At 38.7% G+C, this 106,989-nt stretch overlaps 1 protein-coding gene and 1 long non-coding RNA gene across 3 annotated transcripts; both read right to left on the reverse strand.

Moving 5' to 3' along the window:
• Nucleotides 1,991-47,052, reverse strand: LOC108636018. The gene is made up of 4 exons (XR_001918079.1): nt 43,012-47,052; nt 21,884-21,924; nt 12,078-12,189; nt 1,991-2,423 (listed from the first exon to the last, which is right to left on the reverse strand). It is a non-coding gene; the product is annotated as an uncharacterized LOC108636018 (long non-coding RNA).
• CCDC53 (coiled-coil domain containing 53) lies at nt 49,970-106,779 on the reverse strand. 2 transcript variants are annotated; one of them, XM_005680526.3, is made up of 7 exons: nt 106,566-106,779; nt 105,918-106,016; nt 100,754-100,819; nt 98,526-98,633; nt 94,320-94,427; nt 72,107-72,171; nt 49,970-50,215 (listed from the first exon to the last, which is right to left on the reverse strand). In XM_005680526.3, the coding sequence occupies exons 1-7, from the start codon at nt 106,614-106,616 to the stop codon at nt 50,131-50,133; spliced, it is 582 nt and encodes a 193-aa protein (XP_005680583.1). In that variant the 5' UTR covers nt 106,617-106,779; the 3' UTR covers nt 49,970-50,130. The 2 variants fall into 2 exon arrangements, with proteins under 2 accessions (XP_005680583.1, XP_005680582.1); XM_005680525.3 differs by having other exon boundaries at nt 94,320-94,430.

Here is a 106,989-nt window from a genome sequence, read left to right on the forward strand (position 1 = left end):
GTTGGCAGCGGCAAGATTCTGAGAGAAAAAGAAAAAAACAGTGCACGCGTGTGCTCACACACACACACACACACACACAGACACACATACCCATCCAGCAGCTTCAATGCATCTTGCATGTTAATGGATTCCTTATGGATTACATGGCTGTGATTGTGAAAGAGGACAAAGAACTAGAAGTAACCTTATTTCTCTAAACAACAAAAAAATTCTTTTTAATATTCCTTTGAAAAGTCATTTTTTTTCTGAAAAGAATAGGAAAAAAAAAACCCCCTAATATAATGGAACTCTTAAAAATGTGTGTCGGCAACACAATAGGAAACCAGAATAAACGGCAAGGCAACCACATGAAGCCGATTACAGAGTGAGTTCATTTGTGCTCTACCAGAGGATTGAGATGGAGAAAACAACCTGGGAGAATGCCGACTCATAGTAAGACGGCCTGGCGTGGGGGCAGGGGTGCAGTAGGGGAGGAACATTCTAGAATTCAAAGCAACAGACTATTCCTATCATATTCCTAAAGTCTGTACAATGAAACCTGTTTATATTATCCTCAAATTAATTGTTCACTGTTCAGGTCTCAGAGTCCTGGCCAGTGACCCACCAACGATTTCCTTATTCATAACATTTTCTTTTCTCGGTCCCTTGAAAAAAAAAAAAACGAATGAGTTTCTCCGTTTGTAAAGCTGCTCTGAAATGTTTCCTTACGTCATGGGGGCTGGGAGGTCATCTTGGGACACTGGATGCAACGGGGGGCCCTTGGGCAGGGAACCAGGAGATTTTGTGACTGTGAGGCAACTTCTGATCCCATTAGCTGATGGTTGACTGACATTTTGGAACAAGATTTTGCGAGAGGCTGGGGAAAGAAGGAAAAGAAGGAGCATGGGAAGGAGGCACTTAAAGGATTGAAAAAGCAGGAATGAGCTGAGTGCTCCCAGATTCAAGGAGAATTTTATTATTGGACACAGATCTGTGGTGAGCCTTCAGCTGGGATCTCAGAGGCCCAGCTTGAGGGGCATCATACAGGTTTTCTTAGCATTTTGCTGACCTTACCAAGCAAACTGTGTCCATGAGAAAAGACAAGTTAACTTCTCATTTAAAAACTGAGCAGCAATGTATACAGACATAATGGGGCAGCCCTTCCTGGAGGGTTAAAAGTGATATTTTAGAAAAAAATAAAAGGAATTACAGCTTCACATGCATGGAACTTGTTTATCAGAGATGTAACATAAGCTAAAAATAACTAGTATCATGAAAGATTAATCTAGATTCCTTGGTACTAGGTTTCTAATAATTAATTACTGGAAGTTAAGGACTTCAGGGGATATTCTTACATTTTCATCAGTGTTCCTACCAGAGGCAGAATATTGGTTGGGTTGAATAGAGTCTGACTGAATGTTTAATTTCTCATTGAAAACAGTAATTACATTTTGAAAGATCTCAGGAAGCTCCTCTATCCAAAATGTGTTGGAGGATTAAAAAGGATAAGAAAAGATTTTGCAGTTAGTGCACTTTGAAGCCCACTTGCACTCCATTCTGGTCATTCTTGGCTGTGGGACCTTGGTTAAATTATTTAACCTCTCTAACTTCCACTCAATGGTATAAAGACTAAAAACATGTGCCTAACAAGGTTTATGTGATGAGCATGTGCGATCATATGTGTAAAAACCTAGTGTAGGGCCTGGCACATAGGAGGTTACCAATAAATACTAGTACCATTTATTTTCTATATCTTCATTTTCACTCCTGCCCCACTATCTCCTGCTCTATGGTTCCTGAAATGTTTTCACCAATGACAGAGCCTTTTCTTGCATATTTAAAAATAGGGATTTCCCTGGTAGTCCAGTGGTTAATACTCTTTGCTTTCACTGCCATGGCCTGGGTTTGATCCCTGGTCGGGGAGCTAAGATCCCACAAGCTGCATGGCATAGCCAAAAATTTTAATAAATAAAATATAAAATAATGTAATCAGTGCAACATAACATAAATATATAGCATAACATCATTAAGTACTGTACCATATATTTCATCTTGTTTAATCCTCAAAACAATCCTATGACATAGGTACCATTATTGACCCCATTTTACAGGGAAAGAAACCAAACCTAAATAGGGTTAAACACTATTTCAAAGATCTATTGCTATATAATAAAGACCCCAAAACTTGGTGGCTTGAAGTAATAACTATTTTATCTCATGATTTTGAGTTGTCTGGGCTCAGCTGGTCAGTTCTTCTCCAAGTGATGTTGTATGCCCATGATGATGTGCATTTATCTGAAGACTCCATTTTCCTAGAACATCCAAGATAGCTTGCTCACACGGCTGGCAACTGGTGCTGAATGTCAGCTAGGAGCACAACCAGGACTGCCCATCAGAACACATCCATGTTCTTCCATTGCCTTTCTTGGGATGGCTGCTGGACTCTGAGAAGGAGCAGTGCAAGAGGAAAAAAAATGGAACCTTCTAGTTTGCTTAAGGCCTGGCCTCAGAAGTCTCATAATATTATTTCTGCTGTGATCCAATGGTCAAAGCAGTTACAGACCCAGTAAGGTTTAAGAGAAGAGGAAACACACTTCACCTCTCAATGGTGGGCTTCCCTTGTGGTTCAGTTGGTAAAGAATCTGCCTGTAATGTGGGAGACTTGGGTTCGATCCCTGGATTGGGAAGATCCCCTGGATAAGGGAAAGGCTACCCACTCCAGTATTCTGGGCTGGAGAATTCCAAGGACTGTAGAGTCCATAGGGTCACAAAGAGTCGGACACGATGGAGCAAATTTCACTTCACTTCGGAGGAGCAGCAGGGAGGGAAGGAGTTGATCACAGCCATGGTTGGAGACTATTTGCCACAAATACTTTGCCCAAAGTCACAGAGGTCGTGGGGGTCAGAGTTAATAGTCCATATGCTCAGCCACTAGGTCACACACATACACATGACAATATACAATTAAATGCCAAAAAAGCACCATATCATTTCAGAGGAGAGATCATTACAAAGTCAAGAACTCTAAAAAACCCTAAACTGAAAAAAGTACCCATTTTGTGCCCCTTCTCCTCATGTGATATAGAATGAACATTATTTCTTGAAATGTCTCAAAGGTTACACATGCTAAAATAAATTCTTTCTAGATTTTTACATTTCAAAATTCAGGATACATTAATTGAATCTGAGATTTTTCTGTGTGTGTGTGTGTATGTGTGTGTCCATGTATGGTGAGGCAGGGGCGGGGGGTTAGAACCCTGACTTACAAGCACTCTGAACACTACTCAGCCTGCTAAATAGACTCCCCATCTTCAGAGGTATCCCAAAGTAGCATTTAGAACCAGATTACAAAGAAGGTAGATCTGCATGAAACCCAGGTGCAGCTGTGTAAACTCTGTTTTGCCTTGGCCTTGCTGAAGGTAGATGCCTAGGGAGCCCTGTTGGGGGCTGGGTAGGAAAGATACTGCTTGAGATCTTCCCAGTGACTGATCTGGGAACATCCAGGTTTGCACCACTCTTACTAGTTTCATTTGGAAAGGGATTGACAAGCATAAAGCACACCCAGTCATCATAACCCACCTTACAAAATTTTCCAGAGAGTTTATCAACCTAAATCTGTCTTACATTACCTATCTACCAGGACTTCCTGGTAAAGACAAGGACTTGGGGACTTTTTTGAGTCATTCTCAGCAAGCGTCATCTTTAGATTATTCTCTTGCTAAGGTGGCTTCTATCATTTTCATTTGCAAAACCTTTTCTCTTTCTTCATATTTGAAAGAAACCCAGTATGACTGTTGTAATTTTTTCATGCAAATTACAAATATTTAGAATCCCTGTCAAAGGAATGAAATAAAAGCAGATGTTTTTCCCTTATGCTAGCCCCAAGTAATACCACATTAGAAAACAGAGAGTATTTTCAAGTCTCTTTAAAAAGTATTTCAAGAAAATAAACATTTGTTGGATGCAAACAAGAACAGAATATGGTATTTTTTTAATATGAATGTAGAATTTAGAGCTAAGCAGCCTAAGGCCCAGAGAGACTTGAGTGACTTGTGTAAGGTCACAGAGTGAGTTTACAGCCAATTCAGGATGTGAACTCAGTTCTCTCCAATTCAGCCTGATGTTCTTTCTATGCTCCATGTGGTAGATGGATTGCAAAGATGGCTCTGATACTTCATGCCTTCTCGCATTGACATCTTTGCAGTATAACTTAGCAGGTCCTCTCATCACCTCTGGAATCCGGGTCAATATCCCATTTAGTAGAAGGGTGGGATGTGATAGAAGTGATGGTGTACCACTTTGGAGCCTTAATCTCAAGACTTCTTAAGTGTTTCCACTTGTTCAATTGGAATCTTACTAACACCATAAGGACAAGCCTACACCATCCTGATAGAGAATGAAAAGTCACAGGGAGAAGATCCAAGTTACTCAAGCTAAAGTCAGACTAGCCAACAACCAGTCAACTAGGACATATGACAGAACCTAACTTGAGCATCAGAGCCCACAGCTGATCATGAATGAGCATAGCTGAGACCAGAAAATCCAGCTGACTCATGAGCAATAAAATATACTTATTTTTTAAGCAGACTCCAGCAAACCTTTTTTTAAAAAGGGCTAGATAGTGAGTATTATAGGTTCATGAGGCCTATGCTCTATAGTAACTGTCTTCTGTTTGTTGTTGTTTTTGTTTTACTGATTTGTGTCTGACTCTTTTGTGATCCCATGGACCATAGCCCACCAGGCTCCTCTGTCCACAGGATTTCCCAGGCAAGAATACTGCAGTGGGTAGCCATTTCCTTCTCCAGGAGACCTTCCCAACCCAGGGATGAAACCCATGTCTCCTGCATTGGCAGGTGGATTCTTTACCACTGAGTCACCAGAAAAGCCCTTGGTTTATTGTAGTGTAAAAAACAGACAAACATATAACGCAGATAACATGTAAATTAACAGGCACAGCTATGTCCAAATAAAGTTATATTTACAAAGACAAGTGTCTGGCTCACAGATTGTAGCGTGCAGACCCTTCATTATAAGTCATTGACTTTGGGACGATTTGTTATATAGCAAGAGTCAGCTGATACACTGATTTTGACTTCATATCCCAAACAAAGAAAAGTAACTGCCAAAGAACTTAGTTACAAAGATAAAATGGAGGAGTAGAAGGGAAACATCTCCATTTTTTTGAAGTTCACAATTTACCTGTAAAGTCTGTCACCAACCTTTCTCAAAATGGAACATATTATGATTGAAAACTCAGTTTTTAAGCCTGATTCTGGATTCCAACTCCAACTGAAACAGAGATGTGGAGAGACCTTTTTTTCTTAAAAGTATTTTACTTATTTATTTATTTAAACTGGCTGCACTGGGTCTTTGTTTCTGCACATGAGCTTTCTCGAGTTGTGGCAAGCAGAGGCCACTCTTCATGGCAGCGTGAGGGGGTCTCCTTTTGGTGACTTCTCTTATTGTGGAGCATGGGCCCCAGGCACACGGGCTCAGTAGTTGTGGCACAGGGGCTTAGTTGCTATGCAGCACGTGGAATCTTCCTAAATGAGGAATCAAACTCATGCAGCCCTGAAGGCAGATTCTTAAGCGCTGGACCACCAAGGAAGTTCCTGGAGAGCTTTAAAAGCCACAGTTGGACTCCTCTGCCTAGTTCTCCTCATTCTCAAGGCTTCTTTAGCATTGGTTCTTCTGATCACATCCTCCTTGAAACCAACTCTTCCCTTGGCTCCCATCATGCTTTGAGCTCATTTCTTTCATCTCTGGCCTATCAGCAGAAACTCCCTACTCAGAGTTGTTTTTCCTTTTTACATTTTGGCCCTGAGCCACTTTTTCTTTTTATTCTATACCAGTGGGTCTGAGGTAGAAATATGTATCAGAATTCCTCATAGAACTTATTTAAAGCTTGGAAGCATAATAGTCATGATTTGAAAAAGCTCCTCATGTGACTTTGGTGGACACTCCAGTAGCATATAGTATCTTCCAAAGATAACCCCCAGTATTTCCCATTTCACATGCCCTTCCACAATGTGACTGTGTCATTTTACCCATCAAGAAGTAGAATCTATTTCTCAGCCTCTTGGATGTGGTTAGGTTCTGCAAAGTTTAATAGAAGTGAGACTGCCAGTCCTGGACATGACCCTTGACTGACCTGGTAGCTTTACTCCTGCCTCTTGCAAGAAGCGTGACCAGAGATCCTGAGACTACTGTGATATGTGAAACCCAAGTCATATGGAGCAGCCGAAAGGATAAGACCTTACATGCAGAACACTGAGACACCATGTATAAATGAAGAACCATCTTGAAAGTGGCTCTTCCAGGCCCAACCATTAAAGTTAATACCATGTGGAACAAAACTATATAGCCTAGTCCTTATTGGCCCACAAGATCATGAGCAAAATAAATGATTGTGTTAAACCATTAAGTTTGGGGTAGCTGTTACACAAAGATAGGTAAACCAGACCAACCTCTCTCTCCATGCGTACATACAACTGTGTGAAGAACTATTGCCCTATGTTGTCTACCTGGCTTATATGGTTCCAGCCACTGATGATGGGTTGATAGTTCAGAAATTATCTTACCTCTTTTCTGAGTTCTAGACCTGGTATTTATTATATAGATTTACATAGGAGTCCTACTGGCAATACACTTCAAATTCAACACATATTGAACTGAACACATCATCTCCTTTTTACAAACTCCTGTTCTTTTTTGCAATTAATTGCTCCCACTGTCTACCAAGTCACCTTAGAGTAATTTTTCACTATTCTCTCTTATCTGGGGCAGCCAGTAAGTCACAAAATCTTCTTTTTTCCCTCCACTGTCATGGTTCTGGTTAGTTCTGTCATCTCTCAGCTGCATTATGATGGTGGCCTCCCAAGTGGTCTTCTTACTTATCCTTTCTTTCCTCCACCTTCCACATGATGGCCAGAATGGCCTTCCTAAAATGAGTCACTTCACACTTCTCACTGTGGTAATCATACCACTCATTGTTGAGGAACAAAGTAACTCCTCCTTTATAACTCCCAGCTACCTGGTCTATGAGTTCCCTTTTGAGGACTCTCATTTCTGAATGGGCTCTTTTCTCAGCATACAATGGCTTTGTCTTCCTTTTTCACATGTAGAAATCCTTTGTATTAATACATGCCAAAACTCAGTTCAATGTTCATGCTTCCCTGGATGCATTTTCTGGTTGCTCTTTTGCCCAGGGCTGCCTCTTACAGCTGTGCAGGATGTGTACTACACAACTGTAAGCAGAGCTGTTCACAGTGTCTACAGAATTGCATCTCCTAAAGTTATATAAATATATATAAAGTTATATAGTCATAAGTAATTTTTCCTTCTCTGCACAACTTCAACATGGTTCTTTATTTTATTTCCTTAAAAATCACTTCTATAATACCCACTATATGCCAGGCACTGAATAAAGACCACAGACACAAAGGTATGTTATCAGGTCTCAGTCTTGAGTGACTTAAAGCTGGGGTAAACAGACATATAATGAAATGTATGTTATTTACAAAAGAATTTCACCTCTATTTTATCTTTGCCTTATTTTTTTTTTCCATTTTGGAGTTGGTTGAAAAAATAAAAGAAAAAAAGGGAATTCCCTGTCAGTCCAGTGGTTAGGTCTCAGTGGTCTCACAGTAGGGGCTCTGGGTTCAATCCCTGGTCAAAGAACTAAGATCCCACAAGCCACAGGGCATGGAACCAAAAAAAAAAAAAAAAAAGAGAGAGAGAGAGTTGGTTAAGTGTTTCTATTTTAGAACACAGTTCTTAGGGAGTGAGGTCCTGTCTTATTTATCACAGCCCACAGTTAACACTTGGCTTTGCTCCATATAGTCTCAGATAATGGTTATTAGCTTGTATCAGATGTACTGATTGTTAACAACAAGGGCAACCATTTATTGGCCTTTACATGGAACCCTGTTAGCAGCATGATGCTGGATGGAAAGTACACATGTAGAGCTATGGCAGACTGCTGTGAGTTCACTCTACCCTAGTTCCTTTTCTTACTGGGCACTCTGCTGGACTGCTTTTCCCAGTCTTCCCTGAAGTTAGGCAGGACCATATGACTGAATTCTGGCCAATAAAACGTGGGTGGGAAATGATATATATCTAAGTCTGATCTACAAAACTTTTTGCTTAATCGTCCAGTCTTCCAGTCTCTCTCTTTCCCTCCTGCAGCTTAGTGGAGAAGACTTTGAAGATCTCGAAGAGGTAACACTTCAAAGACAAAAGAACTTGGGTCTCTGAGATACTATTTAGGGCATCATTGACTAACCAAGAATACTTGCATTACACTATTGCATGTGTCAGCCATAAACTTTTCTTCTTTTCTACCAAATGTGGGTTTTTTTTTTATTTTTTAAATTTTAAAATCTTTAATTCTTACATGCGTTCCCAAACATGAACCCCCCTCCCACCTCCCTCCCCACAACATCTCTCTGGGTCATCCCCATGCACCAGCCCCAAGCATGCTGCACCCTACGTCAGACATGGACTGGCGATTCAATTCTTACATGACAGTATACATGTTAGAATTCCCATTCTCCCAAATCATCCCACCCTCTCCCTCTCCCTCTGAGTCCAAAAGTCCGTTATACACATCTGTGTCTTTTTTTCCTGTCTTGCATACAGGGTCGTCATTGCCATCTTCCTAAATTCCATATATATGTGTTAGTATACTGTATTGGTGTTTTTCTTTCTGGCTTACTTCACTCTGTATAATTGGCTCCAGTTTCATCCATCTCATCAGAACTGATTCAAAAAGAATTCATTTGAATCAGTTCAAATGTGGTTTTTATTCAACTGACAAGAACTTTTCTACAGCTACACTTGTGGAACATCACATGGCAAAAAGAGGAATTTTTTCCTCTAGACTTTTCCCCCTTTTCTTTAAACATTATTAAAAATGAGATTGGTCCTAAAAATATAGAAAGAAGTTGAAGACTGTTTTTTATTATTGTCAGTTTAAACTTGACTAATTCAAGTGCTAAGTTTAAGGCAACCTTCCTAGATTGATCATGATGACCTACTTTTCAAGAGCACCCAGTAGATTCCAAAACTGAATCTACTACTCTGTTTAAGTATGAGCTCTCTTATCTCCATGGTCAGAAATAATGGCTTGTTTAATCTCTCACTTTTATAGTCCTTAAAAGACATATGAGTGGTAACAAAACCAAAGAGCTGGGTTTCTTTAGTAAACCCAGAGAAAACTCTTTGGTGTAGAATGTGCAAATGTCTAGGGATCCCCATGCCTGGTTGCTGCTAAGTCACTTCAGTCATGTCCGATTCTGTGTGACCCCATAGACGGCAGCCCACCAGGCTCCCCCATCCCTGGGATTCTCCAGGCAAGAACACTGGAGTGGGTTGCCATTTCCTTCTCCAATGCAAGAAAGTGAAAAATGAAAGTGAAGTCACTCAGTCATGTCCGACTCTTTGTGACCCCATGGACTGCAGCCTACCAGGCTCTTCTGTCCATGGGATTTTCCAGGCAAGAGTACTGGAGTGGGGTACCATTGCCTTCTCTGCATGCCTGGTTAGGACCAGGCTAACCAGTCTATTACCTACAGAGGCTGCCTAGGATGAGGTGGCTGATGTTTAGGTCTGTGAATGCTTGGAAAGAAATAGGGAGAACTAAGTTTTGACTTCCTTAATGCCTTGAGCCAGATTGGTACTTGTCACCACTCAATGGCTTGTACTCATGTGACAACCTTACCACTTCCTGTTTTGATCCAAAAAAAAAGAACCCTAAGAGAGAAATGAGGCAACAAAACTGAAGAAGGCCCAGTATGTCCTTTTTTTCTCTTCCATTTATTCAACATACATTTCATGTTATGTTGTTATATTGCACCTATTATGTTCACAACTCTGTGTGTATGTTTGGAAGGATGGACTTCAAGTAAATGTAATAAACAGATCTGCTTCCAGGGAAATGTTTAGATTGATGGGATTAGACATGGCAAGTAGTTGTTTAAAAGATATTACAGAGAAGATAGGGCACTGAGTCTTATGAGACAGAGCCAGGTTCAGATGCAGGCTTCACCAATGACTGTGGTTCGAACTTGAGCTCCTACTTAAACACCTAAATTCAGTTTCCTCATCTGTAATTTTTGAAGATTGCTGAAAGAATTAGAGCACTTCCTAGCACAGTGCCTGGCAAACAGTAGGTGTTTAATAAGTGATAGCTCTTCTTACATGGGGAGACAAGGCACACACACACATCTGAGCAGTTGGATGTTTAAGAAATGGCAAATAATTGGCCTAGATAAGAAAAATTGTTTAGTATGGAGGAGGGAAATTATATTAGGCTGGAGCAGACAAAATAAGTCATTAATTTTTCTTTAGTCTTCCTTTTGAAACATTTCTCAGTTCTAATCTAATATGGATGCCAAATCTAAATGTATAATTCACATGCAGGCATCACCCTGAAAGGTATACATGGAGAGAGGAATTCATTGTTCTAGGAGAAAATTTCCTCTATTGGATGAAAAATTCACAGCAGACTTTGCTGACTCATATATACACACTTATATGTGTGTGCGCGAGTGTACACTCACATGTGTGTGACAGATATGCTATATACATGAGAGATAAGTCATAAAAATTGTTTATGTGCTCAGGAACAAAGAATTATGATACAGTTTCTAAAATTATAGAGATCCAGAATTCAAAGAGTTTCTCTCAATCCAAGCCAATCATCTTACTACAGAGGAAACAGACCCAAAGTGGTGATATGACTTGTCCAAGGCCATATAACTAGGTAACTGTAAAGCCAGGACTTGAATCTTAAATCTTCTGTATTTCTGGCCCAATGCCCTTACCACTAACTCCTTTCTAGTCAAGGCTTAAGGAGCTATTCCATAATGCAACTGGACAGAGCTCCCTGGATGTCTTAGTTCCAGGGAGTGAAGACTTCCCCCGAAGACATACCAGTATTATGGACAGAGGTCAGATTTGAACTAAAACTCTATTAATGGAGTTCACAAAATAGTTAAACATACTTAAAACAGCCCTCATCTACTGAACACTTGCTATGTGCCAGGCGCTGTGCCAGTTGCTATATATATATATATTTCATTTATTAATTTACTTAACTTTTTATTTGTGAGACAGGGATCTAAGCTCTGTGCTAGGATCCAATAGTGAAAAGACATGGTTCTTGGCCTCACGGAACCCCTAGCCTTCCATGTGTGCTGTGTTCTTAGCCTCAGTCATGTCTGGCTCTTTGCGACCCCATGGACTGTAGCCTGCCAGGCTCGTCTGTCCATGGGGATTCTCCAGGCAAGAATACTGAAGTGGGTTGCCATACCGTAGTCCATGGGATCGTCCCAACCCAGGGATTGAACCTAGGTCTCCCGCATTGCAGGTGGATTCTTTGCTGTCTGAGCCTTCCATAGGTTTGTTTATTACATCTATTTACAGGTGATTTAATGGGCCCAGAGAATAACAATGATGGCTACCAAACATTGACAACCTACTCCACACCAAACACTTTTCCAAGCAGCCTCTGAGTAAATCTGTACAACAACTCTGAAATAGGAAACAGGGCATAGAAAGCTGAAATGTCTGGTTCAGGGTCACACAGGTAGTAAGCAGTAGAACACAGACTGGAATCATGGTTTTATGGTACCAGTGTCCATGATTTTAGCCACTACCTTACACTGACCAGTTGGATTCCAGTTATGTATGCTAAAAGATGGTACAGATGATGTCAAAACTCTGCCAATGATCCAAGAAGCATAAATTACTTTGTTTACAGACAAATTCTGTGTTTTTGGCAGTTGTATATAGATAATAATATTTGCTTGAGTGCTTATCATATGTCAAAGTACTGTGCCTGAATACCTGATATCTAGGTAAAACACAAGCATAATACTGGCCTGTAGTAGATCCTGAATACAGTGCGCAAATGGTAAGGAGTAGGGATAAATAAGTAAGGTTTGAGTAAACCTAGAAATTATTAAGAAATAGAGGCTGCTGGTAGTTATGTGTTGGATATGCATTTAGACAAAGATATGTTTATATTTTTTCAAGGCTGTAGTTTCTTAATTTAAATATAGAGATAACAAATCTCTATATAAACCTTTACTCACCTGTTAGAAAGAGGGCAATTTCTGCAGAATTATATATTAGTCATAAAATTTATTATGTTCTATATTTTATCCATCTGTTTAAGGCATCCTGTTGCAAGGCATGGACACACTCCTTGAAAATAAAAATACAAACTTGAATGATTTTTGGTTTCACATAAATTCTATTAAAGAAAAACAAAACAATGAAATCACAAAATTTCTCCATTCCCTTCCACCATATGGGTTTCTTTGAGGTTTAATAATATTATAAATAAAGCAGCCTCAAGATTAAATGCAAAACAGTGAACAATTTAGAAACATTTTGAAGAAGCAAGTATTATATCCCAGTGTTGCCAGACTTTCAACAAAAGTAAGATAGAAAACAGAGCAAGGACTCTCATTTGTTCTATCAAGAAAGCATAAATATTGGCTCTGTATTAAGCCAACCTCTTGCAGCTGTACACCAGCTCTCCACTATTAAAAAGATTCTTAAATTCCCAGGGAAACAAAAATCAATTTCAACCCTATAAGTCTGTATATAAATCTATTGTGTTTTATTCCAACTATTTTCTCATCAAGAAGCTTGGAACACACTTTTTTTTTTTTTTCCTGAAAGAGAACGTCTCCAGTTCACCCATTACACCATTATAAATATTTGAATGACTTCCAGTAACTTTGCTCAGAAAAATCTCAATGTCTGCATAACATGTTAATGACAGCTCAGCAGCAATGTCAATACATTTCATTTCCCGGCAAGACAATCATTCATAGCAATAGATTGGAATTCTGATTGCCCTTTTCATGTATTATATTTCACTTTTGTCACAGCACATTGGATGGTTACTCTTGCCCTCTTGGCAATATACTCATTTCTGAGCTTATATTAAAAATCTATTTTATCTGTTAAAGCTTAGAATGAGCTAAGTGATTACTATTCTAATCCTAAATCAATATGCGTAGTCAGGTCTTGAAAGAATTCCAATTCCAATTCACTGTAGTCCTCGTTTATATTATAGATGGATAATAATGCCATCGTGCTGTTTTCCTTGGGGCTCATTTTATATATTCTATTTGCCAGAATTAAGGTTGCTGTTCTAGTGATTATGGTTCAAACAAAGAAACGGATGTGATATTAATTTTTGGCAAAGTGAAATATATATATTTGCTAAAGTTTGGAGAAATAGAGTAGGATAGAGTTGTACTTCTCAGACTTTAGTGTGCATTAGAATTTCCTGCAGAGCTAGTTAAAACAGATTCCTGGGCCCCACAGCCAATGATTCTCATTCAGTAAGTCTGTGTAGAGTTTGGGACTTTGATTTCCAACAAGTTCCCAGGCGATGCTGATGTTGCCAGTTCAAGGACCACCTCTTGAGGAGCAGTGAAACAAAATGGAGTGGTCAATAACAAAGGCTAAACTCTTGCCTTTGCCATTTACAGGCTTGTTGATTTGGGGTAATTTGCTTAACCTATTTTTAAGCCGTAGTTTCCTTATCTGCTCAATGGACTTTTTATAAGGATTAGATAATCCTATGTGTCACTTGACAGTGCTGGACAGATACCTGGTGTGTGCTAAATAAATTACAATCGTGGCTATTAGAAATGATGAATTCTTCTTTTCTGGGGTCTGTCTGGTTGAATGTGTAGTTCTTCTGTTCCCTATTTTAGTGTGTTTGACAAATTCTTTGTTAAGTATGTCTAGATTAGGAGTTATCAGATAGATGCATGAGCAATGATTCAGGATTTGAATTGCTCAGGTGGGACTTAAAACAGTTAAATATTTTGATCCCTGGGCCTTCCAACCAAATACCATGCTGAAACTTTGATTCTCTGTCCTTTGAAATATTTTCATTTAAATTGCTTTCTAGTCCACATCTCTACAGTTATATTTCCTTATGAATGATCTTTTAAAGAACAACATCTTTTTATTTTCAAAATCAAACTCAAATCTTTGGAGACTAATATCCATTCTCTCCATATTTCGCTACTAAGAAGCCTGGTGTTCTGCCAAGGCAACATATTAATAAATTTAAGCTTGAGATTTTCATTGTCATGTGAACATTGAAATTGGCTCTCAATTACACAAAGCAGCCAATTCAAAAGGATACATGTACTGGATTTACAACAAATGTGTTTGTGAAAAAATTAGTTTTAAATCCCTGATTTTGTGGTTTGCGTTCAATTTGTTAAATAGGCATAATCCATCAGTTATAAGCATCTCAGCCAATTCAGGGTAAGTTAATTTTGAGAAACTTAGAATTTTACTTTAATCAAATGTTAACAAGTCAATTTGTCTTGCATTCAATCACTTATTGGTTTCTGCTTAACACTAAGTCCCATTTCTGTGGTAGGTGATGGCTTAGACTCTTGGGGAAAACACTTACCCTATGCTCACAGAGTTTACAGTTTAGGTAAAAGCACAGTTATTAGAACCTCATTTTAACAGGCTGATAAATCTCCAGTCTACCAGTTAACAAGCTGTAGAAAGTTTCAGTCCGTTATTTGTACTTATACTTTGGCCACCTGACGTGAAGAATTGCCTCACTGGAAAAGACCCTGATGCTGGGAAAGACTGAAGGCAGGAGGAGAAGGGAATGACAGAGGATGAGATGGTTGGATGGCACCACCGACTCAATGGGCATGAGTTGGAGCATGCTCCCGGAGTTGGTGATGGACAGGGAGGCCTGTGTCCTGCAGTCCATGGGATCGCAAAGAGTCAGACACGACTGAGTGACTGAACTGAACTGAACTCATGAATCTGTTAGCCATCATCCAAATCTTCAGATACACTGGAAAATGTCTTCTAGAAGGAGAACATTTCCAGAGCTCCTAACCAAAGGAGAACGTTACTTCCTATGATTTTTTTCTTTTTGTAAAATGCATGTAGAGAAAGCAAATCAAGTCAGCTTTGTAGCTTGTAACTAGCTGTTACACAAATTCTCTTGTAAAATGACATGATTGAAGACAAATGCGTGTGTGCACTAAGCTGCTTCAGTAGCGTCTGACTCTTTCGACCCTAAGGATTGTAGCCTGCTAGTTTCCTCTGTTCATGGGATTCTCCAGGCAAGAATACTGAGGTGGGTTGCCATGCCCCCCTTCAGGGGATAGTCCCAAACCAGGGATCAAACCCACATCTCTTAAGTCTCCTGCACTGGCACACAGGTTCTTTACCACCATGGGCACCTGGGAAACCCTGAAGATAAATACTAGTCTGTATATCAAACTTGGTTTTTTGAGCTTTTCAAAAGATGCAGAGATTTACATTCAAATGACCTGTTATGCACCAAATGTTGTGACTCCACCTACAACCCCCAATCTTACCAAATTCATCTGTTTAAGGCCTACCCTCCAGTGTGATGATATCTGGAGATGGAGCTTTGGGGAGGTAATCAGAGTTAGATGAGGTCATGAGGGTGGGACCTTCATGATGTTATCAGTGCCCTTATAAGAAGAGACACTAGAGAGCTTGCTCTCTTTCTCCCCAATGTGAGGACACAGCAAGAAGTTGTCTGTCTATGAATCAGGAAGCAGCTCTCACCAGAAACATGGCTCCTTAGATATTGGACTTCCCAGCCTCTAGAACTGTGAGAATAAATATGTTATTGTTTAAGTCACTCAGTCTATCTTACTTTGTTATGGCAGCCTGAATAGACTAAGACATGATTTAAGAAAGATGATTTGTTTTAATGCAAAGAGATTAGTATTAATACAAGAAGGTGGAACACTTCAAACTTATCTCTTATCATCCTCAAGCAGTGGCCTCAGCCTCGGTCTGTCAGTCTGGCTCTTGGCCAATACCAGCACAGGATTTGCTCTTTCTCCTCCGGTAGGCACTCTTTGTGCTATTTTCTTTACCCCAAAGCTTCCACTTCTGGCTCAGAGGCTCATATCAAAGTAATCTTGATTAGGCCTAGTTATTTCCCAAATGATCCTTCACTGCAAAGTTTGTTTCACAGTATACACTTATTTGCATTTCTCAACAGTGTCTTCATGTGGTTCAAGGATATACATTTTATCTCCTTAACAAGACCTTGAGCATCTCCAGGACAAGCCTAGGGTCTAGACTTTTACAATCTGTTGTGTTCTCTACTGGCCCTTGTAGAGTGTTGTGCAAATAAAATGGGAATAAAACTTACCTAATGAAGATTAAACTAAATGCTGAGAGCCAACGAATGTTCTGAGGCAAATGAATCAAGTAATGCAAGGAAGTACAATAAAACCCTGGCTCCAAAGCCTATGGGTGGGGGTGCAAGAGGGTTGTTCTGGACAAATGAGTTTAATAGATGGCTGAGGATTTATCCTTTTAAATACCAAGAGTTTTGATTATCTTATATGGAAACCTTTCCAGTATATTAATCTTCCCTGCCTTCTAAAATAATGCATTGTAAACATCATCCAAATTGTAGTATTGTGCTATTACGCTGAGAAGCCCTCAGGCTCTTTGGAGGTATGCAGAACTGTTTGTCTCTGTTCTAAATGGCTGCAGATCACTGTTTTATTTTTTTTAATTGTTGTTTTGTTTTTTAGCTTCTTTTGGGTCCTCCTTTGTTGCTAGACTGTCAGTCTCACTGATGCCAATGTGACTGATTATGCCATGTCTATTCCCTGCTCCTAATTTGCTGCTTCTCATCTGAAATGAGCTTGTAAACCAAATACTGGAGCTTGCTGTGGTTGTTGTCTTGATTGTTATTGTTAAGGATGTGTGTAACCCGAGAGCAAAGGGCTCTGTGTGAGGGCTTGCCAGGGTCTCCAGGGCTAAACTGCGCAAGAGACAAATACATATATATGTTATGAACTCCTAGTTCAGCTGCTCTGAAGCCTTTTAAACTTAATTTCCATTTTTGCTTTTCTGGTCTGAAAGTAAAACTTTCTGGAAATTCATTTTCAGATCAATTAGGAATTTAGCCATGAGTTTGGCAAGGAATCACTGAGTGCTTACAAAGTGCAACATACATGCTGGGTGCCGTAAGCTGGGTATTTAAAATGGGTACTCTATTGTCCAGCTTACTCTCTGTTCTGTAGTAGCACATAGTAGGTACTCAAGAAATATCTGTTCATCAATGAAATGAACTTTATTATCTGAGCATATACAAGATATTGACACACCTACATACACAAACAAGCTTGCAATAAAAGCTGTAGTAAGGAGATCCAACCAGTCCAGTCTGAAGATCAGCCCTGGGATTTCTTTGGAAGGAATGATGCTAAAGCTGAAACTCCAGTACTTTGGCCACCTCATGTGAAGAGGTGACTCATTGGAAAAGACTCTGATGCTGGGAGGGATTGGGGGCAGGAGAAGAAGGGGATGACAGAGGATGAGATGGCTGGATGGCATCACTGACTCGATGGACGCAGTCTGAGTGAACTCTGGGAGTTGGTGATGGACAGGGAGGCCTGGCATGCTGCAATTCATGGGATCGCAAAGAGTCGGACACGACTGAGCGACTGGACTGAACTGAACTGAACTGAAGGATTAAAACAAAAATACAAAAAAGTATATACAAGGACTAAAAGATTATTTCCTGCTGGAAAATGCAGAAAGTCTTCATGGAAGAGGCAGTGGTTGTGACTGGGACTTGAAGGATGGGGTCATATTTCAATTAGCAAGAAGTTAAAGAAACAAAAACACCACCCACAAAGGCCAGATGCTAAGATGGGCAGGGCGTATTTGGGGGACAACTAGTACATTTTGACTGTAGTACATGGAAGGGAGTAGGGAGATCACATTATAACATTATATTGGGGTCACAGCATGGGTGGGCTTTGACTGTCAGGCTAAAGAGTCTGGATTTTGTTTATTAGGTGATGGGGAGGAACTGAGGGTTTTTGAGCTGGGAGATGACATGCTTTGAGCTGGGCTTTAGAAATCTTGGTAAATGTTGGAATTTAGGAGTTAAAGGGAAATAGGGCTGAGGTAATTCCAGGGGCACAAGTGGGAGACAATATGGGCCTGAACTAGGATGTAGGCAGTGAGAACAGCAGAGAAGGAGTGATTGTCAGAGACACTGCAGAGGTAGAATAAGAGGACGTGGCAACTTATTTTTGTCAAGAGCGATGGAGAAGGACATGTTGGGTATAACTCCAAGTGATGAACTTTCCAAAACAAACTAGAAGAGTCCAAAAGAACAGGCTTAAAGAGATGGTGATGAGTTTGTCTTGGGACATGGTGAGGTGTGAGAGTCAATTGTTGATAGCTCTGCTGTGAAAAGCATGAATGGGAAACTGCCCTGAAAAACACTAAAAGGATAACAAATATAAAATAAGGATTTACGTGAGCTCAGCTCACAAAAAGGAGTTAAAAGGTCAATGTCCTATTTTTAGTTTTTTCTTGACATGACTGTATTAAAAAATAGAGTTAAAAATGTAATAGTCATTCTTACTTTCAAGTGCACTTTGGAAAAACTTCTACTTGTTTTTCCTTCTCTTATCAAGAGTAATCTTGATACTCTTATCAAGATTACTCTTGGTAAGACTGGCACTATAATATTAGTAACTTCCCTGGTGGCTCAGATGGTAAAGCGTCTGCCTGCAATGCGGGAGACCTGGGTTCCATCCCTGTGTCGAGAAGATCCCTTGGAGAAGGAAATGGCAACCCACTTCAGTACTCTTGCCTGGAAAATTCCATGGACAGAGGAGCCTTGTAGGCTACACTCCATGGGGTCGCAAAGAGTCAGACATAAAGAGTCAGCGCTATAATACTACCTGAGCATTATTGGAATTGTTCATGGATTAGTAGCAGCTCTCATCTGAAATAAGACAGCGAACAAGAAATATACTGAGAAAACTTCCCCCAAACAGCAGGTGGATTTGACTTCTACCATCAGAAACAAAGGTGTTTTCAGATTAGCAGGCAGCTTCCCTCCATGGAACAAGAACAAGTACAGAAGCTAGAATATTAACTTGGATTTTGTAGATTGGAAATATAGGATTCTGACCTGTGAACAAGAGGGAAAGTACATTCTAGGCAAAGAAAGCTGTGTATATAAACCTAGCATGAGAGAATGATATGGCACCATCAGGGGATGGCAAGAAGCCATCTGGCTGGAGCATGTGTGTAGAGAATATGAGGGAGAGGCCACACAATAGGGAACTAGACAGAGCTGCAGCTTGAGAGCTGGGCTGGGGCCAGGGAGAGGGGTGGGCCTCATATACAGCACTAAATAAAGTCTGCACTTTACTAACAGTGGGAGCCATCCTAGGGGCCCACTGGGGAGGCACGACAATCAGATGCGTCCAAGCAAACTCTGGTGGCTCTCGTGGATGACTTAAGAATGGAGGAACAGAAGCAGAGATGAGGATGCTTTGAGGTACTACTGAAAGCAATTGAGGATCTGAGTAAATGAGATTATGAACTTAGTTTAGCCTATAATGGGCTTCCCTGATGGCCCAGATGATAAAGAATCCACCTGCAATGTAGGAGATACTAGAGACACAGTTTTGATCCCTTGGTTGGGAAGATCCACTGGAGAAGGGCATGGTTACACACTCCAGTATTCTTGCCTGGAGAATTCCATGGGCAGAGGAGCCTGGTGGGCCCTAGTCCCTGGGGTCTTAAAGAGTCAGTTAAGACTGAACAACTAACACTTTCACTTCTTTCTCTTTAGCCTATAGTAGATACTCAGTGTGCGCTAGCTCATAGACTGTTCAGGTTGACAGCAGCATTTGACTCACCCATCAGAATTGGATGAGCCTCCTTTTGGATTCAAATCAGCTCTAGCAGTAGGTTGCTGGGCCAGATGCCCTGAAATGTGAAGGGTGTATGTGTGTGTGTGTGTGTGTGTGTGTGTGTGTGTTAGTCGCGTGGTCATGTCTGATTCTTTGCAATCCCATGGACTATAGCTCACCAGGCTCCCCTGTCCATGGAATTCTTCTGGCAAGAATACTGGTAGCCATTCCCTTCTCAAGGGAATCTTCACAACCTAGGAATATAACCCGAGTCTCCCTCATTGCAGGCAGATTCTTTACCATCTGAGCCACCAGGGAAGCAGGAAGTGTGAAAGGTACTAGAAGATTAATAATGTAGCCAGAAGCCAAATTTTATCTTTGGCTTGAGGCACATTTTAATGCAGAAGATACATGAAAGTGAAATACCACCAGCTTTTGGTTGATCTGCTTCTTTACAGCATACAGAGCACCCTGAGGCATAGTCATACTGGACAGGGACATGGCAAGTCCTTTGTAGCGGGGCACAATGGAGTTTCTAAAAAGTTCAAGGGAAAACTGCAAGAGAGCTCTGTTAAAGAGACTCTATTTGTTGTTTAAACATAGTGAATATGTACTGCACTATAGGTTCATTCTGTCCAACACAGTAATCACTAGACATTAAACAGTTGAAATGTGACCAGATTATCTGTGAGTATAAAATATACACCAGATTTCAAAGACTTAGTGTGAGAAAAATAATCTAAAATATCTCATGAATACTTTTTGTATTGGTTATATGTTGATAATACTGTTAGATTTATTAGATCAAGCAAAATGTATTATTAAAGTATACTTTTTGAAATGAAGCTCTTTAGAAAATTTTAAACAATTATATGTAGCCTATATTCTATTCTGCTGGACAGGACTACTATAGAAATTTCAGTGTTATTTTTTATTGCAAAAATAAAATAGTTCTATCTCCTCTGATTTTTCTGGACTTTTTCCTTGTAGTGAAGCTGTCAACATGTGTACTAGGAAGAAATTAAAAGTGTAATAAACAGGTTAGTGTATTCATGTCTATTATCCAGAATTGTTTATCTGCCTTTCAATATTACTATGGATATTAGCTCAACCTGTGCACAGAGTTGAACACGACTGAAGTGACTTAGCAGCAGCAGCAGCAAGCTTGTTTCAATGTTAATGGCCATGGTGTTCTGTACAGTTTGCAGAATATAAAAATTATATATATACATTTGAAACAGTTCATTTCTGGAGGTTATTAAAAAGCAAGAAAAGATAAGGAAGGGAAAAGGTCCCATGTTAATAACTTTCATATCAGGGCAAGCTGTATTTTGACATATTTGAACGGACTCAATATTTCTAAAGAAGTTGTTTGTTGTTCAGTTGTTAAGTCATGTCTTACTGTTTGCCACCCCACGGACTGCAGTATGCTAGGCTTCCCGGTCCTTCACTATTTCCTGGAGTTTGCTCAAATTCATGTCCATTGAATCAGTGAGGCCATCCAACCATCTCATCCTCTGCTGCCCCCTTCTCCTCTTCCCCTCAATCTTTCCCAGCATCAGGGTCTTTTCCAATGAGTTGGGCTCTTCACCTCAGGTGGCCAAAGTATTAGAGCTTCAGCTTCAGCATCAGTCCTTCCAATGAATATTCAGGACCGACTTCCTTTAGAATTGACTGGTTTGATCTTTCTGTGGTCCAAGGGACTCTCAAGAGTCCTCTCTAGCAACACAATTCGAAAGCATCAGTTCTTCAGTGCTCAGCCTTCTTTATGGTCCAGCTCTCACATCTGTCCATGACTACTGGAAAAACCATAGGTTTGACTATACAGACTTCTGTTGGCAAAGTGATGTCTCTGCTTTTTAATACGCTGTCTAGCTTTGTCATAGCTTTCCTTCCAAGGAGTAAACACCTTTTCATTTCATGGCTGAAGTCCCCAACAGCAGTGATTTTGGAGCCAAGAAAATAAAATCTGTCACTGTTTCCACTTTTCCCCCTTCTCTAAAGAAGAGATTATTGCAAAATACCCCTCTCTTGCAAAACTTGGAGCCAATATCTCTTCCATTAGAATATCAAGTAACAATTGGGAATTCTCAAACCAGAGTACTCGAAGGATCAGCTTGCTTTCACATTGGTAAACACCAAGTAACTGTTCAGAAAAAGCATACCTGGATTCAACTGCAAGGCTTCCAATTCTTTTCTTTTTTCCCTGTGGGTTAGTGGAAAATGTAACACTTGAGTATCATACTGATCTTTAGCTTAATTTCCCCTAATTTTGCAGAACCATCCTGTTTCACACCCCTATGATTCTATGTATTTGGTGTGTGTTTAGCATTTAACATAATGTGAAATAATCTCAAGGATTCTCCACCAAATGGAACTGATTATGCAATGAAAATAAACTTGAGGAAGGTTCTGAGACATCACATAAAGTATTTTACTATGTTTCTGTAAGGCTCTTTGCATGTAGAAAGCAAGTAAGTTTGTTTTTTAAATAAAAATGGCCTCAAAAAAAAATAAAGCAAAGTCTTATTCAGTCTTTGAAGCGTGAGAAAAAAATTTTTTTTCATATGTTAAATGATGACTATGAAATTCAAAGGGGAGAATTACAACCTGAGTGGTGCCTGCCACATGGATGGTCTGCTGTGCTTCAAAGCAGTTGGGAGCAGTAATTATGTAGACACTCTGATAGTGCTCAGTAGATACTGAACCTTTCGGACAGAACAGGCAGTTCTTAAATACCTGTCACCAACATTACATGGCAGAGCAAGATGGAACTGAAAGATTCTTATGTCAAGTCTTTAATATTGGTACAACAAAGATGACTTCATCTGTGCAGTTAGTGTACAAGCTGTTCCCACTCATCTCATAGTTCCATGAGGAGAAACTTATTTTGACTTTGACTTGCCCTATTTTTCCTGCATACTGAATGTTGCAACCTTATGTCAACTAAAATTTCTTGGCCTAATAATTATAGCCAGCATTGAAAAACTCTTCCCTCAATTACTCGTGCAAACAAAATGAGGGGAAATAAATTAAACGCAGCCTTCTCATCCTCTTGTTACCGCCCCTTCTTCACCTCACAAGCTGTGGTCAAAATGTTTCAGCACCTTTTTCATCTGTAAAATCAAACTCTTTTCCTGCTTAGTTTTACAGAGCTTTGTTTTACTACTATTATATTTTCATTGCTTTATTGCCCTGTTTGGGCAGTGTATTCCCTAAATTTTTAAATCATTTTTTTTTTCTTGTTTTTGGCTGCCCACGTGGCTTGTGGAATCTCAGCTCCCTGACCAGGGATTAAACCTCGACTCAAGGCAGTGAAAGCACAGAATCCCACCCACAGCAGTGAAAGCACTGAATCCTAAACACTGTACAGCCAGGGAGCTCCCTAAATTCTTTGACTTAAAGGGAAGAAACGCTATGAAATTATTTTTTCCCCCATTCAGATTCTGATGTCTAAAGGGAGAAGTTTGAAGAGGCATGGACTTCTAGAAATATATGGCTATTATGAGGCTTGTGTATATGAGAAATGAATTTTGACTTGATAGCTCATATACAAGAAAAATTTAAAAAACAAACATATTACGCCCCAGAGAAATCAGGAAATAGATTTGTGGCTTAATTTTGACTCAGCGGTGAGCCTAAATAAACAGACTCACTGCTTTTTCCATTAAAATCTGAGAAGAAATATCCAATACCCTTTCAGACTTACCATTCTTCCATATCTTGCTATGATAAGCCCTAGGAGTCTGGGGACTGTCAGCAAAGTTACTTCGAGTGCTGCCAATTTCTCCCAAGACATAAAGGGTCCATATTCATTATTCCAGAGTGAAAAATGGAAGTAGAATAAGGACAATAAGTTGGGAAATGTTCCCTTTGAAAGTATCAGTAAAAAGTCACATATGCTATGGCTTGTAGGTGGCACTCTCACCCAATGCCATGTTCCATTTTAATTTGGGGAGAATATGTTACCAAAAATTTTATTCTCACTTGAAATGTATTTCCATTTAATTCCACATCTGATTTATAAAAAATGAGGGGGGAAAATATTTTTTCCTCTTAGTGTTGGAATGATATATGTAGTTTTATTCTCATGTCATTCTGCTTTTCAAAAGAGCAAATGTGCTAATAGAGACAAAAGAAGACCAGCTGTAGAGATGATGGAAGAAGCCCAAATGCTCACTATGTACTAATACAGTTATTAGCTTTGAACCAAATTTACTTTATCCTTCTAAAAGAGGATCTGATTTAGGGGATGATTTCACTCAAGACTTTTTTTTTTTTTTTCTTCTTCTAGCATTTAGCCTGGTAGCCTGGAAGTAACAGAGTCAATGTGCTAATATTAGCCTTTTTTTTTTTTTTTTTAGCACTTTATAGTCTTCAGGCCATAAATTACAGGGTTAGACCAGGGCCAGGCTAACTTAGTTTGGCAGATGAGGCATATGAAGCATTTCCTTTGAGGAAAACTTAGGCCACTGGATTAGATCACCATGTGATGGGTACACAATTGATTAGAAATGCTGCTCAAGGAGGTATCAGTAGATACCTCTGTAAGTTAACCAGAGGCACCTACAGTTTATGCAGGTTCTCTCTTAGGATCTTTTATTTTGTTCCTAAACATTTTATTTTTTTAAATTAATTAATTATTTATTTTTTGGTTGCACACAGTCTTTCTCTAGTTGTGGTGAGCTGTGGTTACTCTCTGGTTGTGGTGCACAGGCTTCTCATTGCAGTGGCTTCTCTTGTTGTGGAGCACAGGCTCTAGGGGCAGGGGCTTGAGTAGTTGCAGCTCTGGGCTCAAGAGCACAGGCTTAATATTTGTGATGCATGGGCTCTGTTGCTTTGTGGCTCATGGGTACTTCCTGGACTAGGGATTGAATCTGTGTCCACTGCCCCACCAGGGAAGTCTTTTACTAAACATTTTAGAACTGATATGGATGAATGTTAACTACACCAAGATGAATATAGGAAAAAACAGGGTATATTTTAGAGAAGAGAATCAATAATGTTCTTGGCATATTAGGAAAATGGTTAGAATTAAAAGAGGAAAAGTTCATTGAGGACAAACTTGGGAGGAAAGAGGATCCCATTCATTCAAAAGAATTATTGAATGCCTATGATGTGCTAAGCACTGTTCTAGGTGGTAGCTGAATTTCCAGGCGCTCACAGAATAATTAAACATTAAGGGTCTAAAGTTGACAGATGGGGCTTCCCAGGGGCTGCTGGTGTTAAAGAACCTGCCTGCCAATGCAGGAGACATAAGAGACATGGGTTTTATCCCAGGTTTGGGAACTGAGAAGATCCCCTCAGGGAGGAAATGACAACCCACTCCAGTATTCTTGCCTGGAGAATCCCAAGGACAGAAGCCTGGTGGGTTCTTTGTGACCATAGGGTCACAAAGAGTCGGAAATGACTGAAGTGACTTAGCATGCACACAAAGTTGACACACTGAACTGCCACTTGAGTTTGTGGAGGATTAACAGGGACCACATGTATCCTTCCTCCTTAAACAACTGAAAGTCTGGTCAAAATCTATGAAGCTGGTTTTCGGACATTGGAAAATAGGCAATTCAGGGCAGAGAATTTTCTGCCAAAAAGGAGGAAGAAAGCCTAAGATGAGCCTGATGAATGTTTCAGTTTACTGCCTGGGGAGTTCTCAGGTCCTGCATAGAGAAGGGGATACCAGCAGGCTGGGTGATCTTCGTGAGCTGCAGGACAGAGTTCAGGGATGCTCAGGCAGATAGACTTCACAGGGCATAGAACTTGAGAGAAGGAAGTTGCAATGAGAGAGTTCCAGATATCTTCAGAGGTTCTCCCTGAGTCTTCAGTTAAATAATAATTCCCAAATTTCACAATATTCAGGAAACTACCAACACTGGAGAAGAAACCATAGCAAAGGAGATGGTGGCTAAGTTCCCAGAGCACATAGAGATCTGGGAATAGTTTGTTCCTGCTAGCTAGAATAGAAAGACTTCCAAACATACAAGGAACTGAGGGAGACTTCAGAAGCATATTGCCTCAATAGAAGGCCCAAATTAACCCTAAAGGCTGTTCTGCACCCACCAAACAAAGCTGAAGAGCAAGTCTTGAAAATATCAAACTCTTTCCAAGTAATTTAATTGCATCTTATTGGAAAGTACAAAAATATTTAAAGGATTACAAACATATCCAATACCCTCCAAAAATTAAACTTGCAAAGTCTGACATTAAAAATTACCAGATGTGCAATGAAGCAGGAATATAAGATTCAGTATGAGGAGAAAATCAATAGAAGCAGACTTAGAAATGATATAGATGGTGGAAATAGTAAAAGACATAAAACAGCTACTATAAATATATCCCATGTGTTCAAGGAGTTGGGAGGAAAGCATGAGCATGACCAGAAGAGTAAAAGACCCAAGTCGAACATCTACAGTTGAAAAGCAAACTGGATGGGACACAGATTAATAGCAGATTTGACACGGCAAGAAAAGATCAGTGAATTTGAAGACTGCAATAGAAACTACCCAAAATGAAACACAGAGATTTAAAGACTGGAGAACATGAATAGACCATCAGTGAGCTATGGGACAACACTCAGCAGCCCAGCATATGTGTACTTGGAGTTCCAGAAGGTAAGGAGAGGCAAGTGGAGACAGACCAAATATTTAAAAGAAACAATGGCTGAACTTTTCCATGTTTGATAAAGTTTGAAGCATGGCTTGGAAAAAGATCCAGGGGATCTTTTTTTTTTTCTTTTTTAAACCATAGCTAGTTTTTAAAAAAAAATTTTTTTTTGGCTGTGCTAGGTCTTCATTGCTGTGAGGGCCTTTCTCTAGTTGCAGCAAGTGGGGGCTACCCTTTGTTGTGAAGCACGGGCTCTAGGGCACACAGGCTCAAGTAGTTGCAGCATGTGGGCTCAGTACTTGTAGCTCCCCGACTCTAGGGCACAGGCTCAACACTTGTGGTGCTGGGCTTAGTTGCTCCGCAGCATGTGGGATCTTTGAGGACCAGGGATGGAACCCACATTTCCTTCATTGGCAGGCAGATTCTTTTCCACTGAGCCACCAGGGAAGCCATCATCAGCCCTTTTAAAATTATTTTTATTATACAAAGCACTATCTTAGAAGCCTCTTTAGGTAGAAGGCTCTCCCTCTGTTTCTCCATCTTCTCTGCTTAGCATAGACTTTAAAAAAAAACTATAAATTAATTTATTTTAATTGGAGGCTAATTACTTTACAATATTGTAGTGGTTTTGCCATACATTGACATGAATCTGCTACAGGTGTATATGTGTTTTCCATCCTGAACCCCCTCCCACCTCCCACCCCATCCAATCCCTCTGGGTCATTCCAGTGCACCAGCCCCAAGCATCCTGTCTCATGCATCGAACCTTGACTGGCGATCTGTTTCACATATGACAATATACATGTTTCAATGTCATTCTCCCAAATCATCCCACCCTCTCCCTCTCTCACAGAGTCCAAAAGACTGTTATATACATCTGTGTCTCTTTTGTTGTCTCACATATAGGGTTGTCATTACCATCTTTCTAAATTCCATATATATGCGTTAGTATACTGTATTGGTGTTTTTCTTTCTGGCTTACTTCACTCTGTATAACAGGCTCCAGTTTCATCCACCTCATTAGAACTGATTCAAATGTATTCTTTTTGATGGCTGAGTAATATTCCATTGTGTTTATGTACCACAACTTTCTTACCCATTTGTCTGCTGATGGACATCTAGGTTGCTTCCATGTCCTGGCTCTTATGAACAGTGCTGTGATGAATATTGGGGTACATGTGTCTCTTTCAATTCTGGTTTCCTCAGTGTGTATGCCCAGCAGTGGGATTGCTGGGTCATACGGCAGTTCTATTTCCAGTTTTTAAAGGAATCTCCACACTGTTCTCCATAGTGGCCGTTCTAGTTTGCATTCCCACCAGCAGTGTAAGAGGGTTCCCTTTTCTCCACACCTTCTCCAGCATTTATTGCTTATAGACTTTTGGATAGCAGCCATTCTGACTGGGGTGAAATGGTACCTCATTGTGGTTTTGATTTGCATTTCTCTGATAATGAGTGATGTTGAGTATCTTTTCATGTGTTTGTTAGCCATCTGTATGTCTTCTTTGGAGAAATGTCTATTTAGTTCTTTGGCCCATTTTTTTGACTGGGTTGTTTATTTTTCTGGAATTGAGCTGTAGGAGTTGCTTGTATATTTTTGAGATTAATTTTTTGTCAGTTGCTTCATTGGCTATTATTTTCTCCCATTCTGAAGGCTTTCACCTTGCTTATAGTTTCCTTTGTTGTGCAGAAGCTTTTAATTTTAATTAGGTCCTATTTGTTTATTTTTGCTTTTATTTTCAATACTCTGGGAAGTGGGTCATAGAGGATCCTGCTGTGATTTATGTCAGAGAGTGTTTTGCCTATGTTTTCCTCAAGGAGTTTTATAGTTTCTGGTCTTACGTTTAGAACTCTAATCCATTTTGAGTTTATTTTTGTGTATGGTTAGAAAGTGTTCTCGTTTCATTCTTTTACAAGTGGTTGACCAGTTTTCCCAGCACCGCTTGTTCAAGATATCGTCTTTAATCCATTGTATATTCTTGCCTCCTTTGTCAAAGATAAGGTGTCCATAGGTGTGTGGATTTATCTCTGGGCTTTCTATTTTGTTCCATTGATCTATATTTCTGTCTTTGTGCCAGTACCATACTGTCTTGATGACTGTGGCTTTGTAGTAGAGCCTGAAGTCAGGTAGGTTGATTCCTCCAGTTCTATTCTTCTTTCTCAAGATTGCTTTGGCTATTCGAGGTTTTTTTGTATTTCCATACAAAATTGTGAAATTATTTGTTCTAGTTCTGTGAAAAATACCGTTGGTAGCTTGATAGGGATTGCATTGAATCTATAGATTGCTTTGGGTAGTATACTCATTTTCATTATATTGATTCTACCAATCCATGAACATGGTATATTTCTCCATCTATTTGTGTCCTCTTTGATTTCTTTCACCAGTGTTTTATAGTTTTCTATATATAGGTATTTTGTTTCTTTAGGTAGAAATATTCCCAAATATTTTATTCTTTTCATTGCAATGGTGAGTGGAATTGTTTCCTTAATTTCTCTTTCTGTTTTCTCATTATTAGTGTATATGAATGCAAGGAATTTCTGTGTGTTAATTTTATATCCTGAAACTTTACTATATTCAATGATTGGCTCTAGTAATTTTCTGGTGGAGTCTTTAGGGTTTTCTATGTAGAGGATCATGTCATCTGCAAACAGTGAGAATTTTACTTCTTCTTTTCGAATCTGGATTCCTTTTATTTCTTTTTCTTCTCTGATTGATGTGGCCAAAACTTCCAAAACTATGTTGAATAGTAGTGGTGAGAGTGGGCACCCTTGTCTTGTTCCTGACTTTAGGGGAAATGCTTTCAATTTTTCACCATTGAGGATAATGTTTGCTGTGGGTTTGTCATATATAGCTTTTATTATGTTGAGGTATGTTTCTTCTATTACTGCTTTCTGGAGGGTTTTTATCATAAATGGATGTTGAATTTTGTCAAAGGCTTTCTCTGCATCTATTGAGATAATCATATTGTTTTTATCTTTTAATTTGTTAATGTGGTGTTTTACATTGATTGATTTGTGGATATTGAAGAATCCTTGCATCCCTGGGATAAAGCCCACTTGGGCATGATGTATGATCTTTTTAATATGTTGTTGAATTTCTGTTTGCTAGGACTTTGTTAAGGATTTTTGCATCTATGTTCGTCAGTGATATTGGCCTGTAGTTTTCTTTTTTTGTGGCATCTTTGTCAGGTTTTGGTATTAGGGTGATGGTGGCCTCATGGAGTGAGTTTGGAAGTTTACCTTCCTCTGCAATTTCTGAAAGAGTTTGAGGAGGATAGGTGTTAGCTCTTCTCTAAATTTTTGGTAGAATTCAGCTGTGAAGCCGTCTGGTCCTGAGATTTTGTTTGCTGGAAGATTTCTGATTATAGTTTCAATTTCTGTGCTTGTGATGGATCTCTTAAGATTTTCTATTTCTTCCTGGTTTAGTTTTGGAAAGTTATACTTTTCTAAGAATTTGTCCATTGCTTCCAAGTTGTCCAATTTATTGGCATATAGTTGCTGATAGTAGTTTCTTATGATCCTTTGTATTTCTGTGCTGTCTGTTGTGATCTCTCCATTTTCATTTCTAATTTTGATGATTTGATTCTTCTCCGTTAGTTTCTTGATGAGTCTGGCTAATGGTCTTTCAATTTTATTTATCTTCTCAAAGAACCAGCTTTTGGCTTTGTTGATTTTTGCTATGGTCTTTTTTGTTTCTTTCACATTTATTTCTGCCCTAATTTTTAAGATTTCTTTCCTTCTGTTCACCCTGTGGTTCTTAATTTCTTCCTTTACTAGTTGCTTTAGGTTTAGAGTTAGGTTATTTATTTGACTTTTTTCTTGTTTCCTAAGGTGAGCTTGTCTTGCTATGAACCTTCCCCTTAGCACTGCTTTTACTGAGTCCCACAGGTTTTGGGTTGCAGTGTTTTCATTTCCATTCATTTCTATGCAGATTTTGATTTCTTTTTTGATTTCTTGTATGATTTGTTGGTTATTCAGCAGCGTGTTGTTCAGCCTCCATATGTTGGAATTTTTAATAGTTTTTCTCCTGTAATTGACATCTAATCTTACTGTATTGTGGTCAGAAAAGATGCTTGGAATGATTTCAATTTTTTTAAATTTACTAAGGCTAGATTTATGGCCCAGGATGTGATCTATCCTGGAGAAGGTTCCCTGTGCACTTGAGAAAAAGATGAAATTCATTCTTTTGGGGTGAAATGTCCTATAGATATCAATTAGGACTAACTGGTCTATTGTATTGTTTAAAGTTTGTGTTTCCATGTTAATTTTCTGTTAATTGATCTATCCATAGGTGTGAGTGGGGTATTAAAGTCTCCCACTGTTATTGTGTTACTATTAATTTCCCCTTTCATACTTTTTAGCATTTGTCTTATATATTGCAGTGTTCCTATATCGAGTGCGTGTATATTTATAATTGTTATATCTTCTTCTTGGATTGATCCTTTGATCATTATGTAGTGTCCTTCTTTGTCGCTTTTCACAGCTTTTATTTTACAGTCTATTTCATCTGATATGAGTATTGTTACTCCTGCTTTCTTTTGGTCTCTATTTGCATGGAATAACTTTTTCCAGCCCTTCCCTTTCAGTCTGTATGTGTCCCTTGTTCTGAGGTGGATATCTTGTAGACAGCATATGTAGGGGTCTTGTTTTTGTATCCATTCAGCCAGTCTTTGTCTTTTGGTTGGGGCATTCAACCCATTTACATTTAAGGTAATTATTGATGAGCATGATCCCGTTGCCATTTACTTTGTTGTTTTGAGTTTGAGTTTACACACCCTTTCTGTGTTTCCTGTCTAGAGAAGATCCTTTAGCATTTGTTGGAGAGCTGTTTTGGTGGTGCTGAATTCTCTCAGCTTTTGCTTGTCTGTAAAGCTTTTGATTTCTCCTTCATATTTGAATGAGATCCTTGCTGGGTACAGTAATCTGGGCTGTAGGTTTTTCACTTTCATCATTTTAAGTATGTCCTGCCATTCCCTCCTGGCCTGAAGAGTTTCTACTGAAAGATCAGCTGTTATCCTTATGGGAATTCCCTTGTGCGTTATTTGTTGTTTTTCCCTTGCTGCTTTTAATATTTGTTCTTTGTGTTTAATCTTTGTTGATTTGATTAATATGTGTCTTGGGGTGATTCGCCTTGGGCTTAACCTTTTGGGACTCTCTGGGTTTCTTGGACTTGGGTGGCTATTTCCTTCCCCACTGTAGGGAAGTTTTCAACTATTATCTCCTCAAGTATTTTCTCAGGGTCTTTCTTTTTGTCTTCTTCTTCTGGGACTCCTATGATTCGAACGATGGGGTGTTTGACATTGTCCCAGAGGTCTCTGAGGTTGTCCTTATTTCTTTTAATTCCTTTTTTCCTCTCTGCTTCATTTATTTCTACCATTTTACCTTCTACTTCATTTATCCTATCTTCTGCCTCCGTTATTCTACTGTTGGTTTCCACCAGAGTGCTTTGATCTCATTTATTGCATTATTCATTATTGATTGATGCTTTTTTATTTCTTCTAGGTCCTTGTTAAACCTTTCTTGCATCTTCTCAATCCTTGTCTCCAGGCTATTTATCTGTAACTCCATTTTGTTTTCAAGATTTTGGATCATTTTCACTATCATTATTCAGAATTCTTTATCAGATAGATTCCCTATCTCTTCCTCTTTTGTTTGGTTTGGTGGGCAATTATCCTGTTCCTTTACCTGCTGAGGATCTGCCTTTTCATCTTGTTTACATTGCTGTATTTGGGTTCAGTTCAGTTCAGTTCAGTCGCTAAGTCGTGTCCGACTCTTTGCGACCCCATGAATCGCAGCACGCCAGGCCTCCCTGTCCATCACCATCTCCCAGAGTTCACTCAGACTCACGTCCATCGAGTCCATGATGCCATCCAGCCATCTCATCCTGGGTCGTCCCCTTCTCCTCCTGCCCCCAATCCCTCTCAGCATCAGAGTCTTTTCCAATGAGTCAACTCTTCGCATGAGGTGGCCAAAGTACTGGAGCTTCAGCTTTAGCATCATTCCTTCCAAAGAAATCCCAGGGCTGGTATCCTTCAGAATGGACTGGTTGGATCTCCTTGCAGTCCAAGGGAACTTCAAGAGTCTTCTCCAACACCACAGTTCAAACTCATCAATACTTTGGTGCTCAGCCTTCTTCACAGTCCAACTCTCACATACATACATGACCACAGGAAAAACCAAAGCCTTGACTAGACGGACCTTTGTTGGCAAAGTAATGTCTCTGCTTTTGAATATGCTATCTAGCTTGGTCATAACTTTTCTTCCAAGGAGGAAGCGTCTTTTAATTTCATGGCTGCAGTCACCATCTGCAGTGATTTTGGAGCCCAAAAAAATAAAGTCTGACATTGTTTCCACTGTTTCCCCATCTATTTCCCATGAAGTGATGGCACCAGATGCAATGATCTTTGTTTTCTGAAAGTTGAGCTTTAAGCCAACTTTTCACTCTCCTCTTTCACTTTCATCAAGAGGCTTTTTAGTTCCTCTTCACTTTCTGCCATAAGGGTGGTGTCATCTGCATATCTGAGGTTATTGATATTTCTCCCAGCAATCTTGATTCCAGCTTGTGTTTCTTCCAGTCCAGTGTTTCCCATGATGTACTCTGCATAGAAATTAAATAAGCAGGGTGACAATCTACAGCCTTGATGTACTCCTTTTCCTATTTGGAACCAGTCTGTTGTTCCATGTCCAGTTCTAACTGTTGCTTCCTGACCTGCATACAGTTTTCTCAAGAGGCAGGTTAGGTGGTCTGGTATTCCCATCTCCTTCAGAATTTTCTACAGTTTATTGTGATCCACACAGTCAAAGGCTTTGGCATAGTCAATAAAGTAGAAATAGACGTTTTTCTGGAACTCTCTTGCTTTTTCGATGATCCAGCAGATGTTGGCAATTTGATCTCTGGTTCCTCTGCCTTTTCTAAAACCAGCTTGAACATCAGGGAGTTCACGGTTCGTGTATTGCTGAAGTCTGGCTTGGAGAATTTTGAGCATTACTTTACTAGCATGTGAGATGAGTGCAATTGTGCAGTAGTTTGAGCATTCTTTTGCATTGCCTTTATTTGGAATAGGAATGAAAACTGCCCTTTTCCAGTCCTGTGGCCACTGCTGAGTTTTCCAAATTTGCTAGCATATTGAGTGCAGCACTTTCACAGTATCATCTTTCAGGATTTGAAACAGCTCAACTGGAATTCTATCACCTCCACTAGCTTTGTTCGTAGTGAAGCTTTCTAAGGCCGACTTGACCTCACATTCCAAGATGTCTGTCTCTAATTAGTGATCACATCATCATGATTTTCTGGGTCGTGAAAATCTTTTTTGTACAGTTCTTCCGTGTATTCTTGCCACCTCTTCTTAATATCTTCTGCTTCTGTTAGGTCCAGACCACTTCTGTCCTTTATTGAGCCCATCTTTGCATGAAATGTTCCCTTGGTATCTCTAATTTTCTTGAAGAGATCTCTAGTCTTTCCCATTCTGTTCTTTTCCTCTATTTCTTTGCATTGATAGCTGAAGAAGGCTTTCTTATCTCTTCTTGCTATTCTTTGGAACTATGCATTCAGATGCTTATATCTTTCCTTTTCTCCTTTGCTTTTCACCTCTCTTCTTTTCGCAGCTATTTGTAAGGCCTCCGCAGATAGCCATTTTGCTTTTTTGCTTTTCTTTTCCATGGGGATGGTCTTGATCCCTGTCTCCTGTACAATGTTACGATCCTCTTTCCATAGTTCATCAGGCACTCTATCTATCAGATCTAGGCCCTTAAATCTATTTCTCACTTCCACTGTATAATCATAATGGATTTGATTTAGGTCATACCTGAATGGTCTAGCGGTTTTCCCTACTTTCTTCAATTTGAGTCTGAATTTGGCAATAAGGAGTTCATGATCTGAGAAACAGTCAGCTCCTGGTCTTGTTTTTGTTGACTGTATAGAGCTTCTCCATCTTTGGCTGCAAAGAATATAATCAATCTGATTTCAGTCTTGATCATCTGATGATGTCCACATGTAGAGTCTTCTCTTGTGTTGTTGGAAGAGGGTGTTTGCTATGACCAGTGCATTTTCTTGGCAAAACTCTTATTAGTCTTTGCCCTGCTTCATTCTGCATTCCAAGGCCAAATTTGCCTGTTACCCCAGGTGTTTCTTGACTTCCTACTTTTGCATTCCAGTCCCCTATAATGAAAAGGACATCTTTCTTGGGTGTTAGTTCTAGAACATCTTGTAGGTCTTCATAAAACCGTTCAACTTCAGTTTCTTCAGCGTTACTGGTTGCGAGCCGGCGCACTAAAGCGCAGGCGGCAAGGTCAGGGGCAGCGGCCTAGAGTGCCAGGCTGCCACGATGCAGGAACGGCGGAGAGGAGCTACCCTGTGTCTGAGGTCAGTGGCGGCTAGGAGGAGACACCCCGTGTCCGAGGTCAGGGCGGCGGCCTGGAGGAGCTACCCCGTGCCTGAGGCCAGTGGCGGCCAGGAGGAGACACCCCACGTCCAAGATCAGGGGCGGCCAGGAGAAGCCACCTCACACCCCAGGCCAGGGGCAGTGACCTTGAGGAGCCACCCAGAGCCCGAGGCCAAGGGAGGCAGCTGGTAAGAGCCACCCACGCCCAAGGCCGGCCAGGAGGAGCAACCCGAGGAGTGGTGGCTGTGCAGGCACAGGAAGGCCTAGAGGAGCTATCCCACATTGAAGGTTAGGAACGGTGGCGGTAAGGAGATACCCCTCGTCCAAGGTAAGGAACAGCGGCTGTGCTTTGCTGGAGCAGCAGTGAAGAGATACCCCACGCCCAATGTAAGAGAAACCCAAGTAAGATGGTAAGTGTTGCAAGAGGCCATCAGAGGGCAGACACACTGAAACCATACTCACAGAAAACTAGTCAATCTAATCACACTAGGACCACAGCCTTGTCTAACTCAATGAAACCAAGCCATGCCTGCAGGGCAACCCAAGCTGGGTGGGTCATGGTGGAGAGGTCTGACAGAATGTGGTCCACTGGAGAAGGGAATGGCAAGCCACTTCAGTATTCTTGCCTTGAGAGCCCCATGAACAGAAGGAAAAGGCAAAATGATAGGATACCAAAAGAGGAACTCCCCAGGTCATTAGGTGCCCAGTATGCTACTGGAGATCAGTGGAGAAATAACTCCAGAAAGAATGAAGGGATGGAGCCAAAGCAAAAACAATACCCAGTTGTGGATGTGACTGGTGATAGAAGCAAGGTCTGATGCTGTGAAGAGCAATATTGCATAGGAACCTGGAATGTTAGGTCCATGAATCAAGGCAAATTGGAAGTGGTCAAACAAGAGATGGCAAGGGTGAATGTCGACATTCAGCGAACTAAAATGGACTGGAATGGGTGAATTTAACTCAGATGACCATTACATCTACTACTGCGGGCAGGAATCCCTCAGAAGAAATGGAGTAGCCATCATGGTCAACAAAAGAGTTCTAAATGCAGTACTTGGATGCAATCTCAAAAACGACAGAATGATCTCTGTTCGTCTCCAAGGCAAATCATTCAATATCACAGTTATCCAAGTCTATGCCCCAACCAGTAATGCTGAAGAAACTGAAGTATTTGGGTTGGCCTTTCCGTATTCTGGCAGTTTGTGGTTCCTCTTTATTGTGGAGGTTCCTTGCTGTGGGTGTGGTTGGATGGGTGGCTTGTCACGGTTTCCTGGTTAGGGAAGCTTGTGTCGGTATTCTGGTGGATGGAGCTCGATTTCTTCTCTCTGGAGTGCAATGAAGTGTCCACTGGTGGGCTCTGAGATTTCAGTGGGTTTGGTGTGACTTTGGGAGCCTGTATATTGAAACTCAGGGCTACGTTCCTTTTTTGCTGGAGAATTAGCATGGTATTTCTTGCTCTGGAACTTGCTGGCCCTTGGGTGGTGCTTGGTTTCAGTGTAAGTATGGAGGCTTTTGATGAGCTCCTATCGATAATGTTCCCTGGAGTCAGGAGTTCTCTGGTGTTCTCAGGATTTGGACTTGAGCCTCCTGCCTCTGGTTTTCAGTCTTATTCTTACAGTAGCCTCAAGACTTCTCCATCTATACAGCACCAATGATAAAACATCTAGTTTAATGATGAAAAGTTTCTCCACAGTGAGGGACACCTGGAGAGGTACACAGAGTTACATGGAGAAGAGAAGAGAAGATGGAGGAGGGAGATAGAGGTGACCAGGAGGAGAAGAGGGGGAATCAAAAGGGGAGAGAGCAAGCTAGCCAGGCATCTCTTCCCTATGTGCTCTCCACAGTCTGGATCCGTCAGAGATGTTCATGGAGTTACAGAGAGAAGAGAAGAGGGAGGAAGGAGACAGAGGTGGCCAGGAGGATAAAGGGGGGAATCAAAAGGAGAGAGACAGATCCAGCCAGTAATCAGTTCCCTAAGTGTTCTCCACTGTCTGGAACACACAAAGAGATTCACAGAGTTGGGCAGAGAAGAGAAGGGGGAGGGAGGAGACAGAGGCAACCTGGCAGAGAAAAAGGAGTCAAAAGGGGGAGAGAGGAATCAAGCCAGTAATCTCACTCCCAAGTAAAAATGGGTACTGAAGATTGGGTTCTTAAAGGTACAAAATTGTACCCTCCTGGGGGATGTCAACCATCCAGAATCCCAAGAAGACTTGGTTAGCAACAAAGCCTACTTGCAGTTGGTAGAGGATGCCTCTCTGGGGCCAGGATTGCCCCCCTTCCAGCTGTGGCTGCCCTCACCCACCTGTCTCTGGCGGGGGATGAGCTGGCTAGCTCTGCTCAGTCCTTTGTTCTGTGAGTGGGCCTGGCAATGTCTTGGGTTAGGGCTTTTTGTGGGATAGCTATCTCAAGTCTGGGTTGCTATCTCAAATAGTTCCCTCAGATTGCCCTCAGGGCATTCAGACCCGGTCCTTACCCTAAGCAATGCAGCCCACGCCTCCCTGTCCAGCCCCTTCTTGCTAGTGGTGGATGCGAGCGTCTGGGCTGCTTCTCTGCTGGGAGTTGCCATTCGGCATGTAATCTGTGGGTTTTATTTATTTATTTTTCCTCCCGGTTATGTTGCCCTCTGAGATTCCAAGGGTTGCCACAGACCCGCCAGTGAGAGTGTTTCCTGGTGTTTGGAAACTTCTCTTTTTTAAGACTCCCTTCCCAGGACAGATCTCCTTCCCTACCTCTTTTGTCTCTCTTTTTATCTTTTATAGTTTGTCCTACCTCCTTTCGAAGACAATGGGTTGCCTTTCTGGGTGCTTGATGTCCTCTGCCAGCATTCAGAACTTGTGTTGTGGAATTTGCTCAGCATTCAAATGTTTTTTTGATGAATTTGTGGAGGAGAAAGTGGTCTCCCTGTCCTATTCCTCCACCATCTTAGGACTGCCCCCCAGCACAGAGTTTTAAGATCCAGCAGATCCAGCTCAAATCCTACAGTCTCCCCAAAAGTTCCCAGTCCCATGCAACTGATTTCATCCTTTCCTGACATGGATCCCTTTTAACTCCATTTGTTTGACAATTAATCATGCTGACAGGAGTTCTTGTATAGTTGTTTCTATTTGTAGCATTGTGTGTGTGTGTGTGTGTGTGTGTGTTCAGTAGTGTCCGACTCTTTGCAACCTGCCAGGCTCCTCTGTCCATGGGATTCTCCAGTCAAGAATAACTGGAGTGAGTTGCCATGTTTATGTTTTTCTTTCGCCCAAGCTCTGGATTCTATCCCTTCTACCTTCAGAATAGTCTCCTCTTTTCCTATTCAGGTATCTACTATTGCCAAAAAATTTAAAGGTTTAACGACTAAAACCTTCCCATGTTCCTTCCACCCTACTTGATTCCTAGCTGTTGTTTCATCTCTTCCTCTTCTTAACTAAATCTCTGAAAAGATTCTCCTTTTTTTCTCTCAGTGTCACTTATACCTCCATCCACTGCTTTATAGTTTTCCCCTCACCACTTTCCTAAAATTGTTCTCATAAAGGTCTCCGGTTACCTGTTGCTGTTGTTCAGTTGCCCAGTTGCCTATTTGCTACCAAATCCAGCAGATTCTTTAAGCTTTAATCTTTGTTTATTCAACAAATGTTATTAAATATATGCACATGGAGCTGGAAATATGATGGTAAGAAGTACAGAAGTCCTCCTAGAGCTCAAGTCTGGCACAAAGTCAATTAAGTAACAAGATATGGCCTTGGTTGATGGTGGCTACTCCCTCCCATCTGAACAACTCTTTGATATTGGCTTCTGAGATGCCATCTTTTCTGGACCCTCTTTACCTAATTCTAACTATACCTTAATGGCCTTTTGCTGGCCTGCTCTTCCTCTACCTGTCCCATGAGTACAGGGGTTCCTTTCCCTCTGGTTCCTTCCTTGGCAGCCTTCTGAATCTATATCTCAAGTTTCCACATGATCTCATCCAGGTCCCTGGTTCCATCTTTGTACTACAGGCTGTAACAACCACACCTATATCTTCAGTCCAGAGTTTTCTCCTAAGCTCCAGACTTGCTCTACTGAACAGCTTCATGTGGATGTCCACAAGTGGTCCAAAATAAACAAGTCTCAACTTGAATTATTATTTACCCTAAATTTGTTCTCCTTTGTAGTCCTTAAATTAGTACATGCTACCTTGTCATTGGCTCAGACAGTAAAGCATCTGTCTACAATGCGGGAGACCCGGGTTCAGTCCCTGGGTTGGGAAGATCCCCTGGAGAAGGAAATGGCAATCCACTCCAGGACTATTGCCTGGAAAATCCCATGGACAGAGGAGCCTGGTCAGCTACAGCCCACGGGGTCGCAAAGAGTTGGACACGACTGAGCGACTTCACTTCACTTCACTTCACTTCATCATAGCCTTAAACCTTGGTATCATCCTCAATGTCTCTGTCCTTCAAATCTCACAACCAGTTGGTCACCAAATTGTATTGATTTGCTTTGATGGGTCTCAAATGAGTCTTTATTCCTATAGCCAGTGTCTTAATTCAATCTTTTAATTCTTTTGGATCCATTAGTCATACCTCCCTGCTTCTGGCCTTGGTTTCTTTCAGTCAGGTCCATGCATCAAGTAGATGCATCTAAAGTGGAACCCAAGTATGTCACTTCCATATCTCGAATTGAATATCTTTTGATAGCTCTCCACAGATGTCCAAATAAAACTCAAAACTCACATCATGACCCATAATGCCCCAATCGCCCACCTCCTCTCTCTTCATCCAGAATTACTCAGTTCCTTGGATGCCTCATATATCCTGGTATTTGTCCTTGAACCTCTTTCTACTGATCTTGCCCCCTCTTCATGGCATTCTTTAACACTCATATCACCCACTGCTCCACCTAAACAATTTCCCTGATACTTTCCTTCTCCAAGGTGAGATTAGATGTCCTTCCTCAGTACATCCATAAAATATTCCACATGTATTCTTTGTGGAACATTCATCTTTTTAAACTTTTTTATTTTAATTAATTAATTTGGCTGATCCAGGTCTTAGTTGTGGCACATGGGATCTTTAGTAGTGGCATGCAAACTCTTAGTTGCATCATGTGGGATCTAGTTTCCTGGCCAAGGGTTGGATCCAGGTCCCCTGCATTAGGCGTAGCCACGTGACCACCAGGGAAGCCCCATCAGTATTTTGGATTTTAATCATTTTAATAGGTATGTGGTATAATCACACTGTAGTTTTAATCTGCAATTTCCTAATGATATATGATGATGAGCAATTTTCATATTTTTATTAGAAATCTGTATATCTTCTATAATAACAGATTCAATTTGCTAAGATATTTTAAAGAATATTTACCTCTGTTTTCATGAAAGGTATTAGTCTATAGTATTATTACAATGTCCGTCTGCTTTGGGTATCCTATTAATTTTGGTCTCACAGAATGAACTGGGAAGTGGTTTTTCCTTTCCAATGTTCTGGAAGAGTTTGTGTAGAATTGGCATTATTTCTTCCTTAAATGTTTGGGAGGATTCACCAATGAATCCATGTGGGTGTCCAGTTTTTTTTTTATGGGAATCTTTTCAACTATACATTCAATTTCTTTTATAAATATAAGGCTATTCAAACTATTTATTTCTTTTGGAGTGATTTTTGATAGTTTGTGGAATTTTGTCATAGATTTTACCCTTGGGGTTTTAAAAATTTTGCTCCCTAGGTACTCTGTGTTTATATAGGCCATTTAATTTAAAAACTATGCTGACAGTTTCTTAGAATTTTCTAAGGTTTGATTTGGAAAATTAGACTGATAGCATAACAGTGTATAAACTAGTATGGTTAAGATGTCCCTAAGAAAATGTAAAAGTAGCATTACTTGATTGTCATGGGGTCACATATTTTAATATAAGTAAAAAAATTGAAATATTGATATTAGAATATCTTTAATTATAAAACATTTTTCACAACTCTGTTTTGCAGATTACAATGTGAAATTTTAATGAGATTACTGAAATTTTAAGTATTTTGTTTTGGTATAAATAACTATTAGTATTATTGTATTAATAACTATTAGTAACTATAAGTATTAATATTTAAGATAAGAATATTACTGATAGATTAAGCACTTCTGTTTATATAGGTCAACCTGTTTTCTTTTTTACATTTCTTGGGGTAATCATTCAAATCCTCTGGGCTTCAATTTATTCACTGATAAAAATGAGGCAATTAGACTAGATATTTTGCTAACATTTCTTCTAGAATGGTATTATTCCAATACTTAGAACTTACCATGAAAAAAGCTTGTGATGTTAACTGTGAATCAAAGTATTTATTTTTAAAGTGCTTTAATCTAATTATGTTAGTTTAAACATAAGTATACACAGATACCTAGTAAATATTTTGTAGAGAGTTTGTGAAATGAGTTTTTTCCAAATTTATTTATTTGTAAGCTGCCAATTGAAAGTAATATTGTTTGGGGAAAAGAAGAAATGGGGTCACAAATAAAATTGTTACACTTCATGTTCCAAAGGAAGATAAATGCTTAATTTAAAGCTATCTATCTGAAAGCAAAGTCAGAGGGACACTTGCTTCAGTGTCAGTTCTTTTGTTTATTAATCTTACTAAAAAGAAAGGTAAAATGGAATGATTTTGAAAGGATACCTTGGCACCATTGCAGCATTTGTTTAAAGTACAGGGTTAAATTGTGGGAATTTAAGTTCTTCAGGAATTCTGGAAATCAAGTTTGTTTTGGGGAAGAACTTGATCAGAAACAAAACAGTTTTTGCTGAATGTTACATTGTCTGGGCACTCTTCACCAGCACATGGACACAATTTATTCTTTGATGAGAGCCATGCTCTAGTTCAGATAAAAACATTTCACAGAGGGTCTTGGTAGAATATATTTAAAAGGAAACCTTTAAAAATCATATTATGATTACAACATACTATATAAAGATATAGATTGGTGATGGACAGGGAGGCCTGGCATGCTGCGATTCATGGGGTCGCAAAAAGTCAGACACGACTGAGTGACTGAACTGAACTGAAGTCATTGTTTCTCCTTTGCTCATTCTTGGAAGATTTTTAAAACTAAAAATTAAAAATTTTAATGAAAAGGTTCTGGAAATCTTGAGGGTGGCTTACCATTCAGTTTGTCTTTCTATCCCAGAAGAAAATTATACATTTTAAATAAAGGTAAGTTCAGGTTGGGCTTCCCAGGTAGCGCTAGGGGCAAAGAACCTGCCTGTCAATGCAGGAGATGTAAGAGACATGGGTTCAATCCCTGGCTAGGGAAGATCCCTGGAGGAGGGCATGGTAACCCACTCCAGTATTCTTGCCTGGAGAATCCCATGCATGGATAGAGGAGCCTGGTGAGCAACAGTCCATATGGTCGCACAGAGTCAGACACGATTGAAGCAACTTAGCCCACACACAGGTTCAGGTCAGTTTGGTGTTTTGGATGCTTCTGGTAGTGCCTTGAAACACCTCCCCCAGGCCCACGTTAGACTTCAGCCACAGGTAGTGGACAGTTCACCTCAACCTCAGACTCATGTCTCACTGACAACCACCCCCCTCAAATGAATGCCTCATCTCTCCACTTTCCAACAGTGTCCTTTTCCAGGTCATGGGAGCCCTTGAGGCCTAAAGGCAAATGTATCCCCAAAATGGAGAGGAGAAATGTCCTCAACTAATGGGTCCAGACTAGTGGATATACAATCCAACCTCTAGTTCTTCTGGTGGACAGTTCTGAGAAGCACCTGCTCATTTCTAAAGGGGTGCTGGGCATGTCCCTGGTGGCTCAGTGGTAAAGAATCCACCTACCAATGCAGAAGTGGATTTGATCCCTGATCTGGGGAGATCCCACATGCTGTGGAGCAACTAAGCCCCATGCACCACAACTACTGAGCCTGTGCTCTAGAGCCTGGGAGCCACAACTACTGAAACCCGAGTGCCCTAGAGCCTGCGCTCCTCAACAAGAGAGGCCACAGCAAGGAGAAGCCCACGCATCACAACTAGAGAGTAGCCCCCACTCACTGCAACTAGATGAAAGCCCAGGCAGCAACGAAGAGCCGGCACAGCCAATATATAAATAAATAGGTCCTTGTCCTGGAATCAAGTCCCAAACACTCCCAACAGATATCTTGATAATACATCCTTGTGTTACATTTTCTTCCCTCTCTCATTCTTCCTGCCCTCCTACTCCCTAGAATTAATTCCCAGATCAACTACTTGTACCCAAATGTTTGTCTCAAGGTCCGTTTTGGAGGACTATAACACACGACTTTGGTTTGAGAGTGATCCTCACAACAGACCATGAGGATGGGATTCTGGAATGGGATCACTTACCTCACTGATAGGATAAGCAGGGTGGTGGTAATCCCTGGCCTGCATCTCAGTTCCTGGGAATCTCACCTGGGATGGAATGAAACAAGAAGAAATGGGTTATCCAGTATCTCTGTCCCTAGAATGTTTTGGGGGTAAAGGACTTTGGAATTTGTTAGCATTTGTTAACTGTCTTGGAAGCCTTGCAAAAAGAAAGTAACAAATTCTGATCAGCCAACTGTCAAATTAGGGCACACTGAAAGCCAGAAGGTCATCTTGGCAGTGTTTAGTGACCAATATCTCCTTAGCCATAGGACTTCCATAGTGATAATCAGGCTCAGAGTGTAATTTTAAGGGTGGCAGAGCTTCAAAGGAGATGAAATTTGCAGCTTGCACAAGTCTCCTTTGCAAGTATCATAGCTCTGATAGCAAAGGACAGGGACTGACGCTTGGGTTAAGATGATTTTGGGAGATGTACTTGAACAGCTTGAATTCCTGGTTTTCTCTGAATCTTCCACACCAGACAAAGCAGCTCATTCTCTCTCTCTAGAGAAGAGCAGCCTCCCCATAGCTGGAGACTATGCAGTGGCCACCTGAAGTAGATGTCTTATAAGATGACTCTGATGACCTCAAAAGTGGACTATTTTCCTCCCATTGCCATGAGAAGAATAACTAATGCCAAGTCTGAGCTGAGAGAGAAAACATAGTTCTTGATTTGGGAACAGATAGCTTTTACTGAAAGAACTGTAGGAACTGGCTAATAATTACTGGCAGGAGTTTGGAGAACATGTGTGGGAACAGATCTTGAATGTGCTGGACCAGAGTGGCAGAATACAAGACTGGATAGAGGAGAGTTTATTGATATGGGAACACTCTCTTATGATTTAAGATTTAACAACCTGGCAAGGACAGTAGGTGCTAACAGGGTATTGGAATGGCTTCTTGAAATTTGGTGGCCTACACCAAATGAGATGGAGATGCTGGAATTGCCTTGTCAAAGTACTAAAGAAGAGGCAGGAATGTTAGAATGGATTTATGTCATGTGTTGAGAAAACTAGCCTACTGTTTTCCCAGGAAGAGCCCAGAGACTACTCTGTTTACTAAGGCATTAAAGACTGTATTAATGAGAATGGCAACAATATCATTGAGAAAATTAGAATTATCTAGACCGGAATTCACAGTTGGAAATGATGTCACAAGATTGGGCTCTCTTGCATTAATTGAGATGATAGAGTAATGGCAGGGGCAGGTAGTATCCCAAATATCTCTGGCAAAGTAGCAGCAAAGCTGAAGGGGCAACTGAGGTTCCTTGATGTGCAGGGAGCACAGTGTACCTCATGTTCAAGGTGGAAGGCAGTAGACTAGAGTGTAGTTTTACTTATAAAACCCAAAAAATCAAGAGCTGGTTAGCAGAAAATTGATGTCAACTGTTATATAATGGAAAAGTGTTATCCTATAACTATTATTTTATGTCCATCGGTTGAAAAGGTGGCCAGTGCTCTTTGAAGGATGCTATCTAAGCCACTACAAATATATAGAATAAATATTTGCCCACTTTCTCTAGAGTACCATAAACAACTTATCAAAGTAACTTTACAATGCAATCATTTCAAAGGTAGTTGGATAAGAGGGCTGAATTGACTTGATACCAAGTGATCTAAAATGTCATGTCCCACACTTAAGAGTGGGAACTTACAGATGCCAGGTAATAAATGAAGTCCCAGATGGGTCCCTGTAGCAGTCAGATGGGTCCCTGAAATTTTCTTAACAGTTTTACATTGGTTCCCTGCCATGTGGAATAAAATTCATATGGTGGGGAGGATCAGGCAGAAATCCCTAAAATTGTACTCCTTTCCCCCAGGTAAGATAGTCATCCAAAACCAATATTGCACTCTGAGTAGAACTGCAGAGATGGGCACCACCTTCAAAGACGTAAAGAATGCAGAGGTGGTACCTTCTGCATTCACCTGTAAGGCCCCTGCTCAAACCACAAGCATCATGGTAGGAGACAGCTGACTACCATAAACTCAACAAAGTGTCAGAACTGATCGTGGCTGCCATGACAGTTAATATACTTTTTTCTGGAATGTATCAATGCAAGCTCTGGCATGGCATGTGGTTGCTGATTTGACAAACTTTTTTTTTTTTTCCAATCATTAAGAACATCAAAAGTGCTATATTAACATAGGAAGGATAGCACAATGCATGTTAATGTATTGTCACTCTACTCTTCTCTCTTCCACAGGGACGTCTGCAGGTATCTTGTTCATCTTGTTATTCCACAGAACCTCATTCTGTTCCCCTATGCTGATAAATCAGGCTAATCAGATCTGGTGAAAAGGAAGTGGAAAAGACTCCTGGTGCTCTATAAGACACACACAAGCCAGAGAATGGAAGATTCAGACCCTGCAGATTTTAGGGGTCCAATGGTCTGGAGGATGCTGGGACATGCCCTCCAAGTTAAGGATAAGTTATTGAACTTGAACTCTCTACCATTAAGACGGTAACTTTGACTCTTGAAGTTAAATGCTGCTCTCATTCAATATTTGGGGAAGAGTGGAAGCTTCTCATTTGAAGTGGGACTCAGAGCAAGAGAGAGTACTCTGCTGCAGGCTCAGGCTGTGATGCAAGTGGCTCTCCTGCTCAGGCTATATGACAGAGTATCAATGCTACAAATATATGTGGTAGGACATTTTATGGCATCTCTGACAAGCTCCAACGGAAGACTAACAGTACAGCCATTAGGTTCTGGAATAAAGGCCTGCCCTCTCATTGTTTGAAAAGCAACCCTTGGCATGCCTCTATGCCTAACAGACTCTCAGAATCTGCTCCCATATGACATCAAGTTATGAACCAGAGCTACGCATCATGAGCTAGGTGTCAGGTTCATCAAATCATAAGGTCAGATAGTAACAGTAACAATCCATTATTTGATGCAAATGATATATCTGGGATCAAGCCTGAGCAAGTCCAGAGGGCACATGTAAGTTACATAGACAGTAGCCTAGGTTCCCGTATCATTTACTTCTCATGCAGTGATGTAGCTCCTTAACCTACTCCTGTGATCCATGGAGAATCCCCTATGGTCGGTTGTATCAGTATTTATTGCTGCAATATTTTGTAATAACCAAAAAAATCTTTGATACTCCACCATGAGCATTCATTATTGAGGAGTCAAGGGCCAGCTGGGAATTGGCTAGGGGGATTTTCTGATCTTGGCTGGGCTTTCTCACATCCTGGGATTAGCTGCTAAGTCACTAGAACAACTTAGTTCTGCTCCACACATCTCTTTCTCCATCAGATTATCCCAGTCATGTTTCCATATCAGTGGCAGAAGCATGAGAGAAGGCAGACCAATCACTCAAGTATTTTTCAAGTTTTTGCTTGGATCAGATTTATTAACATTCTATTGACCCAAAGAAATCACATGTCTAAGTTCAAAGTCTCAAGTGAGGCAGAATGTTCCACCCAGAAAGCAAAGGTAATGGAATTTTATGAGAAAGGGTATGGAGACAAGGAGAAGTAAAGAAGTAAGGGTACTGCTGAGGTATTAAATAGCAGATGGCAGAGAAGGAAAATTTGGGCCTTGTTCTTGGGTGGACCAGTTTGATATCTTGGTGTGAGTCAAAAATGGCTGGTTTTTACACTTAGCCTCTCTCAGAGGTGGCTAGGATTAGTGATTGGGAAAAAAATCTTCCTGACAGACACAGCTTCAGATAGTGTACTTGGGTCATTCACGGTGATGGAGAAAGATGTGGCCTGAGTTAAGGATAAATATGAATTTTTCTATAACTTTTTAAAGGAAAGTGTGTAGATTTTTGTATCATGGAATGTCAACAAAAGAGTACTCAGCTGAGGAGGCAAAGATTAGGTGGACAGGATGATTCTTTCAGTAGATTTCAGCCAGCCTTGTCCTTGACCACTTGAGGCTTCCACAATAAACCCATTAAGTGAAGTAAGTATGATGGTAGAGACAGAGGTTATGCATGAATCCAACAACTTGGGCTTTCTCTAACGCTAAGCCAGGCTTCAGCAATAAGTGAACGGTGAACTTCTAGATGTTCAAGCTGGTTTTAGAAAAGGCAGAGGAACCAGAGATCAAATTGCCAACATCCGCTGGATCATTGAAAAAGCAGGAGAGTTCCAGGAAAACATCTATTTCTGCTTTATTGACTATGCCAAAGCCTTTGACTGTGTGGATCACAATCAACTGTGGAAAATTCTGAAAGAGATGGGAATACCAGAGCACCTGACCTGCCTCTTGAGAAATCTGTATGCAGGTCAGGAAGCAAGAGTTAGAACTGGACATGGAACAATAGACTGGTTCCAAATAGGAAAAGGAGTATGTCAAGGCTGTATATTGTCACCCTGCTTATTTAACTTACAAACAGTGTACATCATGAGAAATACTGGGCTGGAAGAAGCTCAAGCTGGAATCAAGATTGCCAGGAGAAATATCAATAACCTCAGATATGCAGATGACACCACCCTCATGGCAGAAAGTGAAGAGGAACTAAAAAGCCTCTTGATGAAAGTGAAAGAGGAGAGTGAAAAAGCTGGCTTAAAGCTCAACTTTCAGAAAACGAAGATCATGGCATCTGGTGCCATCACTTCATGGGAAATAGATGGGGAAACAGTGGAAACAGTGTCAGACTTTATTTTTTTGGGCTCCAAAATCACTGCAGATGGTGACTGCAGCCATGAAATTAAAAGACGCTTCCTCCTTGGAAGAAAAGTTATGACCAAGCTAGATAGCATATTCAAAAGCAGAGACATTACTTTGCCAACAAAGGTCCATTTAGTCAAGGCTATGGTTTTTCCAGTAGTCACGTATGGATGTGAGAGTTGGACTGTGAAGAAAGCTGAGCGCCTTTGAACTGTGGTGTTGGAGAAGACTCTTGAGAGTCCCTTGGACTGCAGGGAGATCCAACCAGTCCATCCTAAAGGAGACCAGCCCTGGGTGTTCTTTGGAAGGAATGATGCTAAAGCTGAAACTCCAGTACTTTGGCCACTTCATGCGAAGAGTTGACTCATTGGAAAAGACTCTGATGCTGGGAGGGATTTGGGGCAGGAGGAAAAGGGGATGACAGAGGATGAGATGGCTGGATGGCATCACCGACTCGATGGACCTGAGTCTGAGTGAACTCTGAGAGATGGTGATGGACAGGGAGGCCTGGCGTGCTGCGATTCATGGGGTCGCAAAGAGTCAGACGCGACTGAGCGACTGAACTGAACTGAATTGAACTGAATGTAGTTTTGCCACTACTGAATATGCGACCTGTCAGCAGTAGAGACCAGTGATTTTGTAACACTCCAGAAGATAAATTAGTCACTATGGAGCAAGTTATTTGCATTAATTTTCTTCCATCTTGGAGGAGGAAGCAATTCTCTCCCATTGTAATTAATTTGCATTCTTGTTTTCCCTTTCATCAGTCCCTCTGTCATCATAACTGATAGTCTACAGAATGACTATTACCAACATGGTATCTTGCATTACCTCACCTCAGATCAAGGAACTATTTTGTGGCAAATGAAGAGCAACATGAATTACTGGATCCATGATCCTAACATATACAGCGTTATCTGGAAGCAGTCAAAAAGGAACCACAAAATGAACTATTGCAGCGTCTGCTTAGATACCAGCTTGGAGACGGCAGCCTGCAGGGTTGGGGTGCTGTTTCTCAGGATGGGATACATGCACTGTACCAAAAGCCAGTATGTGATTCCACGTCCCCAGCTGCTAGGATTCATGCAGCGAAGAGCCAAGGGGACTGGCCCTCCAGCATTCTCAGTGACCTACAGGCATAATGGTGCTTCCCACCCTTACCACCTTGGAGGTTACCAAGGTGGTCACCTTGACCTTGGGATTGGAGGTTATTTCCAGGGAACAGGAAAAAGCTAGCACATTTCTATCAAGAAGCACAGTAAGATTTAAACAGAACTTCTGCCAACTGATCCTGCTGGACTGCTCATGTCTCTGGGGCAACAAGCAAAAAAAAAAAAAAAGGGAGTTAATGTGTTGGTTAACGAGGAGCTAAGATTACAACTACAAAATGAAACAAGGAAGATGTATCTGGAACTCATGCAATTCAGTGATTTGCCTGATTCCTGATGCTTCCATGCCTGGTGTGAATAGCAAACAGACAAATGTGGTAACTGTAAAGGGGCACAGTAACCAAGGCGCTAGATCTCTGAAAGGATGAAGGTCTGGATCACTCTACCAGGCAGCTAAACTAGACCTGCTGAATTTCTGGAAGAGAGCAAGCAAAGTCTCAAATTGGTAGTGCAGGAAGGAGATGATGAATATGAGTTTTGGTCTTTGGTTCAGTTGTGGCAACAGGAACTATAGCTTGTCTCACTAATCCTCCTGGGTAGTCTTCAATAGACTGTGACTGCTCATCACTTTGAAGATATGGTGATGGGTAGACTTAACATGGGACTTGATTCTGAATGGGCAAGGGGTAGACAGCAGAAAACACTTCTTTTGTCCCACATCACATCCTTTTGTCAGCTTCTGCCGTCAGCTCACTCTGAACCACACTGAAACTACCTACAATTTAATTTCTATCTGATGACAAATATCTGACTTTGATGGTATATCTAACTAATGCACAAGCTGCGAAAAGCTTTACATGCTAATAAATACTACCAGTAAGTTCCAGACCCACAATAAACATGATATATAAGCTTCCAGTTGTCACAAAAATTTCAATCCAGTATTAATTTCTGACAGAAATTTAACAACTCTTATGATACAAGTGTACATCATACTTATCATGCTAAAGTATTCACAAAAATTGAATCATTCACTTTGCCAAATTCACTTTTTTTTTGCATTGAGTCTATTTTTGAACACTAACCTCACACTGACTTCATTCTACATGCTCCTTGCATCTCTGAAATACTCCATCTTAGTACTTTCTTTAGGCTATTCTATTTCTCAGCAGGGACCTTTATTTTGGTAACAAGACATACTGCCAGCTTATTATAAATGCTTTATTTATTTATTTTTTAACACAGAGGAAGCTTGGTGGCAGATCTGTAGCCACTTGATGTTTTTATAACTAAGAATTAGTTCATGCTGTCTTATAGAATGTAAAGGTGTACTAACACGTGTATATGTAATTGTTATGAAAATTAAGCTTAGTCACTAAAAGAAGATTCGCTATCTGAACTTTCTTCTGTGTTTTTTTCACCTTCACCATCAGGCACTGGAGCATCTGGCCTCCTGAAAGAGAAGGAAAAAAAAAAAAAGAAATTTAACGGTTTTTCCAGTTGAAAAAAAAATCACTAACTGTAAATTAGGTTCATCCTAGAATATTGCTGCTAATAAATCTGCCAAGTCTGCATCCCTAACTGAGAGCCCCCTGCTCTCTACCACAGCATGCTTCTCGCAGGCTTCTCCAGTACCATGGGGATTCAGTGCTATTCCTGTACAGGCCATGGCACCACTTCCTCCTGCCAGTCCTTACACAGTGTGCTACTTCAGCACTTTCTGCTTCTCATTACCACGGAGACCCAATGACAGACAGAGATGTGATCTGGAGAGGCTGGCATGACCAGTGCTAAATCCTTGCAGCCTCCAAGTGTCCGTAAGGTACAGAGAGAGAAAAGCTAGAAGTGGGGAAAAAAAAAGAAAACCTTCATGTTCAGGAAAGCTGAAGGGAGTAATTTAAAAACGGAAGAGATTTCAAGAACGGCCAGTAAGAAACACAGACAATACAGAAATCTTGTAGGGGAGGAGAGTGACTGTTCAAAGGTGGTTCTTAATGTCTGCTGAGTGTTTTCACTTATATGCTTTATCATCAGATAAACATAAGAAGAATTAGTTCATAAAAATAATGTCTTTTATTGGTGTCATTGAAAACAGTCAACTTGATAAGTTCCATAGTGTTTGTTAATAAATCATTTAATCAATGTGGCAGCACTATCACTTAGCACCTATTCACTCTAACCAAGAAAGCAAATTAAGCAAAGTATACCTGGGGGAAACTAAGAGGGAAAGGAAGACTAATACAGCGGCTCTGTTTCAGTAATTAAAAGCTACAAAACTTATTTTTCTCTCAGGCTCCTTGATTCTTAATAAGATTTAAGATACCAACAAACAAAACTTTTTGCCACAAATATAATAATTATTGCTAAAATAAAATGTATAGTCTCCTACTAACTTATTATGAATTATGTTATTAGTTATTATGAATCATGGCCAAATTCTGACTTAGTTTTTAATACCATGTGTGTTGTGCTATGAAACAGAAGAAATGCTGGCACTGCTCCTTAGCAATGGGTCAAATATAAACCCCTTTGCTCTGCTGTACAATTTTAGATTATGGGGGGGCAGTCCTAAGATGGTGGAGGAATAGGACAGGGAGACCACTTTCTCCCCCACAAATTCATTGAAAGATAATTTGAACGCTGAGCAAATTCCACAAAACAACTTCTGAACATTGGCAGAGGACACCAGGCACCCAGAAAGGCAGCCCGTTGTCTTCAAAATGAGGTAGGACAGAATATAAAAGATAAAAAGAGAGACAAAAGAGTTAGGGATGGAGACCTATTCCGGGGAGGGAGTCTTAAAAGAGGAGAAGTTTCCAAACATCAGAAAACCCTCTCCCTGGCAGGTCTGTGGGGAGTTTTGGAATCTCAGAGGGCAACATAACTGGGAGGAAAAATGAATAAAACCCACAGATTACGTGCCTAACGGCAACTCCCAGTGGAGAAGTAGCCTAGATACTCGCATCTGCCACCAGCAAGGGGGTGCTGAACAGGTTTAGGGTAGGGCCTGAGCCTGAATGCCCTGAGGCCAATGTGAAGGAGCTAAGGTGAGATAGCAATGCAAACAGTGTGACAGCCAGAGAGAGAGGAAAAAAAGAGAGAACTTTCCCATGAAAAGCTCTAACCTAAGGCACTGCCGCCCGGTCACAGAACAAAGGACTGAGCTAATACCACAGGAGAGCTAGCCGTCTTTGGACTGGCCCATTGCCTGCTGGAGGCAGGGAGGCAGGCGGGCAATAGCCAGAGCCAGAAAGGAGCAATCTCGGCCCCAGAGATGGCATCCTCTACCAAACTGTGAGTAGGCTCCCAGTTGCTAACCAAGTCTTCCTGGGATCCTGGACAGTTGACATCCGCCAGGAAGGTCACAGCCAGAGATCAGTTCCCCAGAGGAGACACACAGCACACTTGAGGTGGTGCTGCGGCTGTGCGCCCAGGAAACCGAGCGGCTGGGACTGGGGAGGAGACAAGACGCCCCGCCCCACCTGGGGAGAGTGCGCTCGCCAAGCACCTGGTCACCTGAGCTGCTTGGACCTAGGAAAGGCACAAAACGCAGGCCCAACTGAGTCTCCGCCTTTGTGGAGTACCCGAGAACCTGAACCTGAGCCTGGGCGGCTTAGACCTGGGAAGTGCATGCAACCCAGGGCCCGCTTTAGACAGTTCGCCTGCAGAGCAACCTGGAGTCTGAGCAGTGTAGATTGGGAAAGCACACACGCCATGAGCTGGGGCAAACCCAGTGTGGCCGTGACAATGCGAGCACTCCCCACACACACCAGTGCTATTTGTTTGCAGTGTTCCTCCCTCCCCACAGGATGACCGAACAAGTGAGCCTAAATAAGTGATCACCACCATCCCCTTGTGTCAGGGTGGAAATTAGACACCGGAAACTTGCAAACAGAAGAAGCCAAAATAAACAGAGGGAACCGCTTTGGAAGTGACAGGTTCAACAGATTAAAACCCTGTAGTTAGCACCAACTACATTGGAAGGGACTTATAGACCTTGAGAAGTATAAGTTGGAACAAGGAACTATCTGAAACTGAACTGACCCCACACTGCCCACAACAGCTCCAGAGAAATTCCTAGATATATTTTTCTATTTTCATTTTTTTAATTAAAAAAATTGTAAGTCCTTTATTATTAATTTTCATTTTATAACCTACTATTACCTTTCAAGAAAAAAGGACCCTATTTTTAAAGCAAATTTCATCTATTTTTTAAATATAATTTTTGCGATTTTGTTTTTTTAATATTGTATTTTTGAGAGTCTAACCTCTACTCTCGGAGAAGGCAACGGCACCCCACTCCAGTACTCTTGCCTAGAAAATCCCATGGACGGAGGAGCCTGGCAGGCTGCAGTCCATGGGGTCGCTAGGAGTCAGACATGACTGAACGACTTCACTTTCACTTTCCACTTTCATGCACTGGAGAAGGAAATGGCAACCCACTCCAGTGTTCTTGCCTGGAGAATCCCAGGGACGGCGGAGCCTGGTGGGCTGCCGTCTATGGGGTCGCACAGAGTTGGACACGACTGACGTGACTTAGCAGCAGCAGCAACCTCTACTCTAGATTTTTAATCTTTGCTTTTTGGTATTTGTTATCAATTTTGTACCTTTAAGAATCCAATTTTCAGTACCCATTTTTACTTAGGAGTGTGATTACTGGCTTGATTGCCCTCTCCCCCTTTTGACTCTTTTTCACCCCTAGGTCACCTCTATCTCCTCCCTCTCCCCTTCTCTTCTCTACTCAACTCTGAATTTCTTTGGGTATTCCGGGCTGTGGAGAACACTTAGGGAACTGATTACTGGCTAGGCCTGTCTCTCTCTTTTGACCCCCTCTCTTCTTATCCTGTTCACCTCTATCTCCTTACTCCCTCTTCTCTTCTCTATATAACTCCGTAAACCTCTCTGGGTGTTCCAGGTGGTGGAGAGCACATAGGGATTTTTTTTTTTTTTTTAAGATTTTTTTTTAAAATTTTATTTATTTATTTATTTTAAATCTTTAATTCTTACATGCGTTCCCAAACATGAACCCCCCTCCCGCCTCCCTCCCCATAACATCCCTCTGGGTCATCCCCATGCACCAGCCCCAAGCATGCTGCATCCTGCGTCAGACATAGACTGGCGATTCAATTCTTACATGATAGTATACATGTTAGAATGCCACTCTCCCAAATCATCCCACCCTCTCCCTCTCCCTCTGAGTCCAGAAGTCCGTTATACACATCTGTGTCTTTTTTCCTGTCTTGCATACAGGGTCGTCATTGCCATCTTCCTAAACTCCATATATATGTGTTAGTATACTGTATTGGTGTTTTTCTTTCTGGCTTACTTCACTCTGTATAATCGGCTCCAGTTTCATCCATCTCATCAGAACTGATTCAATTTGATTACTGCCTAGATTGCTCTCTCCCCTTTTGATTCCCTTCTCCTCCTCCTGGTCACCTTTATCTTCCTCCTCCCTCTTCTCTTCTCCATGTAACTCAGCGAACCTTTCTGGGTGTCCCTCACTATGGAGAATCTTTTCTACATTAACCTAGATATTTTATCATCAGTGCTTATCAATGGAGAAGTCTTGAGGCTACTGTAAGAATAAGACTGAAAACAAAAGGCAGGAGATAAAACCCCAAACCTGAGAACACCAGAGAACTCCTGACTCCACGGAACATTAATCAATAAGAACTCATCCAAAAGCCTCCATACCTACACTGAAACCAAGCTGCACCCAAGAACCAACAAGTTCCAGAGCAAGACATACCATGCACGTTCTCCAGCAACACAGGAACATAGCCCTGAGCTTTAATATACAGGCTGCTGAAAGCCACACCAAACCCAAGACATCTCAAAACTCACTACTGGACACTTCATTGCACTCCAGAGAGAAGAAATCCAGCTCCACCCACTAGAACACCAACACAAGCTTCCCTAACCAGGAAACCTTGACAAGCCACTCATCCAACCCCACCCACAGGGAGAAACCTCCACAATAAAGAAGAACCATGAACTGCCAGAATACAGAAAGACCACCCCAAACACAGGCAATCTAAACAAGATGAAAAGGCAGAGAAATACTCAGCAGGTAAAGGAACATGATAAATGCCTGCTGAATCAAACAAAAGAGGAGGAGATAGGGAGTCTATCTGATAAAGAATTCAGAATAATGATAGTAAAAATGATCCAAAATCTTGAAAACAAAATGGAGTTACAGACAAATAGCCTGGAGACAAGGATTGAGAAGATGCAAGAAAGGTTTAACAAGGACCTAGAAGAAATAAAAAAGTCAATCAATAATGAATAATGCAATAAATGAGATCAAAAACACTCTGGAGGGAACCAATAGTAGAATAACTGTGGCAGAAGATAGGATAAGTGAGGTGGAAGATACAATGGTGGAAATAAATGAAGCAGAGAGGAAAAAAGAATTAAAAGAAATGAGGACAATCTCAGACACCTTTGGGACAATGTCAAACACCCCAACATTCGAATCATAGGAGTCCCAAAAGAAGAAGACAAAAAGAAAGACCATGAGAAAATACTTGAGGAGATAATAGTTGAAAACTTCCCTACAGTGGGGAAGGAAATAGCCACCCAAGTCCAAGAAACCCAGAGAGTTCCAAAAGGTTAAACCAAAGGCGATTCACCCCAAGACACATATTAATCAAATCAACAAAGATAAAACACAAAGAACAAATATTAAAAGCAGCAAGGGAAAAACAACAAATAACACACAAGGGGATTCCCTTAAGGATAACAGCTGATCTTTCAACAGAAACTCTTCAGGCCAGGAGGGAATGGCAGAACATACTTAAAGTGATGAAAGAGAGAAACCTACAGCCCAGATTACTGTACCCAGCAAGGATCTCACTCAATTATGAAGGAGAAATCAAAAGCTTTACAGACAAGCAAAAGCTGAGAGAATTCAGCACCACCAAAACAGCTCTCCAACAAATGCTAAAGGATCTTCTCTAGACAGGAAACACAGAAAGGGTGTGTAAACTCAAACCCAAACAATAAAGTAAATGGCAACGGGATCATACTCATCAATAATTACCTTAAATGTAAATGGGTTGAATGCCCCAACCAAAAGACAAAGACTGGCTGAATGGATACAAAAACAAGACCCCTACATATGCTGTCTACAAGAGATCCACCTCAAAATAAGGGACACATACAGACTGAAAGTGAAGGGCTGGAAATAGATATTTCACAGAAATGGAGACCAAAAGAAAGCAGGAGTAGCAATACTCATATCAGATAAAACAGACTCTGACGTAAAGTCTGTGAAATGAGACAAAGAAGGACACGACATAATGATCAAAGGATCAATCCAAGAAGAAGATATAACAATTATAAATATATATGCACCCAACATAGGAGCACTGCAATATGTAAGGCAAATGCTAATGAGTATGAAAGGGGAAATTAACAATAACACAATAATAGTGGGAGACTTTAATACCCCACTCACACCTATGGACAGATCAACTAAACAGAAAATTAACAAGGAAACACAAACTTTAAATGATACAATAGACCAGTTAGACCTAATTGATATCTATAGGACATTTCACCCCAAAAGAATGAATTTCACCTTTTTCTCAAGTGCACAGGGAACCTTCTCCAGGATACAACACATCCTGGGCCATAAATCTAGCCTTGGTAAATTGAAAAAAACTGAAATCATTCCAAGCATCTTATCTGATCACAATGCAGAAGATTAGATGTCAAGTACAGGGAAAAAACTGTTAAAAATTCCAACACATGGAGGCTATCCAATATCCTTCTGAATAACCAACAAATCACAGAAGAAATAAAAAAAGAAATAAAAATCTGTATAGAAATGAATGAAATTAAAAACACAATAACCCAAAACCTATGGGACTCAGTAAAAGCAGTGCTAAGTTCATAGCAATACAAGCTTACCTCAGGAAACAAGAAAAAAGTCAAGTAAGTAACCTAACTCTACATCTAAAGCAACTAGAAAGGGAAGAAATGAAGAACCCCAGGGTTAGCAGAGGGAAAGAAATCATAAAAATTAGGGCAGAAATAAATGCAAAAAAAGCAAAAGAGACCATAGCAAAAATCAACAAAGCCAAAAGCTTATCTTTGAGAAGATAAATAAAATTGACAAACCATTAGCTAGACTCATCAAGAAACAAAGGGAGTAGAATCAGATCAACAAAATCAGAAATGAAAGTGGAGAAATCACAACAGACAACAATGAAAGACAAAGGATCATAAGAGAATACTATCAGCAACTATATGCCAATAAAATGGACGGCTTGGAAGCAATGGACAAATTCTTAGAAAAGTATAACTTTACAAAACTGAACCAGGAAGAAACAAAATCTTAGCAGACCCATCACAAGCACAGAAATTGAAACTATAATCAGAAATCTTCCAGCAAACAAAAGCCCAGGACCAGACGGCTTCACAGCTGAATTCTACCAAAAATTTAGAGAAGAGCTAACACCTATCCTCCTCAAACTCTTTCAGAAATTGCAGAGGAAGGTAAACTTCCAAACTCACTCCATGAGGCCACCATCACCCTAATACCAAAACCTGACAAAGATGCCACAAAAAAAGAAAACTACAGCTCAATATCACTGATGAACACAGACGCAAAAATCCTTAACAAAATCCTAGCAAACAGTATTCAACAACATATTAAAAAGATCATACATCATGCCCAAGTGGGCTTTATCCCAGGGATGCAAGGATTCTTTAATATCCACAAATCAATCAATGTAAAACACCACATTAACAAATTAAAAGATAAAAACAATATGATTATCTCAATAGATGCAGAGAAAGCCTTTGACAAAATTCAACATCCATTTATGATAAAAAACCCTCCAGAAAGCAGGAATAGAAGGAACATCAGTTCAGTTCAGTTCAGTCGCTCACTCGTGTCTGACTCTTTGCGACCCCATGAATCGCAGCATGCCAGGCCTCCATGTCCATCACCAACTCCTGGAGTTTACCCAAATTCATGTCCATCAAGTCGGTGATGCCATCCCTCAACACAATAAAAGCTATATATGGCAAACCCACAACAAACATTATCCTCAAAGGTTAAAATTCAAAGCATTTCCCCTAAAGTCAGGAACAAGACAAGGGTGCCCACTTTCACCACTACTATTCAACATAGTGTTGAAGTTTTAGCCACAGCAATCAGAGAAGAAGAAGAAATAAAAGGAATCCAGATTCAAAAAAAAGTAAAACTCTGTTTGCAGATGACATGATCCTCTACATAGAAAACCCTCAAGACTCCAAGAGAAAATTACTAGAGCTAATCAATGAATATAGTAAAGTTGCAGGATATAAAATTAACACACAGAAATCCCTTGCATTCCTATACACTAACAATGAGAAAACAGAGAAACTAAGGAAACAATTCCATTCACCACTGCAACAAAAAGAATAAAATACTTGGGATTATATCTACCTAAAGAAACAAAAGACCTATATATAGAAAACTATAAAACACTGATGAAAGAAGTCAAAGAAGACACAAACAGATGGAGAAATATACCATGTTCATGGATTGGAAGAATCAATATAGTGAAAATGAGTATACTACCCAAAGCAATCTATAGATTCAATGCAATCCCTATCAAGCCACCAATGGTTTTTTCCACAGAACCAGAACAAATAATTTCACAATTCGAATGGAAATATGGACCTAGAGGAATCAACACTATGGTACTGGCACAAAGACAGAAATATAGATCAATGGACCAAAATAGAAAGCCCAGAGATAAATCCATGCACCTATGGACACCTTATCTTTGACAAAGGAGGCAAGAATATACAATGGAGAAAAGACAATCTCTTGAACAAGCAGTGCTGGGAAAACTGGTCAACCACTTGTAAAAGAATGAAACGAGAACACTTTCTAACACCATACACAAAAATAAACTCAAAATGGATTAAAGATCTAAACGTAAGACCAGAAACTATAAAACTCCTTGAGGAAAACATAGGCAAGACACTCTCTGACATAAATCACAGCAGGATTCTCTATGACTCACCTCCCAGAGTAATGGAAATAAAAGTAAAATTAAACAAATAGGACCTAGTTAAACTTAAAAGTTTTTGCACAATGAAGGAAACTATAAGCAAGGTGAAAAGACAGCCTTCAGAATGGGCGAAAATAATAGCAAACAAAGCAACTGACAAAAAATTAATCTCAAAAATATATAAGCAGCTTCTGCAGCTCAATTCCAGAAAAATATACAACCCAATTAAAAAATGGGCAAGAGAACCAAACAGACATTTCTCTAAAGAAGACATACAGATGGCTAACAAACACACGAAAAAATGCTCAACATCATTCATTATCAGAGAAATGCAAATCAAAACCACAATGAGGTACCATCTCACTCACGCTGGTCAGAATGGCTGCGATCCAAAAGTCTACAAGCAATAAATGCTGGAGAGGCTGTGGAGAAAAGGGAACCCTCTTACACTGTTGGTGGGAATGCAAACTAGTACGGCCACTATGGAGAACAGTGTGGAGATTCCTTAAAAAACTGAAAATAGGACTGCCGGATGACCCAGCAATCCCACTGCTGGGCATACGCACCGAGGAAACAAGAATCGAAAGAGACACGTGTACCCCAGTGTTCATTGCAGCACTGTTTATAATAGCCAGGATATGGAAGCAACCTAGATGTCCATCAGCAGACAAATGGGTAAGAAAGTTGTGGTACATAAACACAATGGAATATTACTCAGCCATTAAAAAGAATACATTTGAATCAGTTGTAATGAGGTGGATGAAACTGGAGCCTATTATACAGAGTGAAGTAAGTCAGAAAGAAAAACATCAATACAGTATACTAATGTGCATATATATGGAATTTAGAAAGATGATAACAATGACCCTATATGTGAGACAGCAAAGAAGACACAGTTGTATAGAATAGTGTTTTGGACTCTGGGAGAAGGCGAGGGTGGGATGATTTGAGAGAATAGCATTGAAACATGTATATCATATGTGAAACAGATCACCAGTCCAGGTTCAATGCATGAGACAGGGTGCTCTGGGCTAGTGCACTGGGATGACACTGAGGGATGGGATGGAGAGGGAGGTGGGAGGGGTGTTCATGATGGAGAACACATGCACACCCATGGCAGATTCATGTCAGTGTATGGCAAAACCACTACAATATTGTACAGTAATTAGCCTCCAATTAAAATAAATAAATAAAAAAAAAATTTTAGATTATGCCCATGAGGAAGTCACATGTACTCAGTATAATAAAGTGTTAGAGCTAAGTACGGCATTTAGTGGTTTTGACTGATTCTCCACTGCATAAAATGCTAACATGGGAACACAGTCTTCCTTATTCTCCACAGAAGCAAGTACTCTACTAGTAGTGGGTATAAATATTGGGTTCAAATCCTAGCCTTGCTATGTAGTTTCTGAGCAACTTTGGGGAAACTATTTAACTAGTCTGTGTACCCAACTGACTGACTGGATTGTTGTGAATATTAGGATGAATTACTAATTGCAAAATACACTGAATAATATGTGGCACATTGTTGTTGTTCAGTCACTCAGTCGTGTCCCGACTCTTTGTGACCCCATGAACTGTAGCATGCTAGGCCTCTCTGTCCTTCAATATCTCCCAGAATTTGCTCAAACTCATGTCCATTGAGTGGGTGATGCCATCCAGCCATCTCATCTTCTGTTGTCCTCTTCTCCTCTTGCCTTCAGTCTTTCCCAACATCAGAGTCTTTTCCAATGAATCGGCTCTTTGCATAAGGTGGCCAAAGTATTGGAGCTTCAGCTTCAGCATCAGTCCTTCCAATGAATATTCAGGACTGATTCCCTTTAGGATTGACTCGGTTGATCTCTGTGCAGTCCAAGTGACTCTCAAGAGTCTTCAACACCACAGTTCGAAAGCATCAATTCTTCAGTGCTCAGCCTTTTTTATTGTTCAACTCTCACACCTGTACGTGACTACTGCAAAAACCATAGCTTTGACTATACTGACCTTTGTCTGCAGAGTGATGTCTCTGCTTTTTAATATGCTGTCGAGGTCTGTCATGTGGCACATAGTAGGTATATTAAATAATGGCTATCTATTATTATGATTATAATTCTCATTGTTATCATGTACCTACTACTTGGCCAAGAAAGTTTTTAGGTGCTGCAGGTACAGAAACAATAAGTAGTTGCTGCTCTGAAGCTGATAATTTAGTGGGGGAGACAGAAGGAAATAAACTATTCTTATACAGTGTGATACACAAAATATAGTTGTAGTAACTACACTTGTTTGAAAGGAAAAGGTAATTCATTCTACTAGCGTTACTGATACGGGAGACCCGGGTTCGATCTCTGGGTTGGGAAGATCTCCTGGAGAAGGAAATGGCAACCCACTCCAGTATTCTTGCCTAGAGAATCCCATGGACAGAGAAGCCTGGTAGGCTGCATTGGTCCACGGGGTCGCAAAGAGTCAGACACGACTGAGCAACTTCACTTCACTTCACTTCAGTGTTAGTCACAGAAAACTCAAGAAAGGTGAATACACTTGTGAAGAGTGTTGGGATAGGCATGAATTTGTCAGAAACAGAAAATGTGGGAATAAGTGGGGATGAGAGCATTCTGAATAAAGAAAAACAGGGATGGTGCAGCACAGTGCGTTTGGGACCTATAAATCTTTTGGTAGGTAGGGTGCAGAAAAGTAACTGGGGTAAAACAGTAGATGAAATTAGGTCATTTGGTAGGGACAATAGGTGGAGAGTGCAGAGAAGTTATATGAAATGTCAGTTTTCAGTGAAATCACACAACTAAGTCTAGGAGTTTTACGAAGTCATTTTTTAAAAAATTTAAGTATAGTTGGTGTACATAATTATATAAGACACAGGTGTACAATGCAGTGATTCACAATTTTTAAAGGTAATATTCTATTTATAGTCATTATAAAATATTGGCTATATACTCTGTGCTGTACAATATATCCTTGTAACTTACTTATATATAAGTTTGAACCTTTTAATCCCCTCTTGATATTGCCCCTACCACCTCTCTCCCCCAACTGGTAACCACTAGTTTGTTCTCTATATCTGCGAGTTTGCATCTTTTTTGTTATACTCACTAGGGTTTATTGATATTTTTCAGATTCCACATGTATAAGTCGTATCATACAGTATTTGTTTTTCTCTGCCTGACTTGCTTCACTAGCATAATACCCTCCAAGTCCATCCAAATGGCAAAACTTCATTCTTTTGTATGGTTGAATAATATTCTATTGGATATATATACCAAGTCTTTAACCATTCATCTGTTGATGGACACTCAAGAAGTCATTTATTTTTTTAATTGAGATATAATTCACATACCATAAAATTCACCATTTAAAATTTTACAAATTAGAGTTTTAGTATATTCACAAGGTTGTGCAACCATTACTGCTATCTAATTCTAGAACATTTTCATTACTCCAAAAAGAAACCTAAAACTCATTAGCAGACACATTCCATTTCCTTTCACCCTCATCCTCTGATGACCATGAATCTACTTTTCTGCGTCTATGGATTTGTCTATTCAGGACATTTCATATAAATAGGATTGAGGATATTTAGCCTTTTTTTCAAGATTCTTTCACTTAATAAAATGTTTTCAAGGTTCTTCCATGTTGTAGCATTTATCAGTACTTCATTCCTTTTTATGGCGAATATTATTCCATTGCATGGATATACCAATTTGTTTATCCATTCATCAGTTGATGAACATTTAGGTTATTTCTACTTTTTGGCTGTTATGAATAATGCTAGTGGAACATCTGTGTACAAGTTTTAGTGTGAATGTATGTTTAGAATAATCGAGTACAAACCTCAAGTAGAACTGCTGAGTCATCTGGTTAACTCCATGTTTGACTTTTTGAGTAACTGTCAAACTGTTTTCCCCACTGAATGCATCATTTTATATTTCCACCATCAGAATACGAGAGTTATAATTTCTCCATATCCTTGTCAACACTTGTTATTCTCTTTGTTCATTTCTTCCTTTTCTCATTTCTTTTATTGTGGTATAATACACATAACATAAAACTTACCATCTTAACCATTTTAAAGTGTATAGTTCAGTGGTGCTGAGTACATTCACAGTATTGTGCAATCATCACCACTTAACCAACCTCCAGAATTCTTTTCATGTTGCGAAACTGAAACTCTGTACCAGTTAAACAATAACTCCTCATTTCTCTCTCCTTCTAGCCTGTGACAACCACTCCGCTACTTTCTGTCTCTATGAGTTTGTCTACTCTAGGTACCTCATGTAGGTGGAATTATACAATACTTGTCTTTTTGTGACTGTCTTCTTTCATTTATCATGTCTTCAAGATTCATCCATATTGTACCATGTATCAGAATTTGTTTTCAATTTTAGGATTAATAATACTTCATTGTATGCAGATAATACATTTTGTTTATCCATTCACTTATGGATGGGCATTTGGGTTGTTTCTACTTTTGGACTATTGTGAAAAATGCTGCTATGAACATGAGTATACAAGCATCTATTTGAATCTCTGCTTTCACTTTTTTGAGTATATGCCCAGAAGTGATTTTTGGAGAAATTGCCATACTGTTTTCCATAGCAATTATATAATTTTACATTCCCACCCAGAGTGTACAAGGGTTATAATTTCTTCATATTCTTACTGATACTTTTTTGCTTGCCCTCATTCATTTTTAAAATAAATTTAAAGCTATTTTGAATTGTAATTGCTATGAAAACAAAAGAAAAGCTACATACTAGAGTTCCTTTTGTTATATAAAAAACTTCAAAAATTGTGAAAATCAAATGAGGTTAATACATGAAAACATTTTATAAGTTATAAAGCTTTAAAAATGTTAATGTAATAATAAAACTCTTAACAACATTTCCAGCCTGGATATTCATATTAATATTCTTAGGGGGAATAGTATTTGGCTTTTTAATAATCAGAACTGCTCTGGCTTGATTCTGTGTGTGTGTGTGCAAGCACGCATGCATACCTTTTAATTTTCTTTCACAGAAAGAAGTTTTAAAGATATGTTTTAAATGGTTGCTACTTTACTAGTCACACTTCACTACTAAACTGTGGAAATGAAGATTTCATAATACTCTCAGTATTTTAAACAATATAAATGAATCACTAAAAATGACTACGTCAGCAAAATGCAGAAAAAAATAAGAAGTCATATTCATGATTTATCATGTATATATTTTTAAAAATCTCAATCTTTGGTGTTATCTTGGTAGCTATATTTTAATAAGCATACTTATATAATTTGTGGCATTAAGATTATCAATAAAAGTCTTAGTATAAAGCAAAATTTTTAAAGCTTAACTTTAAACTCCTTACTGTTTAATTTCTTTAAAAAGAGATATTTTCAAAGATTACTAGGTTGACCTCAGCTAAAACTGAGCCAAAATTTAGAAAGGAAAGGACTGCTGCTGCTGCTGCTGCTAAGTCACTTCAGTTGTGTCCAACTCTGTGCGACCCGGGAGAGGGCAGCCCACCAGGCTCCCCTGTCCCTGGGATTCTCCAGGCAAGAACACTGGAGTGGGTTGCCATTTCCTTCTCCAATGCATGAAAGTGAAAAGTGAAAGCAAAGTTGCTCAGTTGTGTCTGACTCTTAGCGATCCCATGGACTGCAGCCTACCAGGCTCCTCTGCCCATGGGATTTTACAGGCAAGAGTACTGGAGTAGGTTGCCATTGCCTTCTCCGAAAGGACTAACCATATACAAATCAGTACTTTTTAGCAAACAGGATGCTGCGTGCATGTTTTTCTGTCATCTTTCTCCCATTTACATAAACAAGACTGTCAACCACAATCCCTGCTGTCTTCATCCTTTCCTTATACCGTTCCTTGTTTCAGTCACATAGTCCAGGACTGGCAGGTCAGGAGAATCATTCTCTGTAAAGAGACTGGCATAAGGGAGGGCTCATAAGCCAAACGGGGACAATGAGAATGCTTCCCTAGAAATGAGCTATGGACTGTGGAGAAGGGGTTCTCTTTCCTTTCAGTTGGTGAAACTAGCAATATTACAGCCATTTAAAATATAAAGCATATACTATTTGCTAATTCCTTGTTTTCCAGGAGGAAGCTTATCAGCAGTAGGAGAAAAGTGGATTATTATGCCATGTTTGATTAAAGGCAGACCGAGGTACAGGTGAGAGAAAATACCAACCAGCCAGCAATAATGGTGCTGTGACCCTGACTTTGTCCTGCTTAGACTTCTTAGGAATGTGAGTCAATAACTTCCCTTTTTACTTTAGCTAGTTCGAGTTACGTTTCTGTGATCCTGTACATAAAGGAGTCTTAAGATATAAATATCATTGATCTGTTTTCATTAAAAAGAGATTTACGTTTGTGCTTAAAATCAAAACCACTTTGATGGCAAACATTATAAATATTCTTTGGAAAAACATTTATTTATGTAGGTAAATAGTTTAAAGATATTTTTCATTTTCTTTCCATTTAAAACAGTGGAATTTAAAGCAGATGAAGTGCCAAAAACATGGTTAGAGCAAATACTGCTGAGTAGCAGGGTTGTGGGGATAGGGTATGATAGTTATTCAAATCACTTTTCAATATCAACTATAGCACACACAGTTATAATGTCACATGATACTTGTCAATAAGTGTTGTTCTCAGTGTTAGTTGCTCAGTCATGTCTGACTCTTTTTGACCCCATGGACTGTAGCCCACCATATTCCTCTGTCCATGGGATTCTCCAGGCAAGAATACTGGAGTGGGTTGCCATTCCCTTCTCCAGGGGATCTTTCTGACCCAGGGATTGAACTCAGGTCTGCCTGTGTTGCAGGCAGATTCTTTACCATCTGAGCCACCTATGCAACAGTTAATAAGTGGTCTTAAGGAAACAGCCAAACACTGAATTCCTGAACTAAGATTCAGTTCAGTCCAGTTCAGTCGCTCAGTCGTGTCTGACTCTTTGCGACACCATTAATCGCAGCACGCCAGGCCTCCCTGTCCATCACCAACTCCTGGAGTTCACTCAGACTCATGTCCATCGAGTCAGTGATGCCATCCAGCCATCTCATCTTCGGTCGTCCCCTTTTCCTCCTGCCCTCAATCCCTCCCAGCATCAAAGTCTTTTCCAGTGAGTCAACTCTTCGCATGAGGTGGCCAAAGTACTAGTTACATTGACTATATAAAGACATTTGGGATAGTTAAAAAAAAAAAAAGACAATTTTGACTACAGTAACTAGTAAGACTTATTTCAGCATTACGTTTACTCAAACTACACACAGTTTGGTCTTTTCTATTCTGAATGCCCATCAAGGCAGGTATACCTGTTCTTTGCTGTGGTAAGCAGATTCCCCAGCCAGAGAAACAACACAATGCCTAATATGATAAAGAAAAAGAAAGCTAGTTATCCTAGGTAAGATGGGTTTCTGCCGTTTATCTTGGGGTTCTTACATCCCAATAGCTCCCCTAACTTCTTACTTGCTAGACACTGGCAGACCCCAACTGTTTTTAACACTGCTTCTTCAATATTTTTATTATCTCTTATCTCTCACTGTTGTGAAGCAACAGTTAGAACTGGACATGGAACAACAGACTAGTTCCAAATCAGAAAAGGAGTACATCAAGGCTGTATATTGTCACTCTGCTTATTTAACTTATATGCAGAGTATATCATGAGAAATGCTGGGCTGGAAGAAGCACAAGCTAGAATCAAGATTGTCAGGAGAAATATCAATAACCTCGGATATGCAGATGACACCACCCTTATGGCAGAAAGTAAAGAAGAACTAAAGAGCCTCTTTATGAAAGTGAAAGAGGAGAGTGAAAAAGTTGGCTTAAAGCTCAACATTCAGAAAATGAAGATCATGGCATCCGGTCCCATCACTTCATGGGAAATAGATGGGGAAACAGTGGAAACAGTGGCTGACTTTACTTTTGGGGGCTCCAAAATCACTGCAGATGGTGATTGCAGCCATGAAATTAAAAGAGGCTTCCTCCTTGGAAGGAAAGTTATGACCAACCTAGACAGCATATTCAGAGAAGGCAATGGCACCCCACTCCAGTACTCTTGCCTGGAAAATCCCATGGATGGAGGAGCCTGGTAGGCTGTAGTGCATGGGGTTGCTAGGAGTCAGACACGACTAAGCAACTTCACTTTCACTTTTCCCTTGCATGCATTGGAGAAGGAAATGGCAACCCACTTCAGTGTTCTTGCCTGGAGAATCCCAGGGACGGGGGAGCCTGGTGGGCTGCCGTCTATGGGGTCACACAGAGTCGGACACAACTGAAGTGACTTAGCAGCAGCAGCAGCAGACAGCATATTAAAAAGCAGAGACATTATTTTGTCAACAAAGGTCCATCTAGTCAAGGCTATGGTTTTTTCCAGTGGTTATGTATGGATATGAGAGCTGGGCTGTAAAGAAAGCTGAGCGCCCAGGAATTGATGCTTTTGAACTGTGGTACTGGAGAAGATTCTTGAGAGTGCCTTGGACTGCAAGGATATCCAACCAGTCCATCCTAAAGGAGATCGGTCCTGGGTGTTCATTGGAAGGACTGATGTTGAAGTTGAAATGTCAATACTTTGGCCACCTGATGCGAAGAGCTGACTCATTTGAAAAGACCCTGATGCTGGCAAATATTGAGGGCAGGAGGAGAAGGGGACGACAGAGGATGAGATGGTTGGATGGCATCACTGACCCAATGGACATGGGTCTGGATGGACTCCGGAAGTTGGTGATGGACAGGGACGCCTAGCATGCTGTGGTTCATGGTGTTGCAGAGTCGGAAACGACTGAGCAACTGAACTGACTCTTGTGATCTAAGTCTCCAACAGTGGACTAATCACAGTTTTCTGACATTGTTTTTTCCTGTCCTATACTTCTTTCTAGTCAGTATGCCAGCCAGTGGTCAAGGACTGGTTGTTGTTCGCTTGCTAAGTCATGTCTGACTCTTTGTGACCCCATGAACTACAGCACATCAGGCTTCCCCGTCTTTCACTATCTCCCAGAGTTTGCTCAAATTCATGTCCATCGAGTAGGTGATATTATCCAATCATCTCATCCTCTGTTGCCCCTCTGTCTCATCCTCTGTCACCAATGACTGGTAATTACCTTGAATGAAATACCAGTTAAGCAAGAACCAGAAAAATGGAACAAATAAAAAAACCTGTTTTTGGAATTGCTCAGATGGGGAACTGAGATCAATTGTATGCTCAACTAGTCAAAATCCAACCTTAAATCCATTATGTTGTTTGGTAGCAGGAGACAGGCAAATCACTGGCAGATAAGGAATTCCCTTAGAGGGCAGGAAACTCTGCTGGATATGCCTTGAATATAATTAAATAAAGTTTTCTTTCTTTCCAATATCCTTTTGTTTATCACTAATAAATCTCTCATCTCAGTGTAAGTAGGCTGAGGTGGTTACTTTTACTCCTGGCAACCACAATCATGGTCACTGCACAGTCTGAGAAAAGGGTATAAATGTCTTTTGAATAGATATATCCAGGACAAATGCCAACTTAGCTGGTTCTGTTTAAAGCCTGCATAACTTGATTTCTTCAGCCAAATCAGTATGCTGCAAACTGTACTCTCCTACTAACATTAAGAATGTGACCAGTTAAATTTAAATTTCAGAAGTCTGTTCTTTACTACAAAGTTGAAAATACAGATTTTTAAGTTTGGGAAAACAGAGAATATAACTCAAAAGGATAATTACTCTGTGTACATTATATATGTCTGTGTTGAGACCACAATGGTATACAGGCAACTACGAGACTATAAACAAGTTGTGATCTGAGAGCCTGGTAAATCCAGTTGTTTAGAACTTGCTACATATTCTTCCATTAAAACATTCATAAATCACAACTAACATTTACTGAACATTTACTGCTTGTTCAGAGCTGTGCTGAGTGCTTACTTAGTCTGAATGAATCTATAAAGGGTGAACTCTTCTATTTCACATTTACGAGGAAACGGATGCACAGATTGATTAGGTAATTAGTTCAGGGTCATACAGCTAGAAAGGAGCAGGACAGAATCTGGACCTCAGCAAACAGACCATTTCTAAAGTCTGCCTTAGACTGAGACTTAACCATCACGAATTTCATCTCTTGCTAGACAGATTCAGAGGCTATTTATCTTAGAGTAGTAAAAGTAGTAATTACTAGTAATAGTAACCTTAGTTATGGGACATAAATGAAGCCATAGAATAGGATAGGGAGAAACATTTTTCCTTTTTCTTGGTAAGAGAATCTAGGTATTGACTGAAAAAATTTATAAGGCATGATTTATCTGTTCTGTATTTCTAAAACAGATCAACCTGAAAATTTTCTATTTTCTTTCCTTTGCATCAACTTGTGTGTATGATGACAAACGTGACAAAGGTACTCTTTCACATATCTTTTTAATTCACTGCATTTTTTAAAACTAATTTTTACAAGCTAAGAACTAATTTTTATAAGCTAGAACTAAGAACTAAGTCTTGGTTATATAAGCCCTATCATCATTTTTAAAAACTTAGATTTTTAAGAAGATTAAATAATCACTAAGAAGTAGCAAACAAATACTATTTATTTGGTAATTATCTGGCATTTTTTTCAGTTTTATAGACTTTCTAAAATTCAGTGATAGTCATTTTTGTAAGAAAATAGCCAGGTTCTCTTCTCCCTTATCAAGTAAACTGTTTTGGTTCAAAGTTACATACTCTTAGTTTCCAAACTGTTATAAACACAAGCTAATTGAGTAACAGTGTATTTTCTGATCAGTATTTATTCCTATATTAACTTCAGTTTTACTCTTTGTTCAGTGCAAACAGATTTAGACTACTTCTTCCTACAGTTACATAAGTTTGTCTCACTACCTAGGGCTAAAAAAAAAGTTTATGTTTATACTTTAAAAGAGAAAAGAACCATCTTTACTCAAAGTTCTTGGCTTAGGCTTAATATGTACCTAATATTCTAAATAAAAGCACACTCTTTCCTTGGATGGTGCATTTTCTTCATCTCAGACTTTCCCCTTAAACCAAGGCTCCTTAACTTTTACGTAAACATGATTCCTAAAGTGACAGAAGTCCTCTTTAACAAGGTGGTTGATTCCACTTATCATATCTAGCTAAATGTAGTTGCAGCTGGTTTTCTAGTTGTAGTGGTGATAGGTTATAGTGAGTCACCCTACTCCAACCAGTGCCCCTTGTGACCAATGGCATGTACTCATGAGGTAATGGGTCAGAATTCAGGCTCCAGGCTGTGGTTGAGGAGCAGCTTTTCTGTAAGACAATGTTAACTGTTACTGGAATTCTACTCTAAAACTTGGCACCACCTTACAGCTGAATGTTTCTCAACATTTACAGACAATGACGTGCGCTCAAACTTGCTAAGTGAGATACATCAAGAAAGTACTGGAGGTCCTAGGGGTTCTCCCGTTGGTAGTCATCCACTAACTTCTTAAAAAGGTGATACCTAAATGGGATCTTAAAGAATATCAACTCAGCCTGGCCAATAACATGGGGGAAGGAAGTTCCATGGGGAAGAATACAAACTTTCAAAGACACCAGGAAAATGGTACAGTCAGAGAACCATATAAGTAGTCTGCTACAGCTGTAAGAGACAGGGATGCATGGATGATTAGCAAGAGATGAAGCCAGAGTCTTGATGATAAATGCATTTATTTGCAATTCTAAGATGTCAGAGCATATGTTAGGGGCAGCAGAGAGTCACAGGAAGACTTGTATGTATGAACAGATGAACTATATGAAGACATCCACTTAAGTTTTTAGTGACGGACTGAAAGAGAATAGAAAACCCAAAAGGAGCAATTAAAATAAATCAGGTGAGAAATGATGAGGGCTTGAACTAAACAGCAATGGCATGGAGGCACATGGTCAGATATGAGATTAAAAATGAGAAAACCACAGTGACTGACATAGTGAGGGGAAGGGAGGAGGGCAGAATCAAGGGTGACTTTCAAGTTGTTAGTGTGGTTAGCCAGTTGAAGTAAAGGATTATGAAGGAGTTTTAGGATAGGCAGGGGATGCAATGCAGCCAGGAGGGGGTGGAGGGAATGGAGAAATAGCATATGCTAATGCTAACAGGGCTGCTAGTTTCCCATTTATTACATTTTCTCCAGAGAGAAAAAATTATCATTTTAAAGGTCATTTTAGCTCTCTGTTAGTACAGAAGCTCTACTGTGTATTTCCAGAAGTAAAAAAGGGGTCATGGTCAATGTTAGATATATTTACAACATATATTCCAATGAGTACCAAAATGGATTGGACCCATATGTTCAATTCACATTAAAGTATGTGTCACAATCCATCTGCTTTTAAAGTGTGTCAGAAACAATTTCCAGAACAAATGCCAAATATCCTGGAGATGTTTGGTTCAAATTACCAATCCATACGATTGTACTTGAACTGTTTGCTACTGAAATATATACTAAATGGAGATACGTGCAGGAAATCTGTTCTTCTAGACTTCAAAATATGTTTTTAAATTTCATATTTTGAAACATAAAATGAGAAAAAGATTGCATTTATGAAAGAAAAAATGCATACATTTTCTTGAAGGGCTCAGAGCCAAGAAGAATTCCAAAGTATACTGCTAGTACAGTATGAATGCCTGGAGAGCTAACATAGCTAAATACATTGGGATGAACTAAAACCCCCAAACTGGAAAGACTCTTTACATGTGTCTAGATACTTGCAAAAGAGAATAGTTCTGAATAATCCATTAAGATATATCTTATCCAGGATGAGCTGTGTAGCCAGGTTTGCCTGGATGGAATAAATAACTGTCAAATTTCTGAGTCACAACTTTTCAGCATTTAAAAAAAATTTTTTTTATAAAACTCACACAAACAATATCTAGTTCCATAATAACCATTACCATAGACTTACTCTATTTATTTTCCCATCTGGCTCAACCTAGGTCATGTAGAGTAAATTTTCTATATACTAAGGTTTTATACACAAAAAACTGCAGAGAGACTGAACAACAACAAATTAAGAAAAAGAGGATGGGGAGGGATGGAGAGAAAAAATGCCTCACAGAAAGAAAAGGAACAATGCTTCTTGTGGATACTACTGCTGTGGAACAAAAATGTCATCAATTTCCATCTCTTCTGCATATACAGGTTCATCACCAATTTATTGAAAATACTCAACTGTTTTAAGGCTAGTTTTAGTAGTATAGCATAGATTTTTCACTTTTTAAACATAGCAGACACATTATTTGTGGAGGAGGTTTCCTTGACCATAAAACAATGTATAGGAAAATCATATATAGAGCTTGAAATGTTTTTATGAAGACTGATAAATTCAACACCTTGATAGTAATATCATTATATCAGAAGAACTACTTACTCAAGAAGATCTGGGTCTAGTCCTTCTGATATCATTTTGTTTCTTATTGCCATCACTGGAACACCCTAAACAAAGAACACAAGAAAATTCAATTATTAAATATGCCTCCTTCATAAAGACATACAAATAAACCAGTGGAATAGAACTGAAAGCCCAGAAATAAACCCAAGCAACTAATATTGGACAAGAGAGCCAAGAATACTCAGTGGAGAAGAGTCTCTTCAATAAACGGTGCTGGGAAAATTAGATATTCACAGGTAAAAGAATAAAACTTGACCACTATCTTGTACCACCCATAAAAACTAACTTGACATGGGTTAAAGACTTAAATGTAAAGACCCCAAACCATGAAACTCCCAGAAGAAAACACAGAAAGCTCCTTGACATGGGTCTAGTAATGGTTTTACAGAAATCATACCTAGAGATTAAGAGGCAATGTTAAAAGTAAACAGGTGAGACTACATCAAACTAAAAAGCTACACAGCAGAAGAAAACATCAGCAAAATGAAAAGACAACCTATGAAGTGGGAAAAATATTTGCAAATCATATTCCTAATAAGAGGTTAGTATCTAAAATATATAAAGAATTCATAGAACTCAAGAACAACAACAAAAAAACAATTTAAATAAAAAATGGGCAAAGAACTTGAATAAACATCTTTCCAAAGAAGATATATGAATGATCAACAAATACATGAAAAGATGCTCAACATCACTAGCCACTAGAGAAATACAAATTAAAATCACAATGAGATATCACCTCATGCCCATTAGAATGGCCATGATTAAAAGATAACAAATGCTAGTGTGGATATGGAAAAAAGAAAACCCTGCACACCATTTGTGACACTGTAAACTGGTACAGCCACTGTGGAAAACAGTATAGTATATAATTCTCAAAAAAATTAAAAGGAGAACTACCACATGGTCCAGCAATTCCAGTTCTGACAGCATATCCCAAAACCCCCCAAACACTAACTTGAACCGATGTCTGCATCCTCATGTTCATAGCAGCACTATTTTTAATAGCCAAGACATGGAAACAACCAACATGTCTACTGAAGGATGAATGGATCTACACTCAATGGAATATTATTCAGCCATAAAAACCAACAGAATCCTACCATTTGTGACAACATGGGTGGATTTTGAAAGCATAATGCTAGGTGAAATAAGTCAGACAGAGAAAGACAACTACTGTATGATCTCACTAATATGTGGACTCTAAACACAAAACAAAAAGCCAAACTCCCAGACAAAGAGATCAGACTTGTGGTTCCAGAGACAGAGAGGAGGGGCAGGAGTAATTGGAGGAAGATGGTCAAAAGGTACAAACTAGTAAAAGTTATAAATAAACATGGACTAGGGATGTAATGTACAACAGGATGACTACAGATAATACTTGTATATGATATGAAAGTGTTAGTCACTTAGTCGTGTCTGACTCTTTGCAAACCCACTCTTTGCAACCCCATAGACTGTAGCCCACCAGGCTCCTCTGTCCATGGAATTCTCAAGGCAAGAATACTGTAGTGGGTAGACATTCCCTTCACCAGGAGATCTTCCCAACCCAGGGACTGAAACCAGGTCTCCTGCACTGCAGGCAGATTCTTTACCGTCTGGGCCATCTAACAGTAAATCCTAAGAATTCTCATTACAAGTGAACTTTTTTCTTTTCTTTATATTGCAGCTATATGAGGTTATGGATATTAACTAAACCTATTGTTATAATCATTTCATGACAAAAGTGAACTAAAACATCATACATCTTAAATTTATATAGTGATGTATGTCAATTATTTCTCAATAAAACTGGAAAAATATAGAAGCCAGAAAAAAGGCCTCCTTCTACATGGTTCATTATTTTAAATAACTCTTATTTTGCTTTTATATTAATATGTGCACAGCACTTGAATAATCTAATAAGGTATATATTTTAAATGACTTAATGGAATCAGTGCTATCCAATACCACATAAGCCCAAATTAAATCATTTTAATTTATCCATTACTGATTCTGCTGGATAGAAGCCAGATATCATATTCTCACTCTTCTTATATCACCAAAAAAAAGAAAACACTGATAAGTCAAATGATTAAGGCCTTGGCCGGGATGGTGCCATGAACACTTAACAATATGAATAAATGTCTTTTCAAATCAAGATTTCAGGGCCTTCCCCTCTTAAGTATAGCTATGTCAATGTTCCTTTCATAAGCAAACGGTCCAATTTCACTTGGACACATTACGCACAAAGGTCAAACAGAATTCAAGAACTCTTCTGGGATTACATTATATATTGTCTCGATACCAATACAAACACAATGTAATGATAATCCTAGAAGTGTGTAAGTCACAAAAATATTGAGAACATGTGAATTTCAAAGTTCAGGGTAAGAACATTAAAACAGAAGAGGATATGTCAGAAATAAATATAAATTTACTTGAAAAGGGGACTGATTTGATATAAACATTTATTGAAAGCTCACTTATACAGCTCTAAGGGGAGCAGATGCAATCAAGTCTCTTTGTCAACTCCTCCGCTTTCCCAAAAGATGAGGAAACATTAATCTGATGTGTTAAATTTTAGGACCTGGATTGTATCACCTTCAAAATAAGTGAGGTCACCAAGCTTTAAAATGTTGTACATATGGTGGGGACCCTTCTCCCTCATATTGCTTCATCCCACAAGGAAGAAAGGGTAAGCTGAGTCAGGGTCCACATGGGAAAATCTCAATCACCTCTCTATGGTGTTGTGTGCTCTTCTCTTTGGCCCTCCCTTGTCACTAGTCAGTTGTGACATTCAGTTTTGAACCTAATGTATAGAAGAGGCCACTCCAGTCCAGTTTCACAGAGCCTTACCCGGAAGTTTCTGGGCAGTAACCTAGATAAGGCTCCCCTGCTTTCTTCTGCAGTTGTTCCTTGTATGTTTTCTGGTCTCAGGGATCTTACAGGGTGAAAATAAATTTACTGCGGTTAGCAGTAGAATTCTAATATCACAATCCCACACCTCAGTATTTAACACCACAATGGTAGCATAGTGCTTTATGATGAGAAAATAAAGACACAATCAGCCCCTGCCATCAGAAAGTATAGTCTAATAGATGTGTTAAAAAGATGATCACAATACAGTCATAAAATTGGTAACAGAGATCTGCACAACGGACAAGGTGAGATCCAAGGAAAGGAAGACTGAGTGAGAACCAGCAAAGAATTCGCTGAGGTGAGTCTTAAAGAGGTGACGGGAATTTACTAAAAACAAACAAACAAACACAAAGACTTAGAAATATGTATAAATCTTCAAATAATCTATTATATATAAGCTTGTTTCAAAAATATTTTAAAGAACAAATACAGGTATTTCTCTTCAGAAGGCTGATTTTATTTTACATTTCACCCAATAAATATGTATTGAGATCCAGGCAAGTATATATAAAAATATGAGAGTAAAATGGCTTATAAATTTATATGCAGAGATTTCAAAGTTAATGATCTGTCACTGAAGTGGTACAGTTCAGTTTAGTCGCTCAGTCATGTCTGACTCTTTGCAACTCCATGGACTGCAGCATACCAGGCTTCCCTTTCTGTCACCAACTCCTGGAGTCTACTTAAACTCATGTCCACTGAGTTGGTGATGCCATGCAACCATCTCATCCTCTGTCGTCCCCTTCTCCTCCTGCCTTAAATCTTTCCCACCATCAGGGTCTTTTCAAATGAGTCAGTTCTTCCCATGAGGCGGCCAAAGTACTGGAGTTTCAGCTTCAGCATCAGTCCTTCCAATGAATATTCAGGACTGATCTCCTTTAGGATGGACTGATTTGATCTCCTTGCAGTCCAAGGGACTCTCAAGTCTTCTCCAATACCACAGTTCAAAAGCATCAATTCTTTGGCACTCAGCTTTCTTTATAGTCCAACTCTCACATCCATACATGACTACTGGAAAAACCATAGCCTTAACTAGACAGACCTTTGTTGGCAAAGTAATGTCTCTGCTTTTGAATATGCTGTCTAGGTTGGTCATAACTTTTCTTCCAAGGAGCAAGTGTCTTTTAATTTCATGGCTGCAGTCACCATCTGCAGTGATTTTGGAGCTTCCCCAAAATAAAAGTCTGTCACTGTTTCCATTGCTTCCCCATCTAGTTGCCATGAAGTGATGGACCGGATGCCATGATCTTAGTTTTCTGAATGCTGAGCTTCAAGCCAACTTTTTCACTCTCCTCTTTCACTTTCATCAAGAGGCTCTTTAGTTCTTCTTCACTTTCTGCTGTAAGTGTGGTGTCATCTGCATATCTGAGGTTATTGATATTTCTCCTGGCAATCTTGATTCCAGCTTGTGCTTCAGCCAGTCCAGGATTTCTCATGATGTACTCTGCATGTAAATTAAATAAGCAGGGTGACAATATACAGCCTTGATGTACTCCTTTCCCAATTTGGAACCAGTCTGTTGTTCCATGTCCAGTTCTAACTGGTGCTTCCTGACCTGCATACAGCTTTCTCAGGAGGCAGGTCAGGTGGTCTGGTATTCCCATCTCTTTCAGAATTTTGAAGTTTGTTCTGATCCACACAGTCAAAGGTTTTGGCATAGTCAATAAAGCAGAAATAGATGTTTTTCTGGAACTCTCTTGCTTTTTGCATGATCCAGCAGATGTTGGCAATTTGATCTCTGCCTCCTCTGCCTTTTCTAATTCAGCCTGACCATCTGGAAGTTCATGGTTCAATACTATTGAAGCCTGGCTTGGAGGATTTTGAGCATTACTTTACTAGTGTGTAAGATGAGTGCAACTGTGTGGTAGTTTGAGCATTCTTCGGCATTGCCTTTCTTTGGAATTGGAATGAAAACTGACCTTTTCCAGTCCTGTGGCCACTGCTGAGTTTTCCAAATTTGCTGGCATATTGAGTGCAGCACTTTCACAGCATCCTCTTTCAGGATTTGAAATAGCTCCACTGGAATTCTATCACCTCCACTAGCTTTGTTCGTAGTAATGCTTCCTAAGGCCCAATTGACTTCGCATTCCAGGATATCTGGTTCTAGGTGAGTGATCACACCATTATGGTTATCTGGGTCATGAAGATCTTTTTTGTATAGTTCTTCTGTGTATTCTTGCCATCTCTTCTTAATATCTTTTGCTTCTGTTAGGTCCATACCATTTCTGTCCTTTATTGAGCCCATCTTTGCATGAAATGTTCCCTTGGTATCTCTAATTTTCTTGAAGAGATTGCTCGTCTTTTCATTATAGGGGACTGGAATGTAAAAGTAGAAAGTCAAGAAATACCTGGAGTAACAGGCAAATTTGCCCTTTAAGTACAGAATGAAGCAGGGCAAAGGCTAATAGCGTTTTGCCATGAGAATGCACTGGTCGTAGCAAACTTTGTCTTCCAACAACACAAGAGAAGACTCTACACATGGACATCACCAGGTGGTCAATACCCAAATCCGACTGATTATATTCTTTGCAGACAAAGATGGAGAAGCTCTATACAGTCAGCAAAAACAAGACCTGAGCTGACTGTGGCTCAGATCATGACCTCCTTATTGACAAATTCAGACTCAAATTGAAGAAAGTAGGGAAAACCACTAGATCATTCAGGTATGACCTAAGTCAAATCTCTTACAATTATACAGTGGAAGTGAGAAATAGATTCAAGGGATTAGATCTGATAGAGTGCCTGAAGACTATGGACAGAGGTTTGTGACACTGAATAGAGGTCTTGACACAGTGATCAAGACCATCCCCAAGAAAAAGAAATGCAAAAAGGCAAAATGGTTGTCTGAGGAGGCCTTAACAAATAGTTGTGAAAAGAAGCGAAAGGCAAAGGAGGAAAGTAAAGATATACCATTTGAATGCAGAGTTCCAAAGAACAGCAAGGAGAGATAAGAAAGCCTTCCTCAGAGATCAATGCAAAGAAATAGAGGAAAACAACAGAATGGGAAAGAAGTGGGACAAATCTTGCCAAAGTAAGTTCAAATTATTTTTAATTACAATCCATATTTTTAAAATCAGAAAATGTATTAAAAATTTAATCCTTACTTAAAAAGAAAAAAAGCCCAGAAAAGAGAGCTGTAGCAAGAATCAGAGATGCCTTCTACAACTATAATCTCTTATTTTGGCTATGGAGGAAAAAAAGTTGAGGTCTCTATAGCTTGCTAGGTTAGAGGGGGCTGGGAAAGCAAAGGCTTTCAGATTCACAGGTTACCAGGAAGACTCTCTTGTGGAAGAGGCAAGGCTGCCATTTACAGGCCCATCTACATATTCACCTTCATAACTGCTACGTTTTATAAGTTTGTTATATCTAATCTATTAAGACTCTGATAGCAACAGATACTTTAATGCATCCTAAATACTAGATGGATGAAAATAAATAGCATCATTGTAGAATTCTCTTTAATACCATACTTCTCAAAACAATACTGCCATCTTTTAAGGTATTCTGCAAAGTGAAATATGGTATGTTTAGAAGACAAAGGAGATAGAAGACAGAATTTTGGACCTTTTGCTAGCTTATGAGGTTTAAGGATAAATGAAAGATAGGGAGAAAAAATGCAATTATTTGCTTTAGGGCATCCAGTGTGAACAGACTCTAATATTTGGAATAAAGTATGCTCAAGATTAAAACCTGCACCACTTTAAAAATATATTACCTGGAGCAAAGACTTGAAAGATTTTGAAATAAAATGTACTTAATAATAACTTTTTAATAAAAATTATTTAACAGTAGAGGAGAAAGCTGATCACTTGAAATACAAGTTTGGAAATTTTTAGTTGATAATTTAAATGCCACTCAACTCTTTTGTATAAGAGAGAAAGTTAGGAGTTTGAAACATTGCATAAAAAACACTGAAGTGCTCGGGAGAAATGGGAAAAGAACAGAGTTAAGGTCATACTTAAAAAAAAATTTCAGTTTTTATTAACTATGGTTTGATGGTATAAGGTCTTTGAAACTCAACTACATGATTTATTTTTTATAATTTAGCATAATCCACAGGATATCATTGGAAAGGTTATATAAATAAGTTATAAAGCCGAGAAAACAGAAGGGAGGAGAAATGAGGATTGAAAAAAAAGTTTCCTAAAATATAGCAGAGAAAGTGTGTACGGGATTGGAGAGGGGAGGTAATGGGTGGAAAGGGAGAACTGGGGAACAGGGAAGTTGGTAAAATTAGAAAAGCTTCCTATTTTAACATTAGTTTCATGGAAATGGTTACAGTATAAGAGAAGCCTGAATCTGTAAGCTCTGTATTTTATCCTTAATTTCTTAAAACTGGTTACATCATGAGAATATAGGTATTATCAAAATTTGGTGCATCTTTAGTCATTTCTGTATATGAATATAAAGAAAAATACATATAACTATCTTACCCTATATTAAAGACTTTACTATTATCATTACCTTAACACAAATCTGATTAAAGCACAATACAAAAATAATTTGGCCAATGTTCCAAACAATCTATTTCAAAGAGATTTGCTGCTATGTTTCCAGAGATGTTGCTTAGAAAATGTTGTTTTGCTATATTCTTCCTTAGAGGTTAAGAAACAGTCTGGTTTGTTAGACATCAAAAAGAAGCGTCCAATTTCTGATCTCCAAAAGACAAAGCTACTGGTGGTCTAAGGAGGACATGAGAGACCTCAAAACTAAAGTCTACTAAACTGTGGGATTATTTTTGGCAAGTGATAATGGTAGTTTGTCCAACATAAGTAATGAAGAAGAGAGAAGGCAGCCATAAGCCTGATGTTCCAAAAAATCATGTCTGTATTTGCGTCACTGGAGAAAGTGTGTAAAGAAGCCACACTAATGAAATTATGATGGCAATACTAATAGTTAAACACTACTTTCTTATATCACAAAAACTGTTGGGAGGCCTATAGGACTGCCAGTATTTACATCTATTTATTATTATGTTAATGAAAACCAAGATACTAAATTCCTTTATAAATCCTGTTGAAATTCTCCTACAGTTTAAGATTAGAAGAGGGAGGGGGGAAAAATAACCCTCTTACTCACTCTAACAGAAATAAATGACTTTCCTTTTTAAAAATAATAAGACACATATTTCCAAGTTTTTTCCTCTCAGTTTATGAGCTTGTATGTTAAAGATGGAAAATATGTTATCTCCTATTTAGGTAAACAATAAGGATCTATGGAGTTGATAGGTGGTTGGTACTTTTTGTTTTTGGAAGGAAGAGAGAGTGAGTAGGAATTGAAAAAAATGCTACGAGTTAGAAAAAAGCAGCCAGTCCTCCAATCAGGCTGTGTTTACTTAAATTTTAATTTAGGTAAATGGACTCAACCATTCCTTTGCCTTCTGATTTGCAATAGTGCTTTATTTAAAATATCTATATTCCATTATATGCAATATAAGGTATTACATTTAGAATAAACATTTTAGGTGAAATAGTCTATATAATAAATAAATGTTTACTGAACAAATAACATAAAAACAATTACATGCTCAATTATCTCCTTGTGAAAGCTTTCCATGAAGAGATATAAAATTTATTTAAATAAATCTCTTATCTTAATCACTGTAAAATGGATGATGGCTATCTAAAAAAAAGCAAGCTTCATTTCTAATAGTGTACAGATTTAGAAAATGCTATGACACTGATATTAACTCTCATACTGCTGCCACCAAGGGTCATTAATTTGAACCTAAAAATGTGGTCAAAAAAGAGGCTCACAAATCTTGCTAAGCTGCTAAGCCACTTCAGTCGTGTCCGACTCTGTGCGACCCCATAGACGGCAGCCCACTAGGCTCCCTGTCCCTGGGATTCTCCAGGTAAGAACACCAGAGTGGGTTGCCATTTCCTTCTCCACAAATCTTGACTAGCACTAAATACAGTGGTTTCTATGGAGCTAAAAGTAATTTCTTTTTCAGTGATTATTTCAAGTGATTATTAACCCAGAGAGAAAGTGTTTCTCACTGACTGCCCATCAGATATCTTTAAAGATGTAAGAACAAATCATATGATAAAATGGACAAAACTGACACCAGCCATGATGACCAAGGTCCAGGCAGTTATTATTACTTCATTTATGTTAGCAGTTCCATCTATAGCTTTTAGACCTTAACCTAAATGCCTATCAAGAAAAACCCTTAAAGAAATTATTTCAAAAACTGAGGGATCTATTATGATGAGATAATTTGCAATACAGCTGTATCAATTTTCTCATGTGTTGATTTTTCCCCAGGATATTCCTGTAATATGTTAACTATTAGGTGTAATGACCAAAAAAACACATGATGTTTTCTTTGTACTCAGGTAATTGTTGATTTCACAGTACTCTGTGGAAGACTCATTTTCCCCCCTTCATTATAATGCAATGATAATATCTATAATTTGAAGTCTTGCTTTGTTAGGTCAGTTAATGCTATAACTCCATTATAAACGTCAGCTACACTACAATCTCTAATTTCACTCAAATGATATTTGTTCTCTGAAATATGTACTAATAGCATTTTCTAAATTTAATTATACTTTTGCTTTCTAGCAATTAAAAACATCAAAAGAACTTAGCAAATCATTCTGGAATTTGCTGCTTAAAAGTGTAATAAATTCAGATGGACTCCTGTTCAGTTTTTGAAAACTTATTATTATATATGCCCATTAAAAAGGACTCAGTGAAATATCTGCAAATATGGTAAAAAAAGCTAAACACATACCAGAATTCTTAGTAGTTAATTATAAGAATATTCTACGGATCAAAATCACAGAATATTTACTTTTGAATAGTCTGATGGTGGTAATGTGTTTGAATTAGTGTTTCAGGAGTCTTTCATTCAATGCTCCTAGTGATGCATTCAAAGAAAGATGACAAAGATGAGGCATTCTATGAGGGTTCAGAACCACAATGAAGGGGACTGAATCAACTGGTCATCAGCACACAGTCTAACCAACCAACTGAATGAAAGTCATTCGTGAACTTGGACTAGAAAACGAACAAGAAGAGAGAAGTTAGGATGCCGTCTTATGAAAAACTTTGGTAAAATATATGTACATCTGGATTTTTTTTAAAAAATTGCAGTATTAAGATAAATACAAAAGAGGTAGTTATCTTCAGGTAAAGGAAAAGATAACTTTCATTTTTTTTCCAATAAAATTAAGTATTTTAAAATCTACTTTATTTCCCTTTAAAACATACAGTTAAACATATTAGCATTTTCTCCAAATTGTAGCATAATACTTACCAAAAAATTAACTCACAAATGATGTTATCAATTCAAGACAAATTATCTTCTATACTAGGACTGACCACCTCCTTGTGAATGCCTATGCTGAGATCCTTGTTAGAGTATGGTACTGAAAGTGGCCTTCCTGGGACTTCCCTGGTGGTCCAGTGGCTAAGACTCCATTTCCCAGTGCAGTGGGCCTGGGTTTGATCCCTGATCAGGGAACTAGATCCCACAGGTCGCAAATAAAGATCCCATATAGGATGACAAAGATGCAACACAGCCAGTAAATAAACTTTCAGAATTTAAAAAAAAAAATGCTTTCCTCAAGTTGATGGTCTCTAAAACCTCTATGACACTTTATCCCACCTGAGGTGAGCCCATTTAGTTATTAAAGCTCATTTGCTTCTCTCATCTTTACTTTTTCTCCCATTAATTTACACATCTTAGACAACTTCTTTATAGTTAAGGTGAAAATCGCAATATTTCTAAAAAGAGTAAGCAACTACTTGATTTACTTAACTATTATTTCCTCCTTACCAATCTGTAAAACTTATATGTGAGAGCCCTTACTTCTGTCATAGGTGGTCAGCAGGAAAAAACATAGATGGGGAAATCAGTTGGGTAACTAAAAAATTACCCAAATTATAATTGGTTTCAGAGTAAAAGAACCATAGCACACATTTCAGCAAGCATTAAAAACTGTCATTCTTAGTAAATCTTCAAAAACTTACTTATGAACTTTAATAGTGGTGTACTGTTCTTTCTGTCACAACTTCTATCATAAGAGTTAAGGAGTTGTTTACATTAGTTGGAATGAAAGATACGAAGTCAAAAGATAAAAATATTTTTCTGCTAAATCCCGTGGTCTTTATTGTTTCCCATTTATATGTCACTTAAAAAAAAATCCCTAAAAATTTTTTTTAAAGGAAATTCCTACTAAATTTAAAACTACCTTAAGCCTATCCACTAAAAATTATCTCCCCTTTATTAGATTGCTTACTTCTACATATTTTTCTTTCTTTTGCACACTATTATGGTGTTATAATGAATGTAATGCAGATGAAGTAGTTTATTGGTGCTTAGCAAAATAAATAAACTGAAACAAGGAATTAAATCTGAAAGAACTGTTTCAGATAAGCTGTCCCACACATTACCTGAATTATTTTACTTATGAGACTGAAGATACAAAATATGATATAGAGAATAAATTCTTGCAGAAATATAATCTTTTCATATCTACTCTTAAGAAAAACTGATGTGACAAATTCAGCATCCTATATTTATTACCTTACCAATTATTTTTAAAAGAAGATTATTTTGTGTTCCCAATTCTCTTATGTGGCACTTATTCCTCCTTTAAAAAGTTTTTATTTACATTAATTCAAATTATCTGATACATTACTAAACAACAAAGAGTTCATATGGCAGCCAAATAACCCTCTACAACTCAGGCATCTGTGTAGATCAGCTTGTTGATGTGTGACCATTCATCAAATATGACTAAGAATTCTAAACTCTCCTGAAGTATACAGTTCAAAACATGTATATATTTCTAGAGATTATAAACACTATAAATAAAAATAGTTATGGTTAAACAACTAGTTCCCATAAACAAATAATTGAAATCAATACTTTCATGGCAACTGAAGGCTACACAAGGATAGCTATAATGAAAAAAATATGGAAGCATTAACATTCTGAGCTGTATGGTTATGGGCAAAAGTGGTATTAGTGAAGATTATATGAGGAACAGATAAGCATCAAGGCAGGTGAATCACCAAATGGATACTGACAATCATTCAACTTAGTAGTTTCTGCCCACTACATGCATTCCCTTCAGTGTTGTAAGGAAAACAAGAAATCAGGAAAACAGATACATAAGGAAAAGCAAAAAAATTTCGAACATGAATTTAGCAGTATTATTATTTACTGCTCTACCAAAAACATGTAAGAAAAATAAAATAGCAAGGAATAAACATAAGAGCAAATACATCACAAAAGCAAAATTTCTTAACTTTAAATGTGTTCATGGCAAGACTGGTTCTGACCTTCCAAACTTTCAATTTCAAGACAACATGGGAAGGATTCAAAAAACAGCTAAAATATTGAAAAATCATAATCTGGAAAACTGGCATGATAATTCTTTACATGTGGTTTCCTTAGAGGCTGGTTCACTGAGTTTAGCAGAGAATAAGTAATTTCAGTAGTGCTTTTTTTTGTTCTTTGCCAAATACAATGAAAAGTACCTGTTTCTAGGTTTTCTAATTACTCAGGCCATGGCAAAGCATGGGTTGTTACCTCAGGGGCTCTCCATTGGCAGCTAATTGTCACATTAGCTTAGGAAAAATCTTTATCCAATCTTTCGTTTGATGAAAGACAGAGTGTAGAGGAAACAGGATAACTGTGGTCACTGAGTTCCACTGTGTGTGCTCAGTGCTCAGTTGTGTCCGAATCTTTGCCTATATATCCTATGGACTATAGTCCATCTGGCTCCTCTGTCCGTGTGATTTCCCAGGCAAGAATACTGGAGTAGGGTGTCATTTCCTTTTCCAGGGGATCTTCCTGACCCAGGGATCGAACTGTCTCCTGCACTGGCAGGTGGATTCTTTACCACTGCACCACCTAGAAAGCCCTGAGTTCCACTTAATGTCAACTCAAAGTAACTACTCATGTGGTTTATCATTCTGCTAAGCTTTGCTTCTTTCTTTCAAATGGAAAGAAAGTTATAGTCAAATGGAAATGGAACTGGGAAGGAAAAATATTTTCCCTTTTCCATTTTCAAAGTTGGCTAAATTACACAATTAAACAGACAAATATGTTCACTTTTATCTCTTCTTTATCTATATTCATATGTGTGGGTAATCAGTTACTGTCCATGCCAGCTTTTACTTTCAATGAATAGTGTGATACTAAAACACCAGAGAAAACTGTCTGCCCCTAAACCTTTATGTAATGAAAAAATATTGACCTTGATACTGATCAGTAAACTTTATCTATTATAAAGGAAACAAAACACATATTAAAATACCTACAGAATTAAAAATTTTTTAAAAGTGACATAGAGTTGTTAAAACTACATCTGCAATAGAGCTTTCCATACCTTTGACTACATATGAACCAGCAGCTCCTCCTTTTGACTATATTGTTAATCAGTGATGAGAAACCTATCCTGGAACTCTCTACACCATGGTAAGTCACATGGAGGTCATATCACAAAGGAGGTTTTAAAGCCCTGAACCACTCTTAAAAACCTATGCCTTACCTAAAAAGTATTCTACTTTATGCTTGATTAGTTTCCCCAGGTCCAAGGTGTATAATTTCTTGATGCACATTTTAAGAATCAGCTGGAGATGCTTTCCTTAGGTAATGGAAGTCACATTTCCCCAGGCCAACATCCAGGCTGGCAACAGATGCATCAGAACCATCAGAACCAAGGAGATTATTCAATTCACATTTAAATCCAGCCAAAGAAAACAGAGCTTACAAAAAAAAAAAACAACAAAAAAACAAAAAAACTAAGTGTCCAAAGAGACTGTTTTGGCAAATACGGTTTCAAAAAATACAAGTCATTAGCTTCTTAATGTGGAAGTCGGATTTTCCCAATGAACAATTTATTACTGGCAAAGTATTCACCAAGCTCTGCCAGTAAAAAAGGGGGAAATTGTTGGAAAAGTGATCTAGGCACACAATTCCAGTTAAGTTATAAATGCAATATGTAATTTAGTAAAGACTTGTGCTGCACTATTATGACAACAAACGTTAAATCAGAATCAATTATCTGCCACATTTGGAACACAACAGTATTACTCACTGAAAAGTCTTGTGCAAAACTTGCTTTAAAAGGAAAAAAAAAAAAAATCAGAAAAAGCCAGCAGGTGTTCCAGGAACATTCGTTAATAATGAGATCCAATTTGGAGATCAATTAATGGGTCAAAAATCTAGAAAGAACTTTAGATATCGTTTTATGAATGAAGGGACTGAGATCTTAAGAGGCAATATGGTCAGAATATGGTCACATGGGATTGAGTGACAAAGCTAAGAAAGTATAGCATGATGCATCCAGAAGTACAGGGTAAAGATCTGGGTGTCCTCGGAGGCACTTGAATGGTCTCAGAGGTAAGTGGTTCCTGGAACTGTAGTCATTCTTGCATCTCACAGAAGGTAATAACCCAGGGGTGAAAGAAAAAAACAAATGAGACTAAAAACCAAGGTACTGTTTATTTCCCTGTGCATTGGTACTTGTGATTTTTAAAAGACTTTGTTGGCTTCTGTTTAAAGCAGTTTATATCAATTAAGCCGTTTTAATTACCTCATCTCTAAAGTGGACTTACAGGGATGTGACAGGAGAAGCAAGGCCAATTTTAATATAAAAGTAGCACACTCCAGGAGACATCTAGGACGCGGGAAAAGGAAGTTTTCAGGGTAGCTTACAAAGAAAGCTAGAAAAGATTGCAGTCCATCCTGATACCCAGAAAGCCTGAAATTTTTTTTTTTTAAGTTTGTGCTTGTAAGTTATAGGATTTTCTGTGTCTTCCAAGTGATCACTACATTGGAAGTCAGAAAATTCAAACATCTATACAAATGGAGAAGCTAAAAGAGCTTGAGAAACACACTCAGTGTCTTCTGAGAGAGAATGGCATGGTTCTAAGTAATAATTCAGGAAGGAAGGAAAAGCAAAGATTACAAGAGGGTTGAGGGCCTAGTAAGCATTAAGATTTTGGAAAAAGATGAGAAACAGTACAGGTATAAGACACTGCTTATGTACAATGGAGATAAGACAATCTCTTCAACAAGTGGTGCTGGGAAAACTGGTCAACCACTTGTAAAAGAATGAAACGAGAACACTTTCTAACACCATACACAAAAATAAACTCAATAAAGATCTAAACCTAAGACCAGAAACTATAAAACTCCTTGAGGAAAACAGGCAAAACACTCTTCGACATAAATCACAGCAGGATTCTCTATGACCCACCTCCCAGAGTAATGGAAATAAAAGCAAAAATAAACAAATGAGACCTAATTAAACTTAAAAGCTTTTGCACAACAAAGAAAACTATAAGAAAGGTGTAAAGACAGCCTTCAGAATGGGAGAAAATAACAGCAAACGAAGCAACTGACAAAGAATTAATCTCAAAATTACACAAGCAGCTCATGCAGCTCAATTCCAGAAAAATAAACAACCCAATCAAAAATGCGCCAAAGAACTAAGCAGATATTCCTCCAAAGAAGACATACAGATGGCTAACAAACACATGAAAAGATGTTCAACATCACTCATTATCAGAGAAATGCAAATCAAAACCACAGTGAGCTATCATCTCACTCTGGTCAGAATGTCTGTGATCAAAAAGGCTACAAACAATAAATGCTGGAGAGGGTGTGGAGAAAAGGGAACCTTCTTACACTGTTGGTGGGAATGCAATCTAGTGTAGCCACTATGGAGAACAGTGTGGAGATTCCTTAAAAAACTGGAAATAGAACTGCCATATGACCCAGCAATCCCACTGTTGGGCATACACACCAAGGAAACCAGAATTGAAAGAGACACGTGCACCTCAATGTTCATTGCAGCATTGTTTACAATAGCCAGGATGTGGAGGCAACCTAGATGTCCATCAGCAGATGAATGGATAAGAAAGCTGTGTGTACATATACACAATGGAATATTACTCAACTATTAAAAAGGATGCATTTGAATCAGTTCTAATGAGGTGGATGAAACTGGAGCCTGTTATACAGAGGGAAGTAAGTCAGAAAGAAAAACACCAATACAGTATGTTAACACATATATATGGAATTTAGAAAGATGGTGACGATGACCCTATATGCGAGACAGCAAAAGAGACACAGATGCCAAGAATAGATTGTTGGACTCTGTGGGAGAAGGCAAGGGTGGGATGCTTTGAGAGAATAGCACTGAAACACGTATATTACCACATGTGAAACAGATCGCCAGTCCAGGTTCGATCCATGAGACAGGGCATTCAGGGTTGGCACACTGGGAAGACCCTGAGGGATGGGATGGGGGTGGGTGTGGGAGGGAGGTTTAGGATGGGGGACACATGTATACCCATGGCTGATTCATGTGAATGTATGGCAAAAACCACTACATAATGTAAAGTAATTAGCCTCCAATTAAAATAAATTAATTAATTCACAAAAAAATGGCACTGCTTATAGAGCAGCAACTCAAATTTTAAATGACAAAAATATAAAGACAATTAAAAACGAGAGAAATCATATTACTGCCCTCATATTAGTGTCCTGCAGCACTGTTAACTCCCTTTTGAGTACAGAATGGTTATTTTGGAGATCTTAGGAGTAGATTTATTTTTCACTGTTGGTATATAGAGATTTCTTTCAGAAAGACAGGTTTTCTGCAGACCATGCTCTCTTTCCTTTTTTTGTACAAACAATTCCTTAAATTCTAGAATGCAGGCTTCTAAAATTCAGCTTTGATAACATGTAGTAATGTTTATGGTGAGTGACAAACTACTTAAGATCATAGAGAAGTTGCTCAGTCGTGTCTGACTCTTTGCAACCCCATGGACTATAGCCTACCAGGCTCCTCCCTCCATGGGATTCTCCAGGCAAGAGTACTGGAGTGGGTTGCCATTTCCTTCTCACTTAAGATCATAACAATAAGACAAAGTAAAACTCATTTGATGAATTATGCTGATAATGTCTTTCTCTATGTTAATAACTAAATTTTTAGTAAGTGGGTAGGCAAGAAAATCTTACTCTCAGAAATTGAGAAAAAAAATGGGCATTTTAATGAAAATCTACAACCTTGTTGGGAAAGTGAATCATTTTCTAGTATTGATAAGATAATTTCTAATAAAGCAACCCTCTAGAATTAGCTGGGGTTAGGCTCTGACATAAAATTTATTTTTCTTTCTTATATTCCTTGCTCTCAGTCACTGTCAAGGAACTGAATCATCTTGGAAGAATAAACAACTGTTTAGAATAGGAAGGTAATTTACTATCCTGGAGTACAGAGATACAAAGCTATCTAGATTATTCCCATGCTAATGACAGAAACTGAAGGATTCAATGCCACAGATTGCAAAGGGTCTCTAATGACTCTTCTCCACTTGCGTGAGGTGTTTTCTAAAGGAGGGTGGTATTGTACTTTAAAGCTATAGTTTTGTAAAGACAATGATAAAGGAACCACAACTAGCTTATGCACATGTTGCTGAATCATATTTTAGGGGATGACTTATGACACTGGAATGATTATACTCCTGGAAAAGTGTTAAGTAATTTAGAAGAACCAAAATTATGCTTAGCAAGACCCACAGGTATGATCAAGGGGCTTTAAATTGAAATCAAAGGATGAGAAAATTCCTCAACTAAAACTCTGAGACTACGAACAATCACAACATCATAGGAGAGAAAAATAAAGTAGAAGAACTATCAAGTTAAAAGATATAAACAAATAGAAAACAAATCCAACCACCTAAAAAAAAGTGTGTGTATTTGTACATAGCAAACTTGAAATTTCAAAGTAAGTAAATTTCAGGGACTAACATTAGTGGGAAGGAATTCATGAATGGCAACTGACATTTGAAAGGAGTATGTTACAATGTTATATAATGGAAGGCAGAAGATACCTTTAAACCAAAATACCTTTAAACCAATTCATATAAACTACATGGAGATTCTTGAACATGGGAAAAAGGAATCATCAAGCTAAGTTAAAATAAGGTAAAAGCTGTATTACCAGAGGGGACATATTTTTTGGTTGCCTGATCAGATGGAGGATTTAGGTCAAGTTTTCCTGAAACAGGTTGCAAACAAACACAAGGATAAGATACAACCATGATGGGCAGGTGACATTAGCTCTTTATATGTACTGGCAGCTTTAATTTCATTCAAATCAGAGCATCTGACAGACTCCTAAGTTACCCTGTTGAAAACTGCTGCTGCTGCTGCTAAGTCACTTCAGTCGTGTCCGACTCTGTGCGACCCCATAGACGGCAGCCCTCTAGGCTCCTCTGTCCCTGGGATTCTCCAGGCAAGAACACCAGAGTGAGTTGCCATTTCCTTCTCCAATGCATGAAAGTGAAAAGTGAAAGTGAAGACGCTCAGTCATGCCCAATTCTTAGCGACCCCATGGACTGTAGCCCACCAGGCTCCTCTGTCCATGGGATTTGCCAGGCAAGAGTACTGGAGTGGGTTGCCATTGCCTTCTCCCACATCCTTCAACAAAGGAAGCAATGAGAGGAACTGATTTAATGATTTCATACTTAAGTTTAAACAAAAAGCCAGAACTGAATGATGATGCAGAAGTGACAAGAAGTCTAGAGTGACCATGCCAATGGAAGACAATTCTGGGCTCTGTCAAACAAGCTGCTACATCTGCAGTTGGATGTTTTGAAGGTCACTCATGATATTCTTAGGAGACAGGAAAAATAGTGGATTTATAGATAGCTTAGTAACTGTCATCTGAAGAGTAACGATCAGCAAGTTCACATCAACCTTGAGGGTCTATCTTTGGTTTGGGTCTATAAAATATTTTAAATCAATAACTTGAAAAAATAGGACATTTATACACTTCCAGCAGATACAAATTGGGAAAGAGTTAATATGCAGGATAAAATAGTACATTCAACAAATACTGGGACTTCCCTGGTGGTCCAGTGGTTACGACTCCACACTTCCACTTCAGGAGGTGGTGGCTTGATCCCTGACTGGGGTAGTATGATCCCACATGCCACTCAGTGTGGTCAAACAAAAACAAAAAAGAACAACAACAAAAAAACAGATATTGATTGAGCAATCTTATAAGCAAGGTATTAAAGTGAATATAAAGATTGGTCAAGGCATAGGTCTTTTGCTCATGATTTTCTTTTCAACACAGTAGATAAAAATATTTTTAAATTATCAAGGAACAAGATATGAAGTGATTAAAAAAATAACAGATAAAGTGGTTGAACAGATAAATGAAGGGAGACATCACCTCTGGCTTTATATGTCAGTGGGTTCAGGATCCTAGGTAATTTAGTCAAAGTGTTCATAGGAATGTGTCAGATGAGCAGAATTTGGACAGGTAGTGATCAAGAGGAGGATCGAGATCCAGAGGTGGAAAAGCATGGAGCTTATATTGAGAAAGTTTTGTGGTTTTCTCTGAAGAATGAAATGTAGGACAGGGAGCAATAGGATACAAAAGTTGGGTAATAAGGTTCTGGGATACAGGTTGGCACAATGAACTAAAAACAATAAAATTAAATTTAACTTGGATGAACTTATAATTTCAAAGCAAAGATGTTGGTCCCTGCTTTCTTCTTGAAAATTATTACCCCCAAATACTAAGGCAAAAAAGAAATAACATGAACTCCAATTTTAATGACTAAGAGGCATCCATGAACCACAATAAATGGAAATTAAAAGCAGATAAAAGAATGATGATTTAGCAGAGCAAAGGAAGGCCAAGTCCATGTGCCTGAAGAGGAGGATACCACAAAGAAGCAGCACTTCCAGAACCCTGGAAATGTTTAGGAATTAGAAACACCCGTACCAAAGGCAGGAGGCAGAGGACTAAAATCAAGAACGTTGGGTTAAAAACAGCAAAAACACTGAGGCAGAAGAAATTAAACTCCTGCTCATGGCCACACCAAACAAAAAGGATGCGCTTGAGCTAAGAGCCAGGTACCACTATAGAATAAGATAATTTAAAAAACTGTAGTTTTAAAAAATAGTTTAAAAAATAAGGAAATAGTTTTAAAAATAAGAAAAACAATAATTTATTGCTTCTTAAATGTTTTTAGATAAAAATTACTTGAATGATGTTATAAAACATTGTAAAATATTTGTAAACAGTTCTTAATCAGAAGAGCATTTTCCAAAACACATATGCTCTGGCTCCAAGTCCCAACTGCAGAGATTCTCGTTTAATGGGTGGGAACTAGCAACCTGTATCCAGAAAGTTTCTTACTCTGAAGACCACTGAGCTAGTGTAAAAAAAGTAATCTATCACCAAAACCTATCAAAGGTTAAACTGGCATTTCATTTTCATTCATAGGTGTATCCTATGTGCCTGGTATGGTTCTAGGATCTGGGAATACTAAAGTAAACAAAAAATTCCCCACCCTTGTGGAGTTTATATTCTAGAAGCAGGAGAGACACCAATAATGTATGTAAAATATGTAGTATTTTGCACATAATTGAATGGTCATACGAAGAAAAATACAGTTGGGAAGGAGTCAAGGGAGTGGGACCAGAAAGAAGGTAATATTGCTGCAAATATTTGAAGTAATAAAAGGAAAAAATGTTAAAGATATTTGGGAAAAGTGTTTCAGGGAGAGAAAACAGATGCAATGGCCCTGAGTTAGGCAACTGTCCATCGATTTATTTAAGGTACACCACGGAGGCCTATAGAGCTGGAGCCCAGTGAGTGAAGATAAAGAGATTAAAAAGGTAATAAGGGAGCTGAATTGTATAAGATCTCACAGGCCTGTGAAGGAGTTTGACTGTTATTCCTAGTGAGATGATAGCTATATGATTAGAAGAATGAATATGTAAAGAATCCATTTACAGATATACATACAAACATATATGTTATATATGAAAACATATTCTGAAAAGCAGTGAAAGTTGTCTAAGTAATTAATAACAAAATAAAAATGTCAAGTGGTGTCTGGAAACCTTAGCTGGCTAAATAAATCTAGACAATACTTAATATGGTACTTTAGAACAAGTGTTTAATAAATATTTGTGGAATAAATGGACAATGAATTTACACTGAAAAAGGAGATTGAGAGTTTTTCAAGTTCTTGTAAAATTTGAGGCAATGTATTAAGAATATAACAGTTACCCTAAGATTGGGTCTTTTATTAAATATTTCAAGGTAGTCTTACAGATACAAAGCAGATTTTACTATTTCCTAATTATATCAGTTAGGCAAGAAGAGACTAAATAAAAAGCCTTTCAGAGTTACTCTAAAACTTTTGAGTTTTCTTTTGTTTGAAAGAGTCAGAGACATAGTTTTTAACAGTTCATATTTTAAGCTTAGCTTAAGCTTTCATCGGTTCTAGTTTTAAAAATTCATTCATCGTGATTCACACTCAAACTAGTGCCATTTCATCTTTATTAGTTTAAAAAATTTATATATTTTCACTCCAAAGTCTGTTTTTCTCTCCTCAAAGCCTAAAACCCAGAGTTCTGACTGCCAATGAAGAATTTTGAAAGTGACAAAGCCATTTCTTCTGATAGTTAGAAAAAGTGAATGTACTTTCTTCTCTCCATTGTCACCACTGTAGCTTCTCAATAAGCCAATCTACTCTTTCTAGTTGTCAGACAGTCTTTGTTTTTAAATTATTTTGGTGATAATGCCAAGGTCAGCAAAACTGTTCTTATTTAATGTTAGTATACTTCTTGTGCCTGATAATAAAATTTTATGAAAGCATTAATTTTTTGATTAACTGAAAAAGGACAGTTAGCTCCTTCCACTGCCGTAATAGGACTTTCTACAGGAATGAAAAGAAACTAACTTCTGCTGTTACAAAACAGCAAATATTGTGTTATATTTTTTTGTATCATACCATGTAATGATGATTTCTTAGAAAAATTACCCATTCTCAAGTCATAATATTAAAAGCATTACTTTATATGCCAAGTAACTTATGCTCTTTTCTGTGAACCAAACTATTGATAGGTGAAATTCAGAATAAAAATACACAAAAAACCCATGTGTTAGAATATAGGAAATTAAGCTGTGTGATGTACTAAGTGAATAATTCACTTTCATTCTTCTGATACATCCAAAATTTGCAAAGATTATGAAAGGCAAAAAGTTTACATAAATCTATATCAAACTATACTAATTTGAAGTGTGAGATCAGTTTTCATTAGAAAGATTTGACTTTTGCTTACTCTTTATCAGGGCATTCATTAAACATAGGAAAGAAGTAAGAGGATAGAAAACTTGGTCACTTGGTTTAGCAGTTTTCTCAGATTGAAAAAATAACAATGAAACCTCCAGGGTTAAGAATTTCAAAGGAGGCTGCAAGACAGAGAAGATAGACCAAATCAGCTTACCACTTGAACCATTTTGAGATATCTGGCATATCTTGGATCCTTGGCTACAGTTAAGATATTTTCTGGTGTTACTTCACTTTCCTGTGGTCCAGAGTCTTGTAAACTGTTCTGCTGTAGAGAGCATGGTGTATAAATCTTTAGACAATTCACAAAAGGGGTCCATCATGTTACTTAAAAGGGATGTTTCTTTTTATTATTCTAAAGCAAACAATATCAGAAAAAATCATATTCTAAATTTAAATACCAATAATTTAATTACAGGATATATGTTTCCAAATATTTACAAATACTTAAATAAGATTGCAGAGGAAGTTACATGTAATGTCAACACTATATTGTTCCCACAAAAGTGCAAACATATTCAAGGCATTAAAAGTTAAAATTCTGCTTTACTTGTCCCTTGAGTATGGATACAAAACATGAATTATTGATGGACCTATTATTTTAATAAAACTTTTAATAAAGCTAGTAAAGCTATTTGATTTGTCAATTGTTCAACTCCAGTGGACAGAAAATCGGTTTTCTAGGTATCTATACCATCTACACAATTATACTTCTCATTCATTGAATAATCTTGTTCTAAGTGGATATGGCTATTCTAACATCTCTAAAGGCAAGGCCTGGAGAATTTGTGGAAGCGAAGCTCATTTCTCAAACAAAATTATGTTTATATATATTTCAGCTACTTATGGAATTATTAATATTCTCCAAAGAGTGGTTAAGATTATAAATACTACTTATAATGAAGAATTTGGGTAAAAATGGTTTCATCATATAGGCAGTTCTCAACTTTGCATGGTACCGTGTAAACGGTAACTCATCCAAACTGGAATCCTATCTTTATTTAAGTGCAAAGCCAAGACTGTCTGTATATAGTACTTGATTTTTCTATCAACTTAAACATTTATAGTAAGTCCACTTAGTGACTTACTGTATGTTAGCATTAAGGGTAGTTCCTTAACTGAATGATATCAATTTTATGTCTGCATATCTCTGTTGAAGTACAAATAAATAAAAAAATATCTTTCAGTATTCATAGTTATTAGAATATAAATTATATGTTAAGGTTTTCCCCCAGATAATTCAAATATAGATTAAATCTCTTTTAAATGCTGAAGCAAGTAAAATATCCCCAAATTCTTTAGGTTACTCCAGTTATATGACAGTGTCAAGTGTACAAAACTGCATATATGTGTGTGTGTGTAAATATGTATATACATATACACATTCATCTGCAAAATGCATTAATTACAAAACATCGAAAACATTTAATTAAACAAAAAATTTCAACAAGACCCATGTATGCTTTTAAAAAAATAAGGACAATAAACTCATACAATAGCACAATGGAGCAAATGGTAATTACATATAAGACCACTAGATTTTAAAACTCAGCCTTTAACTTCAGCCTAATAACCAAGATCTCAACAAGGTTTAATTATATCAGGTCTTACACCTTTGCTATTTGTATGACCCATTAAATCTTCTATCGTATCTCTCAACTGTCCTTCATTTTATTCTGAAATTAATCTCAATCTGTACAATTAGATGTTCTACTGTGAGTAATGATAAGATCTGAACCATGAAATTAAAGGTGCAGAAAAATCAGTATGCAAACCTTGGGTCTTTGACTCATATATAGATTGGAGACTGCAATGAATGGATGACTTAAAAAAAAGTTCATGATTATCTTTTAACTGATAAGCAAGTTGACTGTAATGTCAATGGAAATTCTGTGTTAAGCAATACTTCAGTCCATTTCAAAATATTTTATATAAAATATACCAATTAAAAACCATGGAGAGAAATAAAGAGTTGATTTCAATATTAAGAACATACTGAACAGTTATATTAAGCCAATCAATACACAACCTTACCATATTTTTTAAATTCAGGAAGCCAACAGTACTTCATAAATCCTCCAATGAATTAATAACTATTTTTTAATAAAATTGCCAGAATATCAAGTAATTCTGAATTTTAGATAATTCAGTTGTGATTACTTATAATCAATTTTTTGAGACTTTAAATAGGCAAGACCAACACAATTGTACAAGTTTTAAATACATATTATATATGGGCGTGCACAGTAACACCTGGAAAAGTTAATACTGAAAGTCAGATATCATTTTATAAATTTATAGAAATATAATAATGGCTAGTACCCACCAAAGAATACCTACTAGGTAGAATGGAAACATGTAATAGCTTTTACATATGCCTTGTTTTAGAAAAAGGATGGTTTATCTTTAATTGATAAAACCTTGTAAAGTTAAAACTCCTCTAAACATTTGAATTTATTTTTGTATATTATATATATTCCAGTGATCATCACAATGGAATTTGTTATATTAATTAAATGGATGTTAAATTTTCTAATACCTAATTGTTAAGTAAAGCGAAGTGAAGCAAAAGTCATTCAGTCATGTCTGACTCTTTGCAACCCCATAGACCTCTCTAGGCCAGAGAAGTCCATGGAAATCTCTAGGCCAGAATACTGGAGTGGGTAGCCTTTCCCATCTCCAGGAGATCCTCCCAACCCAGGAATCAAACTGGGGTCTCCTGCACTGCAGGTGGATTCTTTACAACTGAGCTATCAGGGAAGCCCTAACTGTTAAGTAAACAGTCATCTAATTCATCCACCGAATATACAATATTTCTAAATTATAGCTCCTCCCACACAGAGCCTTGGACCACATGTGCTCAGTTGCTCAGTTGTGGCCGACTTTTTGTGATCCCATGGACTATAGCCCGCCAGACTCCTCTGTCCATGAAATTTTCCATGCAAGAATATGGAGTGAGTTATGTTTTATGAATTCAACACAGGTGCTAGAGACAGTGCAGTGTAGGAGATAAGAGATAGGATTCTTGACACCAGATTGTTTGGGTAAAAATTCTAGTTCTTACATTTATTGTCTGACCTTCAACAAGTTAACCTCTGTGTATCTCATTTGACATACCTGTAAAGTATTAATAGAACTTATAAAAGTATTTACTTCATAGGGCTGTTGTGAGAATTAAATGAGTTAATTTATAAAAAGCACTTAACACACCACACATACAGTCAGAAACCTTTACATGGGAGGTATTACAATCACAGTCAACATCATAATGATCTAAAAGATATCCCATAAAAAGTACCTCCAGGTACAAATGCAAAATTCCATATACATAGGAAGTCTGTTTGTTTGGTATTACTTGTTAGACCACCATTTTAGTGATTATCTTATTTTGGATTTTAATACCTCACTGAGATATACTAGCAATTATTCTTAAACAATGAAGAATTTTTATTTCTTGAAATAAAAATACACAATTTAAATTTTTACAGTGCATAAATGAACATTAAAACATAAGAGCCAAACATAGAGTGCAGGCCTTACAAGGATGCTGATTTGAACAAATCAACTCCCCAAACACACTTTTTGAGACAAGTGGTGTTTCTTAGATTAGGACCTCTCAAATTTCAAGAGCCTTCAAATCACATACGGATCTTATTAAAATGAAAATTCTGACTCAGTGGGTCTGGGGTGGAACCTGAGATTCTGTATTTCTAACAAGTTCTCAGGTAGGTTGCTGGCCCATGGAGCAGAGTTTTGGTAACAAAGAGTTAGATATTATCAGGGAATTATTGCTCATTATATTGTATATGATGAAGGCATTGTGGTTATACAAGAAAATGTCAGAACTTTTCACAGATGCTCAGGGAATTATACATGGGTGAAAAGATATGATGCCTGGAATTCACTTCAGTGACAAAAAAAGACAGATGAAGCAATTGCAACAAAATCTCAACTGGTGAATCCAGGTAACGGGCACTTGGTTAGTCATTGAACTATTCTATTTTTATTCATGTGTGAAAATGTCATACTAAAACATTTAAAAGACACATTTCTTACAAGAACCAAGAAAAAAATTTCCAGAGGGAACTTGAAGAAAGTAGTTATAGTCAAGATTATTCCTAGTCCTGTATAGGTCAAATTTCTGTTTTATAGGCAAGAAAAATATTAACTTCAGGAAACTGTTCAGAATAACAAAATGAAAAGCTAATAACTTTTTTCAAACTGTATTTTTTATCTTAAAGTTTAAAATATTATTAATCAAGTGCTATATTTTTATTTAACTTCTTTATTTGACCCTGCAGATTTGGTCTATCTGGTTCACCCAAGAAGAGGTGCTCATGCTTCCCGGAACTTAATTACATACCTGTGATTGCTCTGAAGTGGCTTCAGAATGTGTTCCATTTGTGATCCTAGTGACATTTACAGGAGATACTTCAAATGTGACATCATCTAGGCCCGGGATAGATGATAACTGAGAGGAGAAAATTAATGTTGGTATATGAGGATAATATTAGATCTTTAAAGAGTAAGTTTCTAAGTATGTGTTGTGTTTCAAATAGTTTTCTTAAGTTTTAAAGCTATAGAAGTGGTTTCATAAAATCTCATTTTTGGTTGAAATTCTCCATGCCATAAACTACTTAAAAGTGAAAGGGATTGACAAATAAAATATTTTTGAAGAATTTTTCACTAATCTAATTTAGGTTGTCACCATTCTTTCTCAGGAATTATAATTTTTTTAATAAGGAATCCTAGTGTAAGGAATGAGAGCATGGGCTTTGGAGTCAGATTGCCAAGGTTTAAGTCACAACATACGTTGCTGCTGCTGCTGCTAAGTCGCTTCAGTCGTGTCCGACTCTGTGCGACCCCATAGACAGCAGCCCACCAGGCTTCCCCATCCCTGAGATTCTCCAGGCAAGAACACTGGAGTGGATTGCCACTTCCTTCTCCAATGCATGAAAGTAAAAAGTGAAAGTGAAGTCGCTCAGTCGTGCCCGACTCTTGGCGACCCCATGGACTGCAGCCTACCAGGCTCCTCTGTCCATGGATTTTCCAGGCAAGAGTACTGGAGTGGGGTGCCACTGCCTTCTCCGACAACATATGTAACCCTGTGCAAATCTTCCTAGGCCTCAATTTTCTCACCTGTACAGTGGGGGATGAGAAAACTTACATCCCAAATTTGTAAAGAGATTTTGATTAAATATATTTTGTTCCCCTTCAAAATGTGCTCTGTAGCACATTTTAAGTTTGAATAATCTGGGAAATGAGAAAACTCTTGCCACATGTTAACATATGATGCAGCTTATTCTTTTCTTCTTTCTTTAGTAATATCACTTTATGTTACTACAATGTGTTAGTTTCCATACATAAAAAATGAGCATGATGTCAGTGGTTAAGCATTTTAGGTTGGATTTCCAAGATCCATGCAAACATTCTTTTCTGATTTCATCCTGGTATCAGTGACACACATCTGTCAAACGTTTGGCTAACTTTGAGGAATTAACTCTATGGTCATGGAAATAATTAAGGTTAACCTGTCCACATGGCAACTTAACTTGTGACCGTGGACTCTAACTTAAGAATTCCACAAACATTAAAATAATATACATATTCATAATAAAGAATAATGAAAAAAACAATGGCAATAAGATCTAAAGCAACAATATTCATTGAAAATTGTTGACTGATGACAGTATTTAGCACATTGGCTATGGCCCTAATAGTTTCAAGTGGGTATGGCTGCTAAGAAACTATTTTGAACATGTTCAAGGCCAAATATCCTAAATTACAAGCTAAAGAAATGTTCCAAGGGAAATACAGTAGCTGAAGACCACAGGAAGATGTAAAAGCATAAATCAGACATTCTGATCCCTATGCTAGAAGATATTAGTAATTTCACTTCCTTCAGTTCAGTTCAGTCACTCAGTCGTGTCCAACTCTTGGCAAGCCCATGGATTATAAATAGTCAATAAATATTTTTTCAGGTCAATTTGTTTTGATAAAAGAACAAAATCACAAAAATATATTAGCATCTCCATTATTTTATATACAAGAAAAGCACACAAAACCTGCAAGCTTTCAAACTGAAACAACCTTCTATTTTTGCTTTTATATGACAGTTACCTTTTGTGATATCTGACATCAGAACTGGTACTACTCACTAGCATTTAATATATTTACAAATGGAAAAATAGCTGAGATTTTCTCCAAATTTTGTTCTGGAGACATGTAAAGTTTTACAGAATTTTTTCCTGTGTTATCAATGACTACTATTAAGATAATTGTGAGTTTTCCATTAAATGAAGCAAACTATACAACATTCAATTTGTTAACATGTTACTCATTATGTTTCTGATTAAATAATGAAAGAAACCTTGACCCACGTGTATATTTAAACAGACTCAGTTAGTGGTTCATAATGAAGATTATTTCCTTTGCAATTATAATAAATTAAACAAATGAAAGCACTGCACCACATCATGGATGCAGGAGCTAAGTTGAATTCATTCCTAAATACAATTAAAGTTAAATGCAACTGAGAAAGTTGATATATGTAGAGTAAGTTTATCCTATAAATTATTCAGAAATACAAACCTTTGCATCTAAAATATTGAGAGTTGTTTCAATTTGCTGGATTCGAAGAGAAAGGTCTGCTAGTTTCTGAAAAAGAAAGAGTAGAAACAAAAGGATAAAGTTAAAAACTATGGTTAAAATATTTGTGATTTTCTAATATACTACTCTCTTATTTACAAGAGTAAGAATTGAAACTCAAGTATTCAATTATCTTTATTAGGATGTTTCATGGTTATTTTATAAAACTGTATTCATAGAGAAGCTGTTACATTTTCAGTCTTATGAAACTCATTATCAGAACCATAATCAATCACTGGGACCAGAATGTAAACTCCTCTGAAGACAGAGTTTTTTATTCACTGTTATACCCCTTGTGACCAGAGCAGTACTTGACACTTAACAGAAGCCTGATAATTACTTGTTGCTGAATGAAGGAATTCTTCATAGAACACAGGATTAAAAACTAGCCCCAAACAGAAAGGAGCAGGGTCTGCCTTTGTATATCACTTAAACACAGAAATATATACAACTAGTCCCAAATTCAAACTTTCCAAGTTTGAAAAGAAGACGAAATTGGAAGATAAGTAGTTAATGTTGGGAAGAATTAAAACAGAGGAAAGAAAAAAAAGAATACTAAAAAAGCAAAAGGAATCAACCAACCATTAAAACCCAAGATAAACCAGAAGCAAGAGCTTACCATGCTCTAGTTATTCTGTACCATTAAATTAGCCATATATATGTGTTGTATGTTAGTCGCTCAGTCATGTCTATTTGCGACCCCATGGACTGTAACCTGCTAGGCTCCTCTGTCTGTGGGATTCTCCAGGCAAGAATACTGGAGTGGGTTGCCATGTTCTTCTCCATTTTAAAGTATGCACTTGATATCATTTATAATCCCATACGTTTTATTTTATGCATTTAAAAACATTAATTTCATTTCACCAGACTGCCAAAGGATCCATGGCAAAATTAAGAACCTCTGCTTTTCAAAGATTATTCAGCATAATAAATGTTTTTGAGTCTGTTCCCATGTAATTACTGTTATAATACACATAAATATATACTTTCTAAAATGCCACTGTCCCTTGACAAAATACACCTGGTTTCTTTTATGGGTTGCTAAAGCGCATTTCTATGATGTTTATGTCGTCTGCATTTTCCTTCTAAACTCCTAGACCACCAGAAAGCAGGTTTCTTAGTCTTGGCTCTATAGACTGAGCTCAACTGACCGGCTCTATTTTGGGCTGGATAATTCTCTGTTGTAAAGGTCTATCCTGTGCACCATAGGATAGTTAGCAGAATCTCTGACCTCTACCCACTAATTGCCACAAAAATTCCCCAACTGCAACAATGAAAAATGTTTCTAGACATTGCCAAATGTTCCCTGGTTGAGAACTACTACTCTGAAGTGTAGATGACTATGGATATAAGTAACATGATCAATAACAGTAATTGTCCCCACCTTTGAAAGTTTCAGCAGAGAGGAAACAGAAAGGTATGTCTACTTTCCCATCCATCCTCTTTATAAGTATTTAAAGCAAACCTGAAATATCTTGAGTTGGGACAACAGGGGAATTTACAAGGTTGCTAGTTTTTCAGATAAAGTTGAAGAGTTCTTGATGCACCACCTACTTATTTGCAAGGCAGTGCATTTTACTCAAGTGGAAAAAAAAAGAGGAAGAAATATGGAGCTAAAAGTTGAACATGGGAAAAAAAGCACTGTGGGACTTCAGGTTTGTAAAATATCCCATTTGCAGATCCGGTTCTTTAAAAGAGAAACAATAAGTCATTTTGGGTTGAGTATGTCCTAGAAGCCAGAGAGGGAAGCAACTGATGGTTTTACTAAGCTTCATCTGACACTTAAATCCAGCAGTTGTAAAAGTTTTAAAAGCAGTTGTAAAAGTTATAGCAGTAAATAGGGTTTTCAGCAAAACCTTATTTGGTTTAAGGTGAAGTCTGATGGTGGGCCTAAAAATTGGACATAAAAGATAAGCACTAAATTTTTTTTTAGGTCATGTGAAAATTCTCAGAGCTTTTGCTTGTATTTAAAGTTGTTGTTTTTTTTTTAAAGAAATGTTTTACAATATTTAGAAATGACTAAAATCCCAGTATTCTAGGCATGTTACAAGTCTGAGTCAAATATACCTGATTGCCCTGTTTGCTGAATACCTTTAACTTTAAAATTTACAATAAGGTTAAACTTCCACTCAAGTCTTATCTGTGCTATGCGCAGAACTTGAGCTGTTCTCCACGTACTTCCTATTTAAAATTTGTAATCCCTGTCCCCGTGGACTGCCACAAGATTTTGATGATTAGGACCAGAATAGAAATGCTTACTGGAGACTTGTGAGGGAAGAGGAGACGGACCCTTAGTAACTCTGTAACTTGGGTCAGATTCAACTACTTTCCTTTCTCCATCTTGTAACTTTTCTCCTATCCTGGTTCTAGTCATTAGAAGAGTTACAAAGTAGTTCAGTATCCAGAAAGTTTTTTAAAAGCTAACTTCTTCACTTTTCTCTTTATCAAAGAATTCTAAAACCAGTATTAGTGATGAAGAAAGACCCCTATTGATTTCAAATTTAATTTTCATTTGAGTTTAGCTGTGACTGAAGATACTGTTTGGGTTTGGTTCAAAGCAGATTAAGTGAAAAAGTTAAAACAAAAAAACCCCCAAGAGCCTCTCCTCTCACAAAAAAAACCAAACAAACCAAAACCCACCAGGTTTTCTTTTCCCTCCAGTTCACTTTAAGTTCAAAAAGTAATAGCTGAAGTTTAATTTTTTTTTTTTTTTTTGGAGGGAAACAGAGTGGTTTTGGTCCTTGTTTAAGGCTTTAACTAAACAAAGACCACAGGTTTAATAGCTGCTATAAACAAATAACAACCCAGTTTGGAAACTGATCTTAACTTGGGAGAAAATGGCCCTTCATGTATGAATATGTATATTATATCCCTGGAGTTTATCATATAAAAGACATTTTATTAAATAGAAATGGCATGGTAAAGAAGAGAACACAAATCTAAAAACTAAATTTTGAAATAGCTATAAAGAAGACAGTGTAATCTCTCACTTGAAAATGATATAAACATGCCTCTTATTCAATTAGATGGTGCAACAGAACAGAAGATTGCAACCAGGTAACAGATCAGAATTGGAATCCCAGCTCTTACTTTCTAGCTGTTTGAATGTAGGCAAGTAGCTACTGCAGCTATAAATACTATGCCCTCAAATATATGAAGAGTGCATGAATAAATGACTAAGTAAATGATTTAAGCCTTTCTACATCTCAGTTTCTGTGTTTCTAAAAAAGAGATAATTGGACCTTTCTTAAAGGTCTGGGCTGTGATAATTACACGTAAAGCACTTAGCACAATGCCTAGCACAGAATAAGTACACAATAAATATTACTGTCATCACACCAAGTAAAAAGTCTACAATTGACATAAACATCCAAGATGAATGCTATAAGCTGAATTCTAAATGAGTGACAGTCAATCCTAAATTACCATCCATTAAGGAGAAAAAGGCAATTAGCTACTTTTAAATTTCATGAATTTCTGTCAACAAAGTTTTTTCTGGGGTTCAAGGAAGAAGCAGGAAATAGTGATATAGTCAAAACAGTTGGAGGGGGGTAGTTGAGAGAGGAACAGAAGGGAGGAAAGAATGAATCATGAGGCTTTGATAATGGATAAGCAATCAACAAGATAGTTTTTGTTATACTTTATCTGTATGTGTGCTCAGTTGTGTCCAATTCTTTGAGGCTCAACTCTCAGAGACCTGACCCTTTGATACCCTGTGGACTGAAGCCCATCAGGCTCCTCTGTCCGTGAGATACTTTGGGCAAGAATACTGGAGTGGGTTGCTATTTTCTTCCTCCAGGGGATCTTCCCCACCTAGGGATCAAACCTGCGTCTCCCATCTCCTGCACTGCTAGCAGATTCAGCTGAGCCATCGGGGATTCCCCACAGAAGGGGTATTTAATTTTAAGTGGTCACTGAACTTTTGTAAAGTAGAATTTGCAAGCTTATGGAGAAATACTGTCCTATCTGTGTGGGAATTTTCTCTAGCCTATGGACTGAGCACAATGATTTTAATATATTAAAGTATATATAAGTGTATCCTGTTCTTAACACAGAATAATGGCCCCAAGGACATCTATATTCCTGCACTTTATAGGCAGCAACCATCCCTCTATGAACAGTCTCATTCAAGGACTGGATCGTGGGGGATACTCAAATGATGAACAGTAATTTCAGCACTCAGGTAGTTCATGACCCCAAAGTGGAGCCCTAAGGTTTTACATGATCCTCAAGTATTGAAGAAAACTGATCAAGAACACCTTTTGGTTTTAGATGACTGTCCCACTTCTTTGTCCTCTTTTTCTCCTTTCTTCAAACCAATTTCAAGTCATGCTTCCCATTTTCCTTCCCACTCTCTTTTAGTTTTTTGTTAAGACAGGTGTCCCTGGATATGGTACCTAACCTGTCACTGGGTTGTGTGTGCATGCTATTGTTTCCGACCCTTTGCGACCCCATGAACTGTGGCCCACCAGGCTCCTCTATCCACGGGATTTCCCAGGCAAGAATACTGGAGTGGGTTGCCATTTCCTAGTCCAGGGGATCTTCCCTACCCAGGTATCAAGCCCATGTCTCCTGCACTGGCAGACAGACTCTTTTACCACTGTGCCACCTGGGTCATTGGGTTACTTGATCCTTAATTCACAACTCATTTGCAGAAAGTATTTTTACTTCTATCATGATATTTGATGCCCAAGTTATGTTTCTAGGCTACCTCCCCAATCATCTTTTCCATGAAGCAATGTAACATAATTTTAATAGAAACTGAAACAGTATATATTTAAAATGCAATCCTTAGGGTAAGAGAAACTTCAAAATTAAAAAAAAAAAGTTTTTGTGAAATCTTGGAACTGCTTTTGTTGTTTAATCACAATAAACCTTACTGAACTATTTCACAAAGCCTCCAGAAAGTTCATTCAGCAGAGACGAGCTGTAGGAACTGACGGTAATAGAATCAAAGAGGATTTAAGCTATGTCAACACAATAACTGGGGGACAAGAGGTCATAGTACATGATTGCATACACCATACTTCTTACTTTACTCATTTGTTACCTTCTAAAGTGCAAGGTGACATTGGGCCACTCATTCAACCAGTATCAAAGGACCTACCTCCTCACAAACTGTAGAAAAGCGGTTGAGGAACTGTACAGTGTGCACCACAAACTGGTTTAGAAAAGCCACCGTTCTTTTCTGTTGAATAGCTGGCACCTGTTTTACGTAAAAATAAACATGATCCGTACAGGACGAAACGTACAGCACGAAATCACCTTGATATTAATAATAAGGAGGCGTTCTCCTGTGTGATACAGTTACTGGAAGTACTGCGAATAGTCATTAACTTGTTTTCCTAAACTGTGGGGGTGGGGTGTCCAAAATGACAGAGGCTGCAAAGTTTGAGAACGGGTTCTGGATTCACAGATGCGAACTTTCGCAGGTAAAGGCAACACACACAAACACACGAAAAACTGGAAGGGCCAAATATAAAAGAGGTCGGAACAGGTAAGCGTTCTTACCCTTGAACATAAGAACTCGTGACTCGGGAAGGGAAGGAGAGGAGAGGCAAACTACTCCCGCCCCACCTTAGAAGGCTCGGGAAGGACCCCTTTTTAAGGTGAACTGTGGAACCCTCCCTCCCAAGAGAGGGGGAAGACACGCACAGGCCAGGGTTGGGCAGAGTGGTGGGGTCTTTCTGGGAACCCAGCGTCCCTTCCCCATCCTCCTCCCAGGTCGCCGAAATCCAACTCCATCTTTACAAACCTTAGTTAGGTCTATGCCTGAGCCCATGAGAGGAAGCCCATCCTCATCCATCTCCTCAGCGGGCGGGGGACTCAGGGCTCACCCCCAAACCCCTCCCCAGCCAGGCCCGCCCAACGCGGTAATAGCGTCCGAACGCCTCTCCTAGTCCACGCCTCCAGGTCCGGGGAAACGCCGGAAGGAAACGCCTCCTCCCGCCAATCACTCGGAGCCTTCCAGAGAGCCGGCCCATTCGCACGGCATTCTGGGAATGGTAGTTCCAGCTCCGGATTGTGACGTCAAACAAGGCGGGGTCGGGTGGAGCAAGGCTGTAGTCTAGCAGTCTTAACTACCTACCTCCAGTCTGCCCCCACTCCAAAATAAAAAAGTAAACCGTGGGGTCTGTTTGAGTTTATCCCTGCTTAGTCTGGTGTGTTATATATGCAGC

The sequence above is a fragment of the Capra hircus genome, chromosome 5, assembly GCF_001704415.2.
Source record: "Capra hircus breed San Clemente chromosome 5, ASM170441v1, whole genome shotgun sequence".
Taxonomy (NCBI): Eukaryota; Metazoa; Chordata; class Mammalia; order Artiodactyla; family Bovidae; genus Capra; species Capra hircus.

Excerpts from the sequence above, each read along its gene's own strand:
- CCDC53 (XM_005680525.3), bottom strand. The coding sequence starts at position 106,616 with ATGGATGAGGATGGGCTTCCTCTCATGGGCTCAGGCATAGACCTAACT. Across the intron at positions 100,820-105,917 it reads TTTCTACAGTTTGTGAGGAG|AAACTAGCAGACCTTTCTCT; the intron begins GTAGGTCCTTTG and ends TTTCTTTTTCAG. Across the intron at positions 72,172-94,319 it reads ATCTCAAAATGGTTCAAGTG|GGTGTTCCAGTGATGGCAAT; the intron begins GTAAGCTGATTT and ends TTCTTTGTTTAG.